Source organism: Vulpes vulpes, chromosome 6, assembly GCF_048418805.1.
Source record: "Vulpes vulpes isolate BD-2025 chromosome 6, VulVul3, whole genome shotgun sequence".
NCBI lineage: Eukaryota > Metazoa > Chordata > Mammalia > Carnivora > Canidae > Vulpes > Vulpes vulpes.
The window spans coordinates 103196594-103340055 of NC_132785.1; the positions used below are offsets into that span (position 1 = coordinate 103196594).

Consider the following 143462-nt stretch of genomic DNA (forward strand, 5'->3'; position numbering starts at 1 on the left):
AGGCCAAAGCCAATGAGCAAACCCCATTGCCTTGGCTGAGGCCATCATGTTACCTACCTCTAGGGAATGTCATTCTCTCCCAGAGTCTCTCTGCTAGATTCAGAATTGTAAAGCTGGAGCCTCTGGCCACTTTGTCGCCTCGGAGGGAGAGCCTATTTGAGAATGCAGTCAATCCCGAAAAAGCATGTCCTGGTGGCATTGTGTGAGTCCCTGCCCCAGGCACCTGGGAAGCCAGCATTACCTCTGGACACTTCAGTTATCCAAGTCTCTAAGGTGGGTCACTGACATCAAGGAAGCCGCCAGGCTTCCCAGAGGCCTGGACAACCGTGCAGGTGTTAGTTTCCTACGGCTGCTATGACAAATTACCACAAACATAGTGGCTTAAAACGGATTTATTATCTTATACAGGCATCTAGTTCAGAACTGCTGCAGGTTCTGTTCCAGACCACTGCAATAGAGCAAACATCACAATAAAGCAAGCCAAATGAAGTCTTTGGCTCCTTACTGCATATAAAATTATGTTTACACTTTACTGGAGCCTATTAAGCGTGCGATAACATTATGTCAAAAAAAAAGTGATGTACACACCTCAATTTTAAAATACTTTATTGACACAGAGACATGAAGTGAGCAAACGTTGTTGGAAAAATGGCGCCGATAGACTTGCTCAACTCAGGGTGGCCAGGAACCTTCAATTTGTAAAAAACACATGATCTGGGAAGTGCCATAAAACAAGGAATGCCTATGGTTCTGGAGGCCAAGTCAGAAACCCAAAGTCAGTCAGCAGGGCTGTATTTCTGGAAACTCTGGGGGAGAATCCGTCTCTTTGCCTGTCCTAGCTTCTACAGGCCATCCCCATTCCTCGGTTTATGGCCCTACAGTGCTCCAACCTTTACCTACATTACCTCTCCTTCTTGGACTTTGACACTCTGGCCTACCTCTTTATGAAGGCCCACCCAGATCACCCAGAATAATCTTCCCATCTCCAGATCCTTAATCACACCCGCAAAGTCCCATCTGCCATGTAAAATAACCTCATCACAGGCTCCGGGATTAGGACATGGACTGTGGGGACCACTATTCAGCCCACTACAGAGCTCAAAGACTTAAGAGGACTCTTCTTACTAGTATTTTCCTAGTCAGTCCTTTTCCCTGAAGAATAAAGTAGCTTAACAAAGCACAGTTAATTAAAAAAAAAAAAACTATATTAATACTGTTATCTATTGAATGCCTACCATGTGCCAGGCACAGAAGGAAAAAAACATTATTGACACCATGTGGAGAGGTTATTTGCCCAGCTGGGAAGCAACAGGGCACACCCGAGCCCACGTGTCTCCCTTGAAAGGCACTGATGTCCGAAGAGGTTGTATTTCTTCCCTCAGTGACAGGAAGGCAGGCCCTAGTCTAGGACTGGGTTGAGATGGGACACCTCAGAGGCACTCTGCACCCTGGACGCTACCCTTGGACACCCTCCATGCTGAGCAGCCTCACCCTTTGGCACAGAGAACTGACAAAGCCTCTGATCTCCTTACAACCTAAGGAAATCTTATCTGTTCTCAGTTCTGGTAACTCCCCCACCCTACTGACTGTACCCTTTGGGCACCGGTCCTGTATCCAGGGGACAGTTCTGAGCTGGCCCAATGAGAGGACACAGCGGACTCCTGAGACAGGCCTGGGATTTAGAATGGTTGTAGGATTTTACCAAAGGCTTGACAGGCTAGAGAAAGAAGAGCTATATTTATAGATTGGCCTTCCTCAGACTTGTCAACAAATTCCCTCCAAATGCATGTGTAGAGGCAGATAAAAATACAAAAGAAAAGTATGCCCTACATAGGCAAGAAAGAGATTTGATGAGTTCACCCCCCTGCTGCAAGGACAATCAACCACCACTACATCAGGGAAGAGAATTTCATCTTCCCAATCATTTAAAGCAAGTTGGAACTGTTTATGATGAAAAGTGGCCAACGGTGAGATAAAAAACATGACCGGCAAGGGAGTGAGGTGACAAGCTGCAGAAGAAGCGCCAAAGGAGGGGCCTGAGCTCAGGGACCCTGGTGACACAGCAAACAACGTTGGACTCTTAAGAGTCGATGCCATGAGTTCACCGGTGTCTTGAGTGAAATCTAGAAGTGGATGATCACCTCTTCTTGTGTCCTAGTTTGGAATCTCCACGTGATGTATGTCCTAATTCTCAACCTGCCACCCTGAAAACCTAGCAATGAGTGACAGCAGGACTTGATGTCACCTATGTAGAAAGAAGTACACGGATGAAGTAAATCTAATTCTCAGTATGAAGATTCCAGCAGTTTTGTACTCATGACAACCTGTGGATTAATTTAAGGAGCTTGAACACACAAGCAAACCCAGCATATATTCGCGTTGGGGTTTTTATCTGGAATGCGGAATTGAAATTAGATGCATGATTTTCATTTTGGAGGTATAAGAGAATTGTTAATAAACAGCTTTGAACTGCTCCAGAGAACTTGATTTACATTTATAATACTCCAATTGCTTTGTGCTGAGCAAGAATTTGCTGCTTCAATTTGAATTTGCCTCAAATGGGAGTCTGATGTACTGGAAAGAATTATTAAAATCTGCAAATATGTTTAAAATAGTTACAGGAATTATTTAAACGGGGAGATTTAAATAGGGTTGTTTGGGGGAGTGGTTAACTGTTACATGTATGAATGATTAGGGCAAGCAAGAGTGTTTTTATTTTTACAGAAAAAATGACATTGTCAATATAATAAGACATATGTGATGACCTAAAATGCTTAAGAAATAGATTTTTAAATTTTTACCTCTTTAATAGATTGAATTTTTAAAGTAACTATAGCCATTTGCACACATACAAGCACACTTGAATACTGAAAATATCCAATCAGGGTATTTCTCTAAAGAATGGGCTCAATAAGCACACTTTCATTCAAATGAACCTCAACAATTCTTTTCTAAAGTGAGCAGTGAAAAAGTCGATTGATCATACCTCTAGAAACTGCGTTGGGGACACCTGAGTGGCTCAGTGATTGAGTGTCTGCCTTTGGCTCAGTGTGTGATCCTGGGGTCCTGGGATGGAGTCCTTCATCGGGCTCCCTGCACGGAGCCTGCTTCTCCCTCTGTCTGTCTCTGCCTCTCTCTCTGTGTCTCTCATGAATAAATAAATAAAATCTTAAAAACAACTGTGGGATGGTAAAGAGCTTGTACCTTGTACCCAGGAAACTTTCTGGCTGGAACAATTTCTCCCTCTCCTCAACTCTTATAGCACTGTGCCCTTGGTTGGACTCATCTGTAAATAGCTAAAATAGGGCATCTTGTGTATTAGCCTCTCTCAAAAGGACTTTGACCCTGAGACCAGGCTCTGGCCTTGTTCCACAGCTGATGGACACTGAGCATTCACTGGACATTTTTTACCAGACAGTGGTAAAACCAGTGTCATTTCCCAAAGCAAATGCCAACCTCTACCTCCATGTCCTTACTTCTGAACAGTCCTCTTGCCTCTTTCCCTGGACAAGTGAGTATTCTAGAATGTTCTAAGATTCTAGGAGCTCTGTATTACTGCATTGGCTTTCCCTTTTTTTAAGAAAAAGATTTTATTTGAGAGAGAGAATACAAGGTGGGGGGAGGGGCAGAGGGAGAGGGAGAAGCAAGCTCCCTATTTGGGAAGCCTGATGCAGGGCTGTATCCCAGGACCCTGAGATCATGACCCGAGCTGAAGGTAGACGCTTAACTGACTGAACCACCCAGGCTGAACCACCCCAACTGCAGAATATTTTGAATAGCAAAGGCCGAGGGGACTCTTACTGAGACAGTTCAGTGTGTTCCCCTGTAGCAAAAATAAAAGGAAGGAGGGCACACAGATGTCACCGAGCTGTCCAATGCCAGAGAAAACAAAAGCAGGGCTTATCATTAGAGTCCCTTCCTTACACATCCATGACCTCATCTTCAACTCATAGGAGCCTTCTGAGGAAATCACCTTTTCTTGTTTAAAATACTGATAGCAGGGCAGCCCCGGGGGCTCAGCAGTTTAGCACCTGCCTTTGGCCCAAGGCCTGGTCCTGGAGACCCGGGATCGAGTCCCACGTCAGGCTCCCTGCATGGAGCCTGCTTCTTCCTCTGCCTGTGTCTCTGCCTCTCTCTCTCTCTCTCTCTCATGAATAAATAATTTTTTAAAAGTCTTAAAAAAAAAGTAGATAGCAAGGTGTATGAGGGATGAATGCGCCAGGGTCAAAAGCCTTTTAGGGTTGGGTACAGGTGCCCCATATCATCCTTGACCCCACGCACACTTCTGGAAAACGGTAAGCAAGGAGCAAGGCAAGAGCCATCATGGGAGTGCTGTTGCTTTAATATGGTGTGTGACAAGCAATATCAAAGTTATCCACACTCTCCACCATTTCTAATAGGTAATATTAAAACTAAAGGGGAAAAAAGTGTGTGCTAACCATACCTCTGGACTTAAAAATGAGAAGATAAGACACATAAATTCTCTTCCTTAAAAAACAGCCATTTCAAAAGATTTTCTTTAATATCATAAAATATTTTCATGGACAAGTGAGCTAGCAAACACACATGCACCAATGTGCCTTCTGACAAGATCCCCCCTGACCCCCACCCTCCCACCCCCACATCAAGGTGGACATGAGATTGGAGAAATGAATACAGCAGATGATACAGAGAGAGAAAAAAAATCGATAAAAAGTACGGAATACAACATTGTGCTTGGTTATTTTCCTATGTTACAACAAAACAAAACGTTTCGGTGCAAACAGTTAATTTTTCCTCTTTTCCATTTAAGTCTGGTGGAGAAAAAAATACTTTTTCTATAATAAAATATGTGGTTTTTTTGGTTTTTGTTTTTGTTTTTGTTTTTTTTTACTTTTTTTAACATAACTTTTTTTTTTCTTTTTTGCAGAAAATAATTTTGTAAACTGTCACTTGGCGGGCGGGGAGGCTCAATGCCACGTGGGGTCCCAGCTGGTGCCCGGCTGGAGGCTGAGCGAGGAGACCTAACCCGGGCGGGAGAGGGGGGCAGCGGGGGGCGCAGGGCGGGGGGCGCACAGCGGGCAATGAGGGCGCTGGCCGGGGGCAGGTTAGAGGTCGCTCTCGCCGTACAGCGCCGTGGAGAAGGACATGTAGTCCAGAGCACCCGGCACGGCGTCGGGGCCCGAGTAGGGGGCCATCCGCGCGATGCAGTACTCGGCCTGGTCGGGGGGCAGCTCTCGGCGCAGCTCGTCCACGGTGATGTAGTTCTGCGGAGAGAGCGCAGGGTGGCCGCGGCCACCATCGGGTCACTGGAGGCAGCGGTACCCCAACCCGACCCCGTCCCCTCCCTTCTGCTTCTGGTTAGAGAGGGGTGTGCGCACACACATCCACAGGTGTATCACGTACGCACGTGTTTAGGAGGCAGACACACGCACACCTACACATGTGTGTATTTACAAAATATACATTCATTTTAAATCTCTGTTTGCCATGTCCATACATATGCTGGCCTGCTTCTGAGCAGTGCTAACAGTGCCAGGTGCTAACTGCACCTCTAATTTCATGTATGACTCTAGTCTGCAGTAGCCACGGACTAAAGCAACACCAGCAGGTACTCTGGTGAAACATAGTGGGACCCCGCACCAGCTCAAGCGAGCGCTCTGGAGGTCGTGTAATTTCAGCAAAGACGGTGAGCATCCAAGTGGGACATCACCAGGCAGACAGCTGTGTCAACCATGTTTATAAGATGTGGGCCTGCCCCCACCTGGCCTCGCTCCCAGTCCCAGTCTCTGCTTGCCCATGGCAGGTCTACTGGGGGGTTGCTTATTTTGGGAGTTTTAGGCTTCAGAAGGGCTCAATCGGAGGCTCTGACCCACAGGGTGGCCCCCAACCCCATGGCCTACCTCTGCCAGAGTCCCCTAGGAACCGGTGGGACTCTGGCAGAGTCCCAAGTCTCAAGAAGGTGGGGTTGCCCTCAGGTCACTCCAAAAGTCAGGCAACTAGGCTCCTTTCTAAGGGCCTCCGAGACCCAGAGTCAGGTCAAGCAGGTGGCTTCTGAGGGTCATTCTCGCTCCAAGGGCTAGGGCTCTACTAGGGTGTCCTTTAACTTAAATCAGACCTTTAGAAACATCCATAGGTTGTCTTTTTCCCTTATAGATCGACACATTTCAGAAATTAATGCTCCCCACTGGCTTTTGCTTTTTATTAACTGAATCTTTTCAGTCTGAAGGAAGGATGGCATAAGGATCACCCTATGGATTTTGCACAAAGGAAATATGGCCTCTAGACATCCCCCGCTTGGCCAGTTTCCCCCGGTGTTCCCACTTTCCCATGGCCAGGCAGGGCTTTGCGGGGAACTTGGGAAATTGGGAAACTGAACTGACTGCAGCTCCAGGTCGACAAATGAGAGACATGCTTCCCTCCTGCTCCCCGCCATCCTTCCACGCCGGTGCCCAGAGTGATGTAAGGGTGAAGTCTGAGTTCTCCGATCGCCCTTCCATCACTAGGGTACATACCCACTCCCCTCTACCCAGCTCTACTCTCATCACTCCATCCCATGAGTGAAAGAGTCCCGCACCCTGGCTGGAGTCCCCTTTAAGCTCATATTGTGTCCTAACACCTTAGCTGATCCTAAAGCATTACAAAAATCGATAGAGGTGGACAGCCGTGGGAGGCCCAGTGGGAGGAAGGGGCCACAGTGAGGGGAAGATCTGACCTCCCCTCCAGATCCAAGTAGCCCCTGCACAGTGCCCACACCATGGTAGACCCACCTTGTCCCCAGCCAGGATCTTGAAGGAGGCCATGACTTGGTCGGCTGTGTCTGTGTCGGCCGTCTCCCGAGACATAAAGTCGATGAAGGCCTGGAACGTCACTACCCCCAGGCGGTTGGGATCCACAATGCTCATGATGCGGGCAAATTCTGCCTCTCCCTGGAGAGAAGAGCCAACCCAGGCCTGTCATCCTCTCAGCCACAGCCTGCTGGGAATCTCTCATATTCATACCTGAAGCCCCTGGGGCTCAGAGTAGCCTGAGGCTGTTAGGGGGAGCACAGCAGCCCCCTGACCTAGCCTGGGCTGTCCTGAGGGCATCACAGGGACAAGACACCCAAGAATGAAGACTTAGTTCAGGCCTCCCAGCCCCACTCACAGGATCCCTCAGGAGCAGAGTGACAATGCTGACCACAGCTATCATGGCTGCCAGCACACAGCACGTACTGGTGCAAGAGGCGCTCTTCCAACTGCTGCATGTGTGTTTCATTTCATTTCACCCTCCCCACCACCATATGACGCAAGTCATTATTATTTCCATTAGGTTTCCAGATAATAAACCTGAGGCCCAGACAGGCTTGGTGACTCATTCAAGGTCACACAGCCAGTAGGCAATAGAGTTGGGATTTAAACTTGGATGGTCTGGCTCCAAGGCCTGTGTCCTCCCTACCACACTGTACTCCCTGTGTGTCAGACACATGTGCGGCACCCATGCAAGTTCCTTTATTTAACCCTGACCACAGTCCTGTAGGGTTTCCCTCACCTCATCCCAGTCCCCAAGCTGGGGGTGGCAGGGCTAGGACCTACTCCTGGGTTCACTGTGTCTAGAGCCTGTGCCCTTGCCCTGCCCTTGGCAGCCCATAAGCTCTGCATTTTGCACTATGGCCCAGGAGTTGCCTGGCTGCCCAGCTCAGGCCCCTGCTCTGCTCTGCTTAGAAGGCCTGCCTGAGGGAAGACAACTGAGAAGGTTGTGAAGGCCAAGGGGTGACAGGTGGGGCTGGAGCCACCACCAGGGCAGAGGCAGAAATCTCTGTGCTTCATAAAAGATGGAAGTAGAGTCAAACCCGACCCAGGAAGTCCAAACCACCAGTCCTTACTGTTAGCCTTGGAGCCAGCCCTGCTATCCACCACGTCAGTGAAAAAGCCCATCTCCACAGTAAGTACCAAAAAATACGCCAGCAGAGACCAAGGTGAGAAGGCCAGACCTCTGGGACACACACAGGCCACGAGGCTGGGCCCCGCCTTCGGGGCGTCATCTTCCCACAGACCAGAATCTTGAGGCCCCTCCAGGGAGAGCAGCCCCTAGCCTGAGAGCTTCCAGCCTGCCCTGGCCTGGACTTGGCCTCTCTGGCCAGCTGGCTGGCCCTCGTCAGAACAGAGGGTGGGGTTTACATTACCATGTTGTAACCCATGGAGATAAGGCAGGCGCGGAAATCATCCGTGTCCATCATGCCTGTCTTCTTCTGTGGGGGCAGTGGCACCAAGACACAGGAGGGTCAGAGGCAGGAGGAGGAAGGGCCAGCCCAGGGCCAGAAGACAGGGCACAGAAGGCCGGAAGGGGAAGTCGAAGTGTATGGTTGGGGGGTTAGGAAGGGAGAAGAAACACAGGAGACACATCCACAGGGAGGAGAGAGGAGGGAGATGCAGAAGTCCGTCCACAGGATGGAGAGTGACGAGGAGAGAGGGAGGTGGGCCCCGAGCAGGTTCCCACGAAAGACGATCGAGGGCAGAAGTCAGAGGTTGAAGCAGTGGGAAGACATGGGCCCCGACATGGGCCCAGTGGGGACAGTGGGAGAGGATGAGCCCCAAGGCCCACAGGAAAGGGGAGACAGGGAGATCCAGACAGAGAGAGAAAAGAAAAAGGAGAAACGCGTTATTTCTCGCCCCGGATGCCACCCCTGAGCGTGCTCCATGCAGGAGGCAAGTACCTGGGGGTCGTTGCCAATATCATAACCCAAGCTGATGAGGCAGGCTTTGAACTCCTCGGGACCCAGCGTGCCGGAGTGATCCTGAGGCCGCCGTGCGCCAGGCAGCGAGCCATGCGGTGCCAGGGAGGTGGAGGCCGTGAGGGGAGGGGGGTGGGCCATGCCCCGGGTGGAGGGTGGTGTGTGTGGGGAGACACAGGGACAAAGGCATGCGGATGGAGAGGGTGGAGGGTGGAAAGGGCAGGGGAGGAGGGGAAATAAAAGTGCACACGGTTAGACACACAGACGTGGTCCAGAGGGTGCCCTCTCCCTGGCACACACAGCCCTGCTCCGGGAAGCAGGCCAGAAGGGAGCATGGTGAGCCATGAGGGTGAGAAGCTCCCCCAGAAGTGCCCAGCCCACCCCAGCCCCAATGCCCTGACCCGGCTTTCCAAGAGGGCTTCACCCACCCAGGAGGCTGGAGGACGGTGAAGCAGGCAGGGGTGGTGGGCAGCACCTAACCCCATGCTCCTACCCCTCTGGCTACCCAGAAGCCCCAAGGCACTGGGAGGACAGCCCATGTAAAGCCCAGCCTGTCCCAGAGCTAGAATGAAATCCCAGGACTAACACCACCGATGTCCCCATGGAGTCTCCCAAAGGCTGCTGGGGGGTGGGGGTAGGGGAGGGAGGCTCTGCTCCTCTGCCCTGAGGCAAAGGCAAGCATTAGTTCCCAAAGCGAGGGGACAGCAGGCCTGCCCTTGAGGCTATGGTAGCCTTGCTCCCAAGGGCCAACTCCTCAGACAGGAAAGCAAGTGCCAGGGGCCAAAGATCCTCGCTCCCCTCACTACATGAGTTCTTGCTCCAGAAAAGCAGGGAAATTCACAGGACACCAGGACAGGCTTCCTAAGGCCAGTTGTGAGGTGCGAAGAGTCAGAGCAGGATAATAGCACTTCCCGCTCTTCCTCCTCCTCTGCCTCCTCCTCCCTTGCCCAGGAACTGGCCCAGCACGCTGCCCATCTCCTGGGTAGTGCCCCCCAGGGCTTTGGGGCAGGGGCCAGGGACTGCCCCAAGTGTAGGGGGAGGGGGCTCTCACCCGGTCAAAGTGGTTGAAGGAGGCCCGAAATTCATTCATCTGCTCCTGGCTGATGCCCTTGGCATCTCGGGTCAGGATCTGATTCTCCACTTCGTTGATGGTCCTGGCGATGGTGGTAAGGAGCTGCTCCCAGCCCACACGGATGTGCTGGGGATGGTGGTGATTGAGGAGCCTGTCAGCCAGGGGCCCCAGGCCTGGGCCTAGGCTGTTCCTGGCTATTCCTCCCCCAACTATTGAAATGGCCTAAGCAATCAGAGCCGGACTTCATCCAGATTGACAGCATCACCAGGACAAGGACAACACATCAGGACAGAGGACCCAGATGATGAAAGGGGAAGCATGGGCAGAGCGGTGGCCTCTGCCTGAGACAGCAGAGACCAAAACTGACAGCATGGGCCAGGTCAGGAAGTAAGCCAAGTTTGGTAGGCGGAAGGATTAAAGAATGAAGTTTGTGTAAGTCCCTGTATATCCCACTCTAGAGCCACACACACAAGCCTTCATGACCCAAATAATTCACCACTTGGAAAGCAGGTGCCTCAGTCAGTGCTTGGAGGCCACCTGCATTGAATTGCCAGGATGCTTGTTAAAAATTTAGATTCCTCAGCCCCATCCCAGACCTAGTGAATCAAATTCTGGAGATGGAGTCTGAAAATCTGCATTCTCAAGACAAGCTCCCTGGGAGAGTCAGAAGGAACTGAAGACCCAGAGCTCCAGGGGTGAGGAGCAGTGAGTAGCTCCTCATTCCCAAGTGAGAGTTTGTCCTCCTATGACCACTTTCCTTAGAAGATGAATAAGTCCCAGTCCAGGGGATAGAGAACAGAAGGGGATCTGGAGCTCCCTTCCTGGAGAAGCAAGGTGGGTGCCACCCACCTCCATGGTGTAGTTGGTGTGCTTGTTGTCAAAGATGAGTGCCTCCTGGATGAGCTGGTGGTCACCCTCGAGCTGGTCGATCTTGGGCTTATAGTTGACGATGCTCTTCTCGTACTGTCGCAGGTGGCTGAGCTGGTCCTCCAGCGTCCCGTGCATCTCAATGGAGATCCGCCCTATCTCCTGCTCACCCAGAAGGAAGCTCTTGTCAGACTGCCCCACTCTGTCCCTGGGGTAGGGGCTGGGGCACCCAGGTCATTGGTCAGCCCCTCAGAGGCTTCTCATTTCCCATCCCAGCACCAGGAAACCCATCACTGGTAATTAGTCGAGAACAAGCAGGGATACACCTTGGTGTGGAAACAGCATCATAGAGGGTATCATAGAGGCATTGTTACACCTCTCGGGTACCTGTCAACCTCAGAAAGGGGCTGCATGTTCAGTTCCTAACCGAAATGTTCACTCCTCTGCTTGCCATTCTAACTCCCAGTGTGAGCCTGTTCCCAACTATCACCCATCCCGGGGACTCTCTCTCTGCCCACGGAGCCAGCTTCCTTGCAGCCTCAGAACACCTGACTTGCCTCCTCCGTGGTCATGCACCTGCTGTCCTGCTCCTAGGGTACCTGCCTCAGCCTGCTAAATCCTACATGGCCCATGGGCCAGGCCTCTCAGCACCGCTTCTGTCTATACCTCATCCATGTAAACAAAACTTGCTTGTAAAAGCCCTTTCTGTGCACTTGATTGGACCCAGCAGATATTTCCTGAGCACCTACTATGCACCATGTGCTAAGCAGGTGGGGTGGGTGTGAGAGACACACGAATATGAACTGGACATAGTCTCTGCCCTCAGGGAGCTTAGAGGGACACCATGCTCTAACCCAAGCAGTGCCCCTTCCCTCATCTACAGCACCCCAATACCCGGCCCAACAGTTCAACAAAAAATTCCATGCTTGCCCAAAGCTCAGTTCTTTCTGGAAAGATCATTCTCTTTGACAAAGCTCTCTGCTCGGGAGGAAGGGAGACCTGGTCAACTAGCCAAATGAGCCAAAGGATAAATAAGCTAGTCATTTCCCCAGGCACTCATCCTTCTGTGGGACTTTCTCATGTGGCTCTTCAGTGACATCTGGGTGTGGGTCTTTGCTCCCAAACCAGAGATTGGGATCAATCCACTGGCCTAGTCTACAGGCTACACACCCTCTGTAGAGCAGCAGACCAATTGTGGGCTTAGGATTGGCATTCCTCCCTGGGTCCTGCCTAGGAGGAGACAGGGCAAGCCTGATGGGCTGGGATGGTGCTGGGAAGGGGTGGAAGCCCCATCCCCGCCTCCAGTATTGGGACCCACCTCCATCTTGGTCTGAATCCAGGGCCCGATGACATTGGCCTGGGCTGCAAACTGCTTACGTAGCCTCTCATTGTGCTGTTGGCGAGCGTGCTCCTCCGTCAGGGCCTGGTCCCTCCGTGGCACCAACTGCCGCACCTGGGGTGGGAACAATCATGGGCCATTGGGGATGGGCCAGCCACCTGCCCCATACTTCAGATGAGGAAATGGAGGAGCCACGAAGGGAAGGAGCCAGTCAGTACTAGAACAGGAGTCAACAAGTTGACCTGTTCCAGAAATTCCATCATTCCTTAACTTGACAGATGAGTGCTAACCATGTGATAATGAAAAAAATAGAATCAATGAAAATCAATAAAAATCAACCAAAAAAAGGACAAAATCCCTGCCCTTATAAAACTCACAATGGCAGCCAATGCCCCCCAGCCCTTGGACTCACGTGGTCCCATTTGCCATTGATCTCCTGAGGAGTGATGGTTGTGTAGGGGTTGGTGCCTGCCATGTTGACGTGGTAGGTCTGGACAATCTTGGACACCTCGTTGTGGATACCTAGGATGGCCAGGCGCTCCTTGTCAGCATCAGGGAGGGTGGCCTTAAACTGCTCATGGGCTGTGGTCAGTCCCTGGAGGCAAGAGAAGTACAGTGACTAGTGTCTCCTGTGGGCAAGATGAACTAAGGGAAACCTACAGGTCCCAGGATAGAGGTGGGCAGAAGGGCCACTGAGGCTTGGCCCCATACCAGCTAGGAGATCCAGAGGCATCAACCAAGGATGCTCATGGCTGAGAACCAGGTGAGTGGGGCTGGCCATGGGGAGGTGAGGGCAGAGCCATCAAAGCAACAGATTCATGGTTAGGGCTGGTGAAGTCAGGAGCAACTACCCTAGAGTGTGCACTACCCCACAGTCAGGTCAAGGACAGGGGTGCCCCGTGTTTCCTCCCCAGGTAACCTCCCACAACCTAGGCTTCCTTTACAAAATCTTTTAAATCTAATCCCCTGTAGCCGTATAAAAGAATAAGGAAGCTGTTTATTGCTATGCAATGAGATCCAAAACATTAAGTTAAAAAGAAAGGTTTAGAATTAAAGGTTAGAATACAGTATATAATAAAAAATGCTTTTTGTCTTAAAAAGGAGTATGGGGAGGGCAGCCCCAGTGGCTCAGTGATTTAGCGCCACCTTCAGCCCAGGGCATGATCCTGGAGACCCGGGATTGAGTCCCTGCATGGAGCCTGCTTCTCCCTCTGCCTGTGTCTTTGCCTCCCTCCCTCCCTCCCTCTCTCTCTCTTTATCTCTCTCTCTGTCTCTCATGAATAAATAAAATCCTAAAAAAAATAAAAAGGGGTATGGGGAAGAAGGCATTAATAAGTAAATATATTTGCTTGCATATGCAGAGACTATGTGGGCATACTGCTACCCTCTAGGGAGGGCCCTAGGGTTGGAGGGAGAATTTATGGCATATCCTTTTTATCTTCTAGATTTTATACCATCTGTATATATTACCTAATCAGAATAAATAAAATGTAATTCTTTTGATGTATAAAATCTTTAGATGCTCCCCCCATCCCTCTATCCTCTCTCTACACAACAGTCCTGCCAGAGTGAGGTTTGCAGGGCAAGGTTTCCACAGGTGCCTGGGGAAGTCGGCCTCCACTGGTGTGGGGTTTGCAGCACACCTGGATCTCCTCAATGGTGTGCACGATGAAGGTGTCCTGTAGATCTTCCATGGCCCCCTCCATCCAGTTGTTGAAAGGTGCAGCCCGCTTAGCATACTCCAAGTACAGCTGGTCAATGGTCTCCAGCAATTTCTCTGTCCGCTGGGAGTGACAGTTGAGGGGAAGGGGTGGACAGGGAGGTATTCAGCAGAGTCATATCTAAAATCACTACTCCCTGTCCACCCCCCAGAGACTCCAAGGTCCTCCCAGCCAGCCTCAAGGGGTCTAAGTCTAGAAGCACTAGACTAAGTTCTCTGAGACACTGGTTCTTAATATAGGGTCTATGGACCATCCCACATTGGGATCACCCAGCCTGACCCCCATCTGATCTGTAGAATAGGAAAATTCTCAAATGGCTGGGGTTGCACTGCAAAGTATACTAAACCAGGGGGATGAGGTATGGTTAGGGCCAGAGACAAGGCATCTCCATCAATGCAATGCCCAATGCAGCGCCAGAGTGAACCCTCAACAGTCAGTCCAGAGCAGTTCCAGGGAACACAGTGGAGCCTTTTGGCCCAAAGCAAAGGGAATCACAAAGCAGGAAGAGGCAGGCACGCAAAGCTGCTAGAGGCAGGTCTCCCATCTCCCTCAGGGGCCCTCACCTCTAGAGCTTCCCTCCGCTTCTGGGTTAGCGCTCCCAGATTGTCCCACTGGTCACAAATCTTTTGGCACCGGGCATTGACACTGGGTGAGTCGTAATAGTCCAGCTCACTACAAGGGAAGAGACAGGAAGAATCAGGTGACCCGGGCAGGCTACCTGCATGGCCTACTCTCCTCTCCCTGGGTCTGGGGATGTGAGTGGTACACGGAGGCTGGGCGTGCTCCCTTCATTAAGACCTTCCAGGTGCCCCTCCCACCCCTAACTCCTTGGCTTTCAGAATATTGCTGGGCCAGTTCTAAGGGCCCCTGCCACACCTCAGCTGGAGGCGATGCCAGTCTTGACCTCAGTGCCCAATGGCAGCAAGCCACTGAGAACTAGCAAGAGCTATGGGCAAACCTGGTCATCCTCTGGTCCTGTGCTAGTTACAGGTGACTGGATGCCCTCAACAGTAGGGTCACGGGCTCACTCTCCATCTGGGGGGACACTCATAATCTTCTGCATTGACGCCCTTCCCACCCAAGTGTCCACTGTACCCATCACCCTCCTCACTCTTCATAGCCACACCCCACTTCCCACCACTGCCCCAACCCTTGCCAGGCCATGCCTACTTGAGCTCCTGTGCAATGGCGGCAATCTGCTCCACACGGTCCTGGTGGGCGGCCAGGTCACTCTCAAAGGCCTCGTGCTTCTTGAGCAGGGCCTTGATCTCCGAGAGAGTGGCAGTCTCATAATCCTTCTGCCGTAGCATAGCCTCTTTGCCTGGATTTGGAGAGGGGGTACAAGGCTGAGCAGAAGCTAGAGGCCCCATGTTCTTGGCCCCAGGAGCCCCATTTCTGGGGGTACGTCCCCAGATGTCCATCCTACAGCAATCAATCATCTGCAGTTTGAGAAAGCATCCACTGTGAGGCTGGCTCAGGGAAGTTACTACTTTCTATGGAACATGTGTAGGGCCATGAGGAGTAGTTACATACAAAGGCTATGCAGGACTAAGCCCTGTGGCATAGCCAGGAAAAAACAAGCCAGGCACCGCAGGGGTACCCCATCTTTTAGAGTTTCTCCAGCTACTGTTGCTAGCTCCCAGCAGCCCTGCAGGGACTGCTCCCCTTAATTACTCTCAGGATGGGGTCAGCATGTCCAGTGCACTCTACACCTGATCCATCAGTGGCCATGACCTCCTCTGACTGATAGGGGCACTGCCCTCTCTTTAGGAGCAAGGCTTGCATTTCTTGGATTGCAGTTTCCCAGGAGGAAATGGGATGAGGAATGAACCTCCTGGGACTACTGATATATGAATGTCTGCCAGCTGTCTTATGAAGCACCTGGTACAGGACAGGGGCTGCCCTGGCTCTGCCCACATGTGCACCCTCCACATCTGGGCCTGTCAGGGATGCTCAGCCCTGCTCAGGCTCTGGAGGCAGAAAGACTGCACCCAATGTGGCCTTTCTTTCCTTCCCTCTACTTTCTTTTTTTTTTCTTTTTTAAAGATTTTATTTTATTTATTCATGAGAGACACACAAAGAGAGAGAGGCAGAGATACAAGCAGAGGGAGAAGCAGGCTCCATGTAAGGAGCCCAATGTGGGACTCAATCCCGGAACTCCAGGATCATGCCCTGAGTGGAAGGCAGACTCTCAACCACTGAGCCACCCAGGCATTCCTTTCTTTTCTTTTCTCTTTTCTTTTCTTTTCTTCTTTTTTCTTTTCTTTCTTTTTTTTTTTTTAAGGATTTCATTTTTAAGTCATCTCTACGCCCAAGGCAAGGCTCAAACTCACAACCCCAAGATCAAGAGTCTTCTGACAGAGCCAGTTGGGCACCCCTCTACTTTTTTTTCCTTTAGGTCAGAATATTAATATGACAGGTTTAGGAGGAAAAAGTTATAGATGAGCCTATTTATCAACTCCTTTCCAGTCTTTCCTTGTACGGCTGCTGTGTTAAAACCAGAAGATATATGTAAGTTGTGTTTCCTGCTTTTCAAACATTCAGCAGCACATCATCAGAGTCTCTTCTCTGGCTCCAGATTTCAAGTGTGCCTCCCCCGGAGGCTGAGTCACCACTGGCATGACCACTTGCCACCCTCCTGTCGGGTGTTCAGGCCTCTCCGCTTCTGCTGTTAGAGAGGGTCTCACAGCGAATATCTCTAGATGTGTGATTTCCCCACATTTAAGATGAATGCTTTAGACAGTCTCAAGAATTCCTGGGTCAGCAGGCAACAACACTGTTAGGCATACATAGCCAGATTGCTTTGCCCAGAGGCTGTGCCAGCGATGACTACCAGCATGTCAGCAATGCTCATGTCCTAGCTGGTGGCTTGCTGGCTAATGGGGCCAGTCCCTGCTCTGCACTTTCCTGTGAGCTGTGCCTTGGCCCCAGAGAGGCCATGATAGAAGCACATGGGTGAACTGGGGCAATCTCCACTTCCACTCTGCACCGTGCACACCTAGATACGGAATTTCATACATGTGCAATGGGCTGGGTAGCAGCGACCTCTCATCATTGTGTCCTCATGGCATGGAGCTGAACCGGCCCCCTCAGGCTGAGTCAAGCCCACTTCCATCCCCTACCAAGCCATACTGCTCCCAAGTGGCCACAGGGTATAGCTGTCCCTAACTATCTCCAGCCTAGGATCTGAAGAGCACAATGGAGGCTAATGGGGGAGTGTGGAGACATTGCATCCATCCGCCAGGAGGGTCTGCCCGAGGCTCCAGCCGAAGTGGCTGGAGGACCCCAGCAGACGAGCAGTGTGGATCCCACTCCAGCCCTTGCCCGGGTTCTGAGGAAAAGACTATCAGGAAGAGGGAAGGCAGTGGAGCAAAAATCCTCAGAGCTCCCATTCACGGAGTGTGTTCTACGTGCTGGGCACTCAGTGAAGCATGAAATGCACTTATCATATTTACTCCTACAACAACCCTATGAGGAGGTATGCCCAGTTGAACAGTGTCCCCTTGAAACTCATGCCAACCCAGAACTTCAGAATCTGACCTTATTTGAAAATAGGGTCTTTATAGATGCAATGAGTTAAAATGAGATCATATAAGACTAGGGAGGGCCCCAAATCCAAAGACTGGAGTTTTTACGAGAAAAAGAAGGAGAGGGCACCCAGGTGGCTCAATCGGTTAAGGTCTCCCTACGCTCAAGTCATGATCCTGGTGTCCTGGGATCGAGCCCGTTGGGCTCCCTGCTCAGTGGGGATCTGCTTCTCCCTCTCCCTCTGCCCCCTGCCCTGCTCGTGCTCTCTCTCTAATAAATAAAATCTTTAAAACAAAGAAACAAAAAAACTAACAGTGAATTACACACACATAGCACTGTCATGTGCCAGGAATCCTTCTCAACACTTCGGATGTACTCATTCATTCCATTCTCATAAACCCAGCAAGTTGGCTCTGTGATCATCCCCACTTTACAGACGAGGAAGCAGAGATGACCAAAAGGCTAATGAACTTGTCTAATGACAAGGAACTAGTAAGAGACAAAGCAAAACAAAGAGCAGGAGAGAAAGGAGCTGTGTGGCTGGCGGTCCAGCTGGCAGAGCACGAAAGCGGAACCCCCGGGGCGGCAGGCGGCTGGGCTGGCCTTACCGTCCGTCCAGGCCTCGTGGATGGAAGCCTTCTGCCGGAACTTCTCTGCCAGGTGGTCGAGCCGCTCCAGCCTCCGGATCTCATTCAGCAGCCACTCCTCGTAGCCTTTCTCAGCCTGCTCTAGACAGCCCCAGGCATTGTTGATGTCCTGAAGGGATGGGAAGCACAGGGTCAGCCCCTCCTGGCCCCCGAGGCCCCCCACAACTGCCCTGTGCCTTCTAGAAGAAGCCCCTTCCCCATCTCAGCCATACACTGGTGTTCCCTGAGCTTCTGGACACCAGCCTCCTGGGCAGGGAGTGAGGCCCAAGTCCACATGGGCCACCCGGCTACAGGGCTTTGGGCGTGTGCCCCTCTGTGGCCCAGGATTCCAACCAATCACAGAGGATGTAGGATCAGCCAGGGGAAAAGAGCAACTAACGAACAAGGCAGGCAGGCATGGGAGCCTCCCAGGCTCCCCCACATTTCTGGATCTGCTCTCGGGCTCTGGGCAGTAGCCTGGAGCCTGCAGGGACCCTGGTCTGGGCAAGCTGGCCAAGCACCTGAGAGAGCGACAGCTGCTAAGCACAAACCCAAGGCCCTTTAGACAGGAAGCCACCCACAGGGTCACTCCTGCAATTAGCATAGGGCGCGTGCTGGGCAGATATGGGCTGAACTGGCTGGCCTGTGTGCCACCCGGGGGCCCCAGGGACAGGCTGCCTCCACCCAGAGTAGGGGGTGCTTCTAACTCACAGAGCACCCGCCGGGTAGCGGGGCTCTAGCCACCTAAGACCTGCTGTTTCAGCCTGGAATCTATAAAAAGACTACAATTTTCCAAAGTGCATACACAACAGGGCCTGTTTCCTCTCCTCCAGGGTCCCCCAGGATCCTGCCTCCTTCCAACGCTGTCTGCCTGCTTTGCCCATTCCCTGCCCTTCCCACCTTATATGCCCACACCTCATACTTCTCATTCACTTTGGTGAATTTTTAAATTTTCTTTTGCATGTTTCTCTGGCTCACAACATTTCTCCCCAAGTCTGAGGGTAAGGTAAGGGGGAAGGAGAAACAACATAAGTAAACTAAATTTAACAACTTGGAAAGCCATTCACAATATAATTTTAGCTTTTTTAAGCAGCTTATTAAATAAAACATGCTTTAGGATTTCCTTAAAAATTATATTTATGTAGACTAAAAGAATCTTTTCTAAAAAGCTTTTTTTTTTAAGTAGACTCCATGCCCAGCATGGAGCCCAACACACAGCCTGAACTCACAACCCTGAGACCAAGGCCTGAGTGGAGATTAAGAGTTGGATGCCCAAACAACTAAGCCACCCAAGGCATCCGGTAAAAAACATTTTTAAGTTTATATTGGCAGTTAAGATTATGAGTAATTTCTATTTTCTGTATCTTGCTTATTTGTATCTTTGAAATACCCTACCACTCTCCAAAATCCCTTACTTGCCTAAGATAACACATTTTTAAAAAGTGCTTTTAAAAGATTCTACAGCAGTAAAAATTATCCTAATTGCTACTGAATTGTGGCCTGTTTGGTTCAATATGTCAAGAGGCATTTTGAGGGACATCTGGGTGGTTCAGTGCTTGAGCATCTGCCTTTGGCTCAGGGCGTGATCCTGGGGTCCTGGGATTGAGTCCCACATTGGGCTCCCCGCATGGAGCCTGCTTCTCCCTCTGTGTCTCTCCCTCTCTCCCTCTCTGTGTCACTATGAATAAACAAATAAAATCTTAAAAAAAAAAAAAAAAAAAAAAAGAGGCATTTTGTTTGCAAAGATGATTTTCAGAGGGGTAGGGGAGTAGGCGGTGCTAGAGGTCCAGATGGGAGTCTGGCAGGGTGAGTCTGGCCTAGAATAGTTGGGGCGGGGGGTGCTTGAGCCTGGGGGGCAATCTGGAAGGGAGAAACGATCTCCGGAGCAGTGTAGCAGACGGAGAAGACACGTCCCGCCCTGAGCAGGAGCAGCCCAGGGGCTGGAGGCAGTCCAGCGGGGCTGTGGGGGCCTGGGCTCCCGGCGCTCACCGAGACCATCCTGCCCTCGGAGGGCATGAAGGCGGGCCTGTTGCTGAGGCGCAGCTTGGTCTGCAGCGTGTTGAAGTTGATCTCCAGCTGGCACTTCTCCTGCACCTTGGGCGGCTTGTGCAGGCGCCGGTAGTCCCGGAAGTCCTCCAGCTTCTGCTGCATGGCATGCATGGTGTTCTCTGGCGCCCGGTTCTCCAGCCATGGGATGGTGCGGCGGATCCACTCCAACAGCTGGAGGAGGGGAGGGCGGCAAGGGTGTTCCCCTCTCCTCCTGATGGCCTTTTGGCCCTTCCCCCCCCCCAGGGGAGCTGGCAGAGGTCTGTCCCCGCAGCACACACTGTCCCAACTACCACTCCCTGGCTGCGAGGCCAGGTTCCAGGGTGTTCCCTCTTAGAATCACAGGCTTCATGCAGCCTGGCCATCAGCCTCCTCTCTGTCAGTGGAAGTTGTTAACTCAACCTCCCTGCTCTGTCTGCTGGGGGCAGAACCGCAGACCTGCTAGGAAGTCAGCTCGACCAGGAGACCCGAGCTCTGGTTCCAGCTCTACCACCTGGCTGGGCCTCTGTGTCCTTGTCTGTACCAGGGAGGGGGTTAACAGTTGTTTCCTGAGGCTCTTGTCACCTGGCCATCTAGAATTCTAGAATGAGGATCTCGGACTCAGAAAGGAAGTGGCTGGCTTCTGGGGGCACAGGCAGGGAATAGCCTGGATGAAGGGATGACAGTGGAGAAGCTGGAGGAGGAGTGTTGGTGGTCACAGGAAATAAAATGAGCGCCTATAGGGTGTCAGCTTGTCCCCCAGATTAACTCACTGGGATGATGACAGGAACCCCAGGGGGTCATATGCTGTGATCTTCCCCTAGGTTGCAGAGGGGTGACTGAGGCACCATGAGGTTATGTGACCTGCCAAAGTGACAAGCTGGAATGGCAGAGCAGGGATTAAACCTGGTACCTGGGTTCTTACTATGCTGGATGGCAGATCCACCAAGAGGCCGGGCTGAGCTGTTCAGAAGACTGAATTCTTTTAAGGAAGAAGCAAGTAGAGCCTTAACCCAAATATAGTCAGTGGCAAAACAGCAAACCCAGCCCTGTGTCCTGTCCCCTGGGTGGGCCCAGCTGCTAAGCTAGCTTGAGCCAGCCCAGGTCCATCTCCAGTTCCTATCATCTCAGAACCAGGTGTCCTCCTTTTCTAGCCCAACCAACTCACAGAACAACAGTGTACCAGGCTAGAAAGGCCCCTCAGAGGTCTTGGCTTAGTTCTTACTTGACAAGTGAAAAAAACCAAGACCCAGACAGGTGATGAGTTTGCCAGGCTCACTGTTGGTTGGTGAGAAAAAAAGCCAGAGACTCGGCCCTCTGGGGCCCAGAGATCGGCCCTGTCTCTGCCTTCTAGGAGAGCCAGAGAGGAGCCAAAGCTGCCCTGGACTTGCTGTGCTGGGACCAAGGACTATGCCCAGCCTCAGACTGCACCCCAGGGATGGGTTTGGAGGTACAGGTTCTGGGGGCTCCCACTTCCCCCAGGGTGGGGTAGGAGAGCCTTGCTGGAGCCAGGCCAGGAGAACCCAGGAGGTACCCACATCGCTGGCCAGCTTCTCATAGTCTTCCATGAGCTGCTCGTTCTCCTGGTTGACGGCCAGCACCTTGCAGATGCGATTGGCTGCTGTCTCCGCCTGGCAACAAGAAAGGGGGGGTGGTGGTCACGGTCAGCCCAAGACAGCAGGAGCTGCCACCCCTGCAGCTCCAGGTGGCAGGAAGGCAGCTTCCAAGGTTTCGAATCCACATCTTCCTTGTCAGCCTCTGCCAGCCCATGCTGGGTCCCAAGGATCAAGTGAGCTCAAAGAGAGATCTTGGTGGCTGAACTCAGGGCCCCTGGAGAAGGATCTGAGCTTGAGGCCAACCATGCATGTTGGGAAGACACTAACGTGATGACTGATATAATCAAAATGGTCAGCTCAAGTGAAGAGGTGAGCCTAGAACCCAAAGTGCAGGCCCTGGGATTCCCAAGGCTCATGCTCTCGGGCTGGATTTGCCAGGATCTTGGGAGATACAGAAATTCAAAGCTGGGAGTCTAGAATAAGGTGCAGAAGGGCCTCTCGGGATCCCTACAGAATCTGCTCCTAGCTCAAAGCCCAAAGAACATCACAGAAGATTCAGGGACCCTCTATGGCATAAAGTGCAAGACTTTAAGGATCAACCAAACACGGGCAGAATGTGCAGGAAGCACAGGCGGGAAAGCTAAGCACAGGTGTGTGCTGAGTGAGAGCTAGGCTAGCAGACGCTGGACATGGGTCCTGGGGACGAGAAATGAAAGGGGACTGACTCAGATGCAAAGGCCTGGAAACTCCAGGGAATATCGCCTTCTCAGGCCATGGAGGGTGCTGTGGAATCAACACCAGCAAGGGCCAGACAGTCCTATATCACCTGCCACTCCGGTGATTTTTAAATTCATCTGTTCACATAATGACCCAACTCCCAGGGGAAGGGAACTCAAAGCCTTTTTGGGGTCCTGGGATAGAAAGACAGCCTAGGGATGGGAGCAGATAATGCCGATGAACAAACATATGAATCCTGGGGCTCTAGAGAAGGGTGACCCTGTAGATATCAAGGGCTTAAGGGATAGAAAGATGGGACCTCACAACTGGTCAATGAACAAGACAAAATCTTATTGCTGCAAGATAAACAGAGGCTAGGCATAAGGGAGAACTTCCTGAGAATGAAGGTGCTTTGAACTGAAAAGAAGTAATTCAGATGTAAATGTTTTCTCTTTGCAGAACTTTCCAAATAGGACACACGCCCACTGAATCGTGTGACTGGGAGTGACTGCTGGGATGTGTGTGTGAGGGGACAGAATGAGCATAAAGGTCCTTTCAGGCTCAAAGTCAAGAGATTGCACCCTCCAGGGCAAGACGTCAGAGTAAGGCCTCCACCAGGTCCAACTGTGGGATTGGCCAGAGGGCCTCCACGATGGGATGGGTCCTTTGAGTCCCAGTCTCAAGAAACGGAGGCAAGGAATCTAATCCTTAGACCCTTACCCATCTGCCTTCCAGCCTAACTGCCCTGGAGATGCCATGGCCACTTCTCACATGGAGCTCCTGATTGATCATCCTTCCTCCTAAGAGCCAACAGGTAACCACAGGGAATCCCAAAAGGTGACAAGGAGGGACATTCCTTCCTTGTGGGGCTCTGGAAAGAGCAAAGTCATAGGAAACAGGCCAACTGCCCCACGAGGAGGGCTGGGAGTAGCAATCCACCTGAAGTCACCAGGGCCACTTCCTCTGAGGCTGGGGCAAGGGACACAGGGGGCCAGTGGTCTCTGTGCGGACACAGATAAGCTATCCCCAGCATGCTGACCCAAGTGGGTAAGAATCAGAGATGGCCCACATCCTAGGCAAGAAGCAGCTCCCACTGTGATGTCTGATGGATAAAGCCCTCCTTGGCCTTGTTATCCTCCTGATTCATCTTGAAATCCTGGGCTCAGTGGCCTTAAGCTTTGACTTGTGTGTCAATGTCAAACTGGTAAACTAAATGAGGCCTGTGTTCATTTTAAGAATTTTAAGAGATCTGTCCTGTGAGCCACAGGAGCCTCCCCCATCCCTCAGAGCCTGTTAGCTGTTTCAGGGTCAACAGAGGCTCCTTCTGGATGAAGTCTGGGCAGGGGGGATGGGGAGTCCCAAGTGGGCCACCTGGGAATTTTTCAGAGACCTGCCTCTTTCCCAAGCCAGCAACTCAGCCTGCCTACACCCAGGTGGCTTCACCCAGAGAGACTGAGAAAACCCATCATTACAACCAGGAAATCTGCCTTTGGAAAGAAAGCATAGGCATTACGGAGCAAGAGTACTTTCTTTCAAAAAGGCAAAGGCCTGTCTGCAAACTCCATCAGGGTTGCCTCTGCCCTCAAGGGACAGCCCAGCTCCCACAGTTACCTTTAGGAAAGAAACAGGCTCCTGGAATCCAGATTTTATTTTATGGGGAAGACAGGTAGAAACTTCAAGACCTTGATCTATTTCTTTCGCTCACTGCTTAACTCCGCTAGGCTGGCAGCCACCCTGCTGCAGAAGCCTACTACGTGACACTTGCTTCCACATTGGTCCTTTTACAAAGAATGGTTCAGCCATCCAGCACCCCCAGCCCAGGAGGTCACAGAGACCACGAAGGAAAGTAAGGTCTATAGGACATAATTACTGGGGTGGAAGGCAAGTGAGACTCTTGAGCGTGGGATTGAAGCCTACCCTAATTGTCCTACTCGTTTTCTAGAAATGGTTTCTCCTTTGGCTACAAGAACTCCATCATGATGGGGGATTTAGGAGAGAGGTACCCAGCACCACCATGTCATAAAGAGACTGCTCAAGGGAGAGACTGGTTCTAGGGGAGGAAAGACTTGATCTCTTAGAGAAACAGAAATTGAAACAACCCTAGAAAACAACCCTAGAAAAGTCCTGGCCTTAGGCTGTTCTGGCAAGAGGAGATGGGGTGCTTTGGACCCCAAGAAGCAAAACCAGACTGCCCAAGACCTTTCTGATGCTGACAGGATTTGCATGAAATCAGGGACATGAGTGCAAATAACTGGAACAGGCTGAGAAAATATTCCATAACACTGGGCAAAAGGATTACTTCTAAATGCCAAAGGAAGACTTCTAGACATTTGTGTGTACCTTCCCTTGGTTTATTTTTTCATGACTTACATTCAACTGTATTATTATGCAGCTTAACACAGAACAATCTGGTTTTATGTTAGAGTTGTTTGTTAAGTTATGGACTATTATTCCTAGAATACTAATAACTTAGCTATCCCAAGCCAAACTGCTGTTCTAAGAAGCAACATCAAATTCACTGGTACAGGTAGTTAATTAGGGTGATGTCTACCATCCAAAGTGCATCCAAGTGACGCACAATGGCTCTGCCATCCACCACCCACAGATTCACACGAATGCCACAAAAATGTCATCTGTGACCTTTTTAGTCAAAAATCTCCCAAATTCTATCTAGAATTGCCCATTTCCTTCCTCCCACAAGCCTTTCCCAGAGTCTAAATCAACAGCCAGCCCCAGGGTCCCTGCCGGCGGGGCCCGCAGGCCAAGGGGCTCAGCATGCTCCCCAGCTGCCATCATCTCTGGCTTCCCTCGTGTGCCTCGCGCTGGGCAGCGGGAGGGCCCTGGCACCACTGTTAACTCACCCTCCCCTCACAGGCTTCACCGTCACACCTTGAAGCTGTCACACAAGCTGAGACTGCCTTCCCAACCCTTGCCACACCTTCACTAGAGGACTCCTATTCAACCCTTGGGCCCCCAAGCTCCAGGGCCTCTCATTCAAGAAAGCTGTCGTGTCGTGCAGCCCCGCAGCCCTCTGATCCACTTGTCCCCTGCTCAGCTCTGTGGCAGAGCAGGCGCTGATCAGATAGCAGCCAAGGCTGGCTTCTAGGTGGAAGGGCTCCCCCAAGTGGACTGTGCATTCCTCGAGGGCAGAATGGTGGTTCCCTCCAAGAGGAGATTTATGATGTGAAAAAGCAACTGACAGGCCAACAGGACAGGTGCAGACATCACCATCAACTCCTGAAAGCAACCAGAAACACCTACCGCAGAGCTGGTCAGGGCCAGCTCATTATTTCTCACAAGCATCCCCAACAGACCATGAACTTCAAAGCACAAATTACATAAACAAAATCCGCTGCTTTCTGATGATTCTAAATCGACACAGGGGAAGGGGAGGAGTGAAGAAAACTGAGAAAGAATCAGAACCCAAACCACCATTTCAAACAGAAGTGGGTCTTCGTCTGACCAGGAAAACCAACGACGTGCACTCGCGTGCCTCATGCCTGTTTATGGGTCCACGGACTGTGACACACGCTCGCCTGCACACGTGTACACACGTGCATGCATGCAAGACACTCTGCCATCTTTCTAGTTCCACCGTCCACGGCTTGACAAGGGAAAGACAGTGGAGAGGATACAGGGCGTTGGGCATGGGTTTCAGCATATTTCCCCCCACTGGCACCAGACACGGAGACAGTCAAGACAAGAAGAGAGTATGAGTCTGAAAGAATCCTCCTTCTTCCATAGGGGAGGGGGAGACCTCCCCTACCCCTGGCCCACTTGGCTCTAAGCAGTTGCCTGAATCCTTAGAAGTGGTTGGGGCCAGCTCCGGGAGAGGCTGCTGACCCAGGACATGAGAATGCACCGCCATTCCCCCCCACTAGTGACCTTGTCCTTCAGTGTGGACAAAAGTAGCATGAAATGATTGCAACAAGGATGAGAGGGAAAGAAGAGGGCATGGGCGGGAGCGGGGGGTGGGGGGGTGAAAGGTGGCATGAGACCCGGGAGGGAAGAAAGCAGGCTGCTACATGCACACGCACATATGCACATGTGAGCACATACTCTCGCACACACTCCCGTCCGAGCATGATCATCAGCCAGGACACAGGGAAGGCCAGTGTCAGCAGGCATGAAGCCCAGGAGAGAACCCTTGGAGGAGCAGGGGAGAAAGAGGAAGAGCTGGAAAGAGGAACCCCCCCACCCACCCACCCCAGCTGTGGCTGCAAGCAGGCAGGGCTGGGAGCCCACCCGAGAAGTAGACAGATGCTCAGCTTACACCCTGGCTGAGAGGTGGGGGGTCAGAGGAGCCAGAAGAAGGTGACAAGAGAGCTGCAGCAGAGATGCGATAGAGAAAGGAAGCCAGAAGCAGACCAGAGAAGAGGCTGGAAGGGGCTGGAGGGGGGTGGAGGGCCAGGACACCTGTGAGGCAGCCTGCACACGGGACAGCTCTCCAGTCTCAGGGGGTACAAGGTGAGGCCCGGAAAGCAGGCAGGGAGAGTTCTGGGTGCCCATCTGGCCAGGGAACAGGGCTGCTACTAGCTCACACGGTGTTTCTGTGTGATTGAGAGGCGCCTCTTCCCAAGGCACCTCTATTGGAAAACTATCATACTGCTGTGTTTGAGAATGTTTCTACTGCCATCTGCAGGAGGACCTCAGTAACAAATATTCAAATCTCCACGGTCTACAGTGGACACAGGGTACCGCTGCGGAGCGTGCGGCCTGCACCACGTCCATGGCAGGCCTGGCTGGGAAGGGCTCTGAGCCCCCGGCCCGGACACCAGGAAGACGGCAGGAAGATTTCTCCCTGCCCTTCTGCTGGGTCATTTGAGAGGATGGGCTGGCCAAAGCAGGGAGGGGAGAAGAGGAAGGAGTCCTGAACCTTTAAGGGAACAGTCAGGAAGCACAGCCAAGAGCTGTACTGCTCGGGATAAGGGCTCCTGACTCAGGCTCCAGGGAAGGAGCGGAGACCGCAGGCTTCATTCCCATCCGTGGCCGCCAGCGCGTACGGACAGAAACACGGGGGGCCGGCCAGAGGCTGGGGCTCTCCGGCACCTTCCGGTGTCCTGGCCAAGGTTCAGAGAGCACCCTGCCCTCCTCCAAGAGGCAGAGGGGCTTTTCCAGCCCCTCCTGTCACTGCAGGGCTGTGGCCCCACGGGACGTTGCCAGAGCATCCAGGGAAGACTGAAGAGGCGGGCGGAGGGTGGCGGGGAGAGCAGACGAGGCCGAGGGGGAGCTCACCTTCCGCGCACCCGAGAAGGCGTGGCAGTGACATGAAACAATAGGGCACATGGCCTTCCCCTCCGGCCTTAGCGTGCCTACACATCTGCACAGAGAAGGAGAAGAGGTTGAGAGGAGAAAGGGCAGCAGCAGCAAGAATAAACCCAAACAGCCGTGGTGGACGGAGAGGACACAGGACAGTTGCATGGGCAGCAAATGAGGGCATGGGCAGAAAGAGGAAAAATGAGATGGTGGGAGGAGTAAGGGGAGGGGAGGGAGCACAAGCTAAGACGGGGAAGGGGGAGGAAGAGCAGAGGGGAAGGCTGGGCGGAGGTTGGGGGAGCACCCCCATCATGCATTTGGAGACAGGTCACTCAGACTCCATGCAGAGGGTGAGGAATTTGCCTAGCACATCCATGTGATGTGACAAGTCCACAGCCCCAAATCATGAAGGCCCGGCCTGCGGTCTGTGGTCATGTCTACCTGCATGTTGTGTTTCCAGGGTCCTGCCTGTGAGACGGGTCTAGGATAGGGGCTTCTGCTGCCTGAGCTAAGCTTCACAACAACACATTCAAATCTTTAATGTCTGTGGTGTGATCGGTGCTCTTTAGTTGTGGTACCCTTGTGCAGTGCAGAACCTGCACAACCAGACTTTGAACTCAGGCCTCCCTCCCTGAGCAAAACTGAGCCAGGGTATTTGAAGGGGTTCACAGCTGCCCACCTCCTCCCTGCCCCCACCTCCAAGGAGGGAATATAGAAGGTACCAGGAACCCACAAAAAGCTGTGGACAGATTTGCTAAATCATGCCCATGAGTGGGAGAAAGGTGGGAACTTTGTGACACGTTTGTAAAATAGGTCAGTGAAGACAGGAGATGCCTCCCCAGGAGAAGCCCTGCGGCTCTTTAAATGCCTGTAGCTTCAACGAAGGTGAGCACAGAGGAGCTGCTGCCCACTGCGCCTTGCAGGCATCCAGAACCCCCAGGCTGACTTCACACATGCAGCTCTTCCTGCGTAAGCCAGCCCTCTGGGCCCCAGAAGGCGAGCTCTAGCCCAGTCTTCTCAGAGACTGCAGAGGAAGAGGAGAGAAGGAGCAGAGATGCAGGGTGGGAGAGGAGCCGAGCAAGAGCAGCACGCCACGTTGGCACCGGGAGCTGACTCTACCAAAGAGACAGACCATCCAGACCCTGTTGCCGGGGAGAGGCGGGTGGGGCAGGGGCACATGGTTTGGGGCCCGGCATGAGGTGTGCCACGCAAGGAAGGGGCAGGGGCCCTGGTACCTTCTGGGCTCCAGAGAAGGCATGGTAGAAGCTGGACACGTAAGTCATGATGGCTTTCTCATCCGGTCGGGCGGTTCCGACGATATCTGTCAAGAAAAATCTGGAGTTAAAAGCCAGCTGGTGAACACATGATGCACTTCCTGATGTGACGTGGAGAGTTTATAGAACCACCAAGTCCTCTTGCCCAAATGCTGAGCCTGAGTCCTACGGGCTTCTGGCATCAATCTGCATGTACAGGAACATGAGAGATAGACAGTGGAGAAAAATAGTGCCCCAGGGAAACAAACAACAGACCCTGAATATGGAACGTTCCATGAACGGCTGGCCCGGTGTCTGTAGCAAGTTCAATGGCAGGAAGAAAAAGGAACGGAAGGAGGAGGGAAGTGCTACAGATGGGAAAAGACTGAAGAAATAGAACTAAAAGCCACATGCAGACCTTATTTGGATCCTGATTAAAACAAACTAACTCACAAAAGAAATGACTGGAAAAAATCTGATTTTGAATTGGGCAGTAGATATATCAAGGGATAACAGTCAACTTGCTAAGCATGAAATTTGTTTCATGGTTGCATAAGAAAATACCCATATTTTTAAGGTATGTATTCTGAAGTATGTAGTAGTGAAATGCTGTGATGTCTGCGATTTGTTTTCAAATACTTCACCTAAGGGATCCCTGGATGGCTCAGCAGTTTAGCGCCTGCCTTTCACCCAGGGCGTGATCCCATAGTCCCGGGATCAAGTCCCACATCAGGCTTCCTGCATGGAGCTGGAGCCTGCTTCTCCCTCTGCCTGTGTCTCTGCCTCTCTCTCTGTGTGTCTCTCATGAATGAATAAATAAAATCTTCTAAAAAATAAAATAAAAATAAAATAAAATACTTCACCTAAGAAAACAAAAGGGGAAAAGAAGTGGCAAAGTCTGTAATTGTTTTATTGGCATGATGGGTATATGGAAGTTCATAGACTAGTCTTCCAGCTTTGGCATATATTTGAAAATGGTCCCAGACAGACATTGTCACAAACTATCACCTCTCCCTCCTATTCTCCCCTAAGGGCCCATTCATCTTTCTAAAAAGTACTTTGCTTTTCCATAAATGCTGGTTGTCCCTTCCCTCTCCCTTCCAAGTCAGGTGTGGATATAGACCCCAAACTCCTAACCACCCTGTGAAGTACCCTGAGAGCTCTCATGTGTATGGACATGTGAATAGACTTCTGTTTGCTTTTCTCTTGTTAATCTGTCTTTTGCCAGTCTAATTCACAGGATCCCAGCTGGAGAGCCGGAGAGGGTAGGGGAAAGGAGTTCTTCCCTCCCCTACAACAACAAGGAACTGCTGTGTTCCATCCCAGCACCCACTACCCCGATTCCAAGATGGAGACGAGAACCACCCTGAGGCGGTCAATGCAGAGCAGCCTCAAAGGCACCAGCCAGCTCCCATCGCCAGCTAGCCTCCTCTCCAAACCCCAGGGAACTGAGGAATCCCTGACAGGTGGGTGCCCCTTGCCTCGGGCTCTCCAGATGAGGTCCCAGAGCCAGGCCTCTTCCCTCCCCACCTCAGGCCGTTGAGGCCCATCCCTCTTCTCTCTGAGAGGTGAGAGAAGAGCCAGAGGCACAGAAGGAAAACACCTTTTACCTTCAGCATCCAACATCTTGGGGATGTCCAGGTACTTCTCTGCCACATCAAAGGCTGTGTTCAGATTTGTGAGTGGGTCGTCCTAGAGGAAGAAGAGGATGAAGGCATGGGGGGAGGGCCTAAGAAGTCACCGGTAACCCACAACTGGTGTCAAAGATGGGGGCACAGAGAAGACTTCCACCGTCCCCTCTCCCCTAGGGCTCGCTGGGTGGGTATTTACAATGCCAGTTTTCCTCCTCCAGGCCTCATTTGTCAGAGAAACAGGGTGAAGAACACTGGCCTACAGCCCAAGAAGGAACAGCTCAGATATACACACTGAGAAGAGTCCACAGGCCTGGGCATTGTTGGTCTTGACTTCCAGTTGCAGCTCTCCCAGCAGCTGGCAGGGGTGGGGCGGGGCTGATCAGTAACCCAGCCTCCACTTCCCCTCTGGTATTAGGAGGTGCACTGGGAAACCTCAAGCCCCTCTGCTGCTTCACGGTCCATGAAATGTGGGGGCTCCTTCAAACGGCCACAGCCTTTGGACTATTCTGGCTTCTGGCACCATCTCTAGAACACAGACTGGGGACTGAGGAGGATGCGGAGGAATGAGAGCCCATGGGCACCATGGGTGGGACAGGTAAACCAGTGCAGCTGCTATGGAACATTAACACAGGAGGGAGGGTCCTCAAGTTAAACCCAGGACTGCCGCATGACTCAGCAATCCCACCTCTGGGTATATATCCCAAAGAATGGAAAGCAGGGACTGCAGGAGATAGCTGGACGCCCCTATTCACAGCAGCATTATTCACAAGAGCCGCGGGGTGCAAACAGCACAACTGCCCAGTGACAGATGAGCAGACTAACCAGGGTGGTGTCCACACAGTGGACCATTATCCTGCCTTCAAAAGGAAGAACATTCTGACACATGCTACCACCTGGGTCAACCTGGAAAACAAGCTCAGTGAAACAAGCCAGACACAAATACTGTACAATTCACTTATATATGATGCGTCTAGATGACTCAGAAAGTAGAATGGTGGCTGCTGGGGGCTCGCAGTGTGGGGAGTGGGGCATGATGGTTTTGTGAGTTTTGAGGCCCTGTGGTACAGGATGAAGAGCCGAGGAGACAACCTATGGGAATGCACCCCTGCCACCACCCTGGACACCTCAGCATGGCTTGGGTTTTTACATCATATATGTTTTGTGTTTTCATGTATGCTACCTTTTATGTTACGTGTGCTTTACAACGATTAAAAGAATTTCTTCTAACGTGGGGAAAAAACCACCATGTAGGGATGGGAACTCCTTGCTGGGCCTCCCGCACTATTTCCTGGCTCTCTAGAATAACCTAAAGCAACCTGGTTTTGTCAGCCCAGGACTCAGTTTCCTCATTTGCTAAGATGAGAATCACAAGGTTACAAAGAAATAAATAACATTCATCCAGGATGCTTTCAGGAAGAAACTACTCAAAATAGAGAAGGTGGAGTCCTTCTGGGAAAGTTTCTGACAGCTTCCAGAATGATTTAAAAAAAAAAAAAAAAAAAAGACAATGCCAAGCAGTGAAAGTCACTTCCGTCCAGGACCTCAAGTAGCCCTCAGGCCCCGGGCTACACCCACAGGCCATGCTCAATTTCCACGGACAGCCAGGCTCCCTTGCCCACGTAAGGCCACAGAGGGAAGGAAGAGCTTCCCAGCCAGAGCCCCACAGCTCTCTCCTGTGTCCAAATGCCAGCTAGCTCTGGCAACCCGTGCTTTCTGGAAAGCATTCACAATTCAGTGAGACCAGGTCTGTGCTAGGATTTGGGCTGGATTTTGCTGATGCAACTAAATTAAGGAGAGGAGAGACAAACGCAGTGAAACAGGGAAAAAAGATAAGACACACAGGGTGGGCAGCTGGCCGAGTAGCAAAGGCGCCTAGGCTCTCACCCCCCAGATGACTAAGACCCCTGCAGTCCGTGGAATGGGGGACGGGACTGAACAGCCACAGGCAGCAGGGCCCCACTTTATAGGGGGTGGCAAATGGCTATGGATTCACTGGCTGCCACCACATTGACGCAGGGATGCCCACAGTCACTGAAGTGCATCAGGCAAACAGTATGAAGGTATGGGATGCCGCCTCTGAAAGAAAAGTAATTACCACTTCTAGGGTTTCCTGCCTCGGCTCTGTTTGATTTGGCCACACAGCTCTCACGTAAGTCAGGGGCTTCTCAACCTCATTTTCTTCCTTGCCAGGCAGCTGAGCTAGAGTGCAGGGACCCTCCCACCCACTAAGACAGTGGCCTGGGAAGTCAGACGAGCACATGTACCTTCCGCAGCTTCCCGTAGTCAATCAGCTCAGGCCGGTGTCGATGGATCAAGGCACAGAAACCGAGGCCGTCCTTCCAGCTGTCCGAGGGAGAGAGAAGGTGGGAGGCAAGCTGGTGAGTGGGGCTGGACAGAACTCTGAAAGAGGGGAAAGCCCTAAAAGAGAATTGGGAGGGGGGGGTCCTCCTTTTTTCCACAGAGTGCTTTGGAGCAGGAATGAGGGGAAGACAGGATGAGAAGAAACATTTCTTCCTGCCACAATCCAGGCAGTGGGGTCAGGATCCTGTGGGGCCTGAGAAGCTGAGACACCTACCACATCCAACTTACTCTCCACCAAGGTCTCTGTCTGTGCACCCCCTGCTCTATTCCAGTGCCCCAGGCTGGAACTTCCTGGACAGTCCCCTTGGGAAGCTCCCCAGTAGCTCCAGCATCAAGCAAAAGCATACACAGCAGCACAACCATATCAAAGGCACTGCTGGGAGAGAAGGAGTGTTGTGGGGGCAGGGGCTGTGGACCTCCCCTAGAAAGCAACTTCTTCCCCAAGGACCTCTGCTCTGTTCTAGAGCTGAGACTAACCCAGCCAAGGGGGCCGAGGGGTCTTAGGGGAACAGCATAGGTTCTACAAGAGCCCCTCAGCCCCCAGCCACTCACCTTATGTGGAAATTCTGGATGTTGACATTTTTGTAAGGGGCTGTCTTTCTTTGACACCACAAGAGCAGCCCTTCCTTCGCAGAAGTCTCTGTGAGGAGGGGGATGACGGGCGGAGAGGTCAGTGGGCTGGCTCAGCACAGAAAGGGGGTGTTGGCTCACAGGAAGCCCCACCAGGACCACGGGGTCCCTGCTTGTTCACATGAGGGGTCCCTACAAAGACCCCTAGAGACCCCTAGATTCCAACCCTGGGGCTACAGGGCCACTAAGAGTTTCCTCAACAAGGTTTGAGAAGTTATTTGAAAAACAAAAAAGTAAGACAGGCAGCTTTTACGAGCTAGCCACATTACATTTAAATATTGAGGTAATGGCCTTTCAAACTTTCAGAATACCTCCCCCATCATTCCCCTTTATTCAAAGACATGTAGCGCTACAAAATAAATCAGCAACCTATGTGAGGTCTATGTTTGATTGGCCTATAAAATCTAAAGACCTGGAATCTCCACGCAGGGGTCTACAGGCTGTGCAGAGTACACACAGCCATGTGGGGCAAAAGCATTAGGATCATCTAAAAAAATAAAGTTCCTTTATATTTAATGCATGGATTGATACCATTGCTGTATGTGTGAAGCAGACCCGTGTCTGTAAAATAAAGCAAGGAGGTATCCGAGGGGACCCCAGGAGCTCCCAGCCCAGAAGGGTTGCAAACCACACTGCCCCCATGGGCTCGCATCTGTGAACTGCAGATATGGTACCCAGCAAAGAGGGTTCCTGGGTGATCTCATTTACTCTCAGTTTACAAAATGGACTTTTAAATGACATTAAATGACTTCTGCAAAGATAATGTTTTCAGCGCAAGCAAAACAAAAAAAATCAGCAAAGCTAATGCTTCTACTCAGCTCAAGCTCATCAGCTATATTACAAGATTAAAACAATGACAACAGCCCCAAAGAATCAAATTGATCTCATCAAGAAGGCAATTTGAAAGTGGATTTATATTCACCATTACTAACTAGCACCATATATGAAGTGGACACCTTTTTAGCCACTTCCACCCTAAATACCATATATCTATAATCCAAACTTCAGATGGCTGTATCATCATGTGTCAAACCAAAATTTCCATAAGAAAGTGATTTATCCTACATTCTTCCCATCAAAAAAATTACTTTGAATAAAAATCTTTTTAAGATTCACAGGACAGGGATCCCTGGGTGGCGCAGTGGTTTGGCGCCTGCCTTTGGCCTAGGGCGCAATCCTGGAGACCCGGGATCAAGTCCCACATCGGGCTCCTGGTGCATGGAGCCTGCTTCTCCTTCTGCCTATGTCTCTGCCTCTCTCTCTCTCTCTCTCTCTGTGACTATCATAAATAAAAATTAAAAATTAAAAATTAAAAAAAAAAAAAGATTCACAGGACATGACCATGAACAAAAATATATTTTTTAGGTTACATATTTATTTTTTTGGTCTCTGCACTGGGTGTGGGGCTTGAACTCACAACCTCAAGATCAGGAGTCACACGTTCCACCAACTGAGCCAGCCAGGTGCCCCATGAATACAAAATATTTTAAAATATTATCTCCATCTCACCTTTTTAAAATTTGTTTTGGTGTGTATATTTCATAATATGAATATCAATATACTAATATAACTTATTACAAAATAAATACACACATATCAGATAGAAAGCTCAAAAACTGCTGGAGTGTGGAACCAAAAGTTTATTTATTTTCTTTTCTTTTTTCTTTTCTTTTTTTTGGAACCAAAAGTTTAAAAAGATCCCAGCCCCAGACTACCATGGCCTCTCAAAGATCTGTGAAGTGGCCACCAGAGGGCACTATGGGAGCAAAGTGGAGACCCTGGAGTAGACTCGGAATCCTGAGACACTCTCTCCTGGTTACTAAGCTATTTCCCTACCCTTTTGGATTGAACAACCTAAAACCCAATATTTCCCACAGCACGTTAGTGTCCCAAAGTGAGGAGGATTCTCTGGGGCCAACATACCAGTGGGAACCAGCACCTAAGCAGTTCTGATTTCTTTACAGATGAGGGAGGCAGATGCCAGCGATGGGCCAGAAGCCCAGGATGTGGCCCATAATTAGGCCCCTGTTGCCTGGGGTCAGGGAATTCTCCAGGCTGAGCTCAGGGAGGAGGATGGTGAGGGCAGGGGAGAGGAGGGAGCTTGGGAGACTAAAGGCACAGAGCAGAAGACCCACCTTCCACAGAGATGTCCTGGATGGCAAAGCGGAGGATGATGGTCCAGATCATGCCCAGAGTCATTTTCACATTCCCATCCACGATTTCTAGAGAAATGGCATCAGGACATGTTAGGATGGCTTTTAGCAGGGACAGAGTTAAAATTTCCGGAGTGCCCACATCACTGAGAGTACAGAGACAGAAATCAAAGACCACACAGCTACACCTCTAAGGAAAAGTAAGAATGTTTTTAAAAGTACTATTAGGCATCACAGGTGCCAGGAAAGAAGTCTATTTGGGGGTGATCCGGGACACAGGGTAGGAGAGACCAATTTCTCTGGGTACATTAAGGAAGGCAAGAGAGAAGGGGGTGTCCTCAACAGCCTGATAGAGAAGAGGGAGAGGTTTCTAAATCACAAATGTTCTGGCAACTTTGTGAGTTGGGGAAGTCTGGGTAATCACAGCTCTCAAATTAGCCATCCACACGCAAAAAGCCAGTGTAGGGAACAGAAAGCAATCAATCCAACAAAGCTTTGTAAACTGACATCTTGAAGGATTTACTAACTCACAAATCAACCCCATGGCATTACTTGGGTATCAAAATACATATTTAAAAAAAAGCAAACAACAGCTTCCAGATCACAGTTAAGAGATAACCCACTAAATTCAGTCTAAGCAACACTTCAGATTTTTTTTAAAATGCTATAAATTCTATGAAGTAATTCTTTTTTTTTTTTTTTCTTTCTTTCTTTCTGTATCAAGCCCAGAAGCAGGGAATACGAACATAAGTACCTGTCCTTAAGGAGCCCAAGACATGGAGTCCTTTATGATCCTGGGGGCTAAGCCCATGACAATCAAATGCAGACTCCTTGCCATCACCTGCTTCCAAACTAGGAGACAGTAACTCAGCCCCATGGCAAGGTACTCTCAGCTAACAGTCTGGCATCCAAAGAATATCATATTTTTTCCAACCTGAAAAACTAACTATCGGAAAAAAAAAACAAAAAGAACCATGAGAAGGGGTGACTTCCAGGAACTCCCGATATCCTGAGCCCATATTCACTAGGGTCTGCTTCCAACAAGTGTCTTAAGCAAAAGTAGATTCTACTAAAGAAACTACATTCTAAGATCTCATCCCCTTTCTCAAAAGGGAGGGCAACACCGCATGCTGCTATATATCCAACAAGGTACAGAGCACTGCCACTGCTTCCCGGTGAGGCAGGTGACTCTGCTGAGCCTGTGCTAGGGTGCTGAGGTGGACAGGTGACCACGTTGGACAGGAGACAGGATGTAACTCTTTCTGCTAACAAGGGCCTTTCAGAGCCCGTCCCAGAGCCCCAGACACCAGCAGGGCACAGATCTGAGTGGGAGGAACTGGATAAGACACAGAGAACAGAGGAGGGTACAACCGTCTTCTTGAAGATGTACAACAGCCAGGTAGCACATTGCAGAACATGCTGGGAGGACACAGAGGCAGGTAGTAGTTAAGAATCAGTTCATAAAGATTTTATTTGAGAGAGAGGAATAAGCAAGGGGAGTGGCAGAGGGAGAGGGAGAAGCAGACTCCATGCTGAGCAAGGAGCCCAATCCCAGGACCTGGGATCATGACCTGAGCCAAAGGCTGACTCACAACCCACTAAGCTACCCAGGTGCCCCATGATTTGGTTTTTTAAAAATGCCCTTTCATTTGTAACTTCCAATGGTTTTGTATCTATAACATTTAAACAGTTTATATAAATTCATAAGGAAAAAAGCCTAAATTCCTAATAGGCAAAGGACCTGAATAAATACTTCACAAAACACAAAATATAACCAATTTATAAGTATGCTCAATCTCCCTTGTAATTAAAGAAGATATTTCCCCAGCTATTAAATTAGCAAAGTTAAAAACACTTTAATGTGTGTTGATGGTAACAAGCTACGACACTGTGGCTAGAAGTGTAAATTGGTTTCAAAAAAAACAAAAAACAAAAAACGGGCAGCCCAGGTGGCTCAGTGGTTTAGCGCCACCTTCAGCCCAGGGCGTGATCCTGGAGACCTGGGATCGAGTCCCACATCAGGCTCCCTGCATGGAGCCTGCTTCTCCCTCTGCCTATGCCTGTTCCCCTCTCTCTCTCTCTCTCTCTCTCTGTGTGTGTGTGTGTGTGTGTGTGTGTCATGAATAAATAAAATCTTTAAAAAACAAAAAACCACTCTCTGGGGGTGCCTGAGTGGTACAGTCGCTTAAGTAGCAGACTCTTGGTTTCAGCTCAGGTCGTGACCATAGGGTCATGAAATAAAATCCCATGTGGGCTCCATGCTCAGTGCAGAGTCTGCTCTGGATTCTCTCTCCCTTCCCTCTGCCCCTCTCACTCATGCACGCTCACAGGCTCGCTTGCTCTCTAATAAATAAATCTTATTAAAAACAAAAAACAACAATACACTTTCTGGGAAATAATTTAGCAACAGGATCAAGCATCTTGAAGTTGTTTGACTTTCTGACAGTGAAATCTACCTCTACGAATCTATGCCTAGCCAATAATCTGACATGCAGGGTACGGCTGCCATATAAAAGAGCCTGTCATGGCCCCAAGCTGGAAACCGCGAATATACCAAGTACCAGTGTGACGGAGTAAATCCCCTGCCCCCATCACTCCTCTGCTCAGAACCCCCATGGCTTCCCATCTTACTCAGAGTCAAAGCCAATGGCCAGTGAGGCTCTGATAGTGGAGGGGGCCCCACCTCCTCCAGTTACACGGCCTCCCCGTAGCTCTCTCTTCCCTGGGTATCCACTGTCCCTCACCTCCCTCCATCTGCTCTTCATCTGCTCCTGGAAACCTCCCACTTTACTCCCTGCTTGACTCTTCTCCATCTGACACGTGTGTGTGTGTGTGTGTGTGCGTGTGTGTGTGTGTGTGTGCGCGCGCGTGTGCATGCGTGTGTATTTTCTCTCTCCCCACTTCCAGAACATAAGCTCCATGAGGGGAACAATTTTTTTGTTTTACATCACTGCTTAGAGCCCAGCATAGCTCCCGGCACAAAGAAAACCTTCCATCAACATCTGTTGAATAAATGAATGAACGAATGAATACCGGAGGGCACTACACATGTGTAGGCAGAGGTTACCCAGGCCTGTGGCTGGGAGAACAGGGCTGCACTCAGGCTCCTCCAGGGAAGGACTCGGGTCTGGAACAGAGCACAGCTGTGCTCAACAATTAACACAGCCACTAAAAATGACATTCACACGTTTTTAATGACTTGGAGAAATCTTTATGATATGAAGAGTAGAAAATGCAAGACTTAAATTTCATGGACATTTTCAATACAGGAGGCATCTTTTTAAGGTCTAGAAGAGGCATTAAAAAAATGGGGCCACTGGACCTTTCCAAGAGTGTGACTGCAGCCCCGGCCCCCGCCTGTGCCCCCATCCTGTGGTCCCCTCTTCTGCCCTACTTTCGAAGGCCAAATACCTGGGCCTCCTGCTGGCCTTGGGCTCACAGCCCTCCCCAGCACTAAGGGAGACAGTGGCTTCTTTTTTGGGTCTTGCATACTTATTCCTCTCTCCCTTCCCCAAAAACCGCCAGGATTTTTGCTCACTGAATTCTCACTCATACCAGATCCTGCAAGAAACAGGAGAGCCAAGTACAGGCAAAAGGAGTGGGGTGTATTGACACCCATGCCGTACCCTAGCCTCGGGGCCCACTGGCTCCGTGTCCCACACCCAGAGCGTAGCCTCCCAAGCGACCCCCAGGACAAATCCTTTTCCCAGGCATCTATGTCTGGAGCAGGGACACGCCACCTCCCAGCAGCTTATGTCAGGGGGCTGCCAGGTATGCTGAGTCTAAAAGGAAGGTCCCACGGCCACAGCTGGGCCATGTGAAAGAAACATGAGGATAGACTACAATGTCTGATGTGGGTGCGGGAAGAAGGTGGTGGGGGTCAGGGGGCATGTTTCTGCCATTCCTGGTCTATAGCCAGCCAAGAAGCTGTTGGCATCCTGTATTTACCCCCTGCCCCCACTCCAGGGGTGCAGTCACCTGCACATGATTCAGAGAATGAAGACATTCCCCCTCAACAGAAACCAGACCCCCCGGGTTAACCAGCTTGCAGACCAATGCTCTAGCTACTGCACCACCATCCCTCCGCCCTGAGGACAGGGGATAAATCTTCAAGACCACACCCAGGCTCTTGGCACCCAGAGCCATCAGACTTTCCCCACCCAAAGATTTTAGGATAAAAAAATCCTTCCTGGGGATCCCTGGGTGGCGCAGCGGTTTGGCGCCTGCCTTTGGCCCAGGGCGCGATCCTGGAGACCTGGGATCGAATCCCACATCAGGCTCCCGGTGCATGGAGCCTGCTTCTCCCTCTGCCTGTGTCTCTGCCTCTCTCTCTCTCTCTGTGACTATCATAAATAAATAAAAAATTTAAAAAAAAAAATCCTTCCTGGTCCTCTCACCTAGTTAGTTAAATCCCAACCTCTCACCTAGGTCAAGTCTCAATTCCACTAAGTCTAGACATTCTAAATCAAGTGCAGTACAGGAAAGCCCAAGGATCTACTCTAATCCCTCCTGGATGTACAGAGGTCCCTTGCCCTCAGCCTCCACCTGAACACCTTCAGGAACAGGGGCCATATACCCCTCCAGGGCACCCATTCCATTCCATGCCCATAGGTCCTTCCCGTTATCCAGAATCAGCCTGCCCACGGGGTCTCCCGGGCCTGGCGCTGCCCCCTTAGGGGCTCATGAGAGTCTAGTCCTGCACCGTGTGATAATCCCCCTGTGATAATCCCACCGTGAGGTCTTGCCCACGCTGGGCCTACTTCCCTCAGCCCAGAATGTTCTTCAGGGTAACCAGCAGCATCTCTCCACCCCCCAACCCCTACGAGAGCTCATTCCAAGTGATCTGCTCCACTGCCTTTTATTTTATAGTCTAGAGCAGTAAACTTCATTTCATTAAAATAAACAAAACCCATTTGTGGCCTCATCCAGTTTCCTGGCACAGCAGAGCAGTCACCCCAGCATGATCTTAGCACTCAGTATGAAACAGGAGAGGTGATTTCAAAGCGGAAGACTCAGCCTAACGCACAGACTCCCTAGGGCAGTGAGAAGAGAAGGATTATCTCATTTTGAAGGAGCCTTTCCAAATCTTTAGAGAAGCGAGGCCTGTGTGAAAAAGAAAAAAATTAGAAAGCCGTGGCCAGCTAAGCTGACTTTCCAGAAGGTCGAGGCGCTGCATGGAGTTTATGCCCAGACCTGTCTTTGCTCCTCACCCTCTGCTGGAGCAAGCGTAGCCAAGCTGACCCGCCACTCTGTGGCTGAGGAAAAAGCAGACAGGAAAGTCTTGTCCTCAGCCCCCACGCACTGCATCTGGAGTGATGGGAAAAGGTTCAGACCCCAGCTCCAGAGCCCAGACTCCCAGGTTCAGCCTGGCTCTGCCACGTGGAAGCAGTCTGGCCCAGAGCCCGTGCTCAACCACACCACGTGCTTCCAGCCTAGCGACTATTCTAAACCTCGGCTGCAAAAAAATAAAAAAAAATAAAAATAAATAAATAAATAAATAAATAAATAAACCTCGGCTGCCTTGATTATAAAATGTAGCTGGTGATGGTCACCCTACAGGCCTGCTCACAGGTAGATGGGGACAGCATCCTGTCTAGCCAGACAAAGAGCTGGAACCAAGTGCTGTTCTCTCCCACCTTCCCCTTTGGACTTCAGTTTTGTTTTTGTTTTTAATTTGTGAGGTAGCTATTTAATTTTTCTTTCTAAAAATCTGGATTTCTGGCTTCTTTTGAAAAACTGGAAGATCTAGCAATGCTGGACCTGTATTCCCAACAGATGATTAGATCTGCATGGCAGGTGCCCCGCTAAGGACGTGCTACCCCCAGTTCTCCACAATCCCCACCCATCCCTACCACCACCCCTGCCCCCCCATACATCCTTTACTTCCCTGCGCCTGTGGGCATGTGAGCTTGCACCAGACCAGCTGAGCGCCACCTTCTTTGGTTTCCCAGCCCTGCTTAGTTGAAACTTTTTCAGCCAAGTCTTTAATCTTCCCTAACAGAGCAAACTACTCTTTTCTTCTTATTAAGAAGCAGAGAATATGTCCCCACTCACAAAACAAGTACCCTGCTATGTGTGAGTCCTTTGAACATTTTCTGAGCACCTGCTGTGTGTGTCACACTGTTAGGAGCTGGTGCCACACAGACGTGGAAGGCATCAGCTTCAGCTGAAGGTGTGCTGGGACACATGGGGCATCACCCATGACTGCTTAAGTGTTAGCTTGTGTCCCCAGTAAGGTAGGGGTTGGCAAATTTTTTCTGCAAAAGTGTGATAGGAAATATTTTCAGCTTTGCAGGCCATTCGGTCACTGTCTCAACTATCCTGCCAATAGCAGCAGGAAAGCAGATAATTTTTATGAAAACCCATGCCAGCTGAATTTGACACCATGGCCTATCGTTTGCCAATACTGTGCTAAAATTTGTGTTTGATGTAGCAACATAAAATCCCTCAATTCCTAGAAAGAAAGGGGGGCAAGGGACGGCTTTAAACTCATCAACTAGAAAACAGATCTGCTCCTATGATTTACTGGAGCAAGTCCTCCACCGTCTTCAAGAGGCCACTTTTCAGGGGCATTTCTTTGGTATCATACAGATCTGAGTTCTGGCTTTGCCACTTACCAACACTGGGATCTTAAGTAAGTTATTTCATCTTGTTAGGCACGCGTTTCCTTCTCATCAAATGAGGATAATAATTAGAGCCACCAGAGAGTCTGTGAGAGGGTTCCAGGAGATCGCTGGTACAAAGGGCTTTGGCACAGTACCTGCCACAGCCTGTGTGCTCAGGGATCGCAGCCGTGCACATACCTCCAATGATGAACGAACGGATAGAAACTTGTACTTTCTCTAGATTTCTGACACCACACAGCAGGTGCCCAGTGAGTCTCGTCTGAATCCGTGGGGTGCAGTCCTGACACGGCCTGGCCACGACATTCCGTTCTAATCACCTCCACCCTCCCCAAATCCTTCAGTGCCATCACACTGCACACAAGACTGCCTCTTTTAAATAAGAATAAACTAACAACGATTTATATTGAGCTTTAAAAAAAAAATTTCAAATGAAGGAAAAGAGAGTCAAGAAGCTAATCTGCAGAGAAATGCTATGAACATTGTTCCTGAAGGCTTCTGGACATTGGTCTTCCCGGGGCTCTGTGGGGCCTCAGGGCAGCCTTCATCCTCCACCCAGCCCGTGTCTGACACTCTCCAGGCAACAGAATTCCCTGCCTCGGGCAGCAAAGCAGACAGGCCTGTGGGTGAGGGAGGTGGCATGCCACACTCACAGGATCTCATGGCACCAGGATTTGGTTGGAGGAGGTGGGCATCGAGGTGAGGACCGGAGAGCCAGCCCTTGCTTTTCCAGGGAAGAAGTTGTGAAATAGTCAGGAAGGGCCTCTGAGTGGGAGGGCAGCCAGGCTGAGGCAGCAGAGAGTGATGGTCAAGGCAGAAGGAACTGCATATGCAAAGGCACCCAACCCCTTCTAATCCATACTGCTTGGCCTGGGGAGATGTGTGGGCACTTTAGATGTGGGGGATGCTGAGCCTAGATGGGAATCGTAGTTGTTACATGAAGAATCCATAGGTCGACCAGATGGAGGTGCTGGCAGCCCCACTTCCAAATGCACCCGGGGGGTGTGGGAACCCAGGAGTCAGGGCAGAAAAGGCCAAGAGAACAGGGAGCAGGATGTGAGGTGTGGTGGAGCAGCCAGAGAAGGCCTCACTCACCTTCAGCTCCAATGGACACGAGCTTGACACCCTTGCTGGCTATGAAATCCAGGGCCTTGTTGACGTTGGAGATCTTGTGCACTCTCATTTTGCCTCTCTCCGGCTTGGCCAAGCGCTCCCCTGAATACAGACCAAGAGGGGGGGTGCGGTCAGATGCTGTTTCCCAGGAGTGGGGCTGCTCTCATGATACCCTCACCCAGGTGCAGCTGAGTGCCCCTCCCACCACCACCACCAGCAGGGACCAACAGGGAGAGTGGACCCTGCCTTTCCTGCCACTTCTCAAACCTACCACTTGCCTCCACCCAACAGATCTGTAATTCAGCCCCACATGTCAGGGACTTGGCTGGGCGCTAGGAATACAGGGGTGAGCAAAACAGTTCCCTGCCTCCATGCGCTTACGGACCAGGAGGAGACAGACCTTCAACAGAGAGACACACAAAAGTACGCACATGAACAAACACCAAGAAAGATAAATGCTTAAAAAGAGGATGCAGAGGAGGGCAGGTGGGGGATGAAGGAGTTGTGGAACAGTCAGGAAGGGCCTCTGAGTGGGAGGGCAGCCAGGCTGAGGCAGCAGGGAGTGATGGTCAAGGCAGAAGGAACTGCACACGCAAAGGCACCCAACCCCTTCTAATCCATACTGTTTGGCCTGGGGAGATGTGTGGGCACTTTAGAATATTCTGAAAAAGTTCCCTAGTGTTTACGTGGAGCTGCCCACAGTGTTCCTCTCTTACTCGAGAACCGCTGCCTCTCGTGGGCATCCTTGGCTCAGCTCTAAGACAACTCTCCACCAGCAGCCCACCCCCTCCTCCAACTCAGGTTCCAGGACCAGAAGCTGCAGGCAAAGAGCCAGTTCTCCAAACACCCCAGCAAGGGTGAGCACTTCCAACTTACAACAGAGGCCCTCAGGGACCCCTTTTAAACTAAAACTAAGGGGCAGGCTCCCTGCTCAGCAGGGAGTCTGCTTCTCCCTCTGCCCCTCCCCCTGGTCCTTCTCTCTCTCAAATAAATAAAACCTTTTAAAAAATAAATAAATAAATAAACTAAAACTAAAAATGGGTTACACGTGTGCCCATAGCCGGGGAAGGGGCACATAGCTTTAGAGTCTCTAAAAGGCCAGAGACCCCAAAATGCTAAGAACTATCATCCTGGAGTCCGAGACTCAGGACCCTTGCACCTGCCACAGTCTCCAGCCCCACCTAACCACATGTCCCCTCCCCGCCACACCCAGCACATTAGTAGCCTGGCTGAGAGCAGGGCAGCCACAATGTGGAAGCAGCACTTCTCCAGGGGGCCTCCCAGCCCCCCAACTTCTAGAGAACAGACTTCCTGCCGCAGATATGATTAGGCCTGGCAGCTCCAGGGAAGCACAGCTGGGGTTTTATGATTAAATTAAGACTTTCCATTAGTGGTTCTCCCAAGGCTGTGGTCATTGCTTGGCCTCCCCAACAAGGTACTCTACCAAGCTCCTGGGCAGATGAAATGCCACAGGGACTCCCTCTCATAGGATGGATAAGGTGACACCCCATCCCGCTTCCCCACCTTGCAGCCTGAAGGCTCTTCTGCTGAAGCCCCAGCCCTTAGTCCTGCCAAGCACGGGCTCCCTAGCCAGCCCCCAACTGTAGACACTGGCCAGCACAGGACTTCATTGGGACAGGGGAGGCAGCAAGGCCAGCAGTTCTCAAACTTCAGATACCCAGCCCCCTCTCCCTGCCTCCTAAGTTTTTGATTTAGGAAGTTTGGGGTGAATGTGCAGGTGGACACCGCGGGTTCTGGTGTCAGTAGTCCAGGGACACCACTTATAGGACCTTGAGGGGCAGCCATCCCTTCCTTCTGTCATTCTACCCACCTCAAAGATGTTCGAGGACAAAATGGCAACATCTTAGTAACTCAATGTCCCCGACTCCAGGGGAAGAGACAAGCCCCCTTCACAGACGTGCACAGGTCCCCCTTGGGCACAGGCCCACCTGTTCAGTGGTGGTTATGCAGAAAAGCCCACTTCAGGGCATCTGGTCACTCTGATATTTGTTGAGCATCACATACATGTCAAGTAAAATCCTGAGCATTTGGGACACAGAGATGAGACCATCCCGTCCCCCCAAGCAGCTCAGGGTGAGATGGGGAAAAGAACAAATGGGCCAAAAATGATCATGCTGTGGGAAAACTGACATGACCAAAGAATTAATGGGATGTTACAGGAGCCCAGAGTTGAGCAGCCACTCTTATGGGGAAAGCTTTCCTGGACAGAAACCCTGAGCTGAGTTTTAAAGAATGAAAAAGAATACTAGGTTTGTTTAAACTAAGAAATGTTGGAAGAGGAGGCAGTGAAGGACATTCTAAAAGGAAAGGCAGTTAGAGGAAAACAGTATGGCAGTAGCTAAAAAATATTAAACACAGAATTACTATATGATCCAGCAATTCCACTTCTGTGTTTATACCCAAAAGACTTGAAAGCGGGGGCTCAAACAGGTAGATGTACACCCGTGTTCACAGCAGCACTTTTCACAATAACCACAAGATAGAAGTAGCACAAACGTCCACAAGAAGATGAATGGATAAACAGAATGCGGTATGCACCTGCAACGAATATTAGCCTTAAAAAGGAAGGAGAGCCTGCACATGGATGACCCTGCAAGACGTCACGATGAAATAAGTCACAAAAGGACATATACTGGATGAGTCCGCTCATACGAGGTGCTGAGAACAGTCAAACAGACTAAGAGAAGGGTGACTGCCAGGGGCTCAAGGGAGAAGGGAATGGGCAGTCGCTGTTGCCAGGGCACGGAGTCTCCGTGCGGGATGACAGAGAGGTCTGCAGATGGTTGGCGGTGGCTGCACAGCAATGTGAATGTACTTAGTACTTAGTGAAATCGAAAATGTTCAAAATGCTAAGTTTCATGTTCAGTAGATCTCTACCACGCACACACAACCCCCCAGCCCTACCCCCACCCCACAACACACAGATTTCACTGCAAGAGGATATTTCAAAGTGTTGGGGAACAAGTCAATTGGAGCTTCTGCAGAAGTGCAGAGAGCGTGTCCTTGGTAAGGACTGCCTGTCTCTTGGGGTGGCAGAAGGCCTGAGGTCTGATACCTTTTTGGGAAGTCAGTTGAACACAAAACAGGTGCCAGCTCACAAAGGATCCTGCAAGCTATACTAAGGAATGTGGGCTGCAGGCTTTGAGCCCTGGGGAGGCTCTGAAGGGTTCTAAGCAGGGAACAGCGAGACCATATTTGGGCCGTCAGATGGCCCCTCTGGCTGCGGTGTGGGTGATGGGACTGTGGCGGTGTAGAAGGAGCTGGGAGGGGGTCAAAGGCCTCTGCGGATCATTGGGATAGAGCTGATACAGGCCCACACTGACACCATGCAGCAGAGGTTAAAAGGTAACAGAAGAAGGAAATAGAATGAACATAACCTGAATGCCAAGTTGGCAAGCAAAGCAGAGGAAGAGCTGTCTCTAATTCCTACATTAGGTTCGGGAAAAGAAGATTAAGATAATAGGAGGAGGGATGCCTGGGTGGCTCAGCGGTTGAGCATCTTCCTTCATCTCAAGGCCTGATCCCAGGTCCGAGGATAGAGTCCCGCAACAGGCTCTCTGTGAGGAGCCTGCTTCTCCCTCTGCCTGTGTCTCTACCTCTCTCTGTATCTCTCATGAATAAACAAATACGATCTTGGAAAAAAAAAAAAAAAAGATTATAGGAGGAAAGAGATCTGTCAGGGCCAGGGGTAGTCTTGGGCATGCTGGGGAGCAGGGGGTGCTGTGGGACATCTGGGTCTATATGGGGCCTGAGGGAAAAGGCTGGACTGCGAGGAGGTCTGGGACTCACTGGCATCAAGGCAGAAGGTAAAGTGAAGAGAGTAGCTAAGATCACCCAGTGTATAAACCAAGATGAGAATGTTCGAACTATCCAACCTCTAAAGAATGGTGGAGGAAAGGTATTCATAAGAAAGAGGAGCACTGCATTCAAGAGGAGCTGTCCCTCCAGATTTCTGGACATCCAGATTCTACACTGGGAGCCAGATAAGGAAGCGGGATCCTCTAGATAAAGGGAGAGAGGGACTAGTAAAGCCACAGTTTAGAGATGGTCAGTCATGGTTACATGACGACCATGCAGTCCTAGCACTCTGGAGGGGAAGGGAGCTCTGAGACTACCCTTCAAACTGCCTCTGTGTGCAAATGAGAGTGCTGAGGCAAAAAGGCAGTGACTTGTCCAAGGACGTGTGGATGGCTGGCAGCAGAGCTGGGACCAAACCCAGCCTCCTAGTCTGAATTCACACATGTCGCCCACAACTTCTTTCAAGAGACCCAAAGCTCACCATGACCAAAGGCAGAGCAGAAGCAGAGATGTCAGGGCAGCATTCCCAAAGTGGCCGAACCCAGCAGGCAGCACCTCGTCCTCGGCCAGGGTGGCCCACCTCACCTGAGATGACCTCCAGCAGCAGCATGAGCTTCAGTCCATCCCGGAAGTCCTCCTCGATGTTCTCGATCTGCGTGCCCGCCTTGCGGAGGTGGGAGTTGCACCATGCCGTGAACGTCTGGGCAAAGGAAAGAAGAGCAAGCAGTCAGGCTCCCCATGAGTCACATGGTCTCTGAGCCCTCACAGGGGCCCCAGTGGGTCTCCAGGACCTACCTGCCTCATGCCCTCTCCAATTGCTGTGTGTAAGGCGTGGGTGGGCACGCGTGGGATGGACAACGCAATACCCTCTAGTGACTCCCCTCACAGTTCGAAGGGCCAGCAATTTACCTCTTCAATAAGGCTTCGTTTCCATCATCACAGTTACAAAAACCCCAGAGGTAACAGATTAAGCCTTTATTAATTAATCAGGGCAAATTCATTAATTAAATCTTGGTCCATTTGGCAGCTGGCTAAGGGAAAGAATTAGTTAAGTCCTGCTGGACTCAAGAGTTCAGAGGCCCAGAATCAGGACAAGGAGAGAAAGGCGAGGACCCCAATGCTCACTATGTGGGTCTGGCATCAGGGTGCAAAGCACCTCAAGCTGCAAAGGTATGAGGAAAAATTCCAGAAAGGGCATCTAAGGAGACTAAATGAAAGACCATCTCTATTGTGACTTTCTAGTCTGCAGGATAGGGGGGAGAGGGTGGGGATAGGGGGCAGCAATGGCTGAAATGGCTTCTGGATAAACCAAGCAGTCCCATGCCAACAGCACCACCTTGTGGCTCACACAAGGAACAGGGCGACTCAAAAAACAGAAACAAAAGCCTGTGCTTTCCCAGGCTTTTCCCAGGCCCGCCCAAAATGTGGGCAGGGGTTGCTCCCCTGCTGTCAGGTTCCATTGGAAACAGAAAGAAGGGCTCTCTAGCTTCAGAACCAAACTACTTCTTGGCAACTCCAGGCATCTATGCACCAAATGTCACTCTCAACTACACAGGGGCTCAAGAGCTCGTGTCCGGCTCTCCTCCCACCCGCCCCGCAAAGTTGCAATGGTGAGCAGTGAGTTACTCAAGCAGTAGCAGCCACCCCAGAACTCCCCCTTCTTCTAAGAAAGGTCATCAGACACATGACCCCCTTCCCCCACCACTTCCTCTTGCCCTGGGGAACAAAGGGAAGTGGCAAAGAACAGGCAGGAGGGAGGAACACCATACCATTAGGGGTAAAGAAATGGCTGCCTAGGTTTATAAGCAAGAGTTGAAGAGCCTGTGGGCAAGAAGAGATGGTATCAGTCCATCAGGTGGGGAGGAGGAGGCAGCATTAGGATACCCCCAAGTCTGGGCCTCATCTTTAAATCATGCTTCACGGGCAGCCTGGGTGGCTCAGCGGTTTAGCACCGCCTTCAGCCCAGGGTGTGATCCTGCATGGAGCCTGCTTCTCCCTCTGCCTGTGTCTCTGCCTCTCTCTCTGTCTCTGTGTCTGTCATGAATAAATAAATAAAATCTTTTAAAAATCAATCAATCAATCAATCATGCTTCACTAGGAATTCACCAACATAGGTGACTTCTCTCTCCCGACAAACACTGTTCCAACTCTGTGGATCAGTCTGCTCCCGTGACAGCAAAGAGGCATGTGTATGCTATACAAAAGCTTCGGGAAGACTGGCATACAGACTGAGGGTGGGCAGGGGATATACACTCATCCTCAACCTGGAATGTCCTCCATGTCATGCTTGGCTAGCTCACTCTCATCTTCCAAGATCAGGCTAAGATATCACCTCCTCCTGGAAGCCTTCCTAAAAGCCAGCCATGACAACATCTGGGTTGGGGGCACAGAACCCAAAGCACTCTGTGCCCACTCCATCATTGCCCATATCCCACCATTGCATGGTGCTTGCTGACCACTTGTCAGAATGGGAGCTCCTGAGGGTGTGAACTCAGTGCTCTTCCTAGAGTCCCAGAGCACAGAGTCAGGCACACAGCAGTGAACAAAAAAGTAAAACCCCTGTCCTATGCAGCAGACATTCTAGTGGATGGAAAAATTGGGTAACTGGGTGAAGGAGCCAGTGAGGAATTCATGCAAAGTCAGGGGTGAGGGGGTCCTGGAAGCCCCAACTGCACCTGTGGATGATGCCGGATGGTTATCGGGGCAACGGGTTGATGGACCAAATAGCACCCTCGGGGACCCTCCAGAAGTGTAAGCTCAGAGGAAGAATACTTACTGGGTGACCTTCCTCTAGTGTTGGCACTGTAACCTGGCAGGAGACCAGAGGTTACTTAGCCTCTCTTTTCATTTTGTTAAGACTTTTTTTATTGCGAAAAATATTAGAGGGGCGCCTAGGTGTCTCAGGTGGTTAAGTGTCTGCCTTCAGCTCAGGGTTCTGGGACTGAACCCCACGTCAGGCTCCCAGCTCAATGGGGAGTCTGCTTCTCCCCATTGCTCATGCTCTCTGTCTCACCATTTCTCTAATAAAATCTTTAAAAAATATATTAAGAGAATTTATCTTGAAGAGAATTTATTTTGTGGTTCCATATTCTCTCCCAGCTGGGACCTACCCCGGTGTCAACATGCTGTATATATCTGGCAGGAGGGTGGCTTTTCTCATTTACCACCATCTGGAATTTCCACAGCGCTTGCCCTCCTCTCCCTTCCAGGCCCGCACTCAGCCTCTGCCAGCACTCAGCCTCTGCCCGAGGTTTTCTACACACTCAAGGTGAATTGGACCCCCGCCTGCACCCCTCCCTTCCCCACAGCAGGGAATAGTTTGAGGTCCCATCTGGCCAAGGTCCTGGTGGGAATCACCTGCATCTTGGCCCAGCGGGGAGCTGTGAAATCTATTTATCACTCAGTTGTGGAGAGGGGCTGAGGACAAGAGGAAGAAGAGGCAGGTTTTGAAAAAATATATACTGCTTTTGCAAGAGGAAAATGCTGCTGAAAGCAGCCAGCCGCATTTCCTGGGGAAGCCAGGCTCCAAGCTCTGGAAGACAGAAATGCACCTGTGTTTGCTCATGGCTCCCGCACAAAGGCCTGCTTCTGAGGCCTCCAGCTGCACGGCATTGCACTGGGTTAAATCCCTGGGTCTCCTATCCTTGGCCGGCCGGCAGGGGACTGCCTTGAAGGGGCGGGTGAGCACCTCCCATGCAGCTCAAGCAGAGGTAGAGCACAGTGGAGATAACCGGGTCACTGAGAACATGCCTGTTGGGGCACACCAGATCTGGGTTTGATGCCCAAATCGACCATGTGCCAGCTGAGTGACTTTGAGATTACCCTCCCTAAACTTTAGCTCCCTGACCAATGAAAGGGAGACAGTGAAAGCACTTTATAAACCCAAGAGGATTAGCTAGAAAACACTCATGAAGTGCCTGTCACTTAGAAAGTGGGGAAGGAAAAGCAGCTCCCCTGAAACCTACCGGTGGTTTCACTGCTCTGCGCCCCCCAGCCTGCAGCCGCCTCCCTGCCCTAAGCCACCAAACTATGTCTGGGTCCCACTCAGAAACTAGTGCCCGAGCTCCACAATGACACCCAGTGTGTCTGAGAACTCTGATGTGTTATGGGGAAGGACTAAAATTGTGATATACAGTACAGAACACCTGTGATTTGGCTTTCTCCCAGACAGCCCAGCACAGTGAGTAGTGCCACCCCAGAAGGGCTATCATCCAGCCTCATTCAAATGAAGGGCAGGGGGCCAATTCATTGCCTTGGTCCCAACACCACCTCTCCCTGTCAGACCTTCTCCTTGCTCCAAGAGCCCCATCACTGGGTCCTTCTTCAGCTCCCAGTCTAAAAAGATAGAACCTGTTAATAGGGGGCACCTGGGTGGCTCAGTTGGTTAAGCATCTGCCTTGGGCTCAGGTCATGATCCCAGGGTCCTGTGTTGAGCTCCCTACTCAGTGGAGAGTCTGCTTCTCCCTCTCCTTCTCCCCCTCTCTCTGCTTGTGCTCTCTCTCAAATAAATGAAATCTTAAAAAAAAAAGAAGAAGAAGAAGTTGCTGATGGTCCTTTGGCAGATGCACTCTGCTGCAGAAATGGGCTTAGGGATGCAGGGAGGTCTCAGGAAATGGGCTTGGGGTCCCTGCTGGAAGTGCTTGCAGATTCCCTTTTCCATTTCACCCTCCTCCTGCTGCAACCTGAGGGTGCTGGGGGAGAGGAAGGGGCTGACAGAGAATATGGACCCCACTCAACCTCTCTCTGAGCTTGAATCATTTACCCATATCCAATCTGCATATCTAGCCCTATCTAATGAACAGGGTTGAAATTCAGGGCTGTGAATAGGCTTGGCCAGGCCCCAAGTATACAGTGGAGGGGACAGACAGACACATCAAGACAGGGGAGGAGGAGGAGGGTGCTTGAGCTCAGCCTGAGTTCCAAGGAGCTGGCCATGGAGAAGCATCTTTGTCTACCTTCTCTAAGGGTCTCACAGTCCTGCTGCCACAGAGAATCCTCTAAAATCTTTCCATTATATCTTTAACAAGTACATATGTCCTTTACAAAGTGTTGAGAAGGCAAATGGCTTTTGAGAACATGCTGTCCGCCAGTCCCAGCTCAGATGCACTAGAATGTGACCCTAGTCACACGGGCCTACTTAGGCCTGTTTTCAAATCTGTAAAATGGGGACAGATGATGGCATCCACCAGGCAGAACTGTGATGAAAATTAAATAAGTAAAATTAGAGCATAAAAATATTATAAAAAAGAGATTAACCTTAATATTGCTAATTTATGTTAATAATGATATTAATGTTTGAAATACAGCAAACATGTAAGAAATAGTCACTATCATCATCATTGTCTATATTTTAGATGCTAAAAGAATCTCTGAATAATCACATTCAGCTGGAATCTGGAGTACAGAGGATTCCCCCCATAAGCATGAGTCCGAGGCTGAGCCTCTAAAGTGAAGCAGCATTCATAGCCTTCATCTTAGTGGAAGAAGGGAGCGTTGAACACGAGATGCTGAAACATAGGAAGGTCACAGGACTTGCTCAGGATCACTCTACAGAGCAAGGATCCAACACTGGAAAGATTGACTCTAAAGAAGATAATGCAAATCCCAGGTCCAACCACTTCTGATCAGGTGGTCACCGTGGGCAAATGACTCAACATGGCTTTGTGTCAAGGCACTCATCCAGGGTCCCGGGATCAAGTCCTGTACCAGGCTCCCTGCATGGAGCCTGCTTCTCCCTCTGCCTATGTCTCTGTCTCTGTGTCTCTCATGAATAATAAAATCTTTAAAAACTAAAAAAATAAAACACTAAGAGAACCTGGGACAGAGTGGCTGCCCAATAATTACCTCTTATCACTGCTACCACAATAATTAGAACTACAATTATTACAAGTTCTTGCTGCTCAACACATTTCATCAAAGAATGCTAGTGGTGGAAGCCCTGCTAACAGCAACCAAGTCAGAGCCTCACTTTACAACACAGGTCACACGATCAGAAAAGGCAAGTGGCTTTTCCCAGGCTACAAAGTTGGGTATGTTCACAATCCAGCCTCCTGACTCCCCATCCCATATACTTCCTGTTCCATCAGGACATTGTGGATTTCAGGTGCAGGTACAGGTAGGCTGAATCTTGTGGAGTATCATTGAAAATGGGTCACTGTTGGGACGCCTGGGTGGCTCAGTGGTTGAGCGTCTGCCTTTGACTCAGGCGTGATCCCCAAGTCCCGGGATTGAGTCCCACATCAGGCTTCCTGCATGGAGCCTGCTTCTCCCTCTGCCTGTGTCTCTGCCTCTGTATCTCTCATGAATAAATAAATAAAATCTTTAAAAAAAAAAAAGAAAGAAAGAAAAGAAAATGGGTCACTGTTAAGTGACACTACCGATCAAGTGGAATCTGGGTGACCGGTCGGCACTGGCACAGAGTCAGAGCTGCTGGAGCATCGGGAGAGCTGGCGTGGGATGGGCAGCCTCTCTAGAGGCAGCATGGGGGAGAGGGGTGAGGGGAGCAGGCCCAGGAAGCAGACAGGTGGTTACCAAGACATGGGAGAGCATTCTGGATGGTGAGCAGATCAGAAACGTCTTTGCAGGTAACTCTGAGACCTGGGGCTCTCTGATCAGAGGACAGAAGAGAGGACTCAGCAGCTTACCTCAAAGATTTGAAAGACCTTCCTGTGAATGAGTAAATAAGCTTGTTAGATACAGCCCCAGGCAGGACAAGGCAGGAAGCAAAGTGAGAAACAGATTCTAGAGCAAGACTGACCCAGATCCAGTCTCAGCTCCGCTGCTGAGTGATCTTAGGCAAGTGACTTTACTTAATCTCCACATCTGTAAAATGGGTGTAAGAATAGAACCTGGTCAGCCTGGGTGGCTCAGCAGTTTAGCGCCGTCTTCAGCTCAGGGTATGATCCCAGAGACCCAGGATTGAGTCCCATGTGGGGCTCCCTGCATGTAGCCTGCTTCTCCCTCTGCCTATATGTCTCTGCCTCTCTCTCTGTATCTCTCATTGGGAAAAAAAAAAAAAAAAGAATAGAACCCACCTCAAAGGATGGTGAGGAGCAATGCTGCAAATACATGTCAACTACTGAGTACGATCATCCACGCATAAGGCTCAATGAATGGTGGCTACCATTATTAGGGAAGTGCCAGGAAGACTAGAGTTCAATGTAATAAACAGACCAAATGTTGTATGTACAGTGTGCAATCTGCCAAAGGCATGTGCTTGGTGAGGGTGCTGGGAAGGGATCCACATAACCCTGGGGGCTAAGTCCCTTATGATGCTGATTCTTTAAGAGACCAAGACAGTCCTTAAAAATGTTACTTTAGAGATGTGTTTAAAGAGCTCAGTTCCCAAGAGTCACACTTAAACGTGTGAGCAGGGCTTTTCAACCTCCGTACTATTGATATTTGAGGTTGGTTTCTTGTCAGGGGTCAGGGGGCCTGTCCTATGCATCACAGGATGTTCAGCAGCAACCCTGGACCCTCCCATGAGATGCCGCTAACATCTCCTCATTTCACGTGGTGACAACCAAAGACCACCACCAGTCAAGAACCTAGAGGAGACAAACATATGCCATATAAAAGAACAGTATTAGTGGCTAACATCTACTAAGCACCTGGTGTATATAAGACCCTCTTCTGAGTGTTCTACCCCCTTTAACTCATATATCTTCATAACAACACAGTGAGCCAGGCTCTATCATTCTGCCTTATTTTACAGATGAGGAAATGAAGCCTCAAAGAGGTTGTTTTTTTTTTTTTTTTTTTTTTTTAAGATTTCATTTATTTATTCACGAGAGACACAGAGAGAGAAGCAGAGACACAGGCAGAGGAAGTGCTTCTTAATCAGGCTCCATGCAGGGAGCCTGTTGTGGGGCTCGATCCCTGGTCTCCAGGATTAGGCCCTGGGCTGAAGGCAGGCGCCAAACCGCTGAGCCACCCGGGCTGCCTCTCAAAGAGGTTTAATAAGTGAGCAGAAGGGACAAGCGTAAGGAGAGTGGGGCTGGGGCTCCTGGCTGGCTCAGTCCATAGAGCTGCGTGACTCTTGATCTCAGGGGCTGTGAGCTGGAGCCCTATGTTGGGTGTAGAGAGTACTTAGAAATTAAAAATTTTTTTAAATTAAAAAAAATAAAAGGCTCCTAGAGCCTCTGGCTCTACTGTGGGAAAACATGAAATCTTTTTTTTTTTTAATACTTTATTTATTTGACAGAGAGAGAGTACAAGCAGGGGGAGCAGCAGAGGGAAAGGGAGAAGCAGGCTCCCCACTGAGCAGGGAGCCCAATGCAGGGCTCAATCCCAGGACACTAGGATCATGACCTGTGCCCGAGGCAGATGCTTAACTGACTGAGCCACCCAGGCGCCCCACATGAAATCTTTCTAAGTCTCCTAACAAAAAAAAGTGGCACACACAGGAGTGTACAATGTGTTGACACGAGCACTGAGCACAAGACAGTGCTTAGCACAGGTACCCCTCCTAATACCACAGCTGCCACCAGCCATCTAGGGATCTGGGAGCAAAAGCTGACAGGACTTCCTGCCAGAAGTAGTGGGGCCTCCCCTCATTAGAGCTTGATCGAGGACTGATAACCTGGCTCCGGGGACAATTAGATGTGTCACACACACTGCCATACTTTGTGAACTGAAACAAAGGTACCAATTTTCATTCGTTACCTTTGCAAAAAATAAGTTCCTGCTAATTCCCACTGCAGGGTAAGTACAGGGACAAGGCCTGCAGCATGTCACAGCAGGCAGGCCGATGTGATACCCCCCCCCCCCCCCCCCGGGAAAGCCACTCACCACGGGGAACTGAACTGCACACAAGCCCTAGCTCAGTGCTGGGGCGCTGCTCCGGGTAAGTAATGCTAAATAAAAGGCATGAGTATGAAAATGTTCTTGTCAGCCTTACAGGAGAGGAAAAAACTAGAAATGGCCTGAAATTATATTAATAGAGCATTAGTAAAGTAAATTATGATTCATCCACTTAATGGAACATTACACGATCACAATGAGGCGTTCTGAAACTATATATTATTAGGGGAAAAAAAACCCTTAGATATAATTAACAAAAAAGGCAAGATACAGAACTGTTATGTACTGCAGGTTCGAAATTAAGTGAGTGATCACAGGAACATGAAAAGCACCTGAAAAAAAAAAAAAAACCCATCCACACGTAACAGTGCTGGTGCCCCAGGAACCAGAGGTCCACAGCTTTCTCTGCTTCCCTTGTTCAGGCACCTGCAAATATGGCCAGTGTTAACCATCTGCTCCCTCACCCTCCTCCCTGCTAGCACTTTCCTTTTTGATGTTTACTCGCCACCGAGCACAATCCAGGCCATCCACTCTTGGCTGACCTCACCAGAGAAGCCTCCGTTGACAAAGGTGCCTTTTCTATTGGTCACACAACAGAGTAAACAAGATAACCCACCTGCAGCCAAATAAGACGGGTTGGCAGTGGGGGAAGGACGGGAGCGCCACCTCACTCATCCGCAGGGCCCCAGGCTCACGTGCTGACCACACCTCTCCCAGGCACATCCTCCCGCTCCTCTGGGATCCTTCCAGGGGAGCTATTGTTCAGGAGGCAGGGGTCAGGGAACCTGAGCCCTGCTCTGCCTCAGTCAGGTGTGCGTGTGATCCCAGATAAATCACCTCAACCCCTTCCAGCTATGTAACCCCAAATATGTCCTTCATTCCTTGCAGGCTGGAATCGAGCAACTTTTCCCGTCATAACATGCCTAATTAAAAGACAGCAGCACAGACGTGAGCAACGCTTGTGGCGAGCATAGCATACTGCACAGAATGGTCGAGAATCACTACTGTACACCTGAAATTAATGGAATGCCACGTGTCAACTATACTTCATTAAAAAAAAAAAAAGACACAACCGAAGGACAATCTTTTGTTCCTTGTAGGGTTGATTCTGATTCAAAAGAGGCCAATAAATTCCATAGGGACAGTTTCATCTCTATGAACTCAAAAGATCAGTGTTTCAGTGTTAAGACTGCCAGCTCCTGCCCTCACAACCAGACACCTGCTAGTAGTTTGCTGATCATCCACAAAAGCTAGATGTCAAAATATCCCTGGAAGGACATACAGGGACCTGAAAGAGTGGCTGCCTCCAGGGAAGGGAGTGGGGCCTCCTGACAGAGGGGGGAAGGACATTTGCTTTTTTACAGAATGCCCTTTTGTTTCTTTGGAATTTTACACCCCATACGGTCATCACCTAGTTAACAACAACAAAAAAGCTAAGCAAATATAAGAAAAGCTGGGGTACCTGGGTGGCTCAGTGTTTGAGCGTCTGCCTTCAGCTCAGAGTGTGATCCCTGGGACCCAGGATCGAGTCCCCAATCGGGCTCCCTGCATGGAGCCTGTTTCTCCCTCTGCCTGTGTCTCTGCCTGTCTGTCTCTCATGAACAAAGAAAGTCTTTAAAATATAAAGTCTATCTGCAAGCATATACATTTATTTAAGTCAGACCTCTGCGATGGGATACAGGAAACTTCCCATTTGGGAATTTTTTTGTAGGGGTGAGGGATCAGTGCTCATATAGTATCGGGGGGAGGGGGGAACAGCTGTTTCCAAAATTAAAAAAAAGGAAAAAAAATTTCAACCCATCTCCTTAAAAGAATTAGAGAATCAAATAAGATATTTTATAGAGAAAGATTGTGGAAAACTTTAAAGTGCCTTATCAGTGTAGAATATTACAAAGAAATTCATAATTAGGAGCCAGGGCATGAGGATAAATCAGTCACTGTGCGCGCGCACACACACACACACACACACACACACACACACCTACCCCAATACTTAGTAAACTACTAACTGTGGGGGAAGATGAAAAGCACTACCCCCTGGCCAACTGGCTCCAGAAAAACCCCAACCTAGCTTCTAAGCCTCTTGAAAGTGGTACATGGCTGCTCATTCTCAATACCCCTCCCTGGAGTAGAGCAACCCAGACTAGGTTCATCAAGTAAAAAGTCAGTTCTCCGGGTGCCAGCCCCCAACACCCCTTCCAGTGGGTGCTCTGCTGTGGCTGCCAGTCAGAGCGTAGCACGTCCCTGGTGGCGCCACTGGCTGCGGTGGGTGGCCATCAGACCAGGGGCCCCTGACGGGGCCGGGCCAGCCCGTGTGCGCAGGGCTTTGTTCTCCCAGCACCTGCTGGCCCAGCCAAGGTGGCTTCTCTCTCTCCCTCAGGCCACCCTGGAGACCCTCTGGTCCCCACACACGCGGCCAGTCGAGCTAGGGTGTGGGCGCTAGGTGGTTTGTCTAGGCAGAGAGCTGCCCAGAAGTGATCTCAGATGCCCGCTGCTCTCATAACATAAACAGGAGTATCTGGTTAACTTATCGAGGGCACACTGCCAGCCTTTCAAAGCAAGCTGTCAGCTGGCTCGTTCAAAGATGAAAAGCAGAGTCCTCAAGAACATCTCCACCCAGATCTATTTACTTTCCCCCAACCTGGGAGTGGTTGCTGACAAAGTTGAGAGCCGCCAGGCAGTTTCCTCTGTTTGGAAACGGCACCTCTCTAACAGCTTGCCCCCCAGGCTACATGAATGCTGGGATCCTGGAAAGTCAGGGTGCAGGTGGCTGGGGCACCCGGCGGAGCCAGGCTTTGGAACTGGACAGGGCTAGGGTTGCAGTCCCACCCACACCTCTCACCAGCTCTGTCAGGACAGGACTCTCAGTCTCGGCCTCAGGATGCCCACCTATAAAATGGGGATAGTAAGGCCTACACAGCACAGCATGAGAAAGGACCAAATTAGATCTTACATACTTAATTACAGACCACCTGCTGCTGTGTCCATAGCAGACACTTTAAAAGTCTTAATCCAGCCTGTCTCTGTCCCTCTATGTGACCTTAATTAACCTGTCCAGGCCTCAATCGCTTCATCTAACAAATGGGATATATAATACCCCTGCTTTGCAGGTTGTTGTCAAAATGAGGCCAATGGAAGCAAACAGAACAGAGCAGGAGCCCATAAACGCCCGTTGCCATACTGCTCTCACTTCCCAAGCCTTTCTGTTGAATCAAGGTTAATCATTCACAGAGCTCTACAGGCTGGAAAGAAAGACATCCTGTTTTTTCTTTCCCCCCACTAATGAAGAAATCTTGAGATCAGCCTCCCAGCCAGGTTGGGAGACTAGGTGGGGAGCAAGGGCCTGTGTGTGATTCCTGGTTTATGTCCACCTGCAGCCCATGTTGGGAGACAAAAGGGTGGCCAAGAGCAGGGGACTGAATGGCTAGCTCATCCTGGTAGGCGGTTGGACCTAATGAACATGCTCGGGTTGGAGAGAGCTCCAGGAGCCTCCTTCTTGACAAGGCCCTCAGAAAGCAGACCAAGGCCTGGGCAGCTCGGTGCCTTCCTGCCATGTAGGTGGCACTTGCCAGCTCCTGAGAGACCTGGGGACCATTTTAAAAGACAGGTGGCGTGTGATCCCTGTGAAGAAGCAAAGGCTGTCCTGTTAGCTCCCGGCCAGTGAGAGTCAGCTGCCTCCACCAACCTCCACCTCCACAGCCAGAGACCAAAGAACAGCAATGGCTGGCAGCCATGGGCAGGCTCCGTCAACTGTGGCCTCTGTGATCCCGGTCCACTGGGCCTCAGCTGTCACATCAGTAAGACGAAGACAAACATGAGCATCTATTCCATTCGGTTGTTGTGTGGGAGTGTTGCCTGAGCTGATGCGAAGGGCTTAGCCCAGTGCTGCACTCAGATTAAATGCTCGCTAGATGTTAAAATCCAAAAAGCTATCTACAGAGACAGAAAGTAGAGTCCTGGTTGCTTAGGGCTGGAAGCAGGGGAGAGAGAGGGCCCAGCTAAGGGACATGGGGTTTCTTTTTGAAGTGATGAACATGGTCTCCAACTGACTGCGAGGATGGTTGCACAGCTGTGAGTGTACTAACCACCATTTGACCATATCCTTTAAATGGGTGAAGTGTATGTAAATTTTATTTCCAAAAAGTGGTTCTAAAAACAAACAACTAAACTAAAATGTTCCAGGACCCCACTAAGCCTCTTACCATGGTTTCATTGTTGTTGTTCACCCATTAGTCTCACTGGCAAGAAACCAGCCAAAAAAGCAGGCTCTGGACCCTCCCCGGCTCCAAGCCCCAGCTCCACTGCCTGAACTAACTACCCAGCTACTGACTGTGGCCCAAACACAAGCTAACTCGAGGATTCCAAGGCAACAGGGACCGCTCTCCCCTTTGGTCACATGGAGCCTGAACTGTGGCCTTCTCGAGGCCTCCCTGAGGAGTAGCCACTTTGAAGGGCAGGTCACAGCCCAGGACCTCTGCTCCTCTGGCCACACCTCACACCACCCCACAGCAGGGCGACATCTTGCTCTGGAGACCAGCATGAGAAGGACCCACTGACCACTGCTGACTTTGGGCTGCTCCCGCCTGGAACACCGCCCCCACGTCTGGAGTCCAGCTCTGGCCCCTGCAGGTCTGATAGCACACAGGCCTCGGCAGGCTGTAGCTCACAGGAGTAGCCCACATTCCTTTTCCAAAGAAGGAAAAGCCACCCAAAAGTGAGGTCATTTGGTTTTTCTGGCAAGGACGTGCACAGCTATCGGCCACTCAGTTACACAGAAAACTTCCCCGGATGACAAGGATTTGGCCCAGCCTGGTATTCATAAAATATGGGGACTTGTGGTCTGGCCAACTTGACCCTAACTAGACTTCCCTGTGTAGCAGAGGTGTGACCCTTAACTTTACATCTCGAAGCCCCAATCTGTGAAAGCACATTGAGTAGAAACGGTCCTGCAAGAGCAAACGAACTGTGTGTATGACATGGTCAGCAGGCTCCATGCAGGAGTTATGGAGGTTGCCTTGGTGCCTGGTGTCTTCCTGAGTCTGGGCCAGCATGCTTCAGCAGGCCCTGCACCCCACCTCCTCCAGCCCTGGACTCCTTGACCCTGCCACGGACACATGACCAATAGGAACTCAGCACCAGTCTGGCCCAGCCTGAAGCCAACACCACGACTACACCCACCTCCCACCTGAGGGACTGCCATGCAGCAGCCACATGACCTCACACCAATACAGGTAGAAACATAGCCTCCTGAGGGCAAGTTCAAAGCTCCAGGGAACCCAGAGGCACCCCATGCAGAAAGCAGGGGTGGCAGCACGAGCTGGGATTCCAAGAACTGGAAGCATCACAAGCCGGGAGGAATTTCCCCAGTGCCTCGTGGTGGGGGAGCACAAACTTCCCGAACAGTATATAGGTAAGGTATAGACCATACCTATAAACTGGTGCTCCTTGGGGCACAGGGGCTTTCTGTAGAAGACCTCCACAGCTCTCATCGATGACAGCAACTACCCCGTGCCTAGGAGCAAGTTTCTGGTTCCTGGAGCACTGAGTGGAGAAGGGAGCTGAGGCTGAGACCCCTCCAGTGAAGCCTTCTACCTTCACTCAGAGTGGGAAATAATGGGGCACCAGCCAGCATCACCCACCCAACCACCCAGCTCCACCCGCACCAGTCCTGGGTCTAAGAGCCACAGGGGCAACTGTCCTCAGGCAGTCCCTGGCCTGGATCAGGGAGGGGAGCTAAAGGGCAGCCCAGGACACTGGGCTAAGAGTCACCCCCAGGGCTCACATCCTGCCACGAGAGAAGGTCCTGGAACTGGTGGCTCCCTAGGGATGTAGAATGGGCCAGGCAGGTTTTTCTTCTAAGTCTCAGTTTTAGGGAGGTGGAAACAGGGTTTGAACTCTTGTCTCTTTTGGCTTTCTGAACACAAAGCCCATTGAGAGAGATCAGGAATAAATTAAAGGGGCAGCCAAGTTGGGGATGTGTATGCCAAAGTGTGGGCCACTGGCTTGTTTGGGCTTGGATTGGTCTGATGTCAGCAGCCTCCCCCAGAGTGGTCCACAGCAGATGCTCCTGACTTGCCTGACTCCAGGATCCCCTGCCTGTGAGCTGGATTCACATGGGACTTGAGGTCACACGATGGGCTCCTAAATCAAGGCATGACAAATGTTAATCAAAGACTCCTATAAATAACGGTGTATTTGCTGAGTTTAAATGCATACATGAATTGTTCTGGAAGGTATGAGGCTAAAACAGGGCCCTAACCTGGTCATGTGTGTGTGTTCAGGCGTGCATGCATACCCACACCTGACTGCTGCTCTGAGGAAGTCGATGAATTTTTTCTTTTTAAGACTTAGTTATTTTAGAGAGGGAGAGAGCACACACATGAAGAACAAAGGGAAAGGGAGAGAGAATCTCAGGCAGACTCCATGCTGAGTGCAGAGACTGATTGATACAAGACTGGATCATGTCCTGAGTCTGAGATCATGACCAGAGCTGAAACTAAGAGTCGGACACTTAACTGACTGCACCAGCCAGGTGCCCCTGTCAGTGAATTTTTAAAGCTGAGGAATTTTAATTAGGTGATAAGACTGTAAATGTGAAGGGGAGGCCATATAATTTACCATCCAAATCAGGGCACTTCAAAATAAGAGGAGGTGCTATTAATAATTACATCAGGGCATCCATTGATCAATGAGTATACACACACACACACACACACACATATATACACACACACACAGGATATTACTCAGCTATCCAAAAAAATGAAATCTTGCCATTTGCAATGACATGGATGGAACTAGAGGGTATTACGCGGAGTGAAATAAGTCAATCAGAGAAAGACAATTATATGATTTCACTCATATGTGGAATTTAATAAACAAAACAGAGGAGCGTTGAGGAAGGGAGGGAAAAATAAGGCAAGATGTAATTAGAGAGGGAAACAAACCAGAAGAGACTCTTAACCATAGGAAACAAACAGGGTTGCTAGAGGTAGATGGGGGATGGGGTATTTGGGTGACGGGCATTAAAGAGGGCACTTGATGGGGCACCTGGGTGGCTCAGGTCGTGATCCCGAGGTCCTGGGATTGAGTCCCACATCGGGATCCCCTCAGGGAGCCTGCTTCTCCTTCTGCCTGTGTCTCTGCCTCTCTCTCTGTCTCTCATGAATAAATAAATAAAATCTTAAAAAAAAAAAAAAAAGAAGGGCACTTGATGTAATGAGCACTGGGTATTATATGCAACTGATGAATCACTGAACTCTACCTCTGAAACTAATGATACACTATATGTTAATTGAATTTAAATTTTAAAAAATATAAATACATCAGGACAACAGGTGCAAACCAAGCCATATGGTCACCTTATGCACATGTGTGGGGTAGGGTGTGGTCAGGAGGGCGAGGCCACCCAAGCGGAGGGAATGGAGCATCAATCCTCAGGCACAAGGGATTGAAGCCTTGGACCACTGGACAATGGTGCAGGAGGAAGGCGGGGGGGGCAGAGGCTGAGGTCAGCCGACCACAGGGGTTTGAGGCTCATACGCAAGGTTAGGATGGTTTCTCCTGAGAACAATGGAAGCCACTGAAGAGGTCTGTTTGACTTCAGAGGAGTGTTGGAAAGGGTGAGGATGAGGTGGGTGCAGGGATCAGGTGTTGGATGATACATAATTACACCTGCATCTTGGAAAGAGATTCCTAATTTTGGTGTGAAGAACAGATCAGAGGTGGGCAAGAACGTCAGCAGAGAACAGTCAGGAGGCCACACAAAGGTCCAGGCAAGAGATAAAAGAGGCTTAGCCCAGGGCTGAGTGGAGACAGAGAGGTGGGTGGACGCAAGTACACCTGGGGGTCAAGGAGGGATCAGAGGTCACCCTCAGATTTTGTACCTGAGCCAAGAGATGGATGGATGAATGGATGAAGGTGCCACCACCGGAAGCCAGCTTTCCACCACACGCCCCTGCCCAGCCAGATACCCGCGGCACCTCACCGCGGCTGCAAAGGAGGGTCTACAGGCCTCAGCCTCACAATCTAATGTGAAAGTCGGGGTGGAAGGATCTGAGCGGCCAGGACGCCCTCCCAAGCCCGCCGGCCACTGCTCTGTCAGTATCGGCACGACCAGTCCTCCCCACCTCCCTGTGAGGTAGGCTCTACCACTGATCCCATCTTACAGGTGAGAAAGCAGACACGGAGCCCACAAAGTCACTCAAGGTCACATCAAACAGTTCGTGGAGGAGCCAGAATTTAGGCTGCAGAGCCCAAGCTTCTAATCACAGGCTCGGCCAGCCTGGACCGACCCACCCGAGGGCCCAGCAGCAGGGCACGGGCACCAGCCCCGCATGAGGCTCCTCCCCCCGCACTGCCCACGGGCCCCCCGTCACCCCGACCCAGGCAGATCACCCTCCAGGAGTGGAGCCGGGGAAAGGCGGTCGTACTGTGCAGAAGGGACGGACAGCCTTGGCCTTAGAACAGCCTAAAGGAGCAGGTCCAGGGCCGCCCTCCCGCCCTCCCCAAGCCTTTCCACCAAAACCCAGAGAAAACCTGGTTGAAATCATTAAGAGCCTTCTAAAGGGAAACTGGAAAGAGCTTTCCTTTATGGACCAGGCCAACCTTGGGAACAAGAAAGCAGGTGACGCAGTGGAGCCCTGTACTGGGAAGAGCTGGCTGACCCTGGCAGCAGCCCCTCCTCACTTCTCACACACTCTGAGCAGGGGGCTCACCCCGCCTCTGCTTCGAGAAGGCTTCCCAGACCTAACCATACAGGGCAGAAGGGCAGGAGAGGTGGACACTAGCTACCCACAGGACTTCCACGATTCCACCAACAGCCCCGAGATGATATTTGAGCCCTGTCCACCTGGCCCATGCCACCTCCCTATCCTCCTTCTATCTATGGACCCACAGTGGCCGTGAGACAAAACCCACGGCTTATCATGCTCAGCTGGGCCTGGCTTTAGAAAGCACACCTGGGGAAGTGTCCCCAGCTGAGTGGGTGTCAGGGCTCCCAGCCAGCCACCGCCCTACCACCTGTTCACTATGGCTGGTCTCTCTCTGCAGGCCTCCCTCAAGGAGCAGCAGAAAGACGCCACTGTTCCCCCTCTGCCACCACCACAACCATGATACTCACCTCCTTCTTGTCACCCCACCTCTCTCCATCCCCCACCTTTTCCATGCTTCAGTAGAATGTTTGCAGGGACAATGGACACATGGCACTGGGAGATCCAAGTTCTAATTCTGGTTCCACCACAAGGGAGCACAGGGCCCCAGACTGTCCCAGAAGCTTCACGGTCTCCTCACCTAGAACATCCTCCACTTTAGGGGGGGCCACACCTGCCTCATAGCTGTCTCAGTGGACTCTTATGAAATCAAATGACACAGCCACTAGGACAGCAATCTGAGGGCAGCAAATGAGAGAGTTTCCAAAATTGGCCTCATTATAAAACATGCTGAAAAGGCAGATCCTAGGGATCTCTGGGTGTCTCCGCGGTTTAACACCTCCCTTCAGCCTGGGGCATGATCCTGGAGACCCAGGATCAAGTCCCGCGTCAGGCTCCCTGCATGGAGCCTGCTTCTCCCTCTGCCTGTGTCTCTGCCTCTCTCTCTCTCTTTGTGTCTCTCATGAATAAATAAATAAAATCTTAAAAAAAAAAAAAATGAAAAGGCAGATCCCACCCCCAACGACCGGCATTCTGGTTCAGGAGTTCTGGGGTGGGACCCATGAATCAGAATTTTTAACAAGTATCAAGTACTCCAAGTGAACCCTATAATCAAGCAAGTTGGTGCAACTCTAGTCTCCGAGAAACATAGAGGAAGTCTTACCACCTTGCTTGTGCAGAGAAGGGCAAGAGGCGTTTGCTAGAAGCGCTCCTTGGCTCTGTGCACACATAGGAGATAACAACCCCTGCCCACACTTAGGGGGCCACCAGGTCCGGACATCAACCGGAGTGGTTGACATCCTTCGTCTCATTTAGTCTTGGCAGGGACTCTGCAGGATAGATTGCCTTCTTTAGACAGAAAAAGAAACTAAAGCTCAGCATAAGAATCTGCTCAAGGACACAAGGCTAAGATGGCAGAGCTTCCCTTCACCCCAGAACTGCCGCCACCAAAGCTTGAGTTCTTCTCAACACACTGCAGCCTGGCAAGAGGAACTGTCCTGCAGATGGGGCAGAAAGAAGAAGACAGCGGCAAGTAGGACCACCCTTCTGTTCCCTCCCCCGAGCCTGGATGGGACCCATGCAAGCATGGTCCCAGTCATCCTATCCTGCAGGACAAACGGGGACCCCACTGCATGGACATGGAGGCTGCTATTTCCTGTCTTCAAATATAAGGGAGACAGGGGTCCGGGAGCCGGCAATCCATGGAGGTAGGCGGGACCCAGCGTGGAGAGTCCTGAGCCAGAATGCCTGGAGTGAGGGTCTGGCAGGAGAGGGTGCAGGGATCTAAGAACATGTAGCATTGGAATGAAGCCCAAGGTACCCTGGACCCCTTCTTCCCCCAAATACATAATCCCTGCTAAGTGGGTGGCAGCAGCCCCATGATAGAATGCATGGAGAGGAAGCTGCAGCCACCCAGCCAGAGAGCTTCACACCACCCCTTCCTCCTCCCATCCAGCCTCTCCTGGGGGGCTCGGCCTGGGACCAGGCAACAGAGCAGCACAGGGAAAGCACAGGGCAGTCCCCAAACCTCACCTTCCAGCACCAAGTCCTCACCTGGGCCTGGTGGCTGGTGCCTCCCCTCCCACTTCAAGGGCACAGCAATGACCACAGCTGACAATCAGTGACATTTATTTACCATACAAGCACTTTGTACCGGTTATCACACATACTCTTTACAACAACTTTAAGAGTTAGATTTTGACCCCCATTTCAGAGATGGAAAAACTGAGGCTCCAGAGGGTTAAGACCCCAGCTGGCAGAGAACAAGCCCTCAACCAAAAACCAGGAGTTCTGGGACACCAAATTCCACAGTTCCTTCCCCCGCTTTCTCCTCCCTCACTGGGCATCTACTGAGCACAGGGTACCAAACCAGCTACTACCAGAACAAGAGACGGCCCCACTCCAGGGAGCCCCAGTGGAGCTGACAGATGGACGTGGCTCGTGGTGGAGGTCCACGCCAGCAAGCAGGCAGAAACCAGTTTGCTCTGTGTGGGGCTCCAGGTGCAGCCATACTTGGCAGCCCGGCTTGAGACAGTGGTCAACTGCAGGTGCAGCAGATGTGGTGAGAACAGAAATTGGGAGAGGACATTCTGCTCTGTTATCTAGAAACAGACAGAACTTCTCTCCAAAGGAAGCTAGGAAATTTTACATCAGTCTCTGTAACTCAGTGGCCAAAAATCTATCTCATAATTACCCTCCAGGAGAGCCTCTGGCACAGAAATAGCCTGGAACAGGAAGATCGGGAGAGGGGCAGAGTGGGAGGCATGGGGAGAGTGGGGCCCTGCTGGTTCTGGGGTCCCCACTCCTCTCCAGAGTGCCCAGGAGGCTGCAGTCCCCTTCCCAGGATCTGTAGCAGGAAAGAGGCTGGGACCTGGCCCCAAAAGATGCCAGAGCTTCTCATTAACTTGGTGGCTCCAGACTTCCCCAGAGCTGTGCCACAGCCAGCACCAGCCATGGTAACCCCATAGTGATCCCATGGTGACCCAGCTGGCCAGCCCGCCCACCTCTGTAGGCAGCTACTAGGGCAAGCCCAAATGACCAGGGACCTGGCCCTGGGGGGGGGGGGGAAGAGGTGGTATCCAGGACCGTCTGTGGACCTATCAATCCTGCCTTGGGGGCTCAAAGTGCTTGCAAAGCATAAACAGTCAATACACAATACATAGCAATTGCACTTCTGAGTAGTCACAGAAAAGAACTGAAAGCAAGGACTCAAAGAGATATTTGTACACCCATGTTCACAGCAGTATTATGCAGAATAGCCAAAAGGTGGAAGCAATCCGAATGTCCATCAAAAGATGAATGGGGGCACCTGGGTGGCTCAGTGGTTGAGCATCTGCCTTTGGCTCAGGTTGTGATCCCAGGGTCCTGGGATCGAGTCAGCATCAGGCTCCCCTCAGGGAGCCTGCTTCTCCCTCTGCCTGTGTCTCTGCCTCTCTTTGTGCCTCTCATGAATAAATAAATAAAATCTTTTTTTTAAAAAAAGATGGATAAACAAAATGTGGTGTATGCATACAATGGAATATTGGTGAACCATAAAAAGGAAGGCAATGCTAACAGAGGGCACAACACAGATGAACGTAGAGGACATGATGCTAAGTGAATAAGCCAGATACAAAAGCACAAATAATGTACAATCCCCCCCCCTTTTTTATATATTTTATTTATTCAGGAGAGAGAGAGAGAGAGAGAGAGAGAGAGAGGCAAAGACACAGGCACAGGGATAAGCAGGCTCCATACAGGGAGCCCGACGTGGGACTGGATCCCGGGACTCCAGGATTAGGCCCTGGGCTGAAGGTGGCACTAAACCGCTGAGCCACCCAGGGATCCCCATACAATCCCACTTTAATGCAGCACCTAAAGCAGTCAAATTCACAGAGAAGACAGTAGAAGAGTGGTTGTCTTGGGCTCAGGGAGGAGGGAATAGGGAGTTTGTGTTTAACGGGGACAGTTTCAGTTTTGCCAAATGACAAGAGCTCTAGACCTGGACGGTGGTGATGGTTGCACAATGCTGTGAATGCACTTAATGTCATTGAACTGCACACTTCAAAATGGTAAAAATGGGGGTGGGGGGGCACCTGGGTAGGTCAACCATTTAAGCCTCTGCCTTCAGCTCAGGTCATGATTCCGGGGTCCTGGGATCCAGCCCCAAGTTGGGGTCCTTGCTCAGTGAGGGGGAGAGGTGGTCAATTTCTTCCTCTGCCTCTCCTCCCACTCATGTTCACACTCTCTCATGCTTTCTCTCTAAAATTAATAAAAAAAATTTTTTTAATGGTAAAAATGGGGGGCATCTGGGTGGCTCAGTGGTTGAGTATCTGCCTTTGGCTCAGGGTGTGATCCTGGGGTCCTGGAATCAAGTCTTCATCAGGTTCCCTACAGGGAGCCTGCTTCTCCCTCTGCCTATGTCTCTGCCTCGCTCTGTGTGTCTTTCATGAATAAAAAAATAAAAATCTTAAAAAGGTAAAAATGGTAAATTTTATGTTATGTCTAGTTTACCACAAACAATCTCTATTTTTAAGTATATAGGGACGCAGATTAAACACAAAACCTTTATGTGTGGCATAGAAAAAAACAACCATATTACGTGCAGGGAATTTTTTTTTAACCATAAGCAAGTCATACTCTCATAATAAAACAGAACAGACACTGAAGACTTATCAACCCAAAACATTTCAAATCGTGATCCATGCAAGTGTTTAAGAACTGCCCACTCTATGCAGCAGGGCAATGCCATCGCCTGGCTCCTCTCCTTGCCACCAACGCCAGTCTGCCGGGCACCAAAGATGAGAAACACCTGCCCCACCCCCACCCCCCTTGGCAGGAAAGGTGGACTTGAGGTGGGAGGCCAGCTATAATGCACAGGACCTCCCCGGCCCTACACCCTTCATGAAAACAGCAAAGGGGGAGTGCCCCCAGGGCCAGAGGTGATGGGGAACCAGGGTGCCGCCTCTCCCTGGGGACAGACTCCATGGTGACTCCGGCTTTGGAAGGAAATGAGCCAGTGTGCCCCATTTCCCCTTCTAGGAAGGCACGAGGGAATGACTTAGCCCAGTCCCTGCCTGGGAGGGCTCTGGGGAAACCTTGTCCCAGTTCACCCCCATCCCTTCCCCCTCAGGAGGACAGGAAGCTGCAGGGAAGAGGGAGAAGCACAGAGGCCAAGATGGGCCTTTCCTCCTTCTGCCCTCAGTTCCCACCAAGGAGGATGCAGACTGGGGCTCTGGCGTGGATGCTCCCACCGATGAGCTGTGTGGCCCTGCCTCAAGTTCCTTATCTGTGACTCAAAAGGGTGGGATGCTTGCTATCAGCGGCTCCTTTTGGCTCTGAAACCGTAGGCTTCTGTACCAGCTGGGTGAGACTGCAGAACTGGGAAAGGACTGGGGAAGACAAGACAGGGCCTTGGAACAAGGAGAGCCTGGCTCCAGGGACCCGTGCCGGTACCCCCCGGAAGCAATGCATCTGACTGGAGCACCAGCACCCGCGCCCTCAGACCACACCACTCGGTCATTCAATTCATGGTTCCCAAGCTCTCGGCCGGTGCCAGGGGCCGTGCGAGCCCGGACCGCCCAGACCGCCCAGGCCGGAGGCATCACAGCCTCCCAGGCGTCTCTACCCCGAGCCAGCCCTCTAGGAAAGCAGAGCCTGGAGAAGTAATACAAGCAGCAGGCAGAAGGGGAAGCCGTATGGGGCCCCGAAAAGAGCACCAAACCAAACTGAGAGCCAGGGAAGTGTGGTCTGAATCCCACGTCTGCTGCTGATTTGCTGTGTGAGGTGCACTGCTGGACTAGTTTCTTCAGTCCTCTCTGCCTCAGTTTCCAGATCTGCCAAGAGGGGACTGGGGCCGGTGTCTGCAGGCCCTTCCGGCTCTGGCAGCTCGGAACACCTCATCCCGGGATCCGGGGATCCCAGCAGCACTGCTGACCCCTGACCATCCGGGCCCCAAGGACTCCAGACAAGCTGAGCTGACAGTCGGCCAGCTCCGGGGGAGTTCTGAGGCACCAGGGATGGAGCCGAGCCCCGCCAGGCCCAGCTGCTGGAGGCCGTCTGAAGGCAAACATCTGCTGTAAGTCCACGGATAGAGTGGATGCCGCAGATTTCTCAAGGTTGGAACTCGCGATGGGGTCAGAGGACCAGAAGGAAGCTTTGTGCATTCTCGGCGCCCCAGTGCCTGGCAGGGCAAAGTGGTGCCCCCCTATTCCCATCTCTGCCGGATTTGAACCATAAACACAGCCCTTTTCTGAAGGGAAGGGCTTAACACAAACCAGATGTGGTAGGGACTTTCCCCCACCCCCTCCTGGCCCTAAAATTAAACATTCAGTGTCTCCTCTGCCAAATTCACTTGAAGGCCGAGCCTTAAAGAGCCAGCACCTCCGGTTCTCACCCTCACACGTTCTCAATCACATCCCTGCTTAAACAAAATGTCAAAGTCCCCAAATGGCAAGTGTGGATGGGGCGGCCCCCCAGGAGTGCCTGGCACCCATGCGGGCCAGGGACAGACTGAAAAGAAAAGGTCACTGGAGAAGAAATGTGGATCCTCTACCACCAGCCCCAAAGGGACCAAAAGGGCAGCCTTCCAGAGGTGGTTCCTAAGCCTGGTGAGCACCAGCCCTGTCCCTAGAAGACTCTGGAGATTCCTGAAAAGTCCATTTCCAGGACTAGAGTTTACAGTCTGTAAAAATGGGATGAATAACAGGCATCTTATTTATCTCTGATCTCATGCAGGGCTGTGAGGATCCAGACAGAGTCCATCTACCTCAAGAGAACTGGACTCTACTGGGCTGCCAGGCTGGTTGCTCCCCTGTCCTGAAAGATCCTTCCAACCCCAACAAAAGGCCCAGACCATCCACCTATCTGTCCCCACCTCCCCATGCTGCCCCCACCCGTGCTAGGGCCATGCCTCAGCACCTAGCACTAATCAGCTGGCCCAGTGGAGGCACATCTTACCTCCCCAGCAAGAGGACACGTTCCCTCCCCTACTCTTTAACTCAGGAAACCATGTCTTATACCTTCTGTGTACTCCACAGCACCTAGCAGTACACAGCTCACACACTGAGCATGCTCGGGACAGACGGTTAAATCTCACGTAGCCACCAAGCAAAAAATAGAAATAAATAAATAAATAAATAAATAAATAAATAAATAAATAAATAAATATTCAGAGAGGGATAGTGCTTCAGGTAGAAATTACCTGACTTGCTATAAAATTTAAATACGATTTTTTTAAAGATTTTATTTATTTGACAGAGAGAGAACACACAAGCAGGGGGGAGCAGCAGGCAGAGGGAGAGGGAGAAACAGGTTCCCCACTGAGCAGGGAGCCCAATACGGGGCTTGATCCCAGGACGTGGGGATCATGACCTGAGCAGAAGACAAGGTACTTAACCAACTGAGCCACCCAGGTGTCCCTAAATACGACTTTTTCTTAAGAAGTTTTTCATCTTACAACCTCAAAACAGACATTTTCATTTTTGCTTATCATCTTTCTGTTTACACTGGTTTTGACAGTTGCAGCTGATTATAATGCACATACCATATAGTGTTAACATTCAATAGACTACTGAATATTTCATTCCTGTATAATCTTTATAAATGTCATTTTAAAGGCTGAAAAAATATGTTCTATCACTATCAGGTAGGTTCATGAAATGCACGCCCCCCCCCCCCCCCATGTTACTTAGACATTGGAAACAAATTTCTAGATAGCCCAGAGAATATTCTTAGACATTTCTGTTCTGTTGGACAGTCCTCTGCAGGCAAAATCCTGGAGGCTGGGGGAGTAGAATTACCAGGCCAAAGGGTATAAACATTTTCACAGCTTTTGCTACATAGATGAGCCATGATGCTGGTCCACAGGCTGCACCAATCCCAAGTGCCTTTAGAACACAGTGCAACTAGAACTTTGTTCAACTAGAACCTTTCCTGATTGGACTGTCTTTTATAAAACTGTTTCTCAGTGAAGTTGTATTGACTGGTAGATTTCATCAACTCTAGGCTTCCAGAATAAGTGCTCGAGGGATCCTTTTTCTTGGATCTTTGCTCCAAGCCCCATCTTTTCCATACTAACCCTGGTAACCCTAGTCCATTCTATGTCAATGGCTAGTTGTAGAGCTGAGGCCTCCTCTACCAAACTCAGTCCCCCACTTCTGAGATCCCTGATCCCCTTCTATATTGTGGCCCGCCACAGTACCACATCCGTAGAGAAACTCCTGATAGTCTGAGAGGCAACCAGGGGGTGCTTGACCTAGAGCCCCCAAAATGATGCCCAGGGATGTTGCATTGCACTTAAAGATTTAAACTGAATCTCACGGGCCTTCTAGGCTCCTGGTTGCCTGGGTCCATCATCAGGGGCCTGAGTCTGTGCCAAAAAAACACACTGCTGCTGGCAGACCCCCAGGCTGAAAAGACCCAGGAGCGTGACAATGAGGCGGCACTCACAGTCTAGAGCCAACCCCAAACTCTGTTGTCACGCTGTCTGCACGAAAGCTAGAACCCAGACAATAGTTCACAGTCCAAATTTGGCTCAATGGACACTAGAGGTTCAGAGGTCACTAAGGTGCGACAGGGTGGGGTACAGGGCGAGGCAGGATACAGAATGCTGAAAAGCCCTCTCTCCACAGGAAACTAAATAACAGAGCTGGATGTTCACTGAAAGACACAGATGTTTGTGCTCAGTAAGCAGGCAGGGCCACCTGTGTATTAGAGACGGCCCTTCGGAATGCCCAGGATGAGAAGAGTGTGGCCCCCACCATTAGCACTGCAGTATTGCTTTAAAACAGCCTTGCAGGGGCACCTGACTGTCAGGAGAGCATGACAACTCTAAATCTCAGGGTCATGAGTTCAACCCCCACCTTGTGCATGGAACCTCCTTTAAAAAAAAAAAAAGAATTAAATTAAAAAATAAAACAGCCTTGCAGACAGTCAACTGGCCCAAAACAATGCACCATCAGAGAAGCAAAAACAGATTTTCTTTCCTTTCCTTACTTTCCCTCTACATAATGTGGGCTTAGGATCGAGAAGAGACATTTGGTTCACATTTGCGGGAAACTCCTACCATTCAGACTGAAGCAACAATATTCTCCAGGTAAACCTTCATAGAGGTCTCTAGCATTATCTAAACATTAAGTAGGGAGCTTGCTAGAAATGCAGATTTCTGGGCCCTGAACCCAGAGCATTTGGTTCAGCAGGTCTGGGCAAGGCTCTGGACGCTACAGTTCGTATATGAACCCTAGATGGGCCATGGACCACCCTTTAGTAAATATGGCATCGGAGGGAAGCTCTCCACATGGGTGGCAGAGAGCAGACAAGCCCACTGGGACCAGAATACCTACAGGAAAGTTGTGGTCACCTGGAGTGGGTGCTCGATTAACAAAGTGCGGGCAGGAGGTCCTTAATTGCTATGTGCCTCCACTCCTCTGGGCAAAGGAACCTCTCCCTCACAGAGCAAAGCATAAGTCACTGTCTCCTCAGGAGTCCCTCTCTCCTTCCCAATTACCGTGAGTCTTAATTGGACCAGTCTTTATAGTCCTTGTGGTTTTCTGGGTGGGGAGAGGCAAAGAGGGTAGAGTGTCTAGCAAGCCAGACAGAACAAATCAATCCCAGCCTGTCCACATGGCCGCCAGCTGGAGCACCATGAGGCCCTGACAGGGAGCTCTTTACCCAAACAACACGAACAGCAGCTGAGACATTCCAGTGGCTTCCCCCCTCGGTGCCCCCAAGGAAATGTCCCAACACTGAGAATCCCTCTGGCAAATCCCACAGCTCCAAAATTCTGGTCATCCACAGCCCCTGGACATTGGAAGACTGTCCGCAACTGTGTCAGATGGGCTGGGCTGGCCATAGAACACTCCTCAGATTAGGATACTCAGCATTAGCATCCTCTAGATGCACCTCCAAGACAGCCTGAAGGTTCCAGTTCCAAGATACCAACATGTAAGCACCGTCTCTTCCTCCCCCAAGAAACACTGTGGACCTCCAGGTATGGTCCCTGACCAAAGCACACTCAACTCCATGCATCTAGCACTAGATTACAATGAAAAAGTGGGAGAGCCAGAGCTGCAGGAGAAAGGGACCCTCTGTGCCTCACCTCTTACATATTGAAAATGACGCAAACGTCCAGGTGTGTCACTAGTGTTCGCACAGCACCAAGTGTTCCCAATGCATTCACCCATGTTGGCATTTGAAGCCACCTAAAAAATCTTTAGTTGGCTCCTAAGAGTTCCCAGGAACAGAGGCCTCATTCCCTATTTCAGGTCAAGTCATTTCATGAGCAGCCCAACTTCCTCTTCCCACCACAGCATATGGGAGATTCGGTCAGATACGTAACTGTTCGGGTGACTGGAGCTGCCCAGTGACAGAAGTTAACACTGCGGGGGGGGGGGGGGGGGGGGCAGGCCGTACCCCAGTCAAGAGTTCAGCAAGGGCCCAGCCAGCACAGGAAGTGGGCTCTCCTACCCAGAGGCTTCCTCCTACAGATGGGGGACAGGACAGTGTCGCTTGGGCCATGGACTGTTCGCTTCAGGGAAGTGAAGGGGGGTGTAGTGAGAACGGGGCGCAGAGTCGGCAGCTTTAGGTTCTTATATAGGACTTCTCCCGCTTCCCTTCAATTTTATCAGACAAGCCTCACAGACAGACAGGAACTGGGAGGATGTGGTCAGCAGTCAGGTTTTGGGTAAAATTTTCCCCAACATGGATCCCACGTCTTGACCACTTTTCCACCGACCCTCATCAGCCTTGTGTCCCTGCCACTTAGGCCCTACCTGGCATGTGGTAGCTACTGAAGAATCTGCTAAGTTGTCACTGGGGGATAATATTTCACATTTTCCTCCCAAATATTTCAGTCCTGACAGTTCTCTGCACCACCTTCTATGCATCTAGCACTAGATTAAAATGTTAGCAAGGACTTCAGATTAGAAATGTAAACCCACAGCCCTTCCAGGGAGGGGGCACCTAGGACGGCTATGCAGGGGGAGGGGGGGACTGCCACAGACCACAGCTCCAACCCCTGCCTGACAAGAGGCAGTGGGTTCGCTACAGCAGCACCCAAAACCAACACCTCATACTCTTAGTATGTTAGAATTCCAGGTAATCTTTCTTCTCTTCCTTATACTTTGCTGCATTTTCCACAATAAGCATCACTTTCCATTCTAATAAGCTAAAAAAAAAATTGGTTGTGTATTGCTGGTGGCACATTACGTCAGTCTATCTTATTTTTTTTTTAAGATTTTATTTATTTATTCATGAGAGACACACAGACACAGAGAGAGAGAGAGAGAGTGAGAGAGAGACAAAGAGAGACATAGGCAGAGACACAGGCAGAAGGGGAAGCAGGCTCCATGCAGGGAGCCTGATGTGGGACTCGATCCCGGGTCTTTAGGATCAGACCCTGGGCCGAAGGTGGCGCTAAACCGCTGAGCCACCCGGGCTGCCCTAAGTCAGTCTATCTTATGAAGGCAACCGATGAATATGTAAAATGGTCATCTCCCTCGACCAATGCATTCAGATCCCCAGATACTAACCTAAAATGCAGGAAAGTATCTGGATGAAAGTAATATATATATAGTGGCATTACCTAGGATAGCCCCAAACTGGAAACCATGGAAATGTCCACCCCTGGGAGAATTAAGAGAATATTTGTCACCTCACTGAGGAGTAAAGCAGCCAGTAAAGCTCCCATGCTAGGCCTAGGCCCAGCCCCAGCGGGCAAGCCATTTCCTTCCAGGAGGGCCTCGTCCTGCTCTGGGCCAGAGCGCCTGGCTGAGACATGGAGCAAATCCAAAAGTGCTTCTGGAGGATATCCTTGGCCTCCACCGCCTTCCTTCTGAAAAGGCAGATGGGCCAAATTCTCGTTTTCCTACCAAAACAGCAGCTTTGGTCCTCACGTGCCTAGTACCTAAAGCAAACAGTCCTCTTCTCTGTAAAGGTCTTGGAAAACCTCTAATAAACACAGGGCCCGGGAGTCCACACAGATGGCTCTCCAGCCCCAGACAAATAACTGCAAGGGAGGGTCTCCAGTGACAAGCATCTGCAAGGAGTGAGGTCTTGGCCTAGGCTGAACCTCTAGAAGCAGGAGGATGAAATTTCATTATTCAGCTTCTCACAGAAATGCCTTCATATAACTGTGATTTAACATCCTGTCTACTGGGGGTTGATTTAAGTACCAATATGCAGGGGCACCGGCTGGCTCAGGTACAGCATGTGACTCTTGACCTCAGGGTTGTAAATTCAAGCTCCATGCTGGGTGTAGAGATGACTTAAAAATTAAAATCTTGGGCAGCCCCGGTGGCTCAGCGGTTTAGCACTGCCTTCAGTCCAGGGCGTGATCCTAGAGACCCGGAATCGAGTCCCACATCAGGCTCCTTGCATGGAGCCTGCTTCTCCCTCTGCCTCTCTGTGTCTCTCATGAATAAGTAAATAAAATATTTTTTAAAAATTAAAATCTTAAAAAAAAAAAAAGAAAAAAGAACCCATATGCAAAAAAGGTCTCTGTGTGTTCCATGAAACCACTACTGACGGTATCATCCATCACACCACTCTCCTAAAATGGAAAAACCCTGGTGTTCAGTACTTACAGTGTCTCTCCCATGAACTGATATACTTCCTTTTATTAGAAAACAAATGTATGATAATTCCAATTTCCCCTTTTCTTTGGCTACCAGGAAGCTCAGAACTAGGGTCAAGGCAAACTTACAAAAAAAACTAACCTCTTATAACACTGTTTTCTCAACTACTTCATCCACACCCTGACAAAGCTCAGAGCTTGCAACTTTAAAACTTTGTTATACATGAGCCTTTTAATGTGTTCTAAAAGCTTTTTGGAAAAAAACAAAACAGTACAAATAAAAAAATATTCATGAAACAAAGTCTATACTTGGATCTCACTTTCTCCAGAGAAGGAACACAAAGGCTGTGCAACTATATATGAAAATTTAAAAAAACAAACTTTGATAAAATGCCATGTGGAGAAATAAAAAAGCAGAACTAAAACTATACATACTATGATTACCACTATCAAAATAATACACGTATGAGTATAAACATAAAAATAGGTTTCTAAACCTATAAATTGTGTGTTTAGGTCAAAGGGTTAAAATGATCATATCCACCCCCCTCACCAAAGTTGTTTGTCTTCTCAAATGGAAACAGAAGCCCATGCAAGCGAAGTAAGCAGGCAAGCAGAAGCCAGACTTCCCTGGCCTTTCCAGTGTCACCCCCAAGGCTGCCACACTGGGGAGAGGGGACAGGCTCCCTAGGGACTGGAACCCAGTGCGGGGGGTGGGAGGCTGGATTTCTTAGGGTCTTGAAGAAGACCTGGACCCATGGCCTTGGAGAGGGGCAGGAGCCATCAGCCATGACCCCTGACCTCCAAATGCCTAGGACTTGACTGGCAAACTAGTGCCCCCTCAGCCTTCCCACTCAAATGTCACCCTCATCCATATCCAGAAACTCCCCTCAGGCCTGACTGACGGACATTCACAACCCGCCTGCACACCTCCTTCCACCACCACCCTGCGCCCACACACCTGCAACCACGTCCTCCATGTCCGTCCAGCCCAGGGGACTGCAAGCCCAAGGCCAGCACAGCTGTACTTGGTGCCCAGGCGACATGAGCCAAGCGGCCAGCAGACGGGACAGGTCAGCCCCTGCTGAGGGCCAAGATTTGGGCAACTGGATTAGAGGCTTCCTCCTGCCTCCTCTGAAGTCAGGGTTCCCCCCACCCCCACCCCCGCCAGGGCTGCCAGCCAAGCTCTTTGCCTGGCCCACCTCCTCACCATTTGCCACCATCCCCCTTTACCTGGCTCACCCAGACATACTCCAGATTGGACTTTTAGCTCACTCTATCACTTCCTCCAGCCTCTACTGTGTCCATCTTTCCTCCAGTGACAACAGCCCACATCGGGGCAGGAAGCCTCAGGGGTCTGAGGAGCAACCAGGCCCTGGAGAGCAAGAAGGAGGCTGACTCATCACCTCGCAGGTGGAGTGAGCTCATTCCCATCCAGGGCATCCTCAGAACCAGAAACTCACAGCAGAGGTGGTTCCCATGGCAACGGGCCAGCGCCTCCTCCACAGAGGCTTCCCTGGGGTGTACCCACTGCCTGTGCCAGGGGTCACTTACCCCGCCCTCAACCCTGACAACAGAGTGAGCGGGGGCCTTGGGGACCAGGCGAGGCAGAGCTTCTCCCTCCACACCCCCACCAGCCTCAACCAGTCTACCCGAACGCACTTGAGACCAGGAAACACATGACCCCACAGTTCATTCCTTCTCTGGAAAGTTTGATGATTAGATATTCTGAGCTAGACTCCATCTCCCACACAACTCCCACCAGTACTACTTCTCTCCCTCGGGCCTCGCAACGTGGCCTGGAGCCTTCTCCACACAGTCAGGTTCCCTCCACTACTCCTCACACAGCTTCCATCCTCCCCACCAGACTGTGTGGCTCCCCAACCGTCCCCTCAATGCGCAGTGTCCAGCGCAGGCAGCCGAGCGCTGAGCAGGCCTCAGGACACGCCCAGAGCCCACTGCTGCCCTGAAGACGGCCGAGCTGGTCCCTCTGCTGACTCACCCAGGGCGCTGTCACCCACCCCCAGGTCTCTTTCTCTTCAGCTGCTCCCAGCCCACGCCTTCTCACGCATCCCGTACCCCACCCTTCCCAGAGCCTGATACTCACTGTTCATGCTTCTGGTCACACTCTTTGCCTGGCCCACCTCCTCACTGTTAGCCACCATCCCCCTTTGCCTGACTCACCCAGACATACTCCAGATTTGATTTTTAGCTCACTTTATCACTTCCTCCAGGAACTCCTCCAAGGTGGGTTAAGGCCTTCCTAGGGCTCCCTTCACTGTACAGCGTGTGACATCTTTGACCATGACAAAGAAATGCCTGTTCATGGGCCTGTCACCCACTGGCCTCTCAAGCACCTGACCCTGATCTGCAAAAAGCAGTACTTATTATTTGTTAAATCTTGGTGGTGAGCATATGGGTCTTTGTTGTGCTATTCTCCATACTTTTTCTTAGATTTAAAATGTCCTTAAAAAGAGAACCCCTGGGGATCCCTGGGTGGCACAGCGGTTTAGCGCCTGCCTTTGGCCCAGGGCGCGATCCTGGAGACCCAGGATCGAATCCCACATCGGGCTCCCAGTGCATGGAGCCTGCTTCTCCCTCTGCCTGTGTCTCTGCCTCTCTCTCTCTCTCTCTCTCTCTCTCTCTGAGTACCCCTGAGTGGCTCAGTGGTTGAGCATCTGCCATTGGCTCAGGGCGTGATTCCAGGGTCCTGGGACCGTGTCCCGCATCAGACTCCCTGCAGGGAGCCTGCTTCTCTCCCTCTGCCTATGTCTCTGCCTCTATCTCTAATGAATAAATAAATAAAATATTTTTAAAAAGTGTCATTAAAAAAGATGAAATGACCCGACCTCCCCTTCCCCCCACAGTAAATGTGAACTGAGTGGATAGACTATTGTTGGTTGCGGTGCCTCTGGCCCCATATGTCTAATCACCTCAAATATCTGGCTGGACTCATCCTTTGGAAACTTTCCTCCCACCCTGGGGCTGGAGTGGTGCCATGTGGCCAGTTACCAAGTCATTCAAACCTTCTGGAGCACTGCACCATGCCTGGCACAGTGGTGACATGGCCACACAAGGGTGAGTTTGCATTAGAACTATAATATCATGCCATCTCTGGAGGCTTGTCCTTTTTACACGTGAGAAGAGCAGTTCACATGGGTGCACTAATCTCACTGTAAACTAGCCCAGATGGCTAAATATGACAGGGAGGCTTCACTGCTAAGGGTTGAAGCTGGGTAATGGGTACACTGGGATTCATTATGCTATTCTCTACTCCTGTACTTGAATTTTCCATATTGAGGTTTTTCTTTTTTAACTTATTCATGCAACGAACATTCCCTAAGTGCCTACCACATGCCAGGCATGGTGGATAAAGAGAGAAATAAGAACCTCCTCCTCTACCAGCCATGAATTGAAACCCTTTTTTCCCTTTTTTTTTTAAAGATTTTATTTAGTTATTCATGAGAAACACACAGAGAGAGGCAGAGACATAGGCTGAGGGAGAAGCAGGCTCCCTGCAGGGAACCCAGTGCAGAACTAGATCCCAGGACCCTGGGATCATGACCTGAGCCAAAGGCAGACGCTCAACCTCTGAGCCACCCAGGGATCCCCATGAGTTGAAAATCTGATTAAATTCTAAATTATCTGCTATCTTACCTCACCCAGAAAATTAAACACCTGATGGCACTTGTGACATGAAGACAATACCGATTTCCCCAAAGGGAAGAAGAGCTAATGAGGGGCTTTGGACACCGTGTCTCCTGGGCTTATCTCCCCAGCCTTGCCTCCTCCACCTATCCTTGGGGTCTCCCTCTGTACAGAGGTGGCCCCCCATTTAGTAAGTGGCTGCAGGACACCAAGGGTGGGCCTCAGAGCTGCTGCCCATCTCACAAGCCCACAGGAAGCCAGGACAGGATACCTGCAGAAGCCAGCTTTCCCTCAAAGGGCAGAACCCAAACACCCATCATCCTATCATTACAACTTGTCCTAAAGCTTCTCAGTAACAGGTGCTAGGCCAGCTTGGGAGATTGAAATAAAGGCCACACGGAGGTCCCTGATTTTAAGGGAATCATGGTCCTATTGACTGGAAATCCTTGGATTCGAATCCTAGCTCTGCCACTTACTAGCTGCAGGACTATGGTTGAATTACTAAACCTGGGCAGCCCCGGTGGCGCAGCGGTTTAGCGCTGCCTGCAGCCCAGGGTGTGATCCTGGAGACCCAGGATCGAGTCCCACGTCGGGCTCCTTGCACAGAGCCTGCTTCTCCCTCTGCCTGTGTCTCTGCCTCTCTCTCTCTCTCTCTGAATAAATAAATAAATAAATCTTTAAAAAAAAAAAAAAGAATTACTAAACCTCTCTGGGCCTCAGTTTTCCCATGTGTAAAATGAGGATACTAGTGCCCACCTGACAGGGCTGTTGTGCAGATTTCATAGGTCAGGGCTTAGATGTAAAAAAGCTAAGAACAGTGCCAGGCACACAGCATTCAAAGAGTTAATTCATATGACTCCTGCATTAGTGTTATTCACCAGGCTCCCACGGCCTATGAACAGGTCTAGATGACGACGTAGCTTGAAATGCAAAGAAAAAAATCACAGAGTCAAGGCCAGATTCAAGAGACAGGCTCAGACTGGCTCTCGCTGTCCTTGCACCATGATGTTCACCCGCCTGAGCTCTTCTGAACAATGCCCCAGCCCCAGCCTAATGGGTAAGTGGTGCCTGCGAACCTGGGAATGCTCTCCATCTGGCCTCTTCTCTCCGAGGAAGCCAGCAATGCCTCTTCTCCCCCAACCTGCCCTCACCCAGGACCCTGTAGCCAGGCTGAGCAGTGGTTCCTTGTCGTTTGAGGTTTGGGCTTTTGTCTTCTTGAGGCAGCTGCCAATTTCTGTTCGCTCCGGGCACTGCAGCCCCCAAGGACCCAGGCGTGAATCTGTATGCAGCATGCGAGCCTCAGGGTGCTATTTGACTTCTCGGGGTTTTGACCCCCTCACCTGTAAAAAGAGCTAATGCCTCCTCCCTTGTTGTGGGGATAATGGGAGTGTGTGATATGAACCAGCCGCACAGGGCCTATACCCACCATGACTGTGTCAGCAGGTGGAGCCTGAAGCACTTCCAGAGACACAGGGCCCCCCAACCCTGACATGGCCAGGAAGGTGCCACACTCTGAAGTAGCCAGTAAAGGCATGGCCAGCACCCCTATGCTCCCTGGAAGGCCTGACAGTCTGCCTCTCCCCAGAGGCAAGGCCCAGGCCAGCCTCCTCCAAGAACAGCCTTGGGGATGGCCAGTGCCTGGGGTGCCGCACACGGCAAGAGGGAAACAGAAAAGACATGGGGAGGAAAGAAGAGGCCCAAGAGAAGCCGCCATCTTGCCCTGAGCTGCCTGACATGGCACTGGGCCCTACAGTGTCAGGGACCAGAACCCCAGCAGCTTTCACAACGGAGCACCCCCACCAACCTATCACTCAGCACCCCCGATGTTATAGGTGAGAAGCAGGTGTGTCTTGTCCAGCATCACACAGCAGTCATAGGCAGCTCTAAAAACAGACCACTTCCAGGTTCCGCAGGAATGTGTAAGAATGTCTGTGTCAGAAGAAAGGCATTTGGGACCCAAGGAGGGTGGAGACCCAGTTCCATCTCTCGTGAGGGGCTCCCGGTCTCCAGTCAGGGCAGTGGTGAGGATCACGGGCTCTGATCTGGGAGCCTGGGGTTCAAAGGCCAGAATACCACTCACGAGCTATGTGGGTTGGGGCGAATTATTTAATCTCACTGAAGCTCAAATTCTTGTGTAAAGTGGAGATGAAAATGGAATAGTATCTACACTGCACAGCGTGGTTATGAGGATTCATGGATATAAAGCACATCACAGACTTAGCGCAGGGTTGGGCACGTGGTAATAAGTGTTCACTGTTAGTGTCAGGACCGTGACCACTTGCACCACCGGCACCCCCCGCCTTGACCCTCTGGCTCATCTCTCACTCCCCTCCTCAACTGCAATCTCAGGAGCCAGTCCCGGGGACATCCGAGTACAATAACAGCCATACAAGGACCCACCTGTCCTTCACCACCTCCAACGTGGCAAAGCACAGCTGCCGTCATGTGTGAAATGCACCTGAACCTGACCACCCACACACCAGCCGGAACCCCAGCAGCTCCATCCATCTGCCTTCAGAGCACAGAGGCTCAGGCTGCCTGTCTGTCCGCAGGTGTTCTGGAGCCCACCCGCAAGGATGACCTCAGAAGACGGTTTATATGTGCTTGAATAAACACTCCTTCCCTAAACCAGCCCCGCCAGGAATGAACCCATGGCAGAGCATCCTTGGACGAGTCAGATCACCATTATGGACCTCAGTCTCTTCATCTAAGGGGGGAGGACCAGGTGACAGTATCGTTCCCTTTGGGCTCTGGCATTCTATGGTTTGATTTCTTCAAACTGCTGCAAGGGAAAGAAGGGCTAGAGCAGCGCTCTGGAAATAAACACAGTGAAGGACAAGGCTGCCTATTGACACCAGTCCCTTGGGCAGATTCCAGGCTGAAATCCTTGCTCCCTGGCTCAGGCTGGAGTTTCTCCTACCTCGCACCAGCCCTGTGACGCAGCTAAGCCTACACAAAGGACCGATTATGAACGGTCCACCTTGCAGTGGGGCAGAGATGCTCTCCTCACCCCAGGACCACACCCAGACTAGATAGAAGGCAGAGCTAAGGGACCCTTCACCAATCCCAAATAAGGCTCCCTTACCCTCCACAGGCACCTGGCTTCCCAAGTGGCCACACCCCAAGCAGGCATTTGCAGAATAAGAGTGCATAGAGGGCCCAAGATGCAGAGCACAGCTGGATCCATAAGGAAAACTCACTCACCTGGCCCCACCCACACACTCCCTAGAGGGTGGGAACAAATTCCTGAAAGCTGAGGACACAGAAGACTTCTAAAGATAAGAGTCTTGTGTTAGCAAAATAGCTAGTCTCAAGGCCAGGCTGGTAAGCCCAGGAAATCAACTTCAAGATCACCTCTAGAAGTGCTTGGCTCTACTGAGCAACCCCCAACAAGAGGACAGAAAAGGGGCGCCTGGGTGGTTCAGTGGTTGAGTTTCTGCCTTTGGCTCAGGTCGTGATCCCGGGGTCCTGGGATAGAGTCCCGCGTCAGGCTCCCCACGGGGAGCCTGCTTCTCCCTCTGCCTATGTCTCTGCCTCTCTCTGTGTCTCTCATAAATAAATTTTTTAAATCTTAAAAAAAAAAAAAAAAGAGGACAGAAACACAGAATGCTGGCACTGACCCAGACCTTAGAGATCATCTCCATGTGATAATCCAGGTAAGGCATTCACAACACAGCACTCCTACCGTCCTATAACCCAGCCCCCGTCCCGCACCCCAGTGTTACAGGCAAGGATCAGGCATGGCTTGTCCAGCATCACGCTGCAGCCACAGGCAGCTCTAAGAGCAAACCGCAGGTCCCCTGTGGCCCTGCTACATAATACACGACTGTTCTCCTTGTTCCAAGGGGAAAGAACAGGGTCCCCCCAAGCACTGCCAAGCTCTCTGAACTGACAGTTCAAAGAGGATGGTTTTTCCACACTCACTCCTCTCCTAAATGCCACCCCCCAGGGTCCCAACAGAAAGGGAGGCGGGGGGGGGGGGGGGGGGCAAGGTCCTGCTGGACCCCACATGCTAGTGAGCTGGAGGGCCTTAAGTTTATGTCCAGTTCCACACCCCAAGGCCGCTGTGGCTAAAGACAACAGGCTGCTGCCATTCACCACTTGAGAGAGAACCCTCAGGACTGGGGCCAGAAGGAGGTTTTACTTCCTCTGAGGCCCCCAAACCCACACGAGAGGACCAGAAACTCCCTAGGATTTTTCTGAAGTAGGGGGCCTAGCCAAATGCAACAGGAGCCAGGAGCAGAGAGACGTGTCAGTATGGCCAGTACCTCGGGAGAGGGATCTGAAGGGGGCCGCTGGCCAAAAAGAGAACACACAGCTGGTCTGCCTAACAGGGAGCTGGAGGGGGGCAGCAGGGCGGGGGCGGGGGCCGTGCACGGGCTCCAGGCCACCCTGCAATCAGACGCCCCACGTGTAGCAGGGCCTGAGGTCATCCTAGGCTCAGACTCCATCTCAAGCATTAAGGCCGGCTTCCCTGACCTCTGGCCTCCTCCAGACTCCAGAGCACACCTCTGAGGCTGGGGAGCCAGCCTGGGCTCTGCTCTGGGACCTGGAATCAGCCCCATCACTGCTGTGGCCCTTGGTGACTTGGACTGGAGCCACCCAACACCTCAGCATCTGTCAGACATCTCCTGCTGGACTGTGGCCACCACACCCCCTCCAAAGGCACCCAGCGTCACCATTTGGCACATCTAGTATTTGGTGGGCACCTACGTCGTGCTAACAGGAGACCCCTGAGGAGCCACCCTGCTCAGGGTACAGGAGCACAGTTCTGTCCCCAGGCCTGCCACCCAAATTGAGAAAGAACACAGCTTTCCCTTATTTGGGAGGGGGAGGAGGAGGCACTAGGTTGTAAAAATCGTCAGTCACTATCTACGTCAAGACTTCTACAGTAGGTGGCAAAAGCAGCCCCAGTTCTTCACCCCTGCCTTTGTCTACCTCCCTTGCTAGTAGCTTTGAGGTGTCTGTTCACTCTTTAAAAATGCAAATTCTCAGGCCCCACCCCAGACCAATACAAACCCTGAGGCCAGCATCTGTATTTTAACAAGCCTTCTGGGTGATTCGGATGCCCAGTCACGTTTAAGAACCACCCTTCTAGGCCTCAAGGCTCTGGGATGAGGTGACATGAGTGTGTCTGGATCACAGTAGCAGAGCCTCCAGGAGCCCCAGATAAAAAATCTCTACCAGAGGGGCTCCCGAGACCCCCAGCTCCACATCCAATCATCCAAGGAGCCCCAAGTCATTCATAGATCAGTGACATCCCCTGAGAACCCTCCAAATGTCCTCAGAGCCAAGAGTTTCACAACAATGCCCAAAGCGAGGGTGATGAGGACTGCCAAGAGGCTGCCAACACGCCTGTCCTTTCCAGCTCCCTCCTGCCCATCCTCTACCCAGGCGCTAAGTGAGCGAGGCAAGCGCTGAGTGGCTGAGAGCCAGCAGAGAAGGAAGAAAAGGCCAGAGCCGGGAAACCAGGCAGGGGCAGGGAGACATAACTGGAATCCCACCGGCTGCCCCTGGGGCCCAGCCAAGAAGGGCTCAGCTGTGGCTCCCCACCTCGGCCTCTTCCAAAACTCTCTGTGCAGAGAACGACTAACTTCCAAATGTTGCAGGATGCCACTGTGAGACATAAAATGCAAACTCATTTAGAAGCATTCCCAAATTCACAGTAGCTTTCTGTCATTACATATTTGCTTCATCAAGAAGCAATAAAAGCATAACTGCTACCCTGGGAGGAGAAAAACTGGCAAGGCAGCAAGTCCCTAAGAAGCTGACTCTCGGAGGCCCGGAAAAAGAGGGCAGCAGGCAAGGGTGTAGGTGCACCTCCGCCCCCCCACCCAGGAAATGTGAGCCAGGTACCAAAAAACACGTGGCAACAAAGAAAGAAGAAACTGAGGCTGGCTGCTCCTGTCCTCCCTCCTCAAATACCAGGGAGTCTTTGAACCCAGTGCAGTGGGGGTGGGGGATGGGGGCACAGGGCCACAGGTGCAATACACAGAGCAACCCGCAGAGGCAGGAAACCCAGCTTCTGGTCCCCCTGCCACCTCTAAGAGCGACCCAGACAAGTTCCTCAAGTCCCCCAGCCCCTCCAGGCCTCAGCCAGGGTCTCATCCATGAACGGGAACCAGTCCAACCGCCACAGCTCCAGGGCACAGGAAAGGACAGGGTGCGTGCAGGGTGCTATGTTGGATGTGACACCATTTAACATACAACTACACAGGCAGGGACTGTATGAACACAGGCTGAGGACAGAAAGCACCGAACCAAAAGCCAGTTACTCCCAGGAAGGAAGGGAACAGCAAGGGGCAGAGCACGCCAGCACCCCACCTCTGCCTGTAACATACGTGGTCTTTGTGCACTGGCCTCCAGAGCAGAAAACCCTAGAAATACCAGCTGGAACCGCCTGAGCCTCTGCAGGCCTTTCTGAATTTCTTTCCCTGCAGCTAAGTCATCTCATAAGGGTGAGGTAAAAACTAAATGAATTCATAGCTGGGAACCCCTTGACAGTGCCTAGCCCACAGCACCCTTACAGGGGCAGCACACACTGCAGGAGGGGCAGGAGATGGGGCAGATGCTCAACTCCATAGTCCCAGATACCTTCCCTGGGCCGGGGCCTTGCTGGGCCTTCTGAGCCAGCAGCTCCCCTGGAAAGGGAATCAGGGGCAGGTCCCCAAGCCTGGCACCCCTGTGCCCCACTGTGACCTTACTGCTTGTGCCAAGCAGCTCCATTACAAGGGCTCCAGTCAGGCCCACTGAACTGAGACCCTAGTGCAGCATTCCTTCATTTTTTTTTTCCTTAGGTTTGTTACCTACAATGAACCTCTAAATTAACTACTGTTTAACTTAACACAAACAAACAAAAAGATTGGCTTTCACTGAGACTTAAGTTTGGGGAAACATCTAAATTAAAAAGAGGCCTCAGGGTTTCACACATGCAAAGATACCTCCAGACGGTCCTAGCCAGGATCCAGGATAAAGGGCAGGAAACCAGGGGTCTGGCCCCGCTTCCCCTGCTCCGGGAAAGCAGGATTCATGAACCGCCTCCTCCATCTCCTGGCTCCCAGAGCCAAGTCTGGAAAAGCACTTCGGGTTCCTGGAAAGAAAGGCCTTTCCGAAATATCGGGAACACCACTGGAGAGTGCCATTATATATTATCTGGAGGATGTCTGCGGTGTTTGAAAGGGAGCCACTCCTCTGCCGAAGTCGAGGCAGTGGCCAAAATCAACACAGGGGCTCCTGAAAGCCAGAGAGACACACACGCACGAGTGCCTGCACTCACACGTGTGCACAGCCTGCACACCCGCACTCGCTCACAGCCCAGGCCAGACACAAAGGTCAAGACTGCGGGTACCTCCGCAAATGCTGCTGTCTCCCTTGCAGAGCCCACGCTGGGGGGCGGCAAGGATCTTCTTCCCTGGTGTCGGACTTGGAAGAATGAAAAGCCCCACTTCTCTCCATCCCTAAGCCATAGGCTGGGATGGTGCACATCCCCACAGTGGACACAAGGAGAGACGGTGGGGTGGGATTGTAACAGGCCCCCGCCTGCCCACGCACAGGACTTGCGGCCTGGCCTCCGAGCTGGAAAGCCAAGTTCCATTAGGAGACATGCCCGAAGGAGGCCACCCACCTCGACGTCCCCACCCCTCCTGTCGGTTCACCTCCAGACGATTTGAAAATAGAGCTCAACACCCCTCCATTCTATTCCCACCCATTTATAATCAGCTTTGCAGATGGCTTTTAAAAAATAAATCTTCGGGCTCATAAAAAATGCTCGCCTGCAAGCCCCGGCCTGGCCTCAAATCGCAGGCCCGTGTCTGTGCTCTGAACGGGCCCACGGTACCAACCACCACGAAACAGGAAAAACAAGGCAGAGAGGAGGCAACTCAAAAGCTCCCTTCCCCCACCCACTGCTTTTCCGCCTCAGCTGAACCACTTGGGGCCTCTGATTTTGAGGCCAAAGGTTCAACACTGGGGGGCAGGAAGGGCACCATCCTACCCCCAGGCCTGTCCTCTGGCCTGGCCCGCAGCGCTGAAAAGCTAGAACTGCTTGTTCCAACCTAAGCCCCCAACGATCCCTCACCAACTTTCTTAACAATCTCAAAGCTTAAACAGGAACCTCAGGCATTGTGTTTCATTGGAAACCAAAATAAAAAGGGAGCCTCAGCTACCTGGTTCAAAGCCTGCTCAGTTCCCCTGGTGACCAAACAAAGGGAAAGATGAGCAAGGGAAGCGGGAGGGAACCAGAGCAGGAGAGGAGGGACAGGGCTGAGTCTTAAAGTTGGGACTCCAGTTCCCAAAAGCTGGGCTCTGGGACGGGGGGGGGGGGGGGGGGGGGGGGGGGGGGGGGGGGCTGCAGCTTCCAGGGGACCTGAGTCTATCCTGTCAGTTACTCCTATTGAACAGTGTGGAGAAATACAAGTAGAACACTATCCTACCTTTTCAACCTGGGGAGTAACTTCAGATAGGCCCTGCTCCCCTGGCTTCGCCTATCAGACCTCCAGGCAAAGACCTGAACTCAAAACCAACTCGGCCCCACCCAGGTTGAGAGGCCCTGGTAAAGTCACTTAACTTTTTCTGAGTTTTACCTGCCCTGACTATAAAAAAGGGGTAAGCCCTCACAAGTTTGCTCATCATGATTAATGAAGACAAAACCACGTGAAAGCATCAAAAATCATAAATCATGAAAAAAAAAATCATAAATCATGGGGCACCTGGCTGGTTCAGTCAGTAGAACATGCAACTCTTAATCTCGGGATCATGAGATCGAGCCCCACATTGGGAATAGTTACTTAAAAAAACAGAAACCAGAAACATGAGTCCTGGGACGCCTGGGTGGCTCAGTTGGTTAAGTATCAGAGTCTTGGTTTTGGCTCAAATCATGATCTCAGGGTTGTGAGATCGAGCCCTGCATTGGGCTCCATGCTCAGCAGGAAGTCGGCTTGCAATTCTCTCTCGCTCTCTTTGCCCCTCCCACTCATGTTCTCTCTCTCAAATAAATCAATCTTAAAAAAAAAGAATTCTATAATGAGTACTTGATTATAAGTCATCTTTAGTTGTTCCTTACGATTTTATTTACGTAAGCCTTGTCTCTCAAAATATAAACTAAGAATAGCAGAAGGTTCGGGCACTGAGGAGGGCACTTGATGGGATGAGCACTGGGTATTATATGTTGGCAAATTGAATTTAAATAAAATATTTTTTAAAAAAGGAATAGCAGGGGGATCCCTGGGTGGTGCAGCGGTTTGGCGCCTGCCTTTGGCCCAGGGCGCAATCCTGGAGACCCGGGATAGAGTCCCACATCGGGCTCCCGGTGCATGGAGCCTGCTTCTTCCTCTGCCTCTCTCTCTCTCTGTGACTATCATAAATAAATTAAAAAATTAAAAAAAAAAAAAAGGAATAGCAAAAGGTTTGTACTTCTTAAGAGTTGAGTTCAGAGGTCGATCTGCCTGGGCTCATTCATAACCTGGCCTACTAGCTGGTTGATCTTGGGCAAGATACTTAACCTCTCTGAGCCTCAGGTTCCTTGTCTGTAACAAGGAAAATAACAGTACCTTCCTCATAGACTTGACAGATTTAGGTAATGCAAACCACACAATCATGAGATAGTGAACGATCAGTCGTTTTACTTATTTGGGGAACCAAGACGATCTTAATAAATAGTGGCTGGCTGGCATAAAGCAGAAAACACTCCTTTCCAGCCTTCCCTCTCTCATCCTCTCTTCTGTCCCCAGGAGGTTGACAATGTTTACATCACCTCCCAGATCTTGGGCTTGGGAAATGCTTTAAACCAAAAGGTTCCCCTTAAGGACCAAGGGCACCAGCACCTTCCTCCCCTTCTCGCTTTGCAGCTGTTGACCACCTTACTTTCCATCTCCCAGCTTGGGGTTTTCATCTGTCAAGAGGAATCATCCCACATCCCTTCCAAGGCTGTCATGGATGCTAAACGAGGCCACCGACAGAACATGCCTAACAGGCAAGCCACGTACAAGAGGGGTTTCTCGGTGACCCCCACCCCCCAGGCCAGGAGAGGACACCACCACATCTCAATTTTATTGAGATGAACAGACCCCAGCCCCAAAGTAGCCCATTACAGCCAAGGACCAAACAGTCAGTTTCCAGGGTAACAGCATCCTCTGCATCTACTCCCAATTTCCATCCCCGGCTGCTTTTCATTCTCTTCCCGCCTCTGTAGTGGGCTAAGTCACCTCTTCCCACTATTGCTAGGCAACCCTGAGAGCAGTGCAGCTGCCTCCTGGGGGAGGACCCTGAGCCCCCTCCCCTTCCCAGGGCTCAGGCCCTGGGGAAAGCTGCCCCAGGTGGACACTTTCACCCCCACCCCATTAAGGCTGGGGCTGCAGAGGTGGGAAGCATTCCAGACCAGCAGGGTTTAGAGGTGCATATGCAGGCGGACTTGGCCTTGGGAAAATGAGAGCCACCCCCTGCTTCCCCACCCCAGCCTTCTTTCTACTTGCCTGTGCTCATCTGTGATCTATTCTTAAGCAGTTTCCAAGCACAGGGTAACATCATCAAGCTTTTGATGAAAGGCACCCCTCTTGATTATCTTCCTCTTCTGTGGCTCTCCCACTCACTCACCATGAACCTGGATCCCTGATCTTCAACAGCAAGCAAGAGAGAACAGGTAAACACCAGTGAGGAAGAGGAGCAAGGAGGCAGAGCACCAGAAACTCCTGTGAGGTTGCTTAGCTCCGAAGGTGGGAGGACAGGCAATTGTCATTTTCTTCTCTGCATCGCTTAGCATGTTCTCAGGTTTTTTAAATTAAGATAGAATTATACCATAAAAGTCACCCATTTGAGGTTTTGGTACATTTATATATATATAATATATATATTATATATAATATATATTATATTTACATATATTAGACTGTCTTTACATATATTTCATGTATACATATTTTGAGCAAGTTTTAGTATATTTAGTATATAATTTTCAGTGCATTCACAAGGTTGTGCCATCATCACCACTATCTATCTAACTCCGGAATGTTTTAATCCCTGGGTTTTTGTTTCATAGATGTTTGTCTCCAGTGAAATGGTCCTAGATAACACAAGTACTTTTCTTTCTTTTTAAGATTTTATTTATTTATTCATGAGAGACACAGAGAGAGAGGCAGAGACACAGGCTCCCCAGGGGGAGCCTGATGCAGGACTCGATCCCAGGACCCCGGGATCACGACCTGAGCCGAAGGCAGACGCTCAGTCACTGAGCCACCCAGGTGTCCCAAGCACTTCTTTCATAAGCAGCAAAGTGGCAAGGAGGCAAACACCGGATCCACGCTGCCTGGCTGCAGATCCAGGTCCACCTCTTACTGGCTGTATGATCTTGGAAGTTAGGCAGCTGCTCTGAGCCAGCTACCTCATCTGTAAAATGGGAATAAAGTGCCCACCTCATGGGATCAGATGTGCTAATGTAACAGAGAGTCCCCGACACAGTGCCTGACACTTAGCCTGTGCTCAGAAGGGTGAGCCACTATGAATATGATGAGAAAAAGAATTGTTTTTTTAAGTACAGTTCTGCTCCCGGCTTGGCTCTGGGAAGATGACTGTGCCCAGGCTGTTGGGGACTGCCATTATTTTTGCTTATTTGTCTTGAAGGGCTGAATGGGGCACACAAAAGCAGCAAGTTGGTGTCATGACAGTTGCCCACGTGGCTTTGGGGCCTATGCATCACCATACTAGACTCGAGGTACCCAGCGTGTTGAGAATCGCCAGATAGTTCCCAGCTCCAGGACATGGGAGCAAGGGCTACAGCAGGCATGGCAGAGAAGAGAGCACCTGACCAGCCCTCTCTGTAAAAATTTATCCCCTACCCACTGAGAAGGAAGGTTTCTGGGAACTTGAACTTAATGCCTAGACTGGGACCCAGGGAGAAACCCTGAGGTGTTAAGAGGAAGTAGGAACGCCTGGCTGGCTCAATCAATGGAGCATGTGAGTCCTGAACTCAGAGTTGTGAGTTCAAGCCACACGTTGGGTATAGAGATTACTAAAAATTAAATCTATTAAAAAAAAAAAAAAAGAGGAAGGTGGGCTTCCAGGATGGCTCTAAGCCCTGATTTGCTGGGTCTCTTGTGCCCACCACTCCCAAAGCTCCTTGCCTCCAACAGGGCCAGGTTGGGCAATTCATGCTGACTTAGCAGGACACTAGTGCCCCAACAATGAGGCAGAACCTTGGGCCTAAATCAGGAGTCCGGCAGGCTGACCCCATGTGGCCAGAAGAGAGGTTTCCTCGGCCCATGGCCCCTGAGCCATGACCTCCTGAGAAGCTGCAGATTACACGGTCCAAACCAGCTGGTGGATTCTGGGACCTCTCCGGTGAGCCCAGCTCCCCAGGCCCTTGCCGAGATGTGTGCCCACTGAGCATACTCACAGGGGAAAAGTTTTCAATCAGCAATAATTGCGCCTGAGATAAACCTCAGTGGCTACGATACTGCCACTGCGCAAAACTCTCATGGGGGAAAAGCAGGGCTGGTGGGGAAGGTGCCTGAGACCGCGGCTGGTTGGCTGCATACCCTGTCCTAGGAAAAGTTTGTGTGGGTTACAGGTGAGGGCAGTTCAGGCGGGGTTCACTGGTGGGGATGGTCCCAACAACACCTGCACAGGTGTGGGGCTCAAAAGCCCCACCTGTGAGCTGTACACACAGCCTGGCCTCTCAGAAAGGTGAGAGGTCAGCTCTGGGAGAATGGCAATGAGCAAGAACAATGGGAGGGGGTGTCCCGGGCTGGCAGCAGCTTACACTTTGTTGCCCTCCAGTCTGCCCTTCCACACTTCTCCTTGCTCCCTCCTGTCCTGCCCTCCCTTATAACACACACACACACACCGCCTTCCCAGCAGAATCTTCAAATCCTGCCTATCCTCCAAGATGCAGCTCAAATGCCATCAGCTCCTCCCCTTCTCCACCCTTGCAGGCAGCAGTGCTGGCTCCTGCCCTACAGCAGCCAACACCACACCTCTGGCCATTTTTGGCACTGCCTCGTGTGACTTTTCTATCTTCCTGGTTCCCTCTCCACCTAAACCATGATTTGCAAGACCCTAGGTGGGTGGAGCATCTAGGGTACAATGCTCACTGATGGGCTCCACTGGGAGAAATTGTTGAAGTTCTTACACTAAGAAGGGACTAGAAGGTAGAGGACAGAGAAACACTGACTCTTCTCTTGAGACACACAGTAGCAGATCTCATGTCTCAGGCTTGGGCTGCCCCACCCTGGTTCCAGAACCACAGGAGGCACCAGGTCTTATGCGACAAGTCCTCAAGCCAGGCTTACGGTTTGTGGCCACTGGCCAGGTGCCCAGCCCCAGGCATTCCTGGAGAAGGAAAAGAGAGTCCCAAATCCCAACCACAAACAACAAACTACAGGATGCCCTTTTGGTTTGACCTCCTCACCCTCAGCCCTGCCTATAAGAGGGGCCCAGGGGTCCAGGCCTCCCCCCACCCGCACCCCCAACTCAACTGAGCACAGCCTTAGCAGACCGTCCTCAAGAAGCCAGCTTCAGGAAATGACTTTCCTCCTTTTCCTTTTGAAAAGGCTGGTGACCACCGACCCTGCAGGAGCCTGAGGGCCTATCACTTCAACAAGCCCATCTCCAGTGACCAAAAGCCCCTCAAGAGCTCATCATACCTCAAAACTAGACAACTGGGTGTTCAGTGAACTCCAGGCCTTCCTGCATCTGTGCTAGAGCAGCCTAGATGGCAGCCAGAGGCAGCCCCGCAGCCCTGACGCTCCAAGGCCCCCTGTCCACCTCTCCTTCAGGTTTTGTTGATCATTTTGCCAAACCATGGGGCACGTGTCCTCAGAGCACCCGCATGAGACAGGTTTGGATGAGGAAGCAGCTGTGACCAGTCCTAGAGCAAGGCAGGGCTGGCAGGTCACCAGGAGGCGTGGGCAGGGCCCAAAGAATGCCCTCAGCTACTTGACAGTGGGACCTGAAGACATTCCAGGCTGTATCCCCTTGAAGAAATCCGTACTTTGAGGTCATTTTAGCTGTACCATAACCAAGTGACAAAGCTTTGAGCACTTCACATTCATCTCTTCATGCAGGATACCCAGGAGGTAGGTAAAGGGTAGACAAGGGATTCGACACCATTCTGCAGTGAGGGGGCTGAGCTATCAAAAAAGTCAAGTGACACAGAACGAGCCAGAGTTTACTTCAGGGTCCAAGATCAAGGAGAACACAACTCCGTATCCTCCTAGCCAACAAGGAGTTGGCTCCCTCTAAGACGTGTTTATATACTCCACCTTATCTCCAAGAACATGGGGAAAGGCCACAGAAATCCTGGCACCTCAAAAGAGTTAACATTTATTTATTGAGCCCTCAGTGTCAGGTGCTATGCTACACACATTACTTGGTTTAAACCTCCACTCAACTATTATCAGGCAGGAATGATTAATTTCCTCATTTCCCCATTGGCATCATCAGGCACAGAGCAAGTAAGTGACTCACTGAAGATCACGTAAGAAGTCGGTGGAGAGGTGAAGATTTGAACGCCATGTGCTCAGAGCACATCTATCTGCAGAGGCTGGAGCCAGGATACAGCCCCAGGATGGGTGGTTTGTCTGGAATGTAAAGCATTCCATCCCTATCCCCACCACCCATCCCGGAGTTGGGAGCCATGCATGATGTTATTTATCCAATTATTCAGCGTTATTTCTTGACCACCTACAACAGGCCTTGCCCTGTGCTAGCCACCAGGCATTCAGCAGAGAACAGAAGAGGCTGGGCCCTGCGCCCACGGCCACCAGCATGAGGTGAAGCAGGCAGGAGCACAGAACAGTGAAGGGTAGGAGGGCCGGAACCAGAGTCCATTCTCTCCTCCTGCACATTTTACTTCCACAAGGCATCGCTCTGGTTTTTGCAGCCCTAACCTTCATGGCAGGTGGATGTCCTGGTCCTCCCCCAGTAAACCCCTCCGTGGCAGGTCTCCGCCACCCCCCCCACCCCCCGCCGCTGCCCCACACACACACACCGGCAGCCTTGGCCAGCTCCTGCAATGGTCCTGCATCCAGCAGGGAGTATAAACAAGGTGACCCATCTTCCTGTGACCTGGCATGATGTGGGTGCAGACTCAGGACCTGGGCCTATTTACAACCACCTTTATTCATCTGCCGGGTGAATGCCGATTTCAATACCATCAGCTCAACAAATATTGACTAAGGTCTTCTATGAAAAAAAAAAACAAAAACAAAAACCACCGGGGCTGGCATCTGTGAGATCTGTTAAACCTGAGCCTCCATGATTCAAGTAAGAAGAGAGAATAGAATTTAATAGCTGAAAACTACCATTCTCCAAATCTTCATCAACCCAGCAGGTGGGGGTATTAGCTCCTTTTTCTAAAGAAGGAATCGGAAGCTGAGAAGTTACAGAAACTTGCCCCAGGTCGCAAGCCTGAAATTGTAGAGTCAGGGTGCTACTCAGAGTCCCTGCTCTCCCCAGCCCACTTGGGCCCCAGCGGGCACACACACGAGGGTGTGCAGGAGACGCATGTGACGGAATAAACGGAGGGCTGTTGTCATCCTGAGAAGATGGGTGTTCAGACCTGCTCCCCTCGAAAAGGCAGCACTGGAGCTCAGCCTGAGGCAAGTCAGGAAGATTGTGAAGGCCCGCAAACTCCCTAAGCCACCGCATTCTGGGTCGGAGTCCAGCCCCATGACCTCAGCACGACAGCATCCCTTGAAGAAGGGACAAGCCACAGCCAAACGCTGCAGGTTCTTGAGTCATGCCTCAGGTCCACACAGACGTCGACCTGCATCTGCAGAGGCCCAACCAGTTGCCAAGGAAGTACTTCCTACCACATCATTTCACCCGCTGCCTGGAAGAGCCCCGCGGGATGGGCAGGGCAGGGCAGGGCAGGGCAGGAATGCAGCCCGGGAACAGAGGAGGAAACAGCGGAAGCACCTGTCTGCAGCACTCAGCCCTCTAGCCTCAGAGCTTGGGACTGGGCCTGCCAGCGGAGGTGCGGAAAGCATTTGTCGAATGATCAAGAGAAATGAAACGACTTGCCCGAAGTCTCTCAAACTGTTGTGACTGCACTACAGCTAAAAACAGGGCCCTCTGCCTCCCCCGCCCCCCAGGCCTTCGTATCCCACCACACAGTGTCCTCCCACCCAGCCACCGACACTCACCCTCCTGCCTCCATCCGAAATGACCAGCCTCCTCTGTCCCCTCGTCTGCTCTGATCCCCCTCATCCCTCACCTCCCACAGTCAGCAGGGAAGCTGTCAAAAGCAACAAGCTGGGGCGCCTGGGTGGCAGAGTCGGTTAAGCATCCAACTTGTGGTTTTGGCTCAGGTGGTGATCTCAGCGTCACGAGATCAAGCCCTGGATCAGGCTCGCGCTCAGCATGGAGTCTGCCTGGGATTCTCTCCCCCTCGCCCTCTGTCCCTCCCACTTGTGCTTGTGCACTCTAACTCTCTCTCTCAAATAAATAAGTCAGTTAAAAAAAAAAAAAAAGGCAACAAGTAACTTTAGGTCTGATCCCCACCACCACCACGTAATTCCACTTCCTTATCTCCCCACCACCCCACTGAGAACTAGGTGAAATTTTCTTTCAGACGCTATGGTCCATGCAAGGTAACAGAATTAACAGCAGGAAAAAAAAAAAAAAAAAAACTTGGATTTTCACAGTCAGGCCCAGAGCTTGTGCCACGCCCCCACCTCCTCCATCAAGCCCTGCCAAAGCAGACTTTGGCTCCCCTTGGTCCAGAGATCCATGAAGGCTCTGGATGCCAAGCCCAACTTTCCTGCCTTCCTCACCTCCCAGGGACAAGTGAGGGAAAGTTTCCTGCCCCTAATACGGCTGCATTCCAGCCTCCCCCCACCCCACCCATGCACCATTTGGGATTCGGGGCTGGTTACTTCCCCCTCTGCCCCTCATTTCCTCCACATCAGGTGTGCCAGGCTCACATTAGCCAATGCCAGCTCTTGCAACTGTTGAGTTTGTTCCTTAGATAACCAGATCTCGCAGATGACCCTGTTCCCACCTGGCTATGCAGAGGCCTGGAACACACCCACCACCACCCCGCAGAGTTTTATGCATCTATGTGTGTAGACACAGAGAAAGAGGCAATATAATTTTTCTCCCCAACTATATTTAATGTATTCACTCATTCATTTGATAATATGGAATACTATGAGCAGGTCCAGTGACCAACACTGGGTAGACAAGAGTTTCTTCCCCTCCAGGAACTTTATCCCCCAGTCCTGTTCACTCCTGCCCCAAGTAGGCATACAATAGGTGCTCCGTAAACAGGAATGTCTCCTCTCTTCCCCATGAAAGATCCCAAGACATTCACCGCCCTAATCCCACCCCCTCCTATCCAATTTAAAATCTCATCTGAAGGCCTCACCCTGAAATTTTAAAAAGGCGACCCTGCCTTGCCCACACGAGAAATCTCCAAATTACCCACTCCATTCTCAGCTCCCCCAACAGCCCAATTGTCCCAGGAAATAAGCCTGGTGAGTGAGGGACTGTCACAGCCTCTCCCCCAGCATCCCCCCCCCCATAGGGAGGAGGGGGGCAACAGGAAGAGGAGGAGGGATGTTTAAGCAACTGCCACACTGCAAGTCAGCTCCCCTCCTGCCATTGCCCTATAGGGCCTGGGTCTCAGGTCCCCCCGCTTTGAGGAAGCCCTTTGTGCGTGTGTTTTAAATTACCTCTGCTTGTCTGATGAAGTGAGTAAAAGGGCGCCGATTCAGGGCTTAGGATTCCTGAGTGAGCTAATACAGGATGCCTTTGGCTGGAAAAAAAACTTCAGTCGGCTCCCTAAACTCCCCCCCTTTTAAGTTTAAAAAAGGGAATGAATGTTACCATTTTTGGACATGAGCGTTCTCCCTCAAGCCCAGCCCTAACCGCACTATCCAAAGGGACGCGCCATCCTGCCCCCCCCATTCCCAGATCAGCCGGGGGTGGGGGGGGATGAAATGAGGAGGGACCGGATGGGAGCGGACAGCGGAGGAGCGGAGGGGGGGAGAGGAGGGTGTGCAGGGTACGTGGCCGCCTGGGGCAAGAGCTCACAGCGCAGGCAGGAAGCAGGGGCAGGGTTGGGGCGCCCTCCCCTCCTCCCCCCCGGGGTGGTTTCTGACCTCTTCCTGCCACCGGCCACTGTGCCCGGGTCCCACCGCCAGCCCCGAGCGCAGCCCCCGCGACGGGGTGCGCGCCCTGCACACCGCGCCTGGGAGCCTGCGGACGGTGGCCAGGCAGGGATTCCCCAACGACTGACCCCAAATATCCCAGTGACAACCTCTTGTCCTGGAGCCCTGCAACTCAGATCAAGTTGCCCCCAAATCGCCTTCTCCCAGGAATAAGCGGGTGTCGGGGAGGCAGGACGCAGATGCAAGTCCGCCGCTGAGTTAAGCAATAAAACGGTTTGCCGTCCTGACCCCGCCCCCACAGGGCCGGCTGGGGACCGGCTGGGGACCGGCTGGGGGCCGCTGGGGGCCGCTGGGGGCCGGCCGATGCCCCTGCTTTCGCGGCCCCAGCCGCACTCCAGCAGGTCCACCTCCAGGCAGAGCCGGAGGCGGCGGCCCGTCCCCGTGGCGCCGCGCCCCGCCCCGCGCCCCCGGCCCCCGGCCCCGGCCCCCGGCCCCGGCCCCCGGGCTGGGGCTGGAAGGCGCAGGTCGCGTGCAGCCGGCCCCGCAGGTACCGGGCCCAGGGCGGCCCAGGGAGCGCGCTGCCACCGCTCGCCACGCGGAGAGGCGGCCAGGGGGCGGGGAAGGGAAGGGAAAATCGGTCCCGGGCGAGCAGCCGCCTCGCCCGCGGCTCAGCCCCAGCCTCCCCAGCACCGCCCCAGCCCCGGCCCACGCGGGGACGGCGCGGCTGCAGCCGGGCGGCCGGAGTCGCGGGCCCCGGGGAGACCTGCCCGCCGGCCGCCCCACCTCCCCGCGCTCGCGCTCGGCGTTCGCGGGCTCCGGGAGCAGGGCTCGCCCCCTTCCGCCCGCGCCTGTAACCCAACACCCCACCTCGCGGCGGCCGCGCATCCCCCGCCCCCGCCCCCGCCCGTGCGCGCCGGGAACCCGTTGGGAGCCGGGAGCCGGGAGCCGGGAGCCGGGAGCCGGGAGCGAGGCGGGCGGCGCTGGTCGGGCCGGGGGCTGCGGGGGCTGCGGGGGCTGCGGCGGGCCGGGGGGGGGGGCTGCTGACCTTTCTCTGCTGCTTCTCCCAGGCCGGGTCCAGGAGCAGGTCCCGATCCCAGTCCTCCTCGGGCTGCATGTAGTCGTTGGTCTGCTGGGAATCATAATGGTCCATGATGGTGCGCGCGTGCTACGAGCTGGATCTCTTCCTCCACCTTCTCTCCGGGCGGCGGCGGCGGCGGCGGCGGCGTGGGAGGGGCCCCGCGGGCGGGCGGGCGTGGCCGGCCTGGCTCCCCGGCGCCGGTCCTCCCGGCGCTGCTCGCGGGGCTGCTGGCGGCGGCCGGAGCTCGCGCGCTGCCTGCCCGGGACTGAGCCCCACGCACAGTGAGCGAGGCGGACACCCTCGCGCTGCGGGAGCCGGGGCGGGCGGGGGCGGGGGGCGGGGGGAGCCTCCCGAGGCTCTCCATTGGCCAGGCCGAGTTGCCCAAACTTCCCCCCACCGCCTTTCATTGGGAATTCCTGGCATCCGTCAGGCGGGCCGCGGCGCATAGAGGTGGACCCGGCGGCCCCCTCCCCGCGGCGCTCGCCCCCGCCCACTCCCGGTTCCCACTCCCCCGCCGCTCGCTCATGTGACACCAGCTTAAGCCGAACGGGACCCGAGCCGGGGACGCCTCGCCGAGCTCCGCGACCGAACGGCAGCGCGCCCGCGGGCAGGCGGCGGACTCGGGGGGCGCCGGCCCCCTGCGCCCCCCACGCGCTGCGAGCCCCCGGCGGCCGGGGCTGGGCGGGGACGAGGGCGCACCGGGACCGCGTTTCACGTCCCCGCTCCTGGGTCCGGAGGAGTCCTGGGGTCCGGGGACCCGAGGAAAGGGGGGCAGGGAACGCCGGAATGGAAAGGAATTTCCTGGGAATTTCCTGACTCGGTCCCTCCCGCCCCGCCCGCCGGGACCCAGCCGACCCCTGCCCCGAGAGCCCGGTGTCCGGCCGGCGGGCGGGCGGCGGGCGGGGGCCACAGAGCTTTCCCGCCTCGCCGCAGGGTCCTTTCTGGCCGGACCTCGGCGCAGGGGAGCGCTCTGCCCGAGGGCTTCCCGGGGCCCCCTGCCGGGCCCCGCAGGCGGGCAGGCCGGCTCTAGCCCCTTCACACGCAGGCAGCACCCTGAAAACTGGGAGGGAGGGCCCGGAGTGGTCGGTCCGCTCCTCCGCGCCCCGCCCCCAACACACCTGACAGATGAGCACACTGAGGCTCAGAGGCTAGAGCTGGAGAAGGGATTTAGCAGGTTTTCAGGACCCCAAGGCCAAGCCCATAACCTCAGGCCTAACAAACAAAGCCTTATTGTCTTTGGAGGAGGAAGGAGAGTAAGATTGGCCAAGCACCTCTAAGCTCTTGGTGGCCAGCCTGGGCCTCCTTCCCCAGGCCTAGTAAGGAGAGTCTAAACACACTGCCCCAGCTGTGACAGACACTGGGAAGAGGTAGGCCTGACCTCCTGGTGCACTCCTCTAAGGGATGCTGGCCTGGAGAACAGTAGTAGCAAGTGGACCTCCCAACAGGTCATGCACATAGTCCTAGGACTGCTTTCTTATTTGTGTCCCAAGGGCCGGCGAGCCAGCTGCAGAAACTCCAGTGCATCAAACGGAGGTGAGTGAAGGAGTTAGAAGAAGAGTGCACTGCCAGAAAGGGCCATACTTGAAAGGGCCCAGATGGAAAAGGTGAAGAAAGTGCCTCTGACTCTCAGAACAGCCAGCCGGTGCTGTTGTAAGCAGGTATCTGTTATGTTGCCGCTCCCCGCATCATTAGTCAACCTCACATTTATGCAAGTGTTACCGGTCAGTGCTGGGGCCTGCCACAGGCCCTGGCTGAGGAAGCCCTACCTCTGAGCCAGAGAGAGTAGATTTACAGACTATTTTATAACCATCTCATAAACATGGCTCTAAACCTAACATAGAAGGTAATATGTGCTGTAGCCATTCATTCACTCAAATGTTTGCTGAGCACCCCCTGTGTGTCAGGGTATAAGCTAGACGTTATGTATGTAGAGATGAAAAGACACAATGTCTTCCCCATGCAGCCCAGCAGAGCCAGATACAGAAACAAAAATACAGCACAAGGGGGATCCCTGGGTGGCGCAGCGGTTTGGCGCCTGCCTTTGGCCCAGGGCACGGTCCTGGAGACCCTGGATCGAATCCCACGTCGGGCTCTCGGTGCATGGAGCCTGCTTCTCCCTCTGCCTGTGTCTCTGGCTCTGTCTCTCCTTCTATCTCTCAAGAATAAATAAATAAAATCTTTAAAAAAAAAAAATACAGCGCAAGGAGACAGCTCTGACGGAGGAAAGCTCTGACCACAGAGCCCAGCAGGGGGAAGGAGGCTCCAGGTGCAACTTTTTGGAGTAGGTGAAATTCAAGTGAACCTTGAAAATTAAAGCATCTGCAGAGTGTGGGAGGTTATGCCAGGCAGAAGAATCGGTGTGAGTACATGGGGGCAGGAAACTGCATGGTATAAAAGGAATGCCACACGTTTCAACGCAGCTAGACTAGAAATTCAAGGCCAGGAGGGGCAAGAGATGCGGCTGCGGAGGTGGGCGCCTCCGGACCGCGAAGGCCTGGTGTGCCGTGGGAAGTGTGGATCCGAGGGGAACGAGGCTGTACAGAAGCTATGAGAACCAGATGCAGAGCAGTGGCAATAATCTGGGTAGGAATGGTGTCCTGGTCCATTTGGACCACTGTCAGAGTACTGTAGACCAGGTGGCTTCAACAAGAACGTGTGTTTCTCCCAGTTCCGGAAGTTGGAAGTCCAAGGTTAGACTCAGTGTGGTGAGAGCCGACGTCCTAGTTGCTATCCTAAAAGCCATCTTCTGTGTCCTCACGTGGTGGAAGGGGCTCTGCCCTCGGACCTTCTCATTCTCCTAATACCATCACACTGGGGGTTAGATGGCAACATATGAATTTGGGCAGGATGTAAACATTCAATCTATTGCAAATGGAGAAGAGTGGGTAGACAAGAAAGACATACTTAGAATATAAAACTGAGAGGAAGGGGATCCCTGGGTGGCTCAGCAGTTTGGCACCTGCCTTTGGCCCAGGGTGTGATCCTGGAGATCCGGGATCGAGTCCCAGATCGGGCTCCCTACATGGAGCCTGATTCTCCCTCTGCCTGTTGTGTCTCTGCTTCTCTCTCTCTCTCTCTCTGTATTTCTCATGAATAAATAAATAAAATCTTAAAAAAAAAAAAAAAAAAACCCTGAAAGGGGCACCTAGGTGGCTCAGTGGTTGAGCATCTGCCTTTGGCTCAGATTGTGATCCCAGGGTCCTGGGATCAAGTCCCACATCAGGCTCCCCACAGGAAGTCTGTTTCTTCCTCTTCCTATGTCTCTGTGTCTCTCATGAATAAATAAATAAATAAATAAATAAATAAATAAATAAATAATTTTAAAAATGAATATAAAACTGAGAGGCCTCAGCATTTCAATGTGAGGACAGAGAGGAGTCTTTGCTCCTCTCACCCAATGTCCCATAGGGGACAGACCATACACTTCATCTACATGAGCTATGTAAGCTCCACCTATGAGACGAGAACTGTTTCCACCTTACAGAGAAAACCAGCCAAGCCTCAGGGAGGTAGCTAACTCGTGCAAGGTTACACATGGATTTGTGACTCCTAGACCCATGCATTGGACCAGTGTTTCTTAACCCTGGGACAGTTTGACACCCTCCCTCCCAGATATCTGGCAATGTCTAGAGACATTTCTTAGTTGTCACAGCTGGTGGGTTACTATTGGCACACAGTGGATAGAGGCCAGCCCTGCTGCTGAACATCTACAATGAGTGGGACAAACAGGACAGTCTCCTCACAACAAAGAATGATCCAGCCCCAAATATCCACGGTCCTAGGGTTGAGAACCCCTGCCTTCATTATTGGTTTCCAGTTTGGATGATCTGGTGAATGGTGGCAGTAGAACCAACTGAGATACAGAATTTCAGATACGGGAGTGGAACTCTGGATTGAGTTTGAACTCCTTGAACTTGAAGTGCTCTGAGAAATTTTCAGACTCAGTTATCCAGCAATCACATGGCCCTGAACTCAGGGGAAACAGATCCGAGAGTCAGTGGTAAACAGATGGTATTGACAACCATGAGACCATGCATGAAGAATGCCTAAGGGGGTGGGGGTGGGGGAGCCCCTGGGGGGGTCAGTTGGTTAAGCATCTGCCTTCCACTGGGGTCATGCCACTGGGGCTCTCTGCTAGGTGGGGAGTCTGCCTCTCCCTCTGCCTGCCACTCCCCCTGCACATGTTCTCTCTGTGTCAAATGAATAAATAAACTCTCTCAAAAAAAAAAAAAAAAAACGCCTAGGTGGGGCTGGAAAGGGGACCAAGGGTGGAAGCAGCATTTAGAAGGGAGCATTAAGAACAAGATCCCCTGAAGGAGACAGAAAGGGGTCAGCAAGAACACGGAGAGCCTGAACCACATGGTGCTGTGAAAGTCAAAGGTACAAAGTTTCACAATGAGGGGAGTCATCAGCATCAGATATATCAGAAAAATAAGGCCTAACAGTCTTCTTTCCGTGTGATCATTGAAAATTCACTGGTGTCCTTTGCTTGTGGAATTTTAGTAGTGTGGCCAAAGCTGTGAATTTAAGAGACACTAGGCAGTGAATAAAGGAGAACGGTGAATACAGAAGGGGAAAAATAAATACACACACACACACACACACACACACATATATATATAGCATTCCTAGAGGGGATCCAAAAGAGGTGCTTTTGTTTGTTTGTTTGTTTGTTTGTTTGTTTTTTGAATAGGAGAAACTTGAGCTGTTTGTAGTCTGAGAAGGATTCAGTTGAGAGGAAAGAACTGAAAATGCACGCAAGAGAAAGGTGAGAGATGGCACAGTTCTTCAGGAGACAGGACCATGTAGGTCAAGGACACAGGCTAAAGGATAGCCAATAAAGAGAGGAAGTGGGGGGGGGGGGTACCTGGCTGGCTCAGTCAGTAGAGCATGTGACTCTTGAGCTTGGGGTTGTGAGTTCAAGCCCTATATTGGGTGGACAGATTATTTAAAAATAAATCTTTTTTTTTTTTAAAGATTTTATTTAGTCATTCATGACAGAGAGAGAGAGAGGCAGAGACACAGGCAGAGGGAGAAGCAGGCTCCATGCAGGGAGCCTGACGTGGGACTTGATCCCAGGACTCCAGGATCATGCCCTGGGCTGAAGGCAGGTGCTAAACCACTGAGCCACCCAGGGATCCCCCTAAAAATAAAATCTTAAAAAATAAATTAAAAAAAAAGAAAGGCCCAGATGCTCTAAGAGGAGGGGAAGTGTTCCCAGGATGGGCATGAGTGTCCATAGTGATTGGGAAGAGGGTAAGGGAGTAGGCTGAAGCAACAACTGATGATCTTGGTCTTCTCAACAGGGAGGAGGCCCTGAAGAATGGACTGAAGGTGACGAATTGACCAGTCTTTTCATCCAGGACTCACTAGGGGCCAACACTGGTGATCTTGGTCCCATATAACACCACCTTCTATAGAGAGAACAGAATTACTCAACATGTTAATTTTTTAGGGATACTAAGATATATGCATGTGTATAATGTCCATTCTTTGTTTTCCATTGGGGTCTAACATACAGGAGCACCTGGCTGGCTCAGTTAGTGGAGCATGTGACTCTTGATCTCGGGGTTGTGAGTTTGAGCCTGATGTTGGGTGTTGAGGGTCCTTAAAAAGATAAAATCTTTTTTAAATTTGGGGTATAACATACACTAAAACACATTCCCCCAGGGTGCTAATCTTCAGCATATAGCTCCATGAAATTTTTCCTGGGTTTACACCCATGAAACTACTACCCAGGTCAAGAGAAAACATTTTCAGGGATGCTTGGGTGGCTCAGCAGTTGAGCATCTGCCTTTGGCTCAGGGTGTGATCCCAGTCCCGGGATTGAGTCCCACATTGGGCTCCCTGTGAGGAGCCTGCTTCTCTCTCTGCCTGTGTCTCTGCCTTTCTGTGTAACTCCCATGAATAAATAAATAAAATCTTAAAAAAAAAAAATTCAGCACCTCAGATTTCTCATGCCCCCTCCCAGTCTGTGCCCCCAGTCCACATAGGAAGCCATTATTCTGACTTCCTACTGCTAATAACTGTTCTTGTTTTGGAATTTCATAAAAATGGAACCATACAGGATGTACACTTTGATTTCTGGATTTTTCACTCAATGTAATATCTATGAGATTTGTTTATGTTGTGATTTGTATCAGTAATTTGCTTTTAGTTTTCTGTTTTTGCTGTATATATAGTATTTCATTGTATAAGCATATCCTTAGTAATTTATCCACTCTCTTAGTGATGGGCACTTGCCTTGTTTCCAGTTTGGAGCTAACTATGAACAAAACTGCCATGAACAGTTTTTTGTTGTTGTTGTTGTTGTTTGTTTGTTTGTTTGTTTGTTTTTAAGTAGGCTCCACACCCAACATGGAGCCCAACATGGGGCTTCAACTCACAACCCTGAGATCAAGACCTGTTGAGATCAGGAGTCAGATGCTTAACTGAGCGCCACCCAGGCACCCCTGCCATGAACATTATTATGTGCATTTTGGTGAACATATGCATTCCTTTCCCTTGGGTATATACCTAGGAATGGAACTATTGTGTCATAGGGTGAGTCTATGTTTCATTTTAATAGATATTGCCAAATATTTTTTCAAATTGGCTCTAACAATTGACTCTGTAGCAGCAGGGTGTGAGAAATCCAGTTGCTCAATATCCCCCTACCACCAGGTATTATCAAAAAAGTTTGTTTTTTTTTTTAATTTCAGCCATTACAGTAGGTGAGGAGTGGTCTCTTTTTGTGGGTTTAATCTTACTATAGGCTTATCAACCTTTTGAATAAAAAGACTACCATTCCTGCTGCCATTTTTTTTTTTTAAGATTTTATTTATTTATGAGAGAGGGAGAGAGAGAGAGAGAGAGGCAGAGACACAGGCAGAGGGAGAAGCAGGCTCCACGCAGGGGGCCTGATGTGTGATTCGATCCTAGGACTCCAGGATCACGCCCTGGGCCCACGGCAGGCACCAAACCACTGAGCCACCCAGGGATCCCCTGCCATTTGTTTTTTTTTTTTTTTTTTTAATTTTTTTTATTTATTTATGATAGTCACAGAGAGATAGAGACAGAGGCAGAGACACAGGCAGAGGAAGAAGCAGGCTCCAATGCACCGGGAGCCCGACGTGGGATTCGATCCCGGGTCTCCAGGATCGCGCCCTGGGCCAAAGGCAGGCGCCAAACCGCTGCGCCACCCGGGGATCCCTGCCATTTGTTTTAATAGCAATTCATTCATTCATTTTTTTTTAATATTTTATTTACTTATTCACGAGAGACACAGAGAGAGAGGTAGAGACATGGAGGGTGTAGCAGGCTCCTTGTAGGGAGTCTGATGCACATCCTGAGCCCAAGGCAGATGCTCAACCACTGAGCCACCCAGGCATCCCAATAGCAATTGATTCTTAATGTGTTAACTGCTTGAGAGGCACTTGGGTGGTTCAGGCAGTTAAGCATCCAAGTCTTGATTTCACCCCAGGTCTTGATCTCAGGGTCATGAGTTCAAGCCCTGTGTTGGGCTCCACATCAACGGGTGTGGAGGCTACTTAAAAAAAAAAAAAAAAAAAAAAAAAAAAGTATTAGCTGCTTGAGTTAAGGGACAATGGCATACATATTACATCAATTTCCCCCAATTTTTTTAAGACTTATTTATTTATTTATTCATAGAGACACACACACACAGAGAGAGGCAGAGACACAGGGAGAGGGAAAAGCAGGCTCAATGCAGAGAGCCTGACATGGGACTCGATCCTCGGTCTCCAGGATCACGCCCTGGGCTGCAGGCAGCGCTAAACTGCTGCACCACGGGGGCTGCCCAATTTCCCCAAATTTAATTCATTCAATATTTAGCAAGCAACTGCTCTATGCCCAATACCTTACTGGATAAAGATGCATGACTGGTCATGTCCCTCTTACAATAGACAGTAGATGCTTAATAAATATTCCATGAATGATTGTTTGGGGAGGCTGTGTGGCCCCCAATAGGAGCTGGGTTTTTTTGGGCTTGTTTTGGTAGAAAGCTGGAGCATGTCCATTTCTTTTTCTTTTTTTATTTTATTTTATTTTATTTATTTATTCGTGAGACACAGAGAGGGGGGTGGGCAGAGACACAGGCAGAGGGAGAAGCAGGCTCCATGCAGGGAGCCTGACTTGGGATTGGATCCCAGGTCTCCAAGATCACGCCCTGGGCTGAAGGCGGCACTAAACCACCGAGCCACCCAGGGATCCAGCATGTCCATTTCATATGACTTTTCAACTAAAAGTTTGAGAGAAAACAGCTCTTCAAAAACAAAACAAAACAAAATACCTGGTGTCATGTGGGCAGCCAAAAATGGAGTGAGGTAAGATCATGAAAGAAAACGGGAGGATTCATCTGGGAAGCAGTCCTGACTCCTGTCTTTCCAGAGGCTCAGCCTCCATTGCCCTTTTTCCATTCATCCTTTGCATTTCTTCGGGTGCAACAACAAAGGAATCAAGACTGGGCAGAGTTCTTGCCATGCTACAGGCCAGCGGGCAGGACCTGAGGCTCCAGAAGTTTGCTCAAGTCAAGGCAGGGAAGACAACAGTGATGTTTCTTCAGGCCCCAATGGGGCCTCTCCCTGGAGATCTCCTGACTCACCAGCAGCAAGCTCGGAGACTATGAGACTAGCCTAGTCCATCACCAGCTCTGTGGGCAGTTGTTTCTGCCCCAATCCAGTTGGTGATGAATCACCCAGAAAGCCATAGGTGCTTTCTATCAAAAGAACCTGACTCTAGAGCAGATGACCTGGTTTCCTTGGAAAGAGGAAGGAATTCTCATGTCTTTGAGCTCTGGGAGCACTTACTGGGTCCCCCACTCTGTGCCAAGCAGAATGCTGGGACACACAGAAGAGCCCTGTTCCCCCAAACCTTCTGGCCTCACTGGGAGCAAACAATGGCCTTCCTCCCCTAGTATTCATCATCTAACAGATACTTGCTGACAGCAACAGACTAAGAGAATAGTAGTGAATCGGATGCCACAGGAGGTGATAGAAAGAATGGAGGGTACCAGCCCAGTGCTTGGCATGCAGCGGGCCACTTAGATGCACAGAAATTCCTTCTTCTTACCCTACTATGTGTCATTGGCCATGTGAGTCCCTGTGGGGAAACAGAAAGAGTAGTTTCCAAGACTATGGAAACTAAAAGTACCGTGGACCTCCCAGCCCAGAGATCCCAGGGATTTCCTTCATCGTGTCCTGAAATCTCTACCCTTACACCCTGATGGGGAGAGGCTCCTTATCGGCCCTTCCTAAGAGAGCTAGGGGAGCAGTAGTATTTGTAGAAGGCTAGTAGGAGAGAGGGAGAATCACCACGGTTTCTTGGGTTTCTAGCTCAGTTGGTCAGAGACCTTAGTTTTGTTGCCAGTCCCAAAAGCAATCTCATTCATAAACGCTCTTTCCCCTGAAAGAGGACACCATGGACACCATTTATGACTGAGATAACATTCTCTGCTTTCTTGTGCTCCTTTGTCCACGTTTTATTTCCTACTATCCCTGTGTGCTCTCATCCCTCTTCCTTCCCCCACGCAGTCTAGAACACTAGACTGGGTGGTCCAGTCAACTTGGGAGGTCCAGTTCAACCTTTACTAAATAAAAAATGTCATTAGGCAGATTCCATCTCTGTGCCTCAGTTTCCCTCATCAAGCTGTGGGAGGCCCTGGAAGGCCAGTCCTTTGACATAGTCCATGGAAGTATTGTTTAGGTCTTTGACCATCCAAGAAGCCAGTGCTGGAGACACTGACTTGACCTGACCATCTTGCTCACAGGCTTTAGCCAGCAGCTCCCAGTTCTCACCAGGCTCCAGTCTTCACCACCAGAGAAAGGTTGTTTGCCTCAAGGCTAGTTCCTGTCCCTCCCACCACAGGCTGCTCAGGGGAGGAGGGACAGGCAGTTTGCCTCTTGCAGGGTCTCCAGTCAAGGACTGGCCTGCAGCAGGCAGAGGGTGGTTTTGGTTTCCAAGCTCTGCCCAGGTCTCTGGTCTTGGATGTCAGGTGATGGAACATCCACTCTGGTGCCCTCTTTTTCATCTTTTTGCATATATCTCTACCACAAATTCCAGGGGTCAGATCCAAGCAGGGCCCTCAGAAAGCCCAGCTCAGAGAGTTATCCTGAGGTCAGCTCTGTGCAAGAGATAGTCATGTCTGATAGCTGCCCAACCTGAATCCTCCAAGGAGGGGTGCGAGCTCTCCCCCAGCTAGCTCTAGTTCCCAGCATATACCAGAGCAAAACACCCACATCAAGGCTGGGAAATTCCTGTTGAGTAATACACTCCCCTGCCCCATTTTAGGAGCTGGCAGGCAGACTCCAGGCTGGGGGGCGTGAGTTGTAGGGAAGCCTGATTAACCTCAGCTTCCCCTCTTAGCAGCTGGGTCCCACTGGTCTTCGGAAGCTCAACCATAAGGGCCAGCCCAGGGCACTTTCTAGAAGTGATAGAATATCTTGGGGGGGAAGGGCAGGGGAGACCCACCTGCCTGGCTCAGGCAGAGGAGCGTGACATTCTTGATCTCAGAGTTGTGAGTTCAAGGCCCATGTCAGGTGCAGAGATGATTTCAATAAATAAAACTATACCAAAAAAAAAAAAAATCTATCTATCATCTATCTATCTATCTATCTATCTATCTATCTATCTATCTATCTATCATCATCTTCTGGAGGACAGATGTCCTTATCTGGGCAGCAGGGTAACATCAAAGACTCTTGGGGCCAGGGGACCTGTGCTCCCTGGGCCTCGTTTTATTCAGCTGCACAGTAAGAGGGCTCGATGGTCATTAAACCTTGAGCCGATGGGACGCCTGAGTGGTTCAGCGGTTTAGCACCTGCCTTCGGCCCAGAGTGTAACCCTGGTGACCCGGGATCGAGTCCCATGTCAGGTTCCCTGCACGGAGCCTGCTTCTCCCTCTGCCTGCGTCTCTGCCTCTCTCTCATTTTGTGTCTCTCATAAATAAATAAATAAAATCTTAAAAAAAAAAAAAAAAAGGCCTTGAGCCTGTCTTAAAAACATCCTTCTCAGGCTGCTTCTCTCTACCACCAATGAATAACAAGAGGGTTTGAGTCTTCTGAAATAGTACTTCTCAATATTGAATATAAGGAAGTTCCTCTATAAAGGATACAAATTCTCACAAAGTTAATTTTTGTTTTAATGTTGCTCAAATGCTTACAAACATGAAACTAGATACAAACTTCTTAAGGTTTTAGGTTTAAGATTAAAGTCAAAACAAGCTTACAAATTCCTGTCTAAAAGAAACTATAAAACCAGTAAGACTCAAATTAGCTACCTTAATTTAAATGTGACTGTTGCTATTTGTCGAAATGAAACTGCTACTCCCAGCATGACTGAAGTTCTGACTGTGATAGAGCAGGTGGTTCCTCCCGTTCAGGACGCCTGCATTACCATGTGCCAGCCGATGACTCAGTTCTCCTACTACTTTCTCTATTTGAACCACTGCATCAGGGCACCATTTAACCTTCACTTGGTGGGAACACACTGTAATGCGTTAAGTTCCCCTCTGCTGTGTTCTCATTAGCACTCGACAATTAAAGGTTTCTTTCTTTCTTTTTTTTTTTTTTTGAGTTCTTTTTAATATTTTTGCCAACAGGATCTTTCTCTCAAGTTTCAATATCCTGGGGGAGGGATGGGCAAAATAGGTGAAGGGGAGGAAGAGGTCCACACTCTCAGTTATAAAATAAATAAATCACAGGACAGGGAATATGTTTGTGTGATGACAGATGCTAGCTACACTTATTGTGGTAAGTATATTGTAATGTTTATAATTGTTGAGTCCCTATGTCATATACTTTAAACTAATATAATGTTATATGTAAACTGTACTTCAATTAAATTTTTTTTATAATTTTGGGGTGCCCAGCTGGCTCACTCCATAGAGTGTACTACTCTTGCTCTCAGAGTCCCACGTTGAGGGTAGAGTCTATTTTTAAAAAAATTTTTTTAGCCTAAAAAAAGTTTCAATACCCTTATCTATAAGAGGAGAAATATCACCAGGATGCCTTGGTGGCTCAGTTGGTTAAGTATCTGACTCTTGATTTTGGATCAGGTCATGATCCCACAGGTCATGGGTTGGAGCCCCACTTTAGGCTCCATGCTCAACAAGGAGTCTGCTTGAAATTCTTCCTCTGCACCACCACACACCCCTTGCCCTCACCTGTGCACACACACACACTCTCTCTCTCACATCAATCAATCTTAAAAAGAGAGAGAGGAGAATCACCTTGATTCTGTCTACTTTACAGAATGACTGGGAACATACATTCATTCATCCATCATTATTTATTGAGTACCCACTATGTGCCACACAATGTTCTAGGCACACAGGGTGTAGCAGTGACCAAAATGGACAAAAATCCCTGCCCTGTGGAGGTGACATTCCAGTAGGGGAGACTGATAATAAGATAAATTATGAAAATAGTATGATAGTATTAAGAAAAAAAAAAATAAAGCAAGGAAGGGAATAGTGGATGGAGATCTGCTATGCGGGTTTTTGACATCACCAAGCAATTCTCTGACACCAATAGGGTGTCCAATAACTGAACTCCATTCCATCACTGTCTACCCGGTGCCAGCATTGAGCCCCACTGGTTAAGTACCCCCATCTGCAAGATTTCAGATGCTAATCACAAGTCTAGGATGTCGGGATCCCTGGGTGGCGCAGCGGTTTGGCGCCTGCCTTTGGCCCAGGGCGCAATCCTGGAGACCCGGGATTGAATCCCACATCAGGCTCCCGGTGCATGGAGCCTGCTTCTCCCTCTGCCTGTGTCTCTGCCTCTCTCTCTCTCTCTGTGTGACTATCATAAATAAATAAAAATTTAAAAAAAACAAAAACAAGTCTAGGATGTCACCTCCACTTTGGACTGACTGGCTATAGATCCCAGGTCCCCACAGCCCCCTCCATGGGTTCGATTAATTTACCAGAGTGGCTCACAAAATTCAAAGAAATGTTTTACTTATGAGAAGACTGGTTTATTATAAAAGGATATTATTCAGGAACAGCCAGATGGAAGAGATGCCTATGGGGACAGGGTGCCACTCTCCTGGGTTTTCCACATGTTCACCAACACAGAAGCTTCCCAAAGCCCACCCTTTTTTTGGGTGTTTATAGAGGATTCATTACACAGGCATGACAGATTAAATCATTGCCCACTGTAATTAATCCAACCTCCCATCCCTCTCCTCTCCTTGAAGGTCAGGGAGATGGGACTGAATGTTCTAACCCTTCCATTACATAGTTAGCTCTCCTGCAACCAGTGCCACCAATGCTTTCCAAAAGTCACCTCATTAACATAAACTCAGGTGTTAAGGGGGTTCTTCTTATCACATAGGAAATTCCAAGGGTTTTAGGAGATTTGCCCCCAGAAATGGGCACAAAGACCAAATATTTCTTATTATAAGTCACAAGATTAGGGGCACCTGATGGCTGGCTCAGATGGCTAATGTCTGCCTTTGGCTCAGGTCATGATCTCAGGGTCCCAGGATTGAGTCCCACATCAAGTTCCCTGCTCAGTGGGGAGTCTGCTTCTCCCTCCGCTTCTGCTTCTCCCCCCACCCCCCACTTGTGCTTTCCCTCTCTCTCTCTTACTTTCTCAAATAAATAACATTTTTAAAAAATAATAAATCACAATATCTGGGCACCTAGATGGCTCAGTCAGAAAAGCATGTGACTCTTGATTTCAGAGTCATTAATTCAAGCCCCACACTGGGAATAGAGATTATTTAAAATTAAAAAAAAAAAACTTTTAAAAATTGCAATATCTTAATGGAGAAGTAGAGGGATGTTACATTATAAGAATGGCATGTTTAGGGCAAGTTTCACTGAGTAGGAAACATTTAAAACCTACATGGGATGGAGGAAGCTAAAGCATTTGAGGAACAGCCAGGAGGAGGTGAGGTGTCCAATGTGGAATAACACACAGCACACACACACACACACACACACACACACACAGAAAAGTACAATGCAAATATGGGTATAATAGATACCCATTGTTTCACTGCCCAGCAACCATTTCCCCTCCTGGCAACTGGACTATGATTTTCCTCTAGGGAGGCACCTCCCCTGTCCCAGGCCCCATCCTGCTGGTAAGGTGGCCCCACCCGTAACTACCAGGAATGGCCATGGGACCCAATCAGAATGAGTGACACACAATGGGACTTTTGCTGTCACCCTTGGGAGAGGGACACACACCATCTTTTCCCCACCTCCCTACCCCCAGGAGATCCGAGCAGTGAAGATGATAGGAGCCTGGAGTTTTCAGGAGCCACCACATGGAACCTGAGAAAAAAGCCAGTGTTGAGAAAGACAGATCTAAGGGGTGAAAAGAAACTGAATCCAGGAGACCTATTTTGATCCTGTGTATCAAATTGTGACTACTTTAGAACTTCTCAGTTCATGTGTACCAATTCACTCCCTGCTTTGTTTTGTTGCATAACTTAGTATATTAACTATCTTTTGCTGCACAATAAATTACTGCAAAATGTGGTGGCTGAAAAGAATATCTTTTATCTCACACTTTCTGTAGGTCAGGGATTTGAGAGTCCTCTAAGTTGAATGGTTCTGGTTCAGAGTCTCTTATAGGATTTCAGTCTGGGTATTAGCAAGGGCTCTTAGGGTCTGATTGGGCCTGAAGGATGTGCTTTCACAGTGGCTTGCCCTGTGGCTGGTGGCAGGAGCCCTCAGCTCCATGTCATGTGGGCTTTCTAGGGGCTGAATGTCTGCACAATATGGCAGCTGACCTCCCCCAGGATGAGATGTCCGAGGGCAAGTGAGGCGTGCCTTTTATGAACTAGTCTCTGAAGTGTGCATTATCACTTCCACTTACTCTATTTGTGAGGAGTTACTACGTCAAGCCTACACTTAAAGGGAGGTGAATCGGGCCCCTCCTCTCAAAGGAAGGAAGATCAAAGAATTGGTGGACCCAGCTGAAAACCACCACACCTAGGTCGATTTTGGTTTTCTGTCACTTGCAACCAATAGAGCTCTGACAATTATTCAGGAGTTTATTACTATTGTATTATTGCTGTTACAAAATGGCTCTTGGCAAAACAAAAAACCAGCAGTCAATAAAATGCTAACAAAATATATCTTGTAAATGCCAATTTGATCCTGTACTATGTAAGCTCAAAAAACTTCAATGGCCCCCATTGTCCAAAAGTTCAGATTTCTTTACCTGGAGCACGTGGCCCACCAGCTTGTTCCCAGAGAGCTCTCTCTACCCCTCTCCCACAAACTCCCTGCTTCTGACTCTTCAGACTGCTGGCTCTTCTCTGAATCTGCCATATTTTTGCATCTCCATGCCTTGTCCATGCCACTCTGCCTAACTTCTCCCTGTAAAGCTCTGCTCAAAACTCAATTCAAATGTTACCTCTCCTGTGAAGATGCTCTGACTTCACTCCAAAATTGAGGATACTACTTTATTGATGGTAACAGATCATTATGCCCTTCATATTTATGATGTCCAAATCATAAATCCATAACCCTGAATTTATGTGCTTTCTATATTATCCCAGTATACAAGTAAGAAGATTCAGGCCCCTCTAAATAGGTGGAGGAACTTGCTCGTGGTCATCCAGCTGGCAAGCAGCAGGGTAACCAGGGTACCCCCTGGTTAGTTAGGCATTCCTTCCTCTGCTCCCAACACCGTGTTCATGTGCATATAGTTATTGACGAATCTGGCTCCCTGAGAGACCAAGAACTTCTCCAGGGCCAGGCCCTCATCTTATTTAGCCACCTTTCATGGAGCATTCACTATATGTGTTAGGCACAGGGATTAATGTTGCCCATTTTCCAGATGAAGAAATCAAGGCTCAGAAGGATTAAATGACCAAGGTCTGACTCCGAACTCCATGCCCTCATCCTCCATGCACTAGCAGTGCAAGAGACCTAGTAGGTGCTCAATATGCTTTTGTCAGAAGGCCTGACGGGAGTGAATGAGAGTTGGGTGGCCCCAGGTTCCCCATCCCCCACCATGTCCAGCTGGAGGCTTCAAGGCTGCTGTTTACCTGCCTCTGGTGGGGTGGTGGGGGCGGGGGGAGCTGCAGACAGGTGGAGTGGAGATACTCTGGGCCAGAAGCCAAGGGCCCTAGCTTCTGGTCCTGGCTCAGCCTCCATCTCACTATGTGACCTTGGGCAGGTCTCAATGCCAGGTGGGTTTGAGATGACTCCAGATAAAAGGGGCAGCCCAGACCCCTGCGGCTGTAGCAGCTGCTCAGGAGGCTGGAGCCCGCAGCCTCTCTACAGCAGGCATGTTCTAGTGACCAAGGCAAGCCTCTGCCCTGAATGGGGCGATTGCCCACTCCCTGTCAGGACCTCACCCCCGAGTCCTCATAAAAGAAGCGGAGATGAGCTTTCACTCCTTGTGCCTTACCTTGAGTGGGCTCAGGTTAAAATTTAGCCGCTGTCCTCGCCTGGGACACACAGGAGATTAACTCCATCTGGAGTTTCTCACAGGTCTCTTGGCTGGCCAGCTGAAACGTGTCTGGATCGACAACAAACTTCATCAGCTCATTTCCGCCTCCAACCCTCACTAAATGGATTAGGCAACAGGAGCCCCAGGGTTGACCTTTGCAGCATCCATTGTCATGGCTGTTATTGCAGACAGAAATAATAGCCAGGATAATAATTCGTGGTTAATGGTCCTCTAACCAGAGGGCTAGAGAGCTCTGGGAACATTACTTCATGGCCCTCTTGGCACGCCCTCCACAAGCCTTTTCTTCCATCCCTCTTTCATGCTCCTGCCTTCTGGAAAGCCGTCCTCCACATTCCCTAACTGCATTGTGGTACAGCTGATCACCCTGCCCCCTGGTTCCCGTCTTGAGAAGCCTCACTGAGGCCTCACCGAGAACACCGCCAGGCCTGGGAGATCTTGTCTCCCACCTAGGTCAACTGTCCTGAGCAACCCTCTCCACCGACCTGTTTGTATGTTCAGAAGGAAGAAGAATTGATGTGTCAAAGTGTTTTTGGATAGAGATAGGCAAATAGAATCTTGTGGTTGGTATCTGGCTTGCGGTAATTATTGGTACCCCCTGTTTCTGGTTGGCCAGAGGCTGAGTTATCTGCAAGTACAAGCTGTTCTTACAGAATGATTACCATAATGTGCATATAAATTTGGCTGTTGGGTGTTACTATTGGTTTCTTTCCTCTCCTTTGTTCTTCCTTTCTTTCTTTCCTTTTTACCATTTTAAAGTCAGAATACATTTGCGGTAGCACAAAAATTATCCGGCCTATGGCCAAGAAGAAGCTAAGCTACCCCTTAGATTTTGCGAAAACACAGCAGGTCAAAATGCATGGGCCGGTCAAACACCTTTCCTTGAGTTGTTTTGGAAATAAACCTGCAGGCAGGAGGAGATTATCTGGAGTGAGAAAGGAATGTGTAAAGAGGTGGGGAAAGAAATGGAGATTAGGCACAGTCTCCAGGAAATATAGCCTCCTCTCCAAAACAATGATGTGGCTTGACAACCAAATGGAATCATGTGGGTCCTGAAATATTTCCAACTGTTTAAAAAGGAAGTAACTGCAGAACCAGCGAAGACCAGCAAGTGTGTTTTAACTCCCCCAGGAATATCTTGCCTATGAAAGAAGCAGGGAAGAATCACAGATCCTAGATCCAGGCACAGTGCTGGCCCAGGTGGGCCAGCTGTCTAGGCAGAGCTTCCACCTAGACAAGGTGAGCGGGATGTACACACATGGGGTGAGGGGGGCAGGAGGAGAGCAGAACTGGAGTGAGTGGGATCAAGATGGTGCTGCTAGAGGGCGGGGCAGTGTACACCTGAGTGGGTGGTGGTGGCCCTTTTTTCCATCTATAAAGTGGGAATATTAGGAACATCTGTGAGGCAAGGTACATTGGTCAGGATCTCCAGAGAAACAGAACCAGTAAGATGTACATAGAGAGAAAGAGATTTATTATAAGGAATTAGCTCACCTGATTATAGAGGTGGGCAAGTCCCAGGATCCACAGGGTAAGTTGGTAAGCTGGAGACTCAGGAGAGGCAGCAGGGTAATTCTAGTGTGAGTCTGAATGTCTGAGAAGCAGGAGAGCCGATACTGTAGTTCCAGGGCTAAGGCTGACAGGCTCAGGACCCAGGAAAAGCCAGTGTTTCTGTTCAGTTCAAGTCCAAAGGCAGGAAAAAAGCAGACATGCCAATTCAAAGGCCATCTGACAGGAAGAATTCTCCCTTAGTTGGGGGAGGGTCAGCCTTTTTGCTCTATTCAGACCTTCAACTGATTAGTTGAGGCCCAGCCACATTAAGGAAAGCAGTCTGCTTCACTCAGTCTACTGATTGATGGATGGATGGATGGATGGATGGATGGATTTTAAAGATTTTATTTATTTATTCATGAGAGACACAGAGAGAGAGAGGCAGAGACACAGGCAGAGGGAGAAGCAGGCTCCATGCAGGGAGCCCGACGTGGGACTCGATCCCGGGTCTCCAGATCACACCCTGAACCAAAGGCAGATGCCCCACTGCTGAGCCACTCAGGCATCCCCAGTCTACTGATTTAGATGTTGATCTCATCCAGAAGCACCCAGCATAATGTGTGACCAAATATACAGGCGCCCATGGCTCAGTCAAGGAGACCCATAAAATCAACTATCATACAAGGTTATTTTGGTGGCAGACCACATGAAATCACTGTCTGTGGAAGCGGTTCATTTGTAATTACGTAAATAGCTGGTTGGCATTTGATTAATCACTACACCCATCCCTTGCTCTTGGCCTGAAATTCCCTCCTGTTGTTTCCAAGTCTTTGACTTGAGGGAAGGGAGTTGAGACAGCCATGGAAGGGAAATGGGCAAGGAGTAACAGCCAGATAGAGGTTTCTGTTAGCAGCAGAGAGCTGGGGCCAGACATCTTGGGATATTTGTGGCTTAAGAAAGAAAGACTGCTGGAGAGGCTGAAATACGGGGCTACAGAGAGAGGGACTAAGGAGGCAAGGCTTGGTTAGTGGGCAGACTCCCAGAGGAGCCGCAGTAGAGGCAACCCCAGCCCATCCCTGCCTCAGTTCACTTAGGCCTGTTATTCCTATTAGTCTCAGGGCCAGCACCAGGAGGCCGGTCCTTCCTCATGTCCCCAGCTCAAGGTTATGGGTACTGAAGCTACACTCAATCCCTGTAAGGTGAGGTTAAATTAAATTAGGTAAGGTCTCAAAATCTTCTCAGAAGAAAGGGAGCAATAGAGGTAAACCTCGCTCCATAGCTTCCTTTGACCCTCAGGATTCTGGGGGTGGGGAGGAGAGCCTGCCAGCCTTCATCCGTAGGAGGTAAGATCTCACTGGAAAGGTGGATTTCTTACCCTGTTACAATAGAGCTTACATCATAGTTCTAGAAGAATGCACTTCTAATAATTCAGGGCAATCAAGAGAAATGGTTCTGGACCCAAATCATGTCACTAAGGCTACAACCTCACATGGGGGCTAGGCAGAGTCAGAACCCAGAAGTACCTGTGCATTATCTGCATCCAGCTTTGCAGCATTCCAGACAGCACATCCAACACAGGTGCCTTTGAAACAAGGAATTAGACATTGTCAGGGGTGATGAGCACCATCTTCAGAACGGGACACACTGCAGAGATTGTTTCTCCCTTGTCCCTGCTGGGACTCCAAGCTCAGGGAACCCTTGCGGGTCAAGAAGGGTGGGCATGTCCAGAGGAAGCAAGAGCCAGTTGGGTGGTGACTTGATGCTCAACTCTGGGGCATGGTTCCTGTGAAAACTTGGACTAGACACTGAGCTGCTCTGGGTTTAAATTCTCTCTTCTCAACTCAGTGTTTCTCAAGCCTATGTTAAAGTCACTTGATAAACTTCAAAAAAACAACTATACTTTTATCCCTCAGGCTGTCGCATTAAGCTGGACTCTCCAGTGTAGGTCAGAGATGTCCCAGGTGATTCTCATGTACATGTCCATATTTTCTAATTCACTGCTTCTAATCTGCCTGGGTTGCAACCAGATAACCAAGCTTGTCAGTACAGAGTAGGGCATGGAGAGTGCTGGTGATGAGGCTGAGTCTTTGTGGCTCCAGGATTCAAACTAGAGCCACAGGAGCAAATTACAAGGAGGCAGATTTGGGTTCAGATGAGAAAGAAATTTCTAACCATTCCTGAAATGACTTTTCTGGAATTGCCTTCATGACCTAGATTATGAACCCCACAAGATGATGAGTCTTATGTAAATTTATACTGAACACGTTTAATTTTGCCAAGTTGGATAAATTATAAAGTAGACTTTGCTCCAAAGAGCTTTTGGCTGTTTCAAAAAAATTAAGTCCATTCTCAAGAGTAATCAGGTGCCACATCCTGCAAGTTCCTTAACCTCTCTGAATGTCCCTGGCTTCCTCAAGACCACTGAGATGAGTGTCCGCATGCCTCAGGGTGGTGAGATTTCAATAACCTAATGAAAGAATGTGAAAGTTCCTGATTCCTGGGGCTGAACCTGAGTGAAAGTGAATCCTCACACCGTCAGTGAGGATCTGAAAGGACAGCATACATTCCGGGCAGCCCAGGTGGCTCAGCGGTTTAGCACTGCCTTCGGCCTGGGGCGTAATCCGGGAGACCCAGATTGGAGCCTGCTTCTCCCTCTACCTGTGTCTCTGCTTCTCTCTCTGTGTGTCTCTCATGAATAAATAAATAAAATCCTAAAAAAAAAAAAAAGGACAGCATACATTCCAAGTTCTCAACATCATTCTAACCTTTGGAGTGGAGAACTTTGGGCCATGGTTTGACTCCCAGCTTCACTACCTAGTGGTCACATGACCTGATCTCTCTTAACCTTAGTTTTTTCATCTGGTAATGGGATCGTGAGGGTCAAATGAGAAATACCCACAAGGTTTTTAGCACAGAACCTAACATTTGGTAAATGCTCCATAAATGTTGATACTTTGCTATTATGATCACCTTGGATATAAATCTGTAACCCACTTAGGTGACCATGTTGAAGGGAACGACACTCACTTGGATGTGTAGGTCTGGAAGGTTCATTATGAAGGCAGTCCCACCACTCTGTGGTCATAGCTCATGGATGGGCTTGTTGACTTCCATTCAAATTTAAGTCTCAGGTCCTTGGCTCAGGAGCTCCACTCCCACAGAACACATCTGGGTGTGGGAACAGAAGCCAAGACAAGTGTTTTCTTTGGAACAAAGAAGGGACAAGGAGGGATTTCTGGAGGTGTTCACCATTTTAGAGCAAAGAGTCATCTGTTTCTCATAAGATGGAGTGCAGACAGTGGAATACATCTTTCTGACCTCTCTAGGATAGCTCATTACTTGTCTGGCCACAGCTCCTATGGGTCAGGAGAGTGGCCAAAATAGGACCAAGCCATACCATAGCCAGGACCCGACTTTGAAAATAGACTTGAGTTTCTTCTGAGTCTTTAAAGTTTCAGCTAAAAGCATTTCCGAGTTGTTCCCATCCTCTTCTCCATAACTAGACTTGGAGGTGGGGGTGGATCTCAGTGGGGAAGGTATCCAGGTGAGCAATCCTGAATCATTGACTTTGGGAAATCCTGCCATCGCACTGATTTAAATTCCTAAGAGTGTTTTAACCTCTCTTGTCCCTCACTGTGGGATTCAAGAAATTGCTGTCCTGAGGCACCTGAAAGTATCAGCCCAGTTGCAGGAGCCACCAGGCAGAGCCACACCCCGGACAAACCCAGCCACCATTAACAAGGGAAAGGTGCTTTCCCTGCTGGGCTTTGGTCTCTCCCCATTGAACTCTCAGGCCCATGTTCTGCTCCTTGCACCACCCTTTCATTAAAACTTTCCTCTTTGAAAAAAGAAAAGAGATACTTGCAGCTCAGAGGTTTGTTTTCATTTTATTTAAATTAAATATAAAATTAAAAATAAAAATTATTAAAAAAAAAAAATTATGCTATTGTTAGTAGTGTCAAGACAAACTAAACTAAGTGAGGCACAGAGGCCCTACAGATGCCTATTTCTTCCCTGTCCCACAGGGGACAGTTCATGGTAAATGAGGAAGGCTCCCTCCCCACCCTACCCCTACCTACTCAGTTCCTGCCCCACCCCACCCCCACCCCCCCATGGCAGCAGCTGGTGGTGGTGGTGGTGGGGAGGAAGTGCAGCTGCCACAGCTTGTTGCAAGTGGAAGATGGACATCAGAAGCTGTCAGTACCACATCTCTCAACAACCCCAAATTACCACCACACGATTTACATGGAAGGAACCAGGAAGTTGGAGAGACAGAACTCATGATACCTGCTGTTTAGTAAGGACTGTGAACCTACTTCCATAAGGAGCTATTGACTCACTGTTAACCCCCACCATGCTCAGGAAGGTCTGGTCAGGTGGCCTGGTTTCCCTTTGCCAAGAAAGAGCATCTTGCTAGGGAAGGGCAAGAAGCAAACACTTAATGAGCTCTTTCCGTGAACCAATGTTGAGCTTAGAATCTGACACCCATTCTCTCATTCTTTACTACAACCAGGTTGAATAGGTGTCATTCCCCTAGAGGAGGGGAAGTTTAGTCTCAGTTTATGTGTTAGGCTAGGCTAGACTGTGCTGTAGCAACAGTCTCAAGCATCTCCGGGGTTTTATGCAGTTAGAGTGCATTTCCTACTCATGCAGCAGCCTTCCATGTGGTCACTCAGTGATCCTGGCTACTTTGACCTTGGAGCACACCGTGTCAACACAAGACCTCCTCTACAATCGCGCCGTGGCAGGACAGGAGAGAGTCTGGACAACCAGGCATGTGTTGTTCACTCAGCTTGGAAGTGAGCTTTCTCGGTCACTTCATTTGCCAGAACTGGTCCCATGGCCCCACCGAACTGCAAGAGGGCTGAGTCTTCCACGCTCTGAGAAGGGGAGAAGGCCTGGATATTGGTGAACATAGAGTCCGTTGACCATAGGGACATTTAATGACTTGCAGGCAGCAAATGGCAGAACGAAGGTGTAAACTGCCCCACAGCTCAAGACAACTGAAGCAAGGAGGTGAAAAGACTTGACATGCTCAGAGCTAGTCACTGAAGTACTCAGATAGTTCTTCCAAAACCTAATCTGAAGCTCTTCCCAACACATACAACTCTCTGTAAAAGACCACCCTTTTCCCCAAATTATCTCCTCTCTACCCACTCACTAATGCCTCAGATCCCACCATCAGAACATGGTGTCTTCATGGGGCCCTTCTCCAGAGGAGGTCATCATCAATGCATACAAAACCATTGAATTGTCACATTGTGTAGCCTTAGGATTAAGAACATTCTGGACAAAATTAAGAGAATGGAGACCTCAGGGTGAATGAGAGAGTCCAGGAAGGCAGTACTAAGAAGCCACTGGCAGGAATCCATCCCCAATGAAAATTCCTTCCCAATTCTCTTTCTTCCTTCATTCTATTTCATTGCATTTAAAAATCTACAGAGGGGCAACCTAGGTAGCTCAACTGGTTGGGAGTCCAACTCTTGATTTCGGCTCAGGTCATGATCTCAGGGTCCTGGGATAGAGCCTAGATTGGGCTCCCTGCTTGACATGGAGTCTGCTCGTCCCTCTTTTAAATAAATAAATAAAATCTTAAAAAAAAAAAAAAAGAAAAAGATTCTCTCTCTCTCTCTCTCCCTCTCCTTCCGCCCCCCTCAAATAAATAAATATATTTTTTAATATTTTATTTATCTATTCATGAGATACACACAGAGAGAGAGGCAGAGGGATAGAGATACAGGCAGAGGGAAAAGTAGGCTCCATGCATGGAGCCTGACGTGGGACTTGATCCCCGGTCTCCAGGATCACGCCCTGGGCTAAAGGCAGCACTAAACTGCTGAGCCACTCAGGCTGCCCTAAATAAATAAATCTTAAAAAAAATAAAAATAAAAATTTGCGGAGTCCCTTCCATTTACTACTTTAACTTCCTGAACATTTCTTTTTTTTTTTTTTTAAGATTTTATTTATTTATTTATTTATGAGAGACATAGAGAGAGAGGCAGAGACACAGGCAGGGGGAGAAGCAGGCTCCATGCAGGGAGCCTGACATGGGACTCGATCCCAGGACCCCAGGATTACACCCTGGGCCGAAGGGAGCGCTAAACCACTGAGCCGCCCGGGCTGCTCACCTGGACATTTCTGTTAGGGAATTTGAGAGGTTAGTCAGATCTTTCTTTCCATTTAACAAAAAACCTGAAACTTACAGAGTATAAAGTGACTTATCTAACATCAGAGCAAACCAGAACCTAAACTCGAATTAAAAAGCAAAAAGGTTAAAAAGGAATAATCATTAATCTTTGTGTGTATGTGGTAAAACTGTTAATTTAAAGCTACCCGGTGGCATATAGATTAATACATTTTATAAAAGTCATGTTTTTGGTATGAATATTTCATATTCATAATGGAACTCGTGTAATACATATATGACATATAAATATCATTTTGTTGTTGTTAAAGATTTTATTTTATTTATTCATGAGAGACACAGAGAGAGAGAGGCAGAGACACAGGCAGAGGGAAAAGCAGGCTCCATGCAGGGAGACCGATGTGGGACTGGATCCTGGGACTCCAGGACCACGCCCTGGGCCGAAGGCAGGCACCAAACCGCTGAGCCATCCAGGGATCCTGACATCTAAATATCATAATAAAACACTGTACCTACCACCCTGTTTATTACCAATGTTCTAAAACATAAGGCCACTTTAAATTTTACAAATGATTTATACCAAAATATATAGCCAAAATTCAAATCAGGCCGAAGATGGAAATGTTAAAGCCCCTTTTCTCATCATGTCAACCTCTGAATCCTACATCCCAGGAATAACAACTGTTAGAAATTGGACACATGGGCAGCCCTGGTGGCACAGCGGTTTGGCGCCGCCTTCAGCCTGGGGCGTGATCCTGGAGACCCGGGATCGAGTCCCACGTCTGACTCCCTGCATGGAGCCTGCTTCTCCCTCTGCCTGTGTCTCTGCTTCTCTCTCTCTCTCTGTGTATCTCATGAGTAAATAAATAAAGTCTTAAAAAAAAACAAACAGAAATTGGACACATGATCCTATATATGTTCATTTTGGAAAACAAGCCAGCCATATACATGTATGTGTGTGTGTGTCAAAAGTCATAAAGATGTCATAAGCGGGGAGCCTGGGTAGCTTAGTCAGTTGAGTGTCCAACTCTTGGTTTTGGCTTGGGTCATGATCTCAGGGTTGTGGGATGGAGCCCTGCATGGGGCTCTGTGCTGGGTGTGGAATCGGCTTAAGATTCTCTCTCTCTCCCTATCTCTCTGCCCTTCTCTTTGCTCTTTCTCTCTCTCTCTCAAACAAACAAATAAATAAAATCTTTAAAACAAAAATGTCTATAACCTTTGGTCCTGTTACCCCACTACGGGAATTTATCCCAAGAAAAGACCTCCCAAGTTACCATCTTTCTTAGAAATGACCAAGCTCATTTCCACACGAGTCTTTTCTCTTGTTGTTTCCTCTGGAACTCTATTACCCCAGATTTGCTTATGGTTGGATGTCCATTCAAAGTCTCAGCTCATATGCTGCCACCTCCGAGAGCCTGCCCACGGTCACCTGTCTAGACTTGCTCCCTCTCCTCACAAAACCTCCTGGCATGCGTTAGGAATGCACATTTTCATCCAGAGGACAAATGCCCACTCGTGAAACCGCACCTGGTCTACATGGGGAAGGGATGTTATTCGTCTTACCTGGGAACCCTGGCAGCTACTTCTGCCAAGAAAGAGTTCTTGCTGGCTTTCAAGACTCTAAAAAAACTGGCTGAGTGGGAAGTCAGGCCAGCCTGGGGCCAATCTGACTGTCATTTCTTCCAGCAGTCTTTCAGATGCATATACCGCAGGTGGGAGAGTTGCCCTCCCCCCTAGCGTTTTCCTTCTTGGCTTCTAAAACAAAGAAGAGGTAAAGAAAATTCAATGGGTGAGAGTCTCTGTCAAAATAACACCTAGGCAACACTTAATTAAGATGAATAATTTCAACACTCTCAAGTCAGACAATGGAGATATTAAGAGTTTCCACCAAAACATAAACTGGGCCAAGTGGGTGGGGTCTCCAGAAGCTTCTGTGAATATTCCCAGTTGGGGGAGTCAGGGAGCAGCTTCTTGCTTAGGGGTGGAGGGAATTAATTAATGACTTGGTTATTTCTTGCCTCATGTCTCTGCATTTGTACTCCAGATGTGCCTTTTCCAGCAGACACTGATGATGACTGCCTGCCTGGGAGCCTTTCCATCCCTCTTTTCCATTTTCTGCTTCCCTCTATGGACAGTGAAAAACCCCAAAATTCACTTTTCCAGTCTCCACAGCAGCTAAATGTGATCTGTCTTTGCCCAACAAGAACCAAGGGGACATCTGTTGCAAGGATCTAAGAATGTTTTCTCCCCACTTGACAAAAGGAGGGAAGTCAAAAAACTTGAGGTGCATTGACCCTGCACCTCATTACCAACATTTGATTCCTGTCATGTGGGTGAGTGATTCTAGGAGCTATGGCAGCCATCTTGCAACCATGAGGTGATAAGCCTAAGGATCAAAAAAACTCTAATAATGGCTTATCCTCAATTACATCAGGGCGGTTGCTGAATCTACCCTGGAGTTACCTTGAATCTAACTCACAAAATAAATACCTTTACAGTTTAAGTTAGTGGTTCTCAAAGTTAGTGGTTAAGTTAGCATGTTAGAATAACCTGGGAAGCTTTTAAAATTCCCTATGCCAAAGCCATAGCCCTACCAGTAAAATCAACATTTCTGGGAGGACTGCGGAAGATAGGGTGGTATTAAAAAATCAGTACTTTTAAACATCTGGTGATGCTAAGGTGTAGCAAGTTTGAGAACCAGTAGCATAAGCCAGTGGTTCTCAAACCTTAATATGCTTACAAATCACCTGGGAATTCATTAAACTAAGACGAATTTGTCAGGTCTGAGGTTCTATATTTTTAGTGATCCCAGTTGACATTGATGCTGCTGGTTCAGGGACCATACTTTGAGTATCGAGCATCACTGTTACATTGGCTTAAGGCACCCTAACTGGTACATCCCTTTTCTAGGTGCAAAAGTCATCCTCATTATTTCACTGGTGTGGGTGGAAGAAGCCCTTTGGGAATGATGAGACAACAGAAAGGACTTCTCCCTGCCAGAGGTCTGTTAGCCCCTCTGTGTCACCAGGCCCCCAGCCAGAGCTGACTGGTTTTTAAGTGAATGCCTCATCCAGTAGTAAGCAAAATCCTGGGCTGTGAGGCTGTAGGCTGTTTGCCGGCATCCTATCCTGCGCACGCTGCCCCAGCCAGGCCAGCTTTTATGACCCACCCAGGCACATGCAGCCTTGGGCAAAAGGGCTCTAACTAGAGCTCACCCTTTATTTTGAGGCCTTCCTGCACCAGCCTCCATCTCAGCTTCATTCTTGCCTGGTAATAAGGGGGTGGAACTTGAGGTAACTTCTTTCTCTTTGGGTGCTAAAAGTCAGGCTTCCAAAAACAGCCAAGGTGAAATTTCAGGCCAGAGAAAAGAGTGCTAGCAGAGGCCCTCCAACCCCATCAGAGTCATCTGCATGTTTATCCTTCCATGGCTCTTTCTTTCCAATCTCAGGGGCGACATGCCAACCTCCCGACTAACACAGCAGTCCCCTGTCCGCTTCTGCAGCTCTGAACCCTCTCAGCAAGGTCTTCGATGACCACTCAGCTTCTCCTTCTTCTCCCTGCAGGTCCACTGGGCTGGTCTACGGCTCCATTTCCCTGTCCCCTTGTGTAGCAAACCCCCTCAAGGAGATTTGTTAGTCCTTGCATCTGGGTCTCCTGCTGTCCCTTCATGCTTGTGCTCGCTCCAGACCACTCCGCTGAGGCTCTCTTGTCCACATTCCCTGTGGCCTCCAACGTGCCAGTCTACACGGTCTCACCTATGAACAGCTTTTGGCACAGGTAGGCCTGCCCCTTTCCTGCCAGCGTGCCTTCACTTGGTCAGCACGCCTCACCTGCTTGGCTTCATCTTTCCTCTCTGGCTCGTCTTGTTCCGTCCCCAGGGTGGTTCAGCTTCCTCTTGGGGACCTTGTAGTAGAGACCCACAGCTTGGTGCTCACTTCCTCGCTCCTCTCTTTTAAGTTTCTCCAGGGATCCCATGTCTCCCTTAACTGTCAGCTCCACATGCAGATGACCCCACTCCAGATGTAGACTCACAGCCTCACATCTCCAGCTGCACACCAGGATCTCCATGGGGGTGGTCACTGGGCACCTCCAACGTCATGTCTCAAACACAATTCCTTTTTTTTTAAATATTTTATTTATTTATTCATAGACACAGAGAGAGAGGCAGAGACACAGGCAGAGGGAGAGGGAGAAGCAGGCTCCATGCAGGGAGCCCGATGTGGGACTCGATCCCAGGTCTCCAGGATCACACCCCAGGCTGCGCCACCGGGGCTGCCCCTCAAACACAATTCTTAACTTCCCTTCACCAGCACCACGGACTTGGAAGCTCAGGAGGCAAACCTAGTAACCAACCTTGCCTCCTCCTTCCTCACACCTGTCTCCATTCCAGGATCGAATCCTCCCGGTCCACTTTTCTGATAGTTGGCAGCTTTCAAATCCCATGCTGCTCCATGTGCCTCCCAAGTCAGTCCGTGGCCTCCTGTCAGACACAGAAAAACTGGGATTCTGTGGGCTGCAGAGATGCAGCCCTGCCTTCTTTTGCACCCCCACTTGCTGCCACACTCTCCTTCCCAACACAGAGCCATGCTGACGTCCTTGTCATGCCTCAAGCTCCTTCTGGCCACAGAATATCGTACCTGCTGTTCCCTCCCCCTAGATCTGCCAGTCCCATTCCTTTCCCTCAGGCCTCTTCTCTCCAGAGATTTCCCCACCGCAGGTACAGAACTAGCTTACCTTTCCACTCCAACCGCCCTCCCTCCCCTAATCTCCCTTCATCTTTCTTCCTGACACCATTGACTCAGTTAGGTTCTATACTGATTTGTTTATGGTTTTGTTGTCTCTTCCCCTTCTCGTCTGTAAACTCCACCAGAGCAGGCCTTTGTTTGCATCATTCACGGCTAACTTGCAGAGCCAAGCACGGTGCCCGGCACATCACAGGTGTTGCCTGAATGAATGAGCATGTGTTGCCTTGACACTTGACTTGCTACATGATACTTGATACATGCTGTGAGGAAGGTACCTCAGCTCAGACTAATCCACCTAAGAGAACACATGTCTGTCCTGGAGTTGCTTCTGGAGGAGAAGCCAGGGCCTGTTTCTGGGATGGTCTCATGGTCACCTGAGCCATGACTGAGGATCCCCCAGCCAGCCCTGGGGACCAGTTAGGCCGTGGTCTCTTTCATTCCCAGTCCTGGATCTCTGCAGGCCTAGGAATTATCGGTGGATGATCCTAGAAATGAAAGCCACCCCTACACCTTCTCCGTCCTGTGTCCAGCTTCTCTGGAGGACAGCGTGAATTCCTGGACAGGTCCTTTCAGCCCAGGTTGGGAAGTTAGAGAAGCTGACCTTGGAGGCTGCCCTGGGATGAGAGCTGATTAGCCCCAGGAGTGCATTAGAGGAAATAGATAAATGAAAGGATGGATGAGTAAATAAGTAAATAAAAGCTCCTCTTGCCTCTCTATTTACAACCCTTGGAATTTCTACCCTTAGAAATTCATTCTTTTTTTTTTTTTTTTTAAGTAGACTGCACACCCAGCATGAAATCCAACATGGGGCTTGAACTCACAACTCTGAGATCAAGATCTGAGCTGAGATCTAGAGTTGGACACTTAACCAACTGAGCCACTCAAGCATCCCAGAAATTCATTCTTAAGGAATGAGAGGAATGTAGCTCCACCTCCTGTAAAGTCTCCCAACCCCCACCTTCCGGCCCCCTTCCCCCCCCCCCCCAGCCCTCCCTCAGCAAAGGGGCCTCCTCCTCCCTCCCTGGCCCCACCTCCTCCACCTCTTCACCAGGCCAGGTACACCTCTGGGGGCGGGCCTGCTAATCCCTCAGACTGGTGTCCTCCAGAAGTTCCTACACCTTACTGTGCAAATAAAATCATAAGAAAATAAGAAAAAAGAAATCCCTCAGGAAAGGGTTAAAGGTGTAGATTCCTCCGGTTTGGGGCTTATGTCTGAAAGCTGCACTGTAAGCTAACACACCGTCTTCTGACACAGAGACTCTCCGGTGACACTGGAAGGGACTGTGTGAGAGATACTGCTGCCTGGGCCTCTGCCCGGAGCCCTTGATTTGGCTGGTCTGGGCGTCCTGGGCCTCGGGACTTGAACCCTCTCTGCCTCCCACCCCTACTGCACTCCCCCACAGTCTCTCCTGCGCAGCTGGGGCTGAGAACCACTGGCTGGCTAATAGGCGTTGACTGGAATGAAGGCCCTGGGTACGCGGGCATCTCCGAAGGGCTGAGTCACTCAGCCTCAGCCTGGCGAGCGTTTCCGAAGAAGCCTGGTGCCAGGCCCTTGTTGGTTGCTGGGGAAATGCAAAGAGATGTGGTCCCCCTCAGAGTTTCCATTCACCATGGAAAGTCAGAGCTTGGGAAGTGGCTCGACAGGCATGCCGCCCCCGTGATGAAGCGCAGGGTAAGGGGAAGAGAGGGCTATGGGGGAGGTGGCACTGACCAGTGCCAGGCTGGCTCTGGCACTGGCTATCTGCCGGCTGGCTCAGTCTGCACCCCCCCCACCCCAAAACCTGCTGGGAGAGGATGTGATGGGAAGGGAAGTAGGGTCCACAGAGTTGAGGGTCTGGCCCTGAACCAGATGTGTCTTGACTGCTGTTCTGTCTCCGTCCAGATGCTGTGTGGGGGCAGAAAGGGAGCCCAGGGAGTCTGCCTCTGACATTTGGCCCTGAGAGGTCCTAGGATGCTTGCTGCCCAGGGGTTTAGGATCCCTCCATCAGCTGAGGGGGTCAGGAGGAGCCCCAAGCCCCTCCAGTGCTCTGTGTCCACGTGCCCCCAACCACCGAAGGTCCTGGCTCACTCTGCACGCTCTAAGAGCCTGGGTACTCTGGGCTTACCTCCCCTACCAGGCAGTGAGACCCACCAGGGGTGGGGGACAGTATTCCCCTGACCCCACCTCTCCAATGTAGAGCAGGCACCCAGCAAATCAGGCACCAGGGGGCTGTGAGTGGCACAAGGCTGCTGAGGGTGCCCTGGGGCTGCAAAGTTGGGGGTGGCCTTGGATCAAAGAGGCGGCAGAGAGAAGCCAAGGGCCAACAGCCCAACTCAGCTTAGCTGAGTGACAGCGGACTTAACCTGTCTGTGCTTCAGTGTCCTCAGTGACAAACTGGAGAAATTCATCATTGTACCTACCTCCTAGCACTGCTGTGAGCAATGCTGCTGTGAGACAAAGCATGTAGTGCGCCTGTACAGCCCAAAACAGTATGATCAAAGTATTGTCCTGATGGTCACTCTTATTGACATCATGTTATCATCAGTGGTGCCTCATTGCCAGTTTGATTCTGGGCCAGCCCCAGTTGCAAATCTTGTATTGTGAGCTTGGGCTGCTGCCCTGGGTTTCCCTGGCCTTTTTCTTAATCCTGGGGATGGTCAGGCCAGGTAACATCTACAGCCAACGACCTTGGTAAGCTTGGTACCCAAAGCCAGTGGTACTCAGTACTGGCCGCATGTTAGAATTACCTGGGGAACTTTTAAAAGTCCTGATGCTACATTAGATAAAAAATCTGTTGTGGTAGGATCCAGGCATCAAAGGTCCCCAGAAGATTTCAACCAGCAGTCAATATTGAGACGCACTGCTCGAAAGCTCACATCTCATGCACAGAAGAGGCAGTACTCCAGTGGCTGGAGGCTGGTTTGGGGGTCAGACAAGTGGCTCTTGACATACTACCCACATGACCTTGGACAAGTTACTTAAGACTTCTCCGACTTGGGACACCTGGGTGGCTCAGTGGTTAAGTGTCTGCCTTCGGCCTAGGGGGTGATCCTGGAGTCCCAGGATCAAATCCTGCATCCGGCTCCCTGCATGGAGCCTGCTTCTCCCTCTGCCTGTGTCTCTGCCTCTCTCTGTGTCTCTCATGAATAAATAAATAAAATCTTAAAAAAAAAAAGACTTCTCCAACTTAACTTCCTCATTTATAAAAAGGGGGGTGGTATCAACCTCACCCCATTGAGGAATAACACGAAGTTCAGTAGGGTGCTTGATACATAATAGGAATTTAATATGCATTATTATTTATAGTCCATCGCTCAGAGTTCCCCTCATTGGCTGAGTGTACCTTCCAAGAAGATGATACCCACCCTCCCCACTCACACACAATAGTACATTTAAAGTTCTTCCTACTGAGGCTGCCTGAATACAATTGTAAGCCTTGTCAGTTCCACTCTTGCCTCACACCATTGTCAACCAGTTTCTTGGGATTACTGTAATGCTTATAAGGTTGCCCCTGGGCCCCATCTTAGAAGGTTCTTTGTGTCCTCCTTAGGTCTGATTTGTAAGGCACTGTTATTACTAGTGGGTCTCCCCAGGACAGGATTTTCTCATTTGAAGTCTTCAAATCCCTGGGTTAGGGATGGGGAGAGGGTCCCCCATGCATTCACTCAGGAAAAGCTGCACAGCCTGATTGAAATGTTGTTTCCTTGCTTTGGGCTAAAATTATCTTATCTCATACTGATTGGAAACCCTGGCAGTTAAATGCCCTTGACTAATTAAAATGCAAAAATAGATCAATGATTACCTATTAAGTGTATTTTCCTCCACAAACCTCTCAAAAATGAAGATTTCCAGAGAAAAATCCTGGCCATAGGAGGGATCACTGGTAATGGCATGGTAGGGACCCCCTAGACAGGACAGAATCAATTAGAATGGGGTGCTGGGACAATTTTCACCAATTCATATCCAGGCAAAACTAAGATGCTGTTCTGGCAGGAAGAGCTGATTTTATGTACTCCGAGGAAGGGTCAGAAGGCCACACCCACAGAACCTATCTGCCCTGTGAGGCCAGAACTAATGTCTGAACCGAGGGGTAGGAGCTGAAATACAGGGAAACCACCATGGAGGTGGGATCACTGGTAATGGCATGGTAGGGACCATAGGAGGGATCACTGGTAATGGCATGGTAGGGACCCCCTAGACAGGACAGAATCAATTAGAATGGGGTGCTGGGACAATTTTCACCAATTCATATCCAGGCAAAACTAAGATGCTGTTCTGGCCATAGGAGGGATCACTGGTAATGGCATGGTAGGGACCCCCTAGACAGGACAGAATCAATTAGAATGGGGTGCTGGGACAATTTTCACCAATTCATATCCAGGCAAAACTAAGATGCTGTTCTGGCAGGAAGAGCTGATTTTATGTACTCCGAGGAAGGGTCAGAAGGCCACACCCACAGAACCTATCTGCCCTGTGAGGCCAGAACTAATGTCTGAACCGAGGGGTAGGAGCTGAAATACAGGGAAACCACCATGGTAGAGCCTCTGCCTTAATAGACAGGATTATTATAATAGATGCCATCTCTGTTCCCACCATATACCAAGCATCTGACATAACCTGCTCTTGCTGAATTCTACCAACAGCCCTATAAATTAGATACTAATGTCCCAGAGAGAGTTTTTCATTCATTCATTCACAAATTTTTAAGCTCTCAGTAAATGAGAGAAACTCAGCCCTTTTTGGGAGCAAATGCCAACACAGTCTCTGCTTCATGGAGTTTACAGTCTAGTCGGGGGAGACTAGTATTATTTAGAAAACATACAGGTCAATATATCAGAATACTTCTGGCAACATGTCAGCTTGAGCTATTTCAGGTTGCCTCTCCCTTGCTACCATATGCTGCATAAAGCACAAGACAACACTTGAAAATACACAGCTGAGCTCAAAAGAAAAGAAAATCCTCAGATTCCAGAGATAGTACATGAACTGAAAGCCAGAATAAGGAATGGGCGCTTGTCCTATGATTCATGGGGTTTGGACTAGACAAAGGCCCTAAGGCCTGGAGCCTGGAGTTCTAAGGCCCTTTCAAAGACAGGAGGTGGCCCCAGGCTGTCTGGTAGGAGAGCTGTAACTAATTCCTCTGGATTTATCCTTTTAAGGTTGGAGCCTTAAAAAGAGCACTAGTCAGGGAAAAAGGAGGCTGTGAAAACTCTACTAACCTGGCTTGCAGAAGGAGCAACAAAACTTTCTCACCATCCTGGGCTTGCATGGGAGAAAAGTTCCTGTGAAAGATGGAAGGCCCAGGCCTGACCCATGTGGAAGAGAGAGATGGACTGCTCCCACTGCATCCCTAACCCTTAGTGTGCCACTAGTCCCAGGAAAAAGTTAACATAAAAAATTAGTTCAGAACTTAAGGCCCTGACAGAAGCAAACCCCAAAGTACTCTGTAAGAACATTTTCACAATGTAAGGCTCACCAACATCCCATAGCAAAAACAACTCCCAATGAAGATGAGTTCCCAATCAAAATTACAAACCACACAGGGAAAGAAAGTATCATAAGAGATAATCAGTAAATACAAAAAACAAAACAAGACAAAACACACAGAAGAATTCACCCTCACAGAAATAGAAGTAATAGAAAAATCTAAAAATAAAACAAACATGTAAAGAGACTATGAAGATTTTTTTAATATTCATAATGCCTGGCTGGCTCAGTAGATAGAGCTTGAGACTCTTGATCTCAGGTTTGTGAGTTGAGTCCCACAATCTTGAAAAAAGAAAAGAAACAATAATATAGAATAGGCTAATACAAAAAAAAAAAATGATGGAAAACAAACCAAATGGAAGTTCTAGAAATGCAAAAAGATAGTTTTAATAAATTATTGATTAAAAATTAAGAGGTTAAACAGCAGAATAAGACATTGAGCAAGCTGGGTTGTATCTCTGGAAAAAATCACTCACACAGTGAGAAAATGACAAGAAGAATATGAGAGCAGCCATGGCTAAGACATATAGAGAAAGAAATGACAAGGTCTAGCACACCTTAGCCAACATATCCAGGAGAAGAATATGAGAGCAGCCATGGCTAAGACATATAGAGAAAGAAATGACAAGGTCTAGCACACCTTAGCCAACATATCCAGGAGAATGAAGAGTGGATGGAAAAAGAACAATATTTGAAGACCTAATGGCTGAGAATTGATCAAAATTGAAGAAAACCCTCAATTTTCAGAGAATAAATACCCAGAATCCAGAGAAAATTAACAACACAAACTCACACCTTGGGCACAGGGTGGAAAATCTGAACAGCAAAGCCAAGCAGATAGTATTGTTTCTAATACTGTGGTAGTTCTATGAAGAAGGGGTACCCAGTAGTATGGAGTGAGGAGGGATGGGTATACTGATCTTCCCTAGAGGTCAAGGAAAATGTGATACTTAATTGTACATGTCAACTTGACTAGCCTGTTGTACCCAGTTATCTGGTCAGATGCCAGCCTAGATGTTGCTGTGAAGGTATTTTTTAAGATGTGATTAACATTTACAATCACGGGCAGCCCCGGTGGCTCAGCGGTTTAATGCCACCTGCAGCCTGGGGTGTGATCCTGGAGACCTGGGATAGTGTCCCACATTGGGCTCCCTGCATGGGGCCTGCTTCTGTCTGTGTCTCTGCCCCTCCCCGCCCCCCCCATCATGAATAAAAAAAAAAATCTTTGGAAAAATATTTTTTAAAAAATGGTTTAAAAACAAAACAAAGCATTTACAATCAGACCTGGGTGTCTCAGTGATTGAGCGTCTGCCTTTGGCTCAGGTCATGATCCCGGAGTCCTGGGATGGAGTCCTGCATCGAGCTCCCCATCTCTGCCTGTGTCTCTGCCTCTCTTTATCTCTTATGAATAAATAAATAAAATCTTTAAATACAATCAATGGATTTTTAGGTAAGGCAGGCAATGCTCCATGAGGTGGGTGGGTCTCATCCAGTCAGTTGGAGGCCTAAGAGCAAAAGTTGAGGTCTTAGGGATCCCTGGGTGGCGCAGCGGTTTAACGCCTGCCTTTGGCCCGGGGCGTGATCCTGGAGTCCTGGGATCGAGTCCCACGTCAGGTTCCCTGCATGGAGCCTGCTTCTCCCTCTGCCTGTGTCTCTGCCTCTCTCTCTCTCTCTCTCTCTCTCTCTCTCTCTCTCTCTCTCTCTGTGTGTGTGTGTGTGTGTGTGTGTGTGTGTCATGAATAAATAAATAAAACCTTTAAAAAAAAAAAAGTTGAGGTCTTAGAAGAAGGGATTCTCCATCAGGACAGCAACACAGTAACCCAACTTGCTGTCCTGTGGATTTGGGACTCAGGATTGTCCATGGACTCTTACCTGAATTTCCACCGTAAAAATCTCTGGTTTGCTAAGTTTGTCGTTTCTCCCCATTTCATATGAACATAAATCCCTAACCATTAATCCCCTAGAGCAATTCTGTGTTCACTAAAGTTTGAGAACCACTAAGTGAGAGTATGGAGGTGCCTATGCAGAAGCCTGGGGCCTTCCAAATAACCATTGGCTATGATCATGTTTGCTGCTGGGGGCTCTGAAGGAGACAGTGAAGGACTGAGTTCTAGAGCCAGCCTGCGTCTCCTGGGACACAACACGTCTGTCCTAAAACACATGTGGTGGCACTTGCCACAGTCCCAGGCCCTCAGGGCTCAAGGCCCTTGATTGGTACCAACCTGGCATCTCTACAATTTAGGATTGGGGCTGGCTTTCTGGGAGAATATCTCTTAGGAAAGGGGAACAGGAGCTCCTGGGGTGCAGGCAGAGATCCAAATTCTAATATCTTTAGTTCCTAACAAGGCACCTGTGCTAAAGGGCTGGGTCCATAATGCAAGGGAGTGGGGGGATGGATGGAGGAAGGGAAAGACAGAGGAATTTCCTCCTCTTCTACCTCTGAGAAGAAGAAATCTTTTTGCACGCGGCTGACAAGCAGCCAGAACGTGCCAGAGTTGTTTAAATATTGAAGTGCTTCCATTCTGCTTGGTAATTAGTCACAGTCCTGAGCTTCCCCATCTTAAGTGTCTCCAGTGCTCTGGCTGCCCCTGCCCCTCCCTGGAGATCCTCAGCCTCAAGTAGGGCTTGCCTCAGCCCCTCAAGCTAAAGTTAGTTCTGTTTGGTCACTGCCCTCTGTGCCAGTTGCTGCAGGGGGCTATCATCTAACTCTGGGGTTTCTGTACCCAAAGGGGAATGTGCAAAAGAATCATTTATTTAAAACCACAGGGGCTGACCCATATGATAACAGCCACAGTGAAATCAGGCGACACTTGGCATTCTTGCCTGGATTTTCAGGTCCGGGGAGTGGCTGCACAGGCTTTTGGGGCACCATGCTGCCTGTGTTGTAGTGGAAAACCCTTGACCTTAGAGAGCCTTGGGTCCTGCTCTGGTTCCAAATATCCTAGCTGTGGGACCTTAGATTATTTACCTAACCTCTCTAAACTCCTGAAAAATACCCTTGCACAAAGTTGCCAGGGGGATGAGGGTATTGAAGACTCGGGAGCTCAGTCCCTTGTCTCAAGGTCCTGTGCTAAATCCAAACCTATAAATATAGCAACAGAGGATCTGCCCCCGCCTGCTGGCTCCTGCTCTTCCCAGAAGTACTCTCAGTCCCTGGTGATGGTTACCAGGATGCTGGCTGTAACCAGGTGCTCCCTTGGCCAAGGAGACACTTCCCTCCTCCTCTGAGGGCCTGTGGATAACAAGCAGGGAAGTGACTGGAGGGGCTGCTGGCCACAGCCTTTTCTCTGCCCTGCGTGGTTCCTGGTGAGTGGGGCTCATTGCTGGGGGGCAGGGGGAGGTGGTCACCCCCCACCAGGACTCACGTGGATTGTCTAGTCTTCCTCCAGTCCATCCCACCTAACACTCACAGACACTACACCTCCGGGCACGCTCAGAAACACAACAGCACATTCAGATATGCACTTGTATATTCATACACACTCACACATACACCTCCACACACCCACACTCACCTACCACACACTCACACACACACACATATTCATACACATGCTCACTCATGCACACATACTCATACATACTTTCCAATGCACACATACATGCTCATGCACCCTTACAAGAACATGTAAAAAAGGCAGTGCATGAAATAATTTCAGGTGGTTCACACATTTTCAGAAATGTTTAATAGTTAATGATTTATTTTAATAGGTAATAGAGAAAAGTGACAAGCCCATTAAACTAGGGACTTCACAGCAATGATTGTTTGTGACACAGCTAAAGAAGGTAGGGCAAGATTTAAGTGAAAGGGAGTGAGTGGCTTTAATGGAAAATGTTGAGTAAATCATGGCAAAGTTGTGTGAATGATCCCCAAAGGTCCTCGGTTTGGGGAAACACCATAGCAGTGGGAGTGGAGGGCTAGGGGCTATGCACGGGGCTTGTGGGAAGCGTTAACAACTCAAGATACAGAGGAGGCATGCCAGCCATGGAGGGAAATTCGGGGACTCTTCCAGAAAGAAAGGGAAATTTATCAATTTTTTTCTTTTAGGGTTATTATCTTCTGTGCCTCATCTAAAAAGTAATTTGCCTACAAGCTTGTGAAGCTGGTCTCTTACATTTTCATCCAGAACTGTTTGAGTTTTGGCTTTTATGTTTGGGTTTGTGCTACATTTTTTTAAAAAAAGATTTTATTTATTTACTCATGAGAGACACACAGAGAAAGAGAGAGGCAGAGACACAGGCAGAGGGAGAAGCAGGCTTCATGCAGGGAGCCTGAAGTGGGACTCGATTCCGGGCCTCTAGGATCACGCCCTGGGCTGAATGCAGCGCTAAACCGCTGAGCCACCTGGGCTGCCCTTGTGCTACATTTTGAACTAACTTTTGTATATGGTATGAGATAGGGGTCAAGGTTCATTTTTTTTCTATATGAGTAACTTGTTCCAACATGCTTTGTTGATACGACTTTCTTTTACCCACGGAATTGCCATGATGCCTTTCTCAAAATCAATGAACTGTATTTTGCTTGGATCTGTTGCCAGGCTCTCCATTCCACTGACGTATTTGTGGAGCTTTGCCAATATCACACTGTCTTGATCATCAGAGTTTTATCATAATTCTTCACATCAGGTAGTGTGGAATTCTATAATTTATTTTTTTTTAATTTTTTAAATTTTTTTAAACTTTTATTTATTTATGATAGTCACACAGAGAGAGAGAAAGAGAGAGAGAGGCAGAGACATAGGCAGAGGGAGAAGCAGGCTCCATGCACCGGGAGCCCGATGTGGGATTTGATCCCGGGGCTCCAGGATCCCGCCCTGGGCCAAAGGCAGGCGCCAAACCGCTGCGCCCCCCAGGGATCCCAATTTTTTTCTTTTTTAAAGGATGATGTTGGCTGTCATTGGTCCTTTGCATTTCTATATAAATTTTAGAATCAGCTTGTCCTGATGGGAATTTGCTTAGGATTGCATTGAATCTATTGCATTGAGTTTGAGGAACACTGACATCTTTACAATACTGACTCTTTCAATCCATGAACAAGGCCTATCTTTCTACTTGTTTTGTTTTTTAGTTTCTCTCAGGAATGTGCTGTCATTTCCAGTATTTGAGTCATATACCATCTTCCATTTAAATTATTCCTGGGTATTGTATGCTATTATATATAATTATATTAATATATGGTACATATAATTATATCTATTTCGATTGTCTGTATTTTTTAAAGTAATCTTTGTGCTCAATATAGGGCTCAAACTCAGGACCCTGAGATCAAAGGTCACATGCTGTACAGATCGAGCCAGGCAGGTGCCCCGGCTTGTACACATTTTTTTATTTATATTTTTATTTATTTATTTATTTGCTTATTTTTTAAGTTTTTATTTATTTATTCATGAGAGACACAGAGAGAGAGGCAGAGACACACGCAGACAGAGGAGCAGGCTCCCTGTAGGGAGCCCGATGTAGGACTCAATCCAGGGTCTCCAGGATCACGCCCTGGGGCACTAAACCACTGAGCCACACAGGTGCCCCTGTAAGCATTTTTTAAATGACATAAATGGCATTGTGTTGTGGTTCTCCTTCTGTTTCATAGTTTTTACTCTCAGTCCTATATTTCTGATCCACCCAGGTTGCTCTGGGCACTTCCAGTTCATTATTTGCAACTAGTGCATTCCACTTCTGATTGATACTCTGCATTTGCTTCTTCAGATGTACTCTCCACCTTCCTCCTTCCTGCTTCATGCCCTGGGTTCCCTTGTCCTCAGAATTCCCAGTGGTTTGGCCAACAAGGGCACAATCAGGAGATGAGAGGGCAGGAAGAGAAATGTCGGGGGTCTTTGTCTCCTGGCTCTCTCCTCAGTAGTGTGCTTTGCCTTTAGCTGCATTCTTCTGCCTTCAGGTGGCTCACCCTTAAAGCTATAGTTCTTGTTGATTTAGGTTTTCTCCACTTGTCCCACTTGTCAGATCTGGGGGCTTTATCATACCTGTTGGTTTCCCTGAACCATGCCCACACCTTGTAAACAGTCTTTTCCTGAAACTATCCTCACTCACCCCTTTTGAGTCTGCATCTGGTTCCTACAGGGACCCAATGGATACAATAATCCATGGTGTATGTACATTGACCACATTTTACCTATTCCCTCCATTGAGATGGACTCTCAGATGCCTCTGGCACCTTTAAAAACTGCTACACTGAATGGTTTCATGTAGCATTCTACAAACTTATGTGCCAGTTTGAGAATCCATTTAGGATACCTGCCCAGGAGCAGGTCCCAGGGAGCCTCGGCCTCATTAGACTAGGCACTGTCTGGTTACACTTCGAATAGCACCTGCTCACCACAAGTCATGGGAGCTCCTGTTTACCTACATTCATACCAAAGCTGGGCATCACTTAGCTCTCCAATATTGCCAGTTTGTTAGGTGTATAAGGAGATCTCATTGTTGTTTTAGTTTGCATTTCTCTGATTACTCATGAGTTTGAACACCTCTTCAGATGGTTTTTAGTTTTTGGATTTCCTCTTTTGAGAACTCCCCACTTAGACTCTTTTATCATTTTCTTTGGGAACTATTTAAAATGTGAAGCACTAGGCAAGCATCAGTGGGCAAGCTTGGCCTTTGGGCAGACTGTTCATAATCTTTATACTAGGCAAATGTTTTTCCCACCTTTCCTCCAACCTTTACTCCCAGTGGACCCCTCCCTCCACTTTGCTGCCTGACCCTGTCCCCTTCTCCTCAGCATTGACCTTATCAGTACATTGCTAGCTGAAAAGTCATTCATCTCAGACACTTGGCATGGGAAATTGGCATATAGACCTCAACTAACAAATTTATTCACTTAAATAAGCTGGATACTAGGCAACCCTCTTGGTTACAGATACATGCCCTTGAAAAGCTCAGAAATAAGTATAACCCAGTGAACTCATACTACGAAGGCAGTCTGGGCTAGATATGGTGGGGACAGAGAGGTCATTGTGAGATAAAATATGTGAAACTACTCTGAATAATAAATAGAATCACTTGCCTTTATTAAGCACTTAGAATGTGCCAGGCACCAAGCCAACTACTTTACATACATTATTTTGTCTAATTCTTATAACAAACCTAGAGTAGTGGTCCTCATAGTGTAGTTTGCTGGCCTCTGGGGATTTCTGAGACCCTTGCAGGGGATCCCTCAAAGTTAGAACTATTTTTTTAAAGATTTATTTTTAAAGAAAGATTCATTCATTCATTCATTCATTCATTCATTCATGAGAGACACACACACAGAGAGACAGAGACACAGGCAGAGGGAGAAGCAGGCTCCATGCAGGGAGCTGATGTGGGATTTGATTCCGGGTCCCCAGGATCACATCCTGGGCTAAAGGCAGGTGTTAAACCACTGAGCCACCCAGGCATCCCTAGAACTATTTTTATAATAATACTAAGATGTTATTTGCTTTCTTCACTGTGTTGACATTTGTACTGATGGTACAAAAGCAATGGTGGGCAGAGATGCTGGTGTGTTAACAGGAATTAAGGCAGTGGCACCAAACTGTACTAATAATGGTCATTGCTTTCTTGGCCACCACACACAGTTGCAGATTCTAGTTTCACTGAAGAATGTCCTTGATAAGGCAACATGAATTATTATCTTACTTAATCTCCCATGAGTACCTGTCTTTTTACTATTCTCCATGACAAAGTGGAAGCACAGAGAAAGCCCTTTGATTGCCTTCCAAAGTACAGTGGCTGTCTCAAGAAAAAGTACTTGTATTTTTGAGTTGTGACCTAAATTAGCCACCTTTTTCATGGAGCATCATTTTTACTTGAAAGAAAGCCTGACAGACCATCATGGTACTCATATTTGGATATTTGGCAGACATTTTCTCAAAAATAAACAAAATGAGCCTGCCACTTCAAAGAAAACAACAGAAGATAGAATTTTGGAAAACTTGTATCTGCCACTGTGAACTTGACAGTTTCCTGATGCTTAACGACTTTTCTGATGAAACTGGTGGTGAGATTAGCCATGTGATTTTTTTTTAATGTTGATAACAAATGTGTCAACTTGTAAAGATGTGCATTTTCAATAAAACAATACTTTCCAAATGACAAATGCACAAATTTACAAATGCACAAAGACAGTGCATGGTTGAAAGATCCACATAGGGGGCACCTGAGTGGCTCAGTGGTTGAGTGTCTGCCTTCAGCTCAGGGTGTGATCCTGGAGTCCTGGGATCAAGTCCCGCATCGGGCTCCCCTCAAGGAGCCTGCTTTTCCCTCTGCCTATGTCTCTGCCTCTCTCTCTCTGTGTCTCTCATGAATAAATAAAATCTTAAAAAAAAAATCCACATAAAATATAAAATAGACCCACAAATTTCAAAAGGACAGAATATAAAAAGATTTTTGAAAAGTTTCAGGTTTCACATTGCAGTTCATCTTTAAGAAATTTCTATTTGCTGATTTTTGGTATAATGTCAAAGGAGAATATCCACAATAATTTGAAAAGGCCACTAAAATACTCCCGCCTTTTCCAAATGAGTGTCTGAGTGAGGTTGAATTGATTATCTTCATGTATACTTCAATTAAAAGTACATATCTCAGCAGATTTGATTTAGAATAAATAATGAGAATTTAGCTATCTTCTTTTAAAAAGATTTGCAGGGACACCTGGGTGGCTCAGCGGTTTAGCACCTGCCTTCGGCCCAGGGCGTAATCCTGGAGTCCTGGGATTGAGTCCCACATCAGGCTCCCTGCATAGAGCCTGCTTCTCCCTCTGCCTATGTCTCTGCCTCTCTCTCTCGGTGTCTCTCATGAATAAATGAATAAAATCTTTTTAAAAAATTTGCAAAAATGTAAATCCTTCTTTTCATAAATATTTTTTGTTTTAGAAAGTACATATAATTTTTAAAATTAAAAATAACATGCAGTAGGTTGGCTATTGTTACTTTTAAAGGAATACATTAATACATTTTAATTTCTCAGTTTAAATTTTTTTTAAGATTTTATTCATTTGAGAAAGAGAAAGTACAAACAGGGAGAGGGACAGAGGGAAAAACAGGCTCCCCGCTGAGCAGGGAGCCACACATGGTACTTGATCCCAGGACCCTGAGATCATGACCTGAGCCGAAGGCAGGTACTTAACTGATTGAACCACCCAGGCGCCCTTCAGTTTTAATTTTAATATAATATATATATATATATATATATATACATATATATATAAACAAAAATATAGCTATAAATAATAGAGTAAATTTTCAGATAAAAATTCGGCTATAATAAATAGATAAAAATTAGATAGATAAAAATTGCATAGATAAAAGTTCTTTGTGGGTCCTGAAGCCAAAACACCTGAGAACTGCTGCCTTAGAGGTAGTTATTAAC

General features: G+C 50.0%; 1 protein-coding gene and 1 pseudogene across 3 annotated transcripts; both read right to left on the minus strand.

Annotated features, from left to right (window-relative positions):
* Positions 1 to 374: 374 nt before the first annotated feature.
* On the minus strand, positions 375 to 100101 carry ACTN1 (actinin alpha 1). Of its 3 annotated transcripts, XM_072761811.1 has the most exons (22): positions 99786 to 100017; positions 47571 to 47685; positions 43149 to 43268; positions 35413 to 35499; positions 33200 to 33287; positions 32551 to 32629; positions 30263 to 30344; positions 28635 to 28720; positions 21409 to 21501; positions 19835 to 20065; positions 17828 to 17975; positions 14862 to 15012; positions 14255 to 14363; positions 13614 to 13754; positions 12383 to 12565; positions 11950 to 12084; positions 10614 to 10793; positions 9744 to 9890; positions 8675 to 8755; positions 8144 to 8209; positions 6750 to 6908; positions 375 to 5246 (listed from the first exon to the last, which is right to left on the minus strand). In XM_072761811.1, exons 1-22 carry the CDS (start codon positions 99888 to 99890, stop codon positions 5088 to 5090), a joined length of 2745 nt encoding a protein of 914 aa, XP_072617912.1. In that variant the 5' UTR covers positions 99891 to 100017; the 3' UTR covers positions 375 to 5087. The 3 variants fall into 3 exon arrangements, with proteins under 3 accessions (XP_072617912.1, XP_072617914.1, XP_072617913.1); XM_072761813.1 differs by lacking the exon at positions 8675 to 8755 and having other exon boundaries at positions 99786 to 100101; XM_072761812.1 differs by lacking the exon at positions 8144 to 8209 and having other exon boundaries at positions 99786 to 100098.
* On the minus strand, positions 92970 to 93099 carry LOC112927314 (U4 spliceosomal RNA; annotated as a pseudogene).
* Positions 100102 to 143462: the final 43361 nt, after the last annotated feature.

What these genes read in the sequence shown, in the direction of transcription:
- ACTN1 (XM_072761811.1), bottom strand. Translation starts at nt 99,890, where the DNA reads ATGGACCATTATGATTCCCAGCAGACCAACGACTACATGCAGCCCGAG. An exon ending in CCGAGGGCAGGATGGTCTCG is followed by an intron (nt 17,976 to 19,834) that starts GTGAGCGCCGGG and finishes CCATCCCTTCAG; the next exon opens with GACATCAACAATGCCTGGGG. An exon ending in ATATTGGCAACGACCCCCAG is followed by an intron (nt 8,210 to 8,674) that starts GTACTTGCCTCC and finishes CTGCCCCCACAG; the next exon opens with AAGAAGACAGGCATGATGGA.